We start from the raw sequence: 115,643 nt of genomic DNA, 5'->3' as shown, positions 1-115,643 counted from the left end.
GATAATGAACCAGGGGAGGGGCAGAGGTAGAAGGAGCAGTGGACTCCTTGCTGAGCAAGGAGCCAGGCAATGTGGGGCTTGATCCCAGTACCCTGAGATCATGACCTGAGCTGAAGTTGGATGCTTAATAGACTGAGTCACCAAAGGCCCCCTACTTTTCTCTTTTTCTTGCATCTTGAATCTATTCCATCAGCAAATCTTACTGTCCCTATCTTCAAAATGTATTTAGAATCTAACCACTTCTTAATATCTCCACTGCTGCCTGAATTATTGCAATAGCCTAACCAGTATTCTTGATCTTATCATTGCCTCTCTAAAGTCTATTCACAATACAGCAGGTTAAACAGTCTAATCTTATTAGGTAAATTTTCAAACATACAGCAAAGGTGAAAAAATTTTACATTTTTCCATCTGTACACACACTACATAGATCCTACTATTAATAGAACAGTCCTTTTTTTTTTAAAAAAGATTTTATTTATTTACTCATGATAGACACACACAGAGAGAGACAGAGACACAGACAGAGGGAGAAGCAGGCTCCATGCAGGGAGCCTGATGTGGGACTCGATCCTCGGTCTCCAGGATCACGCCCTGGGCCAAAGACAGGTGCTTAAGCCGCTGAGCCACCCAGACTGCCCCTAGAACAGTCCTCCTTAAGATGACAGATTGTGTAACTCCTCTGTCCAAAACTGATAGCTTACCTAATTCAAAAAAGAAAAGGCAATTTCTTACCATAGTCTTCAAGACTCAGTATGATCTGGTCCCTGTTACCATTCTTCCCTGTCGTCTATTTCTCTTCAGTCACACTGGTCTCCTCATTGCTACTCACATATGGCTAGTACATTCTTGCTTTATGGTCTTTGCACTCTGTGTCCCTTTGCTTGGCAAGCTCTTCTAGGTATTTGAATGGCTTGCCTCTTTCTTTGGATCACTTCAGAGGTCTTCTCTGACTCTTCCAAATAAGTATTCGGTTGAACAATTTAATGTTATCCAACCATGTTGAACCATATGAACCTAATATTGTTCTGAGTTTAAAAGGAATGTAGAAAAGATCAGGAATTTCATATGGTTTAGGCTAATAAAATAGCATTACTGCCCTATCCTTTTATTCTCGGGTTCCAATATTCTTTATAGAGCTTCTCATCATCTTATGTACTGTTGTGTATTTTCCAGAAGATCCTGAAAGATGGGGGGTCTTTCTGGTTTGTTCAATGCTTGTACTCAGTATGCAGATGGAACTTGGCTTATGGTGGGCACTCAGAAGATAATTTAAAGAATGAATTCTTTACATTAAAGTGAAAGTGATCTTTTGGAAACACAAATCTGAGGTCACTTCCACAAAAACTATTTTTTCTCCCCACAAAAATGCTTAAATTGGTTTGTATCACTTTCAAAACAAAGATGAGAATTCTTACTAGACTTATAAGACCCCGCATGTTGGGTCCTTGCTTAATTCTCTAGACTCATTTCACATTATCTCCCTTATTTCTTTTCAGGCCCTGGGACTCTGCTGGTTTCATTATGAAGTCTTTATGCTCTTCCCTCACCTCTGTATTAACTTTAGCCAATTTTTCTTTTTTAAAGATCTTATTTATTTTAGAGAGATAGAGAGTGCAATGTGAGTGGGGGAGAATCCCAAGCTGACTCCACACTGAGCACAGAGCCTGATGTTGGGCTTGATCCTAAGACCCAGAGGTCATGACAGGAGTTGAAATCAAGTCAGATGTTCAACTAACCAGGCCACCCAGGTGCCCCCACCTTGAGGCAGTTTTTTTTCTTCTTTTTTTTTTTTTTTTTTTTTTTTAAAGATTTTTATTTATTCATGAGAGAGAGAGAGAGGGAGGCAGAGACACAGGCAGGCTCCCGTGGGACTCGATCCTGGGTCTCCAGGATCAGGCCCTGGACTGAAGGTGGCGCTAAACTGCTGAGGCTGCCCCTCACATTTTTAAAAAGATTTTATTTATTTATTTATTTATTCATTCATGATAATGAGAGAGAGAGAGGCAGCGACACAGGCAGAGGGCAGGGAGCCCGACGTGGGATTTGATCCCGCGTCTCCAGGATCGCGCCCTGGGCCAAAGGCAGGCGCCAAACCGCTGCACCACCCAGGGATTCCTCACAGGCTGTTTTAAATCTTGGCTCAAACCATCTCCTGCTAGAAGCCATTTCCGATATCCCAGATTAGGTGGAGTTCCATTTCAATGCCCTCATGTACCACCTCCTTATCCTTAGAAATACCTACTCAGATTATACTTTTGTGTGATGATTTGTCTCTCTTACCAGACAGTAAGTTTCATAAGAAAATACAGCTTTTTTTTTTTTACTTCCCATTGGATCCCTAGCATCTCTATCTGGCATATAGTAGTAAGAGCTTAATACTCCTTTAAAAAAAAATCTCGTGTCCCCGTTATTAGCGTCTAACTGGATACCCGGTACACGGTTACACGGTAGATGTACATTTGCTAAATGAACCATAGTATGAAAGATGTTTACTCATTTACAATAAATATAAAATGCAGAAGAGTCATCATTTGATGTGATTAAGGCATTCATACATAAATTGATATCTACACAAAATTCCAAATTCTCTCATCAACTTTTCCTAACCATTAAGACTGAAGAAAGTAACTTTCACTCCTTTTCTTTCCTTTGTTTCCTCTCTAGTGGAGTAAAGGGTGAGCTGTCTGGCTAGGAAAATCCATGTAGAGCCAGAATTAACCATAAGTGAGATTTGGCTTCTGAACCAATAGATCATGGCATCCTCATTAGAATAGTTAGATGTTTAGAAACCTTTTTTTCCCAAATGAAAAGCTTTGCACTATTTTTCTTTCCTTTCTGTTTTTTTTTTAAATATTTTATTTATTTAGACCTCCAAGCAGACTCTGTGCTGAGCCTGATGTGAGGCTCTATGCCATCACCCTGTAATCATAACCAGACCTGAAATCAAGAGTCAGATTCCCAACTGACTGAGCCACCCAGGTGTCCCTATTTTTCTCTTAATTTTAATAGCAATCTCTTTGAAAATATTTCAGGGGTCAGAGGATATATTAAAACACATACATAAGTTGTTTTCATTTACAGGTTTATTAGGGCTGAATGACATGGAATAGTGTAAGCAGAAAAAACCAAAAATGTTACAAATGACTTCCTTTTTAATATGCTGAAACATATAAGTTTTTAGTAAACTTTTAATTCCAGATTGGCACTGTGGCAAGCTTATTGATTTTGTCATTTATTAATTTAGGAAAGGGAGAAGAGCCAAATCAAGCACAATTAAAAATGAATTGTTAGAAAACGGTAATTTTTGGATATAATGAAACATAAAAAGAAACTAAAAACTTAAAGAAGATAGCAGGATGTTAATTTTCTAGTTTTTTTTTTTAATTAATTTATTTATTTATTTATGATAGTCACACAGAGAGAGACAGAGAGGCAGAGACACAGGCAGAGGGAGAAGCAGGCAGGCTCCATGCACCGGGAGCCCGACGTGGGATTCGATCCCGGCTCTCCAGGATCGTGCCCTGGGCCAAAGGCAGGCGCTAAACCGCTGCGCCACCCAGGAATCCCTAATTTTCTAGTTTTAATAATGTATTATGGGTATGCAAGCTGTTACCAGTGGGAGAACCTGGGTGAAAGGTACAAGAATCTATTATTTTTTTTTGCAACTTCTTGTGTAATTATTTCCAAATAAAAAATAAATAAATTTAAAAAATAAGGACAACAGGAAAGATAGTAAATGAAGAAGGAATTTTTTTAAAAAATTTTTATTTATTTATGATAGTCACAGAGAGAGAGAGAGAGAGGGGCAGAGACACAGGCAGAGGGAGAAGCAGGCTCCATGCACCGGGAGCCCGATGCGGGACTCGATCCCGGATCTCCAGGATCGCGCCCTGGGCCAAAGGCAGGTGCCAAATCGCTGTGCCACCCAGGGATCCCAAGAAGGAATTTTTAGAAAGAGAATTTAATTATACATAGTTGAAGACTTTCTTTGCCAGATTTCTTTTTTTTTTTTCTTTGCCAGATTTCCATAGGGTTGTGAGGAGTTAACCAAAATTTTAAAAATGCTTCCAAGACAGACACATAGTTCACTAATAAAAATATTAGACTCTGAAAAGTGTTAACCTATTTTTAATGTTTGAACTAATGGTATTTTCTAGAGATGTATAGAGTGAAAAATAGTAGTGTTTGCAAAAAAACAACTTAATTTTGTGAAAACCCACAAAAATGAGTGTTTGCTCTTGAGAAAGGAAAACTTTTCTCTTGACATCATCAAAGAAAAATGTGAAAGATCTGATATGAAAGGAACAAAAATGTACAAATCCTATCACCTCATTCCTCAAAACTGTATAAACATTTGCAAGATTTTCCTTCATCTATTACATGTCCCTAGAGTAGCCAGCCTACACAGTCCTGGGGGCATTCACATGTCACAATATTCCATAAAAATCTGGGAACACATATCAATGTGCAAAGAAAGACTGCTTGTGAAATAATTCAGAGTGACACATTAAGGCAGGACCCCTTTGCCATGACAAACTGTTAGTGTCACGATTTTATCATATTCTTGGGAGCATTCAAAAGACAAAAGGTATTATCAACTCTTAAAACAAGTGGAGCAGTTTTTTTTGGTGCCAAATAGATGGCAAATATCCTATAGAGGGAGAAGCAAAAACAGAGAAGCTCCAAAACTGTCTCATATCATTATACCTTAAAGCTTATTAAAGCAACATAGACACTGGACACTTCACTTATATTTCCTTCTTAAATTAGAGTTTAGCGGGCAGCCCCGGTGCCTTGGTGGTTTAGAGCCGCCTTCCGCCCAGGGCTTGATCCTGGAGACCCAGGATCGACTCCCACATCAGGCTCCCTGCATGGAGCCTGCTTCTCCCTCTGCCTGTGTCTCTGCCTCTCTCTCTCTCTCTCTCTCTCTGTGACTCTAATAAATAAATCTTTTTAAAAAAATTAGAGTTTTAGCAATATGGTGCAAAGTAAAAAGGGAATTAGGGCTAGAAAGACCTGAGTTCAAATTCTAACTCTTCCAGCTACTAGTTTTATCGTAGGCTAGTCATAATCTCCTAATCTCAAGGTCTTTGTTACTAAAATGGGTATAATGATCCCCATATCTCTGGGCACCTGAGTAGCTTAGGCGATTAAGTGTCTGCCTTCAGCTCAGGTCATGATCTGGGAGGGCTGGGATTGAGCCTGCTTCTGGTTCCCTACTCAGTGGGGAGTCTGCTTCTCTGACTCTTCCCCCATCTCGTGCTCCTCTCTCTCTCAAATAAATAAAATCTTAAAAAAATAATAATCCACAAATCTCAAGGTTGGTCTTAGTACTGAAAGGGATAATTATTTAGGTGCCTAGCACAATGCTGTGCAAAGAATAGGTAGCAATAAAGGTGAGTTCCTTCCCAGCTTTCCCAGAAGACACAACAAAATGTTTCTTTCTCTAATAGTTTGCTATGTGTCAAAACAAATGGCTAAGGGTTAAATAAAAAGGGCAAGAGAATCTAATCCTACTATTATCCAAACAATTGTTCTATTGTTAAATAATTATGCAGTTATATAAACTAATATTTAATAAACATTATTGGATTTATTAGTATTATTCAGATAATGCATTAATACCTGAATATGTCCTCTCTTTTGCAAGTCGGCTTTTTATTTTGACTTTAACTGATTTAGCAAAATAGGCCACTAATTCTTTTATTCAGATCATAACAGTACAATCTTTTGGAAAGATTAAGCTCCTCCTTTTTTTTTTCTTTAAGATTTTATCTATTTATTTGAGAGAGAGAGTGTGCTAGAGACAGCACAAGTCGGGTGGAGACTCCCGCTGAGCAGGGAGTCTGAAGCCAGGCTGGATCCCGGGGGGACCATGACTTGAACAGAGGCAGATGCTTAACCTTCTGCACCACCCAGGCGCTCCATACTTTTCTTGATCCCAGGTTTAAAAAAAAAAAAAAAAAATCATAGTTTTAATGTTTACTCATGAGTCTGAGAAAAAGTGACGGAAAAAAGAAATGGTAAAAAGTTAAAGAATTTGTCTTTCAAGGCTGATGGTGTAATTCTCCCTGTGATGAAGCACCTGTTTATGTCTGTCTGGAGACCAACGTTCCCTAACTCAGGCCTGGAACCTTCCCGAAGAGTGCCATATTCCCAGGCCCCACCAACTCCAAGAGGTGAGCAAGCCTTGGAAAGCGTAAGAGGGGACGGCACAGAGAGCCCTGGGAAGGCTGTAGAGGCGGGTTATTCAGCAGGTTCTGGAACCTACAGTCCCTGTCTGTAAGGCTGTGTCTAAATGCATTTGGTGCCTTTTCCCCAGGAAGCTGCTCGGCGATCACTTCCCTCTAGAGGTTGGTCCTCCAGCCGTCCTATCCAGAAAAAGGGGTCTCGCCCACACCACCCTCATCCTTCTTCTGTATTTCCTGCACAGCCTCACCAGTCTGTCCTTACCTTGTCCGTCTGCGTAAACCCCTCCACCCTCCTAGAAGGTAAGCGTCCCCAGGAGCCGGGTGGGCCCTGGCCTTTCCCCAGCGCCTGGAACTGCGTCTCGAGGGGCACTTCGGGATCGTGCGTGTCTCGCAGCTGTTTAACGGCCTCTACGTCCCGCCATTCTTCTCCCTCCCCCAGCCCCTCACCCCGCCGCAGTCCTTTCCGGAAACCATTTCGAAATCAGGCGTTTTCATTCTGGAGATAAGGCTTCCAGCGTTGCCGCGACCCCCCTCGCTCCCGCTCACCCGTTCCGCGCAGTCGGAACCGCCGCCCGGCCCGCTCACCCAGGCCTTCTGGGCCGGACAGTGTAGGGGAGACCCGGGCAGGTGCAGCCTCGAGCCGGCGCCCGCCTCAATTCACCTTCCCGGCTCGCGGTCCTCCGCGGGCTCCGGGGAGCCACCTCGAGGCTGCTCGGGCCTCGGCCCTCCCTCCGGCGGTGGCGGCTCCCGGGGCGGCGCGTAGCCGGGGAGCCGGGAGCCGGGAGTCCCGAGCCAGGCCCGGGCCCGGCCGGCCCCGCAGCGCGCGCCGCCGCGGCCGCCGACTGCTTCCGGGTGAGCGGGTCACCGACCCTGTGGCCCCGCCCCTCCTCCGCCGGCCGCTCCGGCTGCGGCTCCTCCCGGGGGCAGGTTCCCGCTGTCTCCGTCTCAGCCGCCGCGCCGCGGGGCCGCCGGCGTGACCGACCGACCGGACGCGGGCGCCGGGAGCCGCCGCGTCCAGCCCGGGAGCCTGGGACCCAGTCCGCCGTCCGCCCGTCGCTCTCCGCCCCGCCGGCTCCCGGCGGCCGCCCCGCGCCCGGCCCCTTCCCGGGCGGCGCCGCAGCGGCAGCGGCAGCGGCAGCCGCAGCCCGCGCCCAGGGGCAGGTAAGGGCCGCCGCCCCCGCCGCCCCGCCGCCCCGCCGCCGAGACCCCCGGCCGGGCCTCCGCCGCCGTGCGAGCCGCGCGCCGCTGACCCGGTTGGGGGCCGGGCTTCCCCACGGGCTCCGGGGCGTTCGCCGGCCGCACGCCTAGTTCCTGACGCGCCCGCGGTCTGGGCGAGGGGAAGGGGCTGCTCCCTTTGTGGGAGGTTGCATCGGCCGCTGTCCCTGTGCCTCGGGTGCTCGGCGCTCGCCCGGCGCCTCCCCGGCCCACGGAGCCAGGCCGGTGGAGGGCGGGATATTTTTATGGGATTTCTTCCCTTCCTCCTCGACCCGAACCAAGGCGCGGGCGCAACCGGCGCTGGGTCGGAGCGGGCGTTGGGGTTAATGCTTGACTAACGCGGGGCGTTATTCACACCCAGATTGTTAACTTCCACGCTCCAGTCGGGCCTGCTTCTCCTGCCTGCGGACACACAGCAGGAAGCAGGCGGACCTAACGCGACGCACCTCTTTTCCTTAGAGGGAAAAAAGTTCAAGTGTTTGCTCTACTTTGCGACCGTGCGAGATGCAGATACCGGGCTGCTGAGACACAGCTAAGGAAACGCTGCCTCCGAAATTTTAACTGTTGGCAGCGCATTTTCTCTGAGTTTCCATTTAATGACTCAGCATTTCTGCAGAAATCAGAACATCTGCAGAGTAGGTTAATTGACTAAAAGGTAACAGGTAAGAATGCCTTGAGTAGCCATTAATTTTTTATGTTATTGCAATGGGAAGAGAACGTGGATGCAGTAAATGGAATCAGAGGGATGGTGAGCAGGTACAGGTGGGCGACTTCATATTGAAAATAACATTTTCCCCGAGATCACATTTGGGGATGAATTTATATATGAAGGAGCAATTGTAGGAGAATGCAGTGTTGCAGATAAGAGATGGTTGGCAGACACTTGAGGTTCGCTGTGGTTTGGAAGTCGTGCAGAATTAACCCTGTTTAACCAACATCATGCTCTGTTTAACAAATATAGAGATGGTGACTTAGTATTATATTAGAGTAAGAATTTCAGAAAGTGTGATTCATTTAGAAAGTTAGGTCACTCACTCTGTGACTCATTGATACGGATCTTAAAATTGGAATAGAGGAAAGCTAGAAGTTTGTTCCTGCCTGTTTAACTAGATCCCTTCAGTCATTTCATGAAGTGTGTTTTGCCTTGTTAAGTTTATTCCTGGGATATTTATTGTCATGAAGTATGGTAAGGAAATAAAAACCGAACTTTTGAAGAATATTTGGCTTTAGAATAGTTGCTAAGTAGATTGTTGTAATTATATCCCCTGCCCCGCCCCCCACATTTTTTTGCCGGATGAGGGAAGATAAATGAAGGGATCTAGAAACAAAATAAATGTCAGTGAAAAGATATTAAAAAAGTTTACTAATCAAAAAAAAAAAGTTTACTGAAATAATCTACAGCATGTAAAATAATCTTTTGAGTCTTTTGATTCACCTATTTTGTGAATCCTTAAAAATGTGGAATGAGACTACCTGAGTTCTTATGTAACTTCTGTTATAGAAGAAAGTGTATTGAAGCTGTGATTTATTATTGGAATGAACTTTTTATTGCTGAAATGTAATTTGATAATTTTTGGCTTTAAAAATGTTGTTAAGCAAAATAACCTTGAATCATAGAGCACTTGATATTTTTAGCTTTCTTTTTCTTCTTTTGGGAATTCAGCTTATATTACCTTGATTTTCATTTGTAGGAAACTTTAGTTATCGGCTATAAAGTAATGGTAAGTTGGTCTTACTTACCAGATTCCTTTAATTACTTGACTGAATTTTGGCATCTTATTTTCTTGGATATCCATTCTTATATACAGCGTTCCCTAATGTTGCTTTTGATTTTTGTCCAGCTAACAGTGACTTAATTCAGTTCCCAGTAAACCGAGATTCCCTTTTGGAAAATCCCTTGTGGAAACCACCATAACTAACAGTTTTGATAGGTAGACATGCAAAAGAAGCCTTCTTACGTCATGATTTAAGCATCTCCATAATGAAGGAACAAAGTGATAGGAGGGTGTATTTGGCAAGTAGATTCTTTTTCTCTCAAAACAAAACCAAAAACATATTTTTACTAGAAATGAGAGTTGTGTCTTGCTAAGCTCTTTGTGAATTGTTTCACTCTGCTCTTGGTGTAAAGAGGAACAGAATCGATGATGTGTAGGAAAAAAAAATTCTCCCAGCAGTGTGCTAGGAATGTTGATGAGGATGATTTAAGAGGAAATACAATTCCTCTGTCTTTACCATTGGGACACTATCCATTGCACCTACAAAACAGAGGCCATTTCATAGCCTTTTCCTTTTAGGTAGTTACTTCCTTTCTGGAGACTGACTCTAAATGGAGAGATGGACCTTTAACCAGGAAAATGTACTGCCTTATCCGATTTGCAAACAATAGACTTTATAACCATTATTCAAAACTCTACTTTTAAAATCAGAAGGCAGGGATTGAGCAGAATTTGCCCTGTGAGTAAAATAACTCACTTTTTCCTTCATTTTTCCTTTTAAGATCCTACATAGACACCTTTGGACTGATTTTTTTTTTTTTTTTTTTTTTTTTTGTGTTGCACGTTGCACTTTTAAAACTTTTTGCCCTACAAGAAATTAGGCCACACTTAAAAGGAATCAAACAATGGACTAAAAACTGGGTTTACTATAAGTTTTATTTTTTTATTATTTCTTTATTCTGTTTCTTGGGGGAAGTCTGAGATTTGCTAAATATGTATGCTTTTGTTTTGGTCTAATAGTAGGGAGAACAGTAGATAAGAGTAAAAATGATTGAGGAAAGGGAAAACATGGCATGCATACATAGGAAGAGAATGTCCACTTCATGGGTACAGTAGATTTGTGGGACTTTTTTTTTTTTTTTTTTAAAGGTTTATTTATTTATTCATGAGAGAGACAGACTGAGAGAGAGGCAGAGACACAGGCAGAGGGAGAAGCAGGCTCCTCGCAGGGAGCCCGATGTGGGACTCGATCCCATATCCTAGGATCAGACCTGAACCTAAGGCAGGCGCCCAACCGCTGAGCCACCCAGGTGTCCCTGATTTGTGGGACTTTTAAAAATAGATAAAACATTTATAAAGAGAATGTTATATGGTGCAAAGGAAGCCTCCTTTACAAAACAAACTTCTAGCCTTTTCTCATTCCTGTGTCCTCCAATCCAAGCAACCACTGTGAATGGTTTCCTCTATGTTCTAATCCAAATTTTCTATTACATATGTAATCACCTATCTTTAGGAGAACTTTCTTCTTTCATTCTTACCTTTGACACATCTTAGGGATTTTTTTGTATTAGCACATGTGTCCCTGTGGGTTTTAAAAAAGACCGGATGTCCTGCATAGTGTAGACAAACCATAATTTATTTATTGTCCATGATTTATTATACCATTCCGTATTAGCAGACATTTAGGTTGTTTCTAGCTTTCTACAAATGTTGCTATAGTGAACAACTAGTATATGTCTTTGCACTAGTCCGCAAGTATGTATATGGAATATACTTCTGAAAGAGTGATTGCAAAGTTGGGGCTTAAGTTGAGGAGATTCATAAATTTGTTTCAATCTTATATTGGACTTTATAATAGAAGTTATCTTCTTTCTCAACCTTGTGGAGAAAGGAGCTCTTTATCCTCTCCATTTTAAAAAATAGTAACTTGTATTTTATAAAGCAGTCTTAAACATTTCAGAGTGACAGGTGGTTAATTTTGTTTGTACTGGTAAAGGTAAAAAATACTGTAGCTTGAAGACTGGTGTTATAGGCAAACCATTTATATTTGGTAATAGTTAAATGAATACATTTTGTAGTCAGTTGGTTGTTTTGGGATTTTATGACCATATCAATTAAAAATATTGTATATGGTTTAACTTCTTGCCCTGCTGAAATCTGCTACTATATTATTATGCAAAGAAATCAGTCCACCTTCTGTCTTCCTTTACCTTTCACATCCTTAGTCTATTCATAATAAAATAAACCTCTGTAGAGTTTGAGATTCAAAAATCCTTTTGCAAACCAGAGTGTTACTGATGGATTAATTTCCCAAGGCAGGGGATAGGTACAGATTCAGTTTTTATTCTGTAAATTGTATGTGAGCAAATTAAGCATTTAAAAGTTCAATTTCTTTTTTTTTTTTTTTTTAAATTTTTTTTTTAATTTTATTTATTTATGATAGTCACATAGAGAGAGAGAGAGACAGAGACATAGGCAGAGGGAGAAGCAGGCTCCATGCACCGGGAGCCTGACGTGGGATTCGATCCGGGGTTTCCAGGATCACGCCCTGGGCCAAAGGCAGGCGCCAAACCGCTGCGCCACCCAGGGATCCCTAAAAGTTCAATTTCTGTATTATACAGCTCACTCATGACCAGGAGGAGGGGGCTTCAGGAACTTTTGCCCTTTTAAAATCAGAGAGGCTAGAGAAAAAAAAAAATACTGAGGGGCTAATGTCTGATGATGAAGTTGGAACTTATGAGTGGCAGTTTCTCTGGCTGATGCCCAGGGTCTATTTTGAGGCCTTGTCAAAGCTTGTCTGACAGAACCTACCACATAACTGTAATCTGTCCTGGCCCTGCTGCAAGTCAGGAAGGCCTGCGGTTTAGGAAAAGTGGCAACCACAGAAGAGTGAGCTTATAGAGGACATTTGCCTTCAGACGATTAAGGCTAAGTTTTGGGGTGAAAATCTGCTTAGTGTGCATATTCCAGGATCATTTTTTCCCCCTTTTTGTCTTCCTTTTTAAAGAATGATTTTTAAGCATGATTAAGGAAAACTAATGAGGAAGGTATTTTAGAAGAATGTGCAGAAGGAGGAGCACAGTATTGTACCAGTATTGATATGTTTTGGGTTAAGGGTGATCAGTCAAATGTTTTACAACAGGCAAACCATTACTGATACTGGCATAGGGAGGCCATAGCCCTAGTTGAACTAGTTTAGTTCAGAGACTTACACATATATATATCTTTGGATCAAAAGGACACCAGGAACAAAAGACTATTTTACAGGATTATTTTGGGTTCATATTCTCTTCTTCCCATAGAACTGCTACAGTCTCATGTACATTATCATGAAGTTATCTCTTTAAAAATAACTCGAGGCTGTTACCAGATTCTATCTCCCAGCACAGCTGCCTCTGTGTATCATGTGCTTTCTCATGAAGACCTTGGTATTTTCTATACTTAGTGAGTGAGGCACTTGAGTTTAAAGTTCTTTAACTGATTTTACTTCTTAGGCTAGAAAGCTGTTTAAAGGGCTTAGTGCTCTACCCATTTATTCAAGGTTTCTGTCAGCATATTAAACTGCAGCCTTGTATTACAGTCAAGGTTGTTTGAAGAATTCTGCATGCAGTGCAAACTTAATTTACAGACTCAAAGCCTGGAGATGCTTTCCTTTCTTTTGCTTTAGATTAGGTTGTAACTCCAAGAAATTTGGTTTTTCCTTGCCCTCAGAAATTTGGATTATTTGCATTTGGTAATGACAATGTATTTAATAATGTATTCGGTGTAAGGAGAAAAAGTAAACTTGAGAATTTTTCCTTTTTTTTCTTTTTTTCTGTTCCTGTTATCTGATTTATTCCTATTATCCCTTCCCTGTCTCAGGTCTCAGCCTTCCCCTACTGAAAAAACAAAACAAAACAAAACAAAACAAAAAAGAGGATCGTGCAGAACAGAAAGTGGAAAAGAGGTTGGGAAAAGCTTTGGAGTACAAGTGTGTCCTCAGAAGTGAAATATTAAAACTCTTTTTTTCTTTTTTTTTTAAGATTTTATTTATTTAGTCATGAGAGACACAGAGAAAGAGAGAGAGGCAGGCTCCATGCAGGGAGCCCGATGTGGGACTCGATCCCGGGACTTCAGGCTCATGCCCCAGGTCGAAGGCAGGCGCCAAACAACTGAGCCACTCAGGGATCCCCTAAAACTCTTCTTAAAAAAAAAAAAAAAAAATCATAGTTCAACTTTTTCATTGTTTTCACTTTGAACCTTGTATATCCTAGTTGTTTTTTTCATTACAAACACCGAAATCTTAACTAGTTTTGATATAACATAGCTTTACTGTTTTAGGAAACTAATTTTAGAGTTACTTTTTCTGATCACTTTGTTATTCTTTCTGTATCCCCCACTTTCCTAAGTTGAAACATTTTAACAACCAGGAGCACTCTTTTGGCTCTGTTTTCCAAGTAAGATAGAATATACTATATGCAGACGATTAGGATGTTAAAATATTTATTTCCCTGTTAAATGGTTTAAGTAATTTATGACAATAAAAAAGTACAATTAGTAAGCATACATGTTGTTGCTATTTAAAAAAGGGGAAAAAAGAAGGATTTCAGTAAATTGACCCAAGGATTTTCGGATTAAAGATAGAAAAAAAAAATCAGTTTTAGATTAGATGTCTTTTTCCTTGTCATGGATATTGCCATATCTAAGTGGATAGTCAAAGAAATGAGACAGTCATTGTCTGCCTGTCTTACCCCAATGCATGGTTTATTATCCATCCAAATGGGTTTTTAAAAAAACTATGTTAAAATATGCATAATATAAAATTTACAGTTTTAATCATCTTTAAGTATACAATTCAGTGGTGTTAAATACATTCACACTGTTGCACAGCCTTCATCACCACCCGTCTCCAGAACTTTCTTATCCCAAACTGAAACTCAGCTCCCGTTAAAAAATAACTCCTTGTTCCCCACAGCACCTGACAACCCCTATTCTTTCTATTAATTTGATTACTTTAAGCACTTGATGTAAGTAGAATCATGTATTTCTGTTCTGTGACTGGCTTGTTTCACTTAGCACAATATCGTCAAGGTTCATCCAAGTTATAGCATGCATGAGATTTTAGCTCCTTTTTAAGACTGAATAACATTCCATTGTATGTATATACCACATTCTGTTTATCCCTTTGTCCATAGATGTACACTTGATTAGCTTTTACCACATTGTGAATAATGCTGTTGCGAATAATGCTGCTATCTATGAATACGAGTGTGTAAATACCTATTTGAGTCTCTGCTTTCATTTCTTTTGAGTTTATACCCATAAGTACAATTGTTGGATCATGTAATAACTGGGTGTTTAATTTTTTGAGGAATTGCCATACCCATTTTCCATAGTGGCTGATCATTTTACAGTCCTACCCACAGTGTACAGGGGTTCCAGTTTCTCTGCATCTTTGACACACTTGTTTTTATTTTTATTTTTTTAATAATAGCCATTCTAATGGGTGAGGTGGTGTCTCATTTTGGTTTTGATGTGTATTTCCCTAATAATTAGTGATGTGGAGCATCTTTTCATGTGCTTCTTGGCCATTTATCTATCTTCTTCTTTTTTTTTTCTTTTTTAAAATTTATTTATTTATTTATGATAGAGAGAGAGAGAGAGAGGCACAGACATAGGCAGAGGGAAAAGCAGGCTCCATGCACCGGGAGCCTGACATGGGATTCGATCCCAGGTCTCCAGGATCGCGCCCTGGGCCAAAGGCAGGTGCTAAACCGCTGTGCCACCCAGGGATCCCTTATTCTTTTTTTTTTCCTTTTAAGCTTTTATTTACCTATTTATGAGAGACACAGAAAAAGAGAGAGGCAGAGACACAGGCGGAGGGAGAAGCAGGCTCCCTGCAGGGAGCTCGATGTGGGACTCCATCCCAGGACTCCAGGATCATACCCTGGGCCGAAGGCAGGTGCTAAACCGCTGAGCCACCCAGGGATCCCCCCATTTATCTATCTTTGGAGAAATATCTATTCAAGTCCTTTCTCTATATTTGAATTGGGCTGTTCATTATTGTTGTTGTTGAATTTTGGGAGTTATCTATTTATTCTGGATATATTAATCCCTTGTTAGATGTACAATTTGCAGATATTTTCTCCCATCCTGTGGGTCACTTTTTTTGTTGTTGTTGTTAATGTCCTTTGATGCACAAAGTTTTTATTTTGATGAAGGTCAATTTATCTCCTTTTTTTGTTGCCTGGGCTTTTGGCGTTATATCCAAGAAATCATCACCAAATGCAACGTCATGAAGTTTTTGTGTATGTTTTCTTCTAAAAGTTTTGTAGTTTTAGCTTGCACTTAATTCTTCGATCTACTATGAGGTATTTTTGTTTGTGTTATATGCCAGTAACACACTGTTTTGGTTACTGTAGCTTTCTAGTTAAGTTTTGAAATCAGGAAGTATGATAACTCCAACTTGTTCTTTTTCAAGATTGTTTTGGCTATTCAGGGTCCCTTAAGATTTCATATGAATTTTAATTTAAGGATGGGTTTTTCTATTTCTACAAAAAATCATTGAGATTTGATAGTGCATTGAATCTGTAGATGGCTTTGAGTAGTATTGACATTTTAACAATTTAAGTCTTCAATCGAACACAGGGAAGCTCTCCATTTATTCATGTGTCTTTTTATTTCTTTCAGCACTGTTTGGTAGTTTTCAGTGTACAGGCCTCCTTGGTTAAGTTTTTTCCTAAGTATTTTATTCTTTTTGATGCTTTGTACATGGAATGGTTTTCTTAATTTCCTTTTTGGATTGTTCATAGCTAGTGTATAGAAATGCAGCTGGGGTATGCGTGTGTGTGTGTGTTGATTGTGTGTGCGTGTGTGTGTGTGTTGATTTTTTTAATCTCTGTACTTTGCTGAATTCACTCATCCAGAGGTTTTTTTCTTTTCACCCTAAGATAGATAGATAGATAGATAGATAGATTTATTTATTTATTTATTTATTTATTTATTTATTTATTTAAAAAAGATTTTATTTCATTTATTCACGAGAGACACACACACACACACACACACAGAGAGAGAGAGAGAGAGAGACACACACACACACAGGCAGAGGGAGAAGCGGGCTCCATGCAAGGAGCCGGACCTGGGACTCGATCCCCGGTCTCCAGGATCACATCCTGGGCTGAAGGTGGCGCTAAACCGCAACGCCACCGAGGCTGCCCTCACCCTAAGTTTTAAAAGCTGTGCATTTGTTTTCTGTGTTGTGTAACAAGTTACACAAACTTAGAGCTTAAGGGACGCCTAGCGGTTAAGCGTCTGCCTTCAGCTCTGGGTGTGATCTTAGAGTCTCGGGATCGAGTCCCACGTCGGGCTTTCTGCATGGAGCCTGATTCTCTCTCTATGCCTATGTCTCTGCCTCTCTCTTTGTGTGTCTCTCATGAATAAATAAATAAAATCTTTTTAAAAAAAGACCAAAAAACAAATTTAGAGCTTAAAACAACACACATTTGTTATCCTATAGTTTCTGTGGGGGCAGGAGTTAGCATGGGTGAGCTGGCTCCTCTGCATAGGGTCTCATGAGACTGTAATCAAGGTGTTGTGTGTGGCTGGGCGGAATTCTCTCCTGGGGACTTACAAGATAAAAATTCATCTCCAAGCTTACTGAGGTTTTTGGCAGAATTTGTGATTTTTAGGACTGAAGCTTCTTGCTCACTAAAGGTTGCTTTAGAATAACTAAAGATTATGTAGAAGCTGTCTTTAAGCTCCTAAAGGCTGCTCTCAGCTCTTAGAAGCAACTTGAATTTCTTGGCCCTGTGGTATTTCCTGATATGACCACTTGGTCAGATCATCAAGGAGAGTCTAGAGCAAGTCTGCTAACTGACTAATATTATATAATGTAACATAATCATGGGAATGACATCTCATAACCTTTGTCATATTCTGTTGATTAGAAGCAAGTCACAAGTCCTGGCTACATTCTTTGGGAGGTGTTTACACTAAGGTAGGAACAGAAGAAGGGGGGATAATGGTGGAGAGTCACCTTAGAGTCCATCTGGCATAGCTGATTATAAAATAGCATCTACTTTATAAACCCATTTTTGTTTAAAAGCATATATGTGCAGTTAAAAGAAGTATCTTAAAAAACAGTACACACTTTATAAACCTACTTTTGTTTGAAAAACATGTATGTGCAGTTAAAGAAATATTACTCATGGTTTTTATTGTTATTTTGTATTTCTTCATTATTTCTCCCTCTCCTCTGTGCAGCATTCCAGTTTTGCAATTTAAATCAATAGTTGGTGTTTTCATTATAACTAAATAAATATTATTTACTGCTCAGCCAAATATTGTACCATGTTTTTTTTTTTTCTTGTTTAACTTTCAGTTTTTCCAGGGAGGCTTCTGGGGAGTTTCCTTTCTTTGCTTAGTTTTCTGTTCACCTTATTTTTCCCAGATGCTCCAACAGTTTTTTCAAGTGCCTCATCACATCCAGCCATCTAATTTATTTTGAATAAAATAATTAGTTTATTTGTGAAATATGGAGAAGTATAAAACAAAATACGGTTTGAAGAAAACAATAAAATGAGCATCTGTGTCTCACTACCTAGGTCAAGAAATGAACATTACAGTTATCCTAGAAGTTCTTATACATATTCTCTAATGTACCTCTTCCTCTCCACGCAATCACAATACCATTTTACATGTCAGTCACTCTCTGAGCACCATTTCCTTCCCAACTCTGCAGTTCCATCTCACCCTCCCTCCATACATGTATTTCTACTTAATATGTGGTCCAATTTTTTGAAAAGTGGAATAGCTCAACCACTTTTTTTGTGTCTGTTAGTCAGGATAGACTAACCTACTTTAACAACCCCCAAGTTTTAGTGGTTTAACACGATTCAAGTATATGTCTCACTCACATCTCTGTTGGTTGTGAGTTGGGAAGCAATGGTAGAGGAGTAGTCACCACATGAAAGGAGCCTGAGTCCCTGGATGCCTCTTTGGAACGAATTACTCTTTTGATTTTCTCTTTTATTTGATGAAGTATATCCTCTAGTAGCTTATTGACAGGGCATACAAGAGGGAAAATTTTGAGACCTTGCATGTCTAAAAATGTCTTTAATCATCAAGTATGAGAAGGGGAATGGTTTGACTGAGCAATAGACTGCTTATATGTTGTCTGTAGATTTCTTTCAGAAGTTTGAATTAATCACTCTATTGTCCTCTTTCCAGAATTACTTTTTTTTTTTTTTAAAGATTTTATATATTAATTAATGAGAGACAGAGAGAGAGAGAGAGAGAGGCAGAGAAAGGTAGAGAGAGAAGTAGGCTCCATGCAGGGAGCCCGATGCGGGACTCGATCCTGGAATTCCAGGATCACACCCTGGGCCAAAGGCAGATGCTCAACCACTGAGCCACCCAGACATCCCCAGAATTACTTTTTAAGAAAGGTTTTTATCTATCTATCTATCTGAGAGGGAGGGAACATGAGCAGGAGGAGGGGCACAGGGGGAGGGAGAGAGAGCATCTCAAGCAGACTCTGTACTGAGCAAGGAACCCTGTGTGGGACTTGATCCCACTACACTACCTTGAGATCATGACCTTGAGCTGAAATCAAGAGTTGGTCACTCAGTTGACTGAGCCACCCAGGTTCCTCATTTCCAGAATTACTTTCAAAAGTTTAAAGCCATCCTAATTGTTTATTCTTTCTATGTAACCTGATTTTCTTACCCATAGAAGCTTGTAAAATTGTCTTCAGTGTTTGAAATTCACTGTGGTAATTTACTATGAAATACTTTGGTATGGACTCAGGACTTGTGTTGAGCATTTTATGGGCCCTTTGAACCTGGAAACTTATGTCTTTAACATCTGGGAAATTATTAATGATATCTTAATCTATTTTTCCGTATGTGTATGTGGTAGGCTGCGGTGGATGGGCAGGTATGGGAGGAGGGTGGGTCAGTTTGTCCTTATTTGTATAAAAAGGAGCCACCCAAGTGTTGATGTTAGGTCTTTTATGAGCAGAAGTCATGTATCTAAAGTGGAAGCTCATTGCATGTGGCTTTAGATTGCATGGCATTTGGATTAGCTATTCTTGTAGCTGTGCCGTCAGCTTGGATCTCTTCTCTAATTCTTCCCTTGTGAACATTGTACTTATATTGCATTATATCTTGTTGACTTCCTTTTATGGGCTTGATTGGTGTCTTGCCTACCATTTCAAAGTATTACTTTGCCCTTTCTAAGACAGGTTTAAGCTACACAAACCTGACCAACATGGTTCCAGAGAGGGGAAATGTTGGCCTCTCCCTTTAAGCAATAAAAGTATCTCATAGCACTACTATTTTCTTTTCCAGTCAGTGAGCTATGTGGGTAGAGATCCTCAAGGAAAGCTGATAATTTGAGAGGATTTTGCTTTGATAATAAAAAGTTACGGAATTAAAAATTGTTTTTTTCCCAGGACTTCAGAGGACATTAATGCTTGCTTCTTTGTTCTAATTTTGACCTTTTGATCCAAGTTAGATTTTTAATTTTAAAGGTTAATCCAGTGGTGCTCATTTTATTTAAAATTAGCAATGTGTTTTTCACTTACTTAAAATGTCATTATGCCTAAAGAAGTGATGGTCACTGTAATATCTATTAGGAGATTACAGTTGTACCAGAGATGACCAACATAAATTTTTATAGTTCTGTTTTGCAATTGTTCTGACTTTTTTTTTTTTTAAGATTTTATTTATTTATTTATTCATGAGACACACAGAGAGAGGCAGAGACATAGGCAGGGGTAGAAGCAGGCTCCCTGCAGGGAGCCTGACATGGGACTCGATCCCAGGACTCCAGGATCATGCCCTGGGCTGAAGGTGCTCCTGTTCTGACACACTTAATGAATCTTTCCCCTTTATCAGTTCATTAATATTGTTTTAAAGTTGGTTGATGTTATAGGCTTGTATTATCATACTGTGAGGTGGCCCATAATTGTGGCTTTCAGCTTAAATCATTTTTTTACTAAAGTGATTATCAATAGTATATAAAACTTAGGACAAAAGGATAATTCTTTTTTTACACATTGCCTTTATTGTTCATTGTTCCTGTGTATGAAGTTTTACATATTTGCAGTCATACTTTACATGGCATTTTGTTATCTTTTTGCACCTGATAGGCATAATATCAAATGTGTCCTTGTCTTTGCTTCCTTCCTATGAGTTTTCTCCTGCCATAATTTATTACATCATGATGACTGGCCTTGACTTAAAGCTGTTGTTGTCAGCTTGGGTCATTTTCAGTTTTATCTTTGGTTTTACTAAAGACTAACACAAAATTAAAATGTATGTATTTATTATTAATTAATTAATTAATTAATTAATTTATGAGAGACACAGAAAGAGAGCGAGCGTGAGCGGTAGAGGGAGAAGCAGGCTCCATGCAGGGAGCCTGACATGGGACTCGATCCTGGGTCTCCAGGATCACACCCTGGGCTGACGGTGGTGCTAAACCGCTGAGCCACCCAGCCTGCCCAATAGAGGTCATCTTAATCAGAAGGAGAGCCTAAGGTCTAAGGCTAATTTAAGTTCTTTCCTTTGGGACTTCTGGTTCCTTCTATTTTATTATTAGTAACAGAGGTTAGTTACTTGCTTCTATCATGTTAGTTTTGATTTTCATTTTTTTGATTGAAGAAGTATTTCAGTAATAATTTTATATACTCCATAAAGAAATGCACACTTGTACAATTCAGTAAAAGAACTTCCAGTTCTTTTTATTGTTTTTGCATATCTAGTAAATTGGAAATAGTGAAAACTGCCTTCCCACTAAGTATATAGGTGTAATGTTAGGTTATATTTGTGTTTGAAAATATGTAATTCCTCCACCCACCCATGGCTCAACTAAAATTAACCTTAGCCTTAGGATTTATTTCTGAATTTTACTTCACTACCTTCTCTTTTGCTTATTGTGATTTTAGATGTTTTGTTTTTTGGTGTTGGTGATATATTTCCATAGCATTTTACATTTTATAGAAACTTTTATATCCATTTGACCTAGGAATAAATTTAATAAAAGAAGTACAGGAATTCATTGGAAGCCACAAAACATAGTGGAATGAAATTAAAGACCTGACTAAATGGAAAGACATCCCATGTTAATGGATTGGAATCTTAATAATTTGAAGATGGCAATATTTCCCAAATTGGTCTATAGATTCTATGTAATCTTTATCAAAATCTCAGCTGCCTTTTAAAAAAAAAATTGACATGCCGATCCTAAAATTTACATGGAAATATAAGGGACTTAGAATAGCCAGTAAAATCTTAAGAAGAACAAAGTTGAAAGATGCACTCTTCTCAATTTTAAAACTTCTGCAAATCTACAGTAATCAAGGCAATGTGATACAGACAGAAGGATATATCTATCTATGTATATAGATTTATATAGATAGATCATTGGAATAGCTTTGAGGGTCCACGCATAAACCCTTCCTTTTTGGTTGATTGGTTTTTGACAAGGCTGCCAAGGTCATTTAGTTGTGGAAAGAATAGTCTTTGCAACAAATGATCCTGAAACAAATGGATATCCATAGGCAATAGAATAATACTGGTACCCTGCCTCAGCACCATATATAAAAATTAGCTCAAAACGGACCATGGGTTTAAAAGTAAGAGCTAAAGTTGTAAAACTCTAAGAAGAAAACATAGGAATAAATCATTGAGATTTGGGGATAAGCAGTGCTTTCCTAGAAATGACATCAAATAGGAGTGCCTGGGTAGTACAGTCAGTTGAGCATCGGACTCTTGGTTTCTGCTCAGGCCTGATCTCAGGGTTATGGGATTGAGCCTTCTGCTGGGCTCTGTGCTTAGCGTGGAATCTGCTTGGGTTTCTCTCTCCCTCTCCCTGTGCCACTCCTGCTTCTCTCTCTCTTTCTCTAAAAAATAAATCTTAAAAAAAAAAAAAAAGAAGAAATGACATCAAATTAAACAACAAAAGAAAAAATAGGTAAATCGACTTCCTCAAAAGTTTTTGTGCTTCAGAGAATACCATTTAAAAATGGTATGCAGAAATAGTAGAAGTACTTTTTCTCTGACTTTTTCTTTGCCATTTTAATTTTCCCACTTACTCCTTTATCCACTTGTAAGACAGTAATTATTATCTACATAGTGCTTTGCATATTTGCAGTACATATTTGTTGGGAAGAGAAAAGGGTATGTATTTTTTTTAAAGATTTATTTTAAAAAAATTTATTTATTTATTTATTTATTTATTTATTTATTTATTTATTTATGCGAGAGAGAGAGAGAGAGGCAGAGACACAGGAGGAGGGAGAAGCAGGCGCCATGCCAGGAGCCCAACGCGGGACTCGATCCCGGGACCCCAGGATCGCGCCCTGGGCCAAAGGCAGGCGCTAAACCGCTGAGCCACCCAGGGATCCCCTGTATTTTATTTAAAGATTTTATTTGAGAGAGTGAGCATGATCAGGCGGAGGGGCAAAGGGAGAAGGGAGAGAGAGAAGCAGACTCCTTGTTGAGCAGGGAGCCTGACACGGGGCTCATTTTGGAATGCATCCCCAAGAAAACAAAAACAAACAAAAAAGATATAATAATGAATAGAAGAGGGATGCCTGGGTGGCTCAGCAGTTGAGCGTCTGCCTTTGGCGTAGGGCGTGATCCTGGAGTTCCGGGATGGAGTCCCACATCGGGCTCTCTGCATGGAGCCTGCTTCTCCCTCTGCCTGTGTCTCTCCCTTTCTCTCTGTGTCTCTCGTGAGTAAATAAAATCTTAAAGAAAAATAATAGAGGAATGGACAAAGGGATAGTGGGTGATAAAGTACAGTAACATATTAACAGCGGAATCCAAGTAGTAAGTATATGAGTGTTAATAGTAGAACCCTTTTCAACTATTCTGTTAGTTTCAAAATGTGTATAATAAATGTTGTAGGGGATCCCTGGGTGGCGCAGCGGTTTGGCGCCTGCCTTTGGCCCAGGGCGCGATCCTGGAGACCCAGGATCGAGTCCCACGTCGGGCTCCCGGTGCACGGAGCCTGCTTCTCCCTCTGCCTGTGTCTCTGCCTCTTTCTCTCTCTCTCTGTGACTATCATAAATAAATAAAAATTAAAAAAAAAAAAGTGTTGTAGGGGCAGCCCTGGTGGCGCAGCGGTTTAGTGCCGCCTGCAGCCCAGGGCGCGATCCTGGAGACCTGGGATCAAGTCCTACATCGGGCTCCCTGCATGGAGCCTGCTTCTCCCTCTGCCTATGTCTCTGCCTCTCTCTCGCTCTCTCTGAATGAATAAATAAATAAATAAATCTTAAAAAAAAATGTAAAAAAGAATAACTGAGAAAGGCAGATGACTTAAGTGAACAAAAGGCATGGGAAATGGTCATTTTAATTAAAAAAAAAATCTTGATTTGAAACCCAAAAGGAAAGCAGAGGTAGTCACAGTATGGAAGAATACCAATAGTAATAGTATACATTTGGAAGATTATAGGCAAAGGAGGGAATGCCTCCATTACTGGCTAGAAGAGAAAAAAACGAAGCGGGAAGGGCAGGGGCAGGAGCAAAGTGGGAGGGGGGCAGACAGGAGAAAATAATTAACTCTTAAAAGACATCAATCCTACAAATATCTAGATGAGGACATTGCACAAAATGGATAAATCATTAACAGAACCTACAGAAAGGATAAAAGGTACATCTAGAAATTGAGGCAAAGTACAAAATGAAAATATGTATATGTGAGGCAACACTGGAAGACCTGGCGGGCTATGAAAGATAGATAGATGCTAAACACTAAATCTCAAGAAAGTATTAGAACCTATAACGGTTAAACTCATATTTTACAAAACATAATGCCTACAAAGGGTCAGTGAGAACCTGCATAATCCCATCTTCCACTTCCACATTTGGTAGTCCTAGGAGTAGCAAAAATGTTTCTTAACAGACTGAACCACTCATGCGCCCCATATATTTTATTTTATAGCAATTTTCTAATTTTAGAACCTAAAATTTAAAAAAATTATATCTTTATTGCATGTTTTCCTATTTCTCTCTTGTCTTTGGTTTTATCTTTGTTCTTTGCTGCCTAAGCTTTTGTTGTTCTCCCTAGTACTTCTTTTCCTGTTTTCTACTTTATTTTTTTTTATTTTTTATTTTTTTAAAGATTTTATTTATTTATTCATGATAGTCACACAAAGAGAGAGAGAGGCAGAGACACAGGCAGAGGGAGAAGCAGGCTCCATGCAGGGAGCCCGACGTGGGATTTGATCCCGGGTCTCCAGGATCACGCCCTGGGCCAAAGGCAGGCGCCAAACCGCTGCGCCGCCCAGGGATCCCCTGTTTTCTACTTTATTGCACACTTTTAAGTCTGACCTGTCCTCAGCAATATGTAATTTTCTATCTCCCTCCCTTTTATCCTCTGAATGTATGTTCATACACACATTTCTGAGGTACTTTTATTTTTTTTATTTTTTTATTTTTTTGAGTATAGTTGACACCGAGATACTTTTTAAAAGGCATAGGGAAGGGGATTAAAATTAAAATTAAAAATGCCTTACTTTGGGATCCCTGGGTGGCACAGTGGTTTAGCGCCTGCCTTTGGCCCAGGGCGCAATCCTGGAGACCCGGGATCGAATCCCACATCGGGCTCCCGGTGCATGGAGCCTGCTTCTCCTTCTGCCTATGTCTCTGCCTCTCTCTGTGTGACTATCATAAATAAATAAAAATTAAAAAAAATGTTTAAAAAATGCCTTCTCAGGCATAATAAGAACGCAGTTGTTGGTTAAAAGTACACCTTCATAATTTGGTTTCTGCACAGTTGATGAAAATAGTATTGTAAATCATGTCGAACATACAGCTCGTGAGAGTTCATTTATTTAAAAATGGTTAACAAGGAAAGAAGTACAACCATTGGCATGTCATCTTATGAAAGGAGGAAATGGAAAGATGATCAATTGTTTTGGATGTAGGAGAATATTACGTATTCAAAATAGATTAAAAAAAACAAAAACAAAAACAAAATAGATTTTAAGGAACATTTTTAGAGATGAGATTTAGTTTGAGATTTAGTTTGTGTTTAGCATCTATCTTTCATAGCCCGCCAGGTCTTCCAGTGTTGCCTCACATATACATATTTTCATTTTGTACTTTGCCTCAATTTCTAGATGTACCTTTTATCCTTTCTGTAGGTTCTGTTAATGATTTATCCATTTTGTGTAATGTCCTCATCTAGATATTTGTAGGATTGATGTCTTTTAAGAGTTAATTCTTTTCTCCTGTCTGCCCCCCTCCCGCTTTGCTCCTGCCCCTGCCCTTCCCGCTTCGTTTTTTTCTCTTCTAGCCAGTAATGGAGGCATTCCCTCCTTTGCCTATAATCTTCCAAATGTATACTATTACTATTGGTATTCTTCCATACTGTGACTACCTCTGCTTTCCTTTTGGGTTTCAAATCAAGATTTTTTTTTTAATTAAAATGACCATTTCCCATGCCTTTTGTTCACTTAAGTCATCTGCCTTTCTCAACCAGTTATTTTTTTACAACACTTTATTATACACATTTTGAAACTAACAATAGTTGAAAAGGGTTCTACTATTAACACTCATGTACTTACTACTTGGATTCCATTGTTAATATTTTACTGTACTTTATTATCCACTATCCCTTTGTCCATTCCTCTATTCATTATTATTATATCTTTTTTGTTTGTTTTTGTTTTCTTGGTGGTACATTTCAAAATAAGCAGCCGATATCAGTAAACTTCAATCCTAAATATTTTTTTAAATTATTATTTATTTAAATTTATTTATTCATGAGAGACACACACAGAGACGCAGAGACATAGGCAGAGGGAGAAGCAGGCTCCATGCAGGGAGCCCAAAGTGGGACTCAATCCCAGGACCCTGGGATCATGACCTGAGCCGAAGGCAGATGCTCAGCAACTGAGCCACCCAGGTGTGCTTCAACCCTAAATATTTTACCATGTGTAAAATATGTCTAATATTAGGTTAACTAGAGGAAAGTGTTTAGAGGAATTTTTTTTTTTTTGAGTTAGAATTTACATCGAAAGATTTGCATGGATCCTAAGTGTATCATTTAATGACCTCTGTCTTCTAAGTCATTTGTGTTCTCATAAGACAACTTCCATTATAAGGCCATGCTTTAGAAACTTGTGTATTCATTTGGATTTTCAAAAATAGACTTTGAATGTCACAAAGTACCTTAAACATTTCTTCTTTTTAATTTTTTATGTAAATAATAATAAATATAATAATTATAATTAAAGGTATTTTTATTTTTTCTAGATTGTTCCATGCTTCAGCAAATATTCTTAGCATTGCCATGATTTTATATAATACACTATGGAGGAAATAACTTGAGGATGTTTTTGTTTACTTAAAAGTACAAGAATATAAAGAAAGGCAAGGATTGTTCTTTTGTATACTTCATAAGCTAAGTATGTAAAAGAGGTAGTTAATTCAAGACACTTGAAACATTTGAAACATTTATGGAGTGCTTTATAGGTTTATTATGTGCTTCTATGTACCTGAATTCACTTGAGCTCACATTAATCATGTTGGATAGGTGGACAGTTGTATCTGCTCTGTAAGTGAAGAAACCAAGCCTCAGGTAGGGGAAAGGGCATTGCAGCAGTTAAATGCAGATCCTCTCACTTTATATTTCGTCTAGTGGCAACAGCTGAAGTTCCACTCAGTCTTTAGTTCCAGTGCCATTCCAGATATTGGATTTGCTGATGAATAGAGACCGAATGTTTTATTGCATAGACTAGTGTTAACTGTAGTGACGACTTTGATGCAAAGGCTTATGCCAATATTTTGAGTTCCCCATAATGAAATACTCAGATATAAGGAAGCTGCAACTATTGGGATCCAAATGGAACTCTAAGTGTGTTATATTTAGAATGTGACATACTGATATCACATACCTATTTTGTTTTCACAAGAGTGAACAATATCATGATTGAGATGCCACTTAATGTGGCAAAATGCCTATTTCAGAAATGTATTATGTGAGAAGCTCATTGGAGAAAAGAAAGTTTTATTGATATATCTATCTTGGAAGTTTTCTATTTCACAACATCCTTGAAGGACTTCCCCTTCTTTCCCATAGATCCTTAATGACAAAACCATCTGGAGAAAATCAGGTTGACATTGTCTGGGTAATGGACCTGACAAAAATGTGGGCAGTTTTGTTTTTGTCAGTGGATGTAAAGGTTTAAATCTTCATTTGGTTAATACCATCAAGGAAAAGCTAGAAGAGATTAATATGGCTCCTGAAGAAAAGTATTCTTGAGGAAACCTTGCGATAGCAACTTACTGAAAGTCCTTTAGGATCAGCAACTGGAAATAATCTGTTTGAGATCACCTTTTGAGTCTATATCCTTATTTTTGTCATTTTTTTTTTTTAAGATTTATTTATTTATGATAGACATAGAGAGAGAGAGAGGCAGAGACACAGGCAGAGGGAGAAGCAGGCTCCATGCAGGGAGCCCGACGTGGGATTCGATCCCGGGTCTCCAGGATCGCGCCCTGGGCCAAAGGCAGGCGCTAAACCGCTGCGCCACCCAGGGATCCCCTGTTTTTGTCATTTTGAAGATAGATTGCATAGGACCTGAAAACCTTTTTCTAATATTAGTAAGGATGTCTGCCTAGAGAGTACAAATCATGTAATTCTTTAAAAAATATTAGATTGTTTTTGACATAGTTAATCGTTGATCTACCTCCTGTGCACCTGAAAAAGGTGACAGGACCTGGCCAATGAATCAGGTAAATACCTAGATACTCTGTAGATAGGACCAGAAGGATGAGAAAACAGAACATTGTTCCCATTTGCTGCTTATCCTATGCCTTTGTCTCTTGTCATCTTTCTCTCAGGGCTGGCTAGCTTAGAGCCTGTTGAAACAGTTTTGTTTTGAGGAAAAGATAATTTTTAGGAAAAGATAATCTTTTATGTAAATCTGTGTGCTAGAAGTATCCTGGCAGGTCTGAGGTTTAAGGCAATGTTTGTTAGAGAAAGAAGGAAATGGATTATGGAAAAGAAAGGAGGCAAATATCCATTCAAAAGAGTGCCACCAGCAGTGTCTTCATCAGATAGTGTGTCTCAGCTGTATACTATATGGTATCTAATTTGGGTGTGATCCACTTTGGGGCCGCTTTATTCTTTGAGTCTTGAATCTGGATTTATCTATCTAGTTGTTTATTTATTTTTAAGTGCATCTCTCTTTCCCCAGTGTTATTGAAATGCTAGAGAATCAAGAAGAAGAAAAAAAAAAGTGCAGCCATAATTCTTTCCTCCTAATGAAACCACTGTTACACTCTTGATAAAATCTTCATTTCTTATTCTGTAATTATTTTTTTGTTCCTGGAATTAGAAAATGCCTCTTTTTGTTTCCTGTTTTTTTGGAATGTCTTTGAATGTGTCCTCGGAAGGCCGGCTGAAGGACGAATATATTGGGTGATATCACGGTGGTATCAGTTAAATTGTTGTGCCAGTCTTTGAAAAGTACTACATCCTGCTTTTTTTCTCAGTAGGTGACTAGTACTTGTACATCATTACTATTAAGTGTCTGATCTTTAAAATGATGCTGAAGGTAAGGGTGATGGGAGACTTCTGAAAAAAACAACAACACTGAGCTTTTCAGAAATTTTCCACATTTGTGGCTGGGACTTCTCAGCTGCTGCTTTCAGACACACATTCCTTCTCTTCATTTCCATTTGAAGGAGTCCTTTCTTATCATATCCAGATAAATTTTCTATGGCAGAGTAATGAACTATCATCAGTCTTCATTCTGATTGACAAACATAGCATGTTAGCTATGTGGGAATAAGAAATGGTGTCAGATAAGAGGGGAATGCCCTGAATTTTCATTAGAGAGAACTTTTTTTTTTTAATAAACACTGAATTGATGAAGTGGTTCTGTTTTATTTTGCCTGAACCAAGTGAATTCCAACACATGAAAGTCATTTGGAGTTTTAATATAGTTTATTCTACTGGGACAGACTTACTTGAGAATTCCTTTGTGACTCACAGTGTAATGAAATTTCACCAGCTTATTTTGTTAAAGCTAGGGGAAAAAATTAAGTAAATGGGTATTTTGCTAAATGAGCTATACTTCTCAGGAATATGTATAGGAAAGAAGGAAGTCATGCAAATTGGGATGCATTTTCTTATGGGACTCTTTAATTTCAAATGCCATGTGTTTCAAAGGTCAGATGATCTTTATTATCCTTATTATTTAATCCTGGTAGATGAGCTTTTCTTCTCTCTTTGTAAAAATGGGTCTATTTCATGATAACAGCAACAATATTAGATCCATAGATATATTCTTAATCGTTGGCCTATGTCAGTTTTGTTTGTCACTGTATCTTTGGCACTTTCCACAGTATCTGGCAGTTACAAGCACTCAGATATTGCTTGGACAGTGTTGGTTATTGTTAATTGCAGAATAATAAATCTCCATTTGTTCTTTTATGTGGTAATTGTTTAATTGGAATTGTTTCTTAAATACACTAAAAAGCCAGCTTACCGGGGCAGCCCGGGTGGCTCAGCGGTTTAGCGCCGCCTTCATTCAGCGCAGGGCCTGATCCTGGAGACCTGGGATCGAGTCCCACATGGAGCCTGCTTCTCCCTCTGCCTGTGTCTCTGCCTCTGTCTCTCTCTCTCTCTGTGTCTCCCATGAATAAATAAATAAAATGTTAAAAAAAAAAAAAGCCAGCTTACTTTTGTAAGTTTAAGGTTCTATCTTAAAATTTCTTGAATATGTTCTTTCAAAGCTTTAGAATGAATGACCTTCTGAAATGTTTTTTGCTTTGGGATAGAAATAAGTTTTAGAAACAGCTGTAGTAATTTTAAAGAAGAATTACTGCTGACTGCAGTTTTCTGAGGCTAATGTTTCAAAGTGTTCTTTTTTTTAGATTTATTTATTTACTTGAGAGAAAGAGTGCGTGCGTGTGTGGGGAGGTGGAGGGGTGCGAGCAGTGGGAAGGAATCTCCAGCAGACTCCTCACCAAGCCTTAGGTGGGGATTAATCTCACAACCCTGAGATCTTGACCTGAGCCAAAATCAAGATTTGGCTACTCAACTGACTGAGCACCCAGGCGCCCCTATAACACATTTTTATAGGTTGCTGTCTATGGGTAGCATGGTAAAAAGAATTGGGAGATTTAATAATTAGTATAAATTTAAGTATTCTAAAATTTGTTGGAATAATTTGATAGTGAGGAAAAAGTATTTGGTGACTAATTTATATGTAAATACATAAATATAAGTTCTCTTTTCTAAAAGTGAATGTATGAAGAAGCTTTAAAATGGTACAAAGAGTAACATCCTAAGTTAATTCTGTTTCTTTTTATTTCAGGGTTGAAAACAGTGAGATCACATTTCACAGTTAAAAAAAACTTAAGAAGACAATATGGGGACTCCTGGTTCTGGAAGGAAAAGGACACCTGTAAAAGACCGATTTTCTGCAGAAGATGAAGCTTTGAGTAACATTGCCAGAGAGGTGTGTCTGGAAAACCCCCTCTCAACATTGAGTTGCCTAGTTGAGAATGTTGTAAAAATGCCGGGTTGGGGGTGGGGGTGGCAGCAGGATATATATATAGACTTTCATTTACTGAGCTAGTTTCAGAATGCTGACTGTAAAGAAGATGTTATATCTGGCCTCTAAATAGTATATTAGAATAAAATATAGTTACAGTTACCATCTTTTTATTTGAATATCTGTTTTTAATCCAAAATTAATTTTTCATTTTATTTTTTGTGGATTACTTTGAGGTATCTATAATGTTTTGAAATTTATAATTATTCTTCACTATTGAAACTTAAGGTCATTAAATTGTGGAAAATATGGTAACTATATTATAGAAATGCTCGTGGTCTATACAGTTAACATATTTCAGGAGGCACTGTATAAATGTTGACAGAAACAGTCCTTATTTGGTGTCTGCCCAGATTCAGTTGTTTTAGCTGTTTTTTGAAATACTGCAGTGGAATTTTTATGTTTAACTTTCAGCTAGTACCAGAGCTTCTGGAGCATTTTTGTTTCGGTTTGTTGACAACTCAGAAGAAAGAAAAAAATGGAAAGGGTTGTCACCTATTGAATCACTGGCAACATTTCCTGTTGCATATTGGAAATTTAAGATAACTCCCAGCTGTGATTTCTTAGTGAGGTGCCAACTTTGTTTCAGACACTGACTCTATCTGCAGCTGCAGACCTGACCATAAATTAATCTGGTGCAGGAATTGGTTAGAACATTATTAAATTATATTCTTTTTGTGAGGATTAGTCCTTCACCACTTCCTCTTTGTTATTCTTGGTAAATAGCTCATTTAGGACTGTTGCTATTTCCTTTGACATATTATGCAGTCTCTTTTTGATCCAGCTCATTGTTACATTTTTCCTTGGTAAGCTACTTAGTTAGCTTTTGACTTGGATGTCAGATTGTGTAGAGGGATATTTGAAGCAAAGAAAAGTTGCCTGAAAACTGTTGACAAAATTGTGATATTACTTTAACAAAATTACTTAAAAAAAATCAAGTGAGATATTTTTGGATAAAACGATAAAAGATACTTTAAAATGAAGTGAAAATGAGATACAAGGATCTTAAGTATTTGCACAGATGAAGCATTTTGGGAGCCACATAGTTTTATTTGAAAACTGAAACTACTCAAAATGTTTATTTCCCAAATTAGAGGGATTTACCCAGATTTCTATAAGGAGAGAAAAATGTTGGCACCTTCTAGGCTTTTTTCTACTGTCACTAAATATTTGAGCTCTTTTTTTTTGAATCTATGATGCTTTGTTTGCAAAAGTGGGTGCATTCTAAACATTTAACACTTGAGTGTTTTCTATGTTACAAACATTTCTAAGCATTTAAACTGCATTATTTTAATCTTCACAGAATTCTGAGATTAGTTTTATTATTATCTCCATTTTAACAGACAAAGAAACCATTGCACAGAAATGTTAAGTATCTTTTCTAAAGAAGCCATTGCACAGAAATGTTAAGTATCTTTTCTAAGGTCACACAGCCAGAAAATGGCAGGGCTTGGGTTCAAACACATGAAGTCTGGCTCCAAAGTCTGAGCATTTAACTACTCTTTGTGCTATACTGTTTCTGAATATTCTCCAACTCTCCCATTAATAGTTTGTGTTTTGCTAACTTTCCCTGATTTTGAAAGTACTTACACATCTTGATTCTCACAATAAGCTTATGAGTTAGGAAGGATAGGGGTTATTATTAGCCTTATTCATAGATAAGGAAACAGACAAAGCTGAGAGATAAATGTCTAAAAGGTTTCAGTGCTGGGGCTCAAATTCAGCTACTTAAAGCCATTGTTTATTCTACTATACCACACTGCTTCCAGAGAGGAAGGCTTTGGAGAGTTCTAAGTGTGGCCCTGAATCCTGGCTCTACTAGTTGCTTGTTGAGTAATTTTGTTAAGTAACTACTATAGTAAGACTTCAGTTTCCTCATCTGTAAAATGGGAATAATATTGTCTTGTATTACAGGGCTGTTGTGATGATTAAAGGAAATAAAGCATGTAAACCTTTAGCATACTGTTAGGCTTGCAGTGGACTATTTTGTTGCTATTTAGTAAGTCAGAATTGAAAGTGATACTAGAGGTAAAATGGTCTTTTTTGAAAAATAAATTCATTAAGATAGGGGTTCTAAAACATGGTTGATCACCAGACACTCTCAGGGAACTGTTTCTTTTTCTTTTCTTTTTTTTTCTTAAGATTTTATTTATTTATTTATGAGAGACACATACACACACAGAGGCAGAGACACAGGCAGAGAGAGAAGCAGGCTCCATGTAGGAAGCCCCTTGTGGGACTCGATTCAGGGACTCCTGGATCACACCCCGAGCTGAAGGCAGATGCTCAACCTCTGAGCCACCCAGGCGTCCCCGAGGGAACTGTTTCAATGGACAGAGCCCCGGGCCTTACTTGTACTTGCTAAATCTGAATCTGTGGGGGTTGAGCTCAGAAACCTGTATTTAAGTGTGTGTGTGTATGCATGCATGCATGCACACACAGGTACAGACACATACACACTTTTGTTCCTGGGATCTTTTTTTTTTTTTTTTAAGATTTTATTTATTTATTCATGAGAGACACAGAGATAGAGGCAGAGACACAGAGATAAAGAGAGGCAGAGACACAGGCAGAGGGAGAAGCAGGCTCCATGCAGGAAGCCTGACATGGGACTTGATCCTGAGACTCCAGGATCACACTCCAGACCAAAGGCAGGTGCTAAACTGCTGAGCCACCCAGGGATCCCCTGTTCCTGGGATCTTGCTGGCCAGTCGGATTTGGGAACCATAAACTAAAATATACAGAAGATCCTATCCTGGATAGTCAGTTTTTTATACCTGCAAGTGGTTTTCCTCCCTGTACATTATTATTTTGCTATACATAATTTAGCTTAATCCAGTTATTAAATTACAAGTTATAGTATAATAATAAGCATTATTCTAAAAGGATTTAGAAGGCCAGTATTTTTAGTTTTTCTATTTTCTAATTTCTAATAGAATATTTTCTATTCTATTTTCAGCATTCTGAATATGAGTATGCCAGTTCTTACTAACCTGGTCAAAAGGCTCAGCTTAACCGTCCATATGAAAAGGCCAGTTTTTATTAAGTTTCAAGATTTTTATTTGCATGAGTGCCTAGTATGTGATGTAGTAGTTCGAAAAGCTAAGAGGAAATAGATTTAGCAGTTTTAATAATTCCTTCATACATTTCTTGTAATTCTTTTTCTTTCCTTTAAAGTTTTCATAGCCAATTCTTAATTGTGCATTCATATATTACATGGTTGACTTTTGCAGCTGATCCCTAATCCTTATTTTCTCCCATATGATCATCCCTTTCATAAAGCCAAAAAACAAAAATAAAAACAAAAAAAACTCATGCCTGAAGTTAGGAACAAACAGCAATAATGAACAGAACTCCCATAATGATTAAAAAGGACAAATAGCTTAATCCTCCTTTAAATTGTTAAATCTCAATTTGTTAATTTGTGTTTTCTCACTTCAAATTGTTTTTTGAGGTAGATCAGGGATGCCGTAAATAAAGAAAAATAACCTCTTTGTCCTCCTGCTTACTATTTGCTCAGGTTTTTTTGCTCCTCAGTTGGCCCCAAGTCAGGGAACTGGAGGAAATGAGGAGGAAAAGAAACAGAAGGCAGGGATGCCTGGGTGGCTCAGTGGTTTAGCATCTGCCTTAGGCCCAGGGCATGATCCTGGAGTCCCCAGATCGAGTCCCATATGAGGCTCCCTGCATGGAGCCTGCTTCTCCCTCTGCCTACGTCTCTGCCTCTCTCTGTATCTCTCATGAATAAATAAATAAAATCTAAAAAAAAAAAAATAAATCTTTAAAAACAGAAACAAAAGGCATAAATATTCTGTAAACTGGATAATTTGCATGTTAAAATATGGAACTGAGTACATTGTGGTAAAACACACATAACATAAAACTTACCATATTAGCCATTTTTAAAGTGTAGGGTTTTGTGGCCTTACGTACATTTACATTGTTGTGGAACCATTATCCACCCATCTAGAGAAATCTTCATTTTGATTTGTAATCAAAATGTAAGACCTGTGTACACTGTAAAAAGATGTTTAGATGTTTGAAGACTGCTCTGTGAAGTCAGGAATGTGGATGGATTTAGAAGTCCCATCCTGTCTGTAGTAGGTATGTTGCTGTTCTGTGAGGGAAACATGGGCTGCCACAGCTTTGGAAGAGCTCAGGAGAGCAGTGTCAGAAGGGGTCACCAGCAAGTTCTCTATGGTGTCAGAGGGCCAGTCCGCATACTTTTTTTCTTGCTCGCTTGGCTTTGATTGTTCCACAGGTTTGGGGGAAATGCATCTGGAGGGTTGACTTTAAGTGAAAATTACCTGAAAGCACAGAGTGTATCAAATTGGGAACCCTTGGACAGCTCACTCTCCAAAGGAGAATGAGGGTAGCATGGAAGCCATGTATGCTGCCTTACTGTGGTTAGTTTGGCAAATGTTACGGTGAGTGTTCCCAGGAAAAGAAATTAAGCCTTTTGAAGGGATAGCAAACAGTCTTTTTAAGGCATCACAGAAGCCTAGAATATTACTGAGCTCCTCGTTTTAGAGCTGCAGATATGAAGAAAACATGTTCTATGCATATTTCTCCAAATGAAAGTTAATCAGAATGTTGCTTATTTTTGGACTTTATGATCTGAGAGTCCCTCTAGCTCTAAAATTCTGTGAGTTCTCTTGAGATCCAGAACCCACAGAGATTCATGCTCATAATGTATAGTTCTCTTAAATCTAAAAGATCAATGACAAACATAGAAATTGATAAAATTTTAAAGGAGTTGGGGAATTTAGCAAATGGAGTTTTCAGAGACTTTTGTTGTTGAGCAGAATGTACATGTAGACATATTGGGTGCATACACCTACTTATAATAAGGAAGAAGGGAAAATTTTCTGACTTTTTGACATTTGTGGCTGCTAGGGCTTTTAGATTTCATTTTTTAGAAAAAAGATTAAAAAAAAAAGTTTATTGAGAGAGTGAGCACATGAGCAGGGGGAGGGGCAGAGGAGAGGGAGAGTGAGAGAATCCTCAAGCAGGTGGATATCATGGAGCCTGATACCATGACCTGAGCCAAAATCAAGAGTTGTACACTTAACTGAACCACCCAGGTGCTTCCAGATTTCATTTTTCAAAATAGTTTTATTGAGATATAATTCATCTATTTGAAATGTACAATTCAGTGGTTTTTGGTATTTTACCATATTAATTTTTTAGAAGTTGTGATTATAATGTGCATAATAAAATTTTCCATTTTAACTATTTTCAGACTATAATTCAGTGGCATTCATTGCATTTACAGTGTTGTATAAACCATCACCACTCTCCCTTTCTAAAACCTTTTCATCATCCCAGACAGAAAGTCTGTAACCATTAAGTAATACCTCCCCATTTCCCCCTCCTCTGGAACCTGGTAACCTTTAATCTACTTTATGTCTGTATTAATTTATCTAATTCTGAATATTTCATTAAGTGGAATTTACAGTTTTTTTCCTTTTGTATCTCGCTTTTTTCTCTTATTGTAATGACTTCAAGATTCATCCATGTTGTAGCATGAATAAGAACTTCATTCCTTCCCTCTCCCCACCTTCAAATAACTTCCATTCCTTTTTTAAGGCTGAGTAATTTTCCACTATATTTATATAATACATTTTGTCTATCCATTTATCTATTGATGGATGCTTGGTTGAATTTCATTTTGCTGGCTATGGAAGTCACAGGCATCTCAGGCATCTAGTAGTGAGAACCAGAAATCTGCAGGTTTTGTTTATATATTAGCGGCCTGAACAGAAGGATACAAAGACAAGAATTGTGCTTAAGATACTGCCCAGGGTTATTGTTTTATGGAATGATAACCATGATTGCTTGGTAGAACTAATGATCTCATAGTTTCTCACTATTTTACTTGAGTAATTTATTTATTTTTAGGGCATGGCAATTAAGGATTAAAAACTTGCCAAGGATAGCAGCTTTTGAAAATGCAAAGAATTACCATAATCACATTATTTATGGGTGTTAATACCATCTTTCATTTAAGAGTAGAGTTTAAAGAGGCACCTGGGTTGCTCAGTTGGTTTAGCATTCAACTGGTGATCTCAGCTCAGGTCTTGATCTCAGGATCATGATGGAGCCCCGCTCCCCCCCCCATCCCCCACAAAAAAAAAGAAAAAAAAAGAAGAGAGTTTTCAAAAACTGCACAAATTTAATTAATTTATTTATTCATGAGAGACAGAGACAGGGGCAGAGACACAGGCAGAGGGAGAAGCAGGTTCCATGCAGGGGGAGCCTGATGCAGAACTCGATCCTGGGACTCCACTCCAGGATCACGCCCTAAGTCAAAAGTAGACGCTCAACTGCTGAGCCACCCAGGCATCCCATAAAACTGCACACATTTTGAATGTAATTCATTGAGTAAATGGTTTTTGAGCATCTGTTCTCTGCTGGTGCTGTGTCATGTATGAGGGTTATGGAGTGGACAGGTCTAACATAGTCATTGCCCTCAGGGAGCTTAGATTCTATGGGGGAAAACAGACATTAAACAAAGAATTGCGGGATGGACTAGTTCAATTTTCAGTTTCCTTTTTTCTTCGAAATGTCTACATTTAACATGGTAATTTCTATCTTGAAAGCCATGATTGTCAGTGTATGTCACAGTGGCATTCTTAGAATTGAGGAAATACAGTAATCTATTTATTTACAGCTGTGTTAAGTGCTTTGAGTGGACAGTCAATGGTTTTATTAAAAAGTGTGTGATGAGGAACTTGACATGTTTGGGGACTTTGGGAAGGCTTTCCTGAGGAAGTGCCCTTTCAACTGAGTTTTGAAGGATGTGTGGAATTATTGAGGGGAAAAAGAGTTGTCATATGTGGGAAAGAGCTTTCCAGTCAAAGCAAAGAATGTGTGACAAGCTTTTAAGCCTTTAAGAGTATGGAGAATTCAAGGATTAATAATAACAGCTAACATGTACTGATTACTGAGCTTGTATTACGTACAGTCACTGTCCCAAGTTCTTTATTTTATCGGTTATGAATGCAGGGCTTGGAGAAGTGAAGTAACTTGCCCAGGGTCATACAGCTAGAAAAGTAAGGCTGAAATCTGCACTTAGGCTCCTAAGGTTGTGTCCCCTATGAGATCACTGTTTACACTAATATGCACAGCAAGGAGGAGAGTATCCAGAGAGGTAGGCAGGAGCCAGATCATATAAGCCAGTGGTTCTCAACCGAGGGTGATTTTGTCTCTCAAGGGACATTTGGCAGTGTGTGGATATTTTTGTCTGTCATAACTGGAGGAGGGATGTACCACTGGTGTTTGTGGATAGGGACCAGGGATGCTCATACACATCCTACAGTGCACAGGACAGCCACCTACAACAAAGAATTATCTGTCCCAAAAGTCAATAGGGACATTGAGAACCCTATTACAGGTTCTTATAGACTGTATTTAGGATTTGAGTCTGTGTCCTAAGAACGATGGAAAACATTGAAGGATTTTGTATAAGGATATGACATAATCGGATCTGTGCCTTAAAAGGATGACATTAGTGCAGGTTGGAGATTATATCAGAAAGGACACTAGTGGATGCGGGCAGATGCATTGTGAGACTTGCAGAGGCAATGGGGGCCTGGCTCAGAGGATGACAGTGGGGATGGTGAGAGATGGTTGGGACAGAGGTCAGAGAAGTAAGTAGTCCATGCTCAGTAGTGAGTGGCTGTTAGGGGAACGTTTGGATTGTGCCCCTGGGTGGTGGTAGGGAACATTCACATGGAGAGGAGTCTTGGAGAGGGTGGACTACGGACTTATGTTGTATTTAAAGTGTCGGTGAGGTATATAAGTGGGGACTGTGAAGGGGCAGTTTGTGGAAATGGATCTAGAACTACAAGGAGAGGTCTGGGCTGTAGTCAAGACCTGTGAGCATGTAGGTGATTGAAATCGTGATATGGATGAAATTTGTCCAGGGAAGAAGTGTAGACTTAGGCTGAGTCCTAAGCACTCCAGGATTTCAAGATCAAGTTTTGAGACTTTCTTAATTCTGACACTTTTTTGATCATCCTTTTGTGCTTGGTTCAGATTCTGTGCAAATCGGATTTGTCTGGAAAGCTGACTCCACAGGAGGCATAATTACTCTTATTTAAAATGCTTTTGAGGGGATCCCTGGGTGGCGCAGCGGTTTGGCGCCTGCCTTTGGCCCAGGGCGCGATCCTGGAGACCCGGGATCGAATCCCGCATCGGGCTCCCGGTGCATGGAGCCTGCTTCTCCCTCTGCCTGTGTCTCTGCCTCTCTCTCTCTCACTGTGTGCCTATCATAAATAAATTAAAAAAAAAAAATTTAAAATGCTTTTGAGTGTTCTCAGTGGTGGTACACAAAGATTTATATTTTTGATAAGATTATGAAATGTGAATTAATCTTTTAGAGTTATGAAGAGTGACTTTTTTATTTCTCTCTGGTTTAAAAAAAAATGCTCCTTCTTTGTGCTGTCTTTATTAGACAAATCCTTTGAAAGAGCAAATATAAGTTGTTTTCAGTCATCTAGAATTCCTTCCAGTGGCATTAATGCATGAATTCAGCCAATTCCCACTGAGTGCAGATCTCTCCCATTTTTTTTTTCCCATTCACCTCTAGAACTAAGTCAGAGCTCTGGCTCTGTGATGGCCAGTGTCACTCTGCATAATCTCGCTTTTGATTTGTTCCTCTAACCAGAATTAACAAGACTGAGTTTTGTGTCTGTGTGATTGAAGAATATTTGGTATAGCATTCATTGTCATAATCTTCACTATTCCTGTGACTTAGAGGAATTTGGAGAAAAAATTTCTTTTTTTTTTTTTTTTTTTTTTTTTTTTTTTTTTTTTTTTTTTTTTTTTTTTTTTTTAATTTTTATTTATTTATGATAGTAACAGAGGGAGAGAGAGAGGCAGAGACACAGGCAGAGGGAGAAGCAGGCTCCATGCACCGAGAGCCTGACATGGGATTCGATCCGGGGTCTCCAGGATCGCGCCCTGGGCCAAAGGCAGGCGCCAAACCGCAGCGCCACCCAGGGATCCCTGGAGAAAAAATTTCAAAGAGCACAATATCAGTAACCTAAATGTGAAGACATTATTGGCAACAGCCTTTTTCTTCCCCCTCAAAGTATTTCTACTAGAACTATGATTCTCACATTTTCCCCTTTGGTTAGATATGTCACTGTAAATCCAAAATTTCAATTTTTCTGAGCTGTCTATTTATTAGGTTGTATTTAGACCTGAGTAATAGAGTCTATAATCTTAAATTTCCTCTCTCATTCCAAATGAATATTTTGCTATCAAAAGGTCTTAGAGTAAAAGGAACATATAGTTGTGTGACATCAGAAGAAAATGGCTTAAAATCCCTAGGTTTTTATCTAATACATATAGATGTTTATACTCAGAAAAACTTAATGTAGTTGGTTTTCAACTAGCCAAAGTTTTTAAAAAAGTAGTTAGCCATGATTACATTGTAAGATCTAGTTAAGAAAAATGGTACCTGAGATTTTTCTACTAAAGGGAGATTGGTAAGAAATTGAGTAATGACTTTTATTTGTTAGTCTGGAAACCATAGCAACACAATAAATATTATGTCTCTTAATTTGTCTTTCAGTGTTCTTTTGGCATGAGTGTCATGGAAAAATAAACTAAATTAAACACAGTAAACTCTGAGTCTTAGCTACCTGAATTAGTCATTTTCCTTGAATGTTTCACTTTTTGAAACATTTTGTACTTCACGTTTCTTGAAATTAAAGCATGGTCTGTAAAGATACAGATTATTTTTTTTATTCCTTACTCTTGCCAGTTGCATGGGTTTTATCTTATGGGTATATATGCAAGCTGGCAGCCCTGCACTTGGCTTGGTTAAGTGCATTTCTGTCAAATAATGAAATTTTTAAAAATATATTTTTTAATATTTATTTATTTATTTTAGCTAGAGGAAGAGTGCATGCGGAGGGGGGAGGGACTGAGGGGGAGGGAGAGAAATCCTCAAGTAGACTCTCCACTGAGCGAGGAGCTGATGTGGGGCTTGATTCCAGGACCCTGAGATCATGACCTGAGACTAAATCAAGAGTCAGTGACAACGAACCACCCAGGCACCCCTCAAATTATGAAATATTTATTTGCCTTCCTTGAAAAAAAGCTAGAGGTTTCCTTTATTTTAAAGACATTTGGGTGTGTGTTTTCATGTACTTCTCTTTGAAAATATTAAATGCAGGAAGGTTTTGATAATAGTATAAATACCTATGAGTCTACCACCAAACATTAACTGATATCACTGTTTTGTGATGATTACTTCAGATTAAAAAAATAAGGAAGGGAGAAAGAAGACCTTATAAATGAAGTTTAGGGCCATTTGTTTCATTTCTTAGGCCTCTCTTCCTACCCCCACTTCACCCAACAGGGAACTACTGTAATAAAATCATAAGATTTCCTTCCTGAAAGTTCTAAAAGTTCAAATACATTTCTCCATAAACAGTATTGTTTTATGGGTTTTTGGGTATTGTCTTCTAAGTGCTCAATAGGCATGGGGGTGAGAAACAAGTAGAACCATGTGGGAAGCTGCCAGCATAATAGCTCATATAGCTGGAGAGAGGTTGGGGAATGGGAGGAAATGATGCTGGAGAGACAGTAGGGCCAATCATGAAGAGATTTGTGTGCTGAGGAGTTTAAATTTGATTTTGGAAGCTGTAGAGGAGCCATTGAAGAGTAAAAGATTTTTTCAGATTTGATTTGTAACATAATTGCTTTAGCCACCATATGAAGAATGACTAACATAAGGCAGAAAACTAGCTGGGAAGCTGCTGTAGTCATCTTGGCAAGAGATGCCAAGAGCCTGAATTAAGACAGTAATAGTGGGAATGGAGAGGAAAGTTCGATGGAAGGAATAGTAAAGAGATATAGAATGTTGTTGGGAGCTATGTAGTTGAGGTTTGGTGACTGAAGGTGGTGGTGGAAGAGGGTAAAAAAGAAGGAGGAGGCTTATGATGATTCTTCATCTTAGTTTTTGGATAACTGGACAGCTACCAAGGAATATAAAGAGGAAGAGGAAGTTGAAAGAATATAAATTCAGTTTGTGATACACTGAGTCTGAGGTTCCAGTGGGACAGCCTCAGTGGTTAATAGCCAGTTGGATCAGGACTGTGGGAGAAAAGTCTGAGTTGGACATAAAGATTTGCAGATAATCAGTATCATGGTGGAGGTGGGGTGTGGGGATGGAGCATAGAGATCAAGCCTGGAAGCTCCTTAAAATTTAAGGGGCTAGCAGAGAAAAATGAGCACATGATAAATTCTGAGGAAGAGAGGTCAGAGTCAGGGGTAAAACTGGGAGATTAGTATTGCAGAAAGCCAAGAGATGAACATTTTAAGCAGAAAAGTGAGTGGTCAGGGATGTTGGAAGTCCTGAAAGGACAAGTGAGATAAGAACAGAAAAATCCTATTGGGTTTGGTAGTTAGAGGTCATTAGTGACTTTCAGGAGTAATTTCAGTAAAATCATTTGGGCAGAAACCAGAATGCAGTCATGTGGAGAGAGTGGGAAGCAAGGAAGGAGGTGTGAGGAAAGTTGGCTGTGAAGAGAAGGCAAGGCAGAATTGAATCAAGATAGGATTGTTTGTTTTTATTCATTTTTGAAAGATGAGAGGGAGTTTGAACCTATTTAATGAGAAGAAAAGCCAATAGGGAAGAGAGTGAAGATAGAGAAGAGAGATCAAGATCATATAGTTGAGGGCAGCCCCGGTGGCGCAGCGGTTTAGCGCCGCCTGCAGCCTGGGGCGTGATCTTGGAGACCCGGGATCCAGTCCCACGTCAGGCTCCCTGCATGGAGCCTGCTTCTCCCTTTGCCTGTGTTGTGTCTCTGCCTCTCTCTCTCTAGCTGTGTCTCTATGAATAAATAAATTTAAAAAAATCTTAAAAAAAAAAAAAAAGATCACATAGTTGAGACAAGATCCCTGGGGAAGGTAGATTTCACATCATAGTATGGAGTGTGCATGTGTGTCTCAGGAGAGATATATTATATATAAACATATATAGTTTTATATTTATATTAAGTTATGTGGCTTATAATTAACCTCTTGCCTTTGGATCTTAGGATGATGGATTCAAACTTTTTTTCTTTTTTAAGCCAGCATGTGGTTTGAACTCAACAACCCTGAGATCAAGACCTGAATTGAGATCAAGACTTGGATGCTTAACTGACTGAGTCACCCAGGCACCCCTAACCTTCCCCCCACCTTCAACCAATAGTCCTAAGTGAAATTTTTTTTTAAGATTTTATTAATTAAAAAAAAAAAAAGATTTTATTAATTTATTCATGAGAGACACACAGAAAGAGAGAGAGAGAGAGAGAGAGGCAGAGACACAGGCAGAGGGAGAAGCAAGCTCCATGCAGGAAGCCCGATGCGGGACTTGATCCTGGGTCCCCAGGATCAGGCCCTGGGCCGAAGGCAGCGCTAAACCACTGAGCCACCCGGGCTGCCCCCTGAGTGAAATTTGACTTGTGAATTATATTCCAAGGAAACAGTGAGCACTGTGTAATGGATTGTATGGATCCTGCCTTCCTTGTAGACCTACTCGACAGATGGAAGATTTATAATAGGATTGGTTTCAGTTGAGTTTCTTCTGTGGAATGCTAGTGGGAGCCACAGTGAGTTTATTTTAGCCTGTTCTGTGTTTATTTTACCAAAGGAGTAACAATTCAAATTTGTGTAAAGATGCTTTTGGGCATTGGACACCACAAAATACATGATAACTAATCATATTTATTTTGGGATGTTTTATCTCACTTGTTCCTTGGTGTTTCAGGCAGAGTAATTCAACAGTGTATAGTATGGAATGGCAAGGGTAGGAGGAGAGTGGGAATGGAGAAAGTGAAGTTAGAATTAGGAAATGAAGTATTGCAGCGGAAAGTGGTGAGAGCTTGCTTAAGAGGGGGAGTCTATTGGAATGGAGATCAAAGGTGGTTGGAAATGGAGAATCAAGGGATATTGTAAAGGAAGACTTGGTTAGGAAGTACAAGGCCCGGAGACCTTGGGTCTCAAGCAAGTGTGACAAGGTTTCCATTTCTGGAGATTGGAAAATAGGGAAGCAGAGCCTGTTCCCTGGAAGATGGGGCCTCTACGGTCTTTGTTTGATGTTTTAAAGAACTGCAGATCTGTTTGGAATAGTGTATAAGGGTCAACACTAGTTATTTTCTGTGTAAAAAAAAATTTTTTTTATTAGAGCTATCATAATCGTAATCGGTGTGAAGTATGTCAGTATCGTTTTGATTTGTCTTTCCCTAATGGCTAATGATGTTGAGTATCTTTGTGCTTATTGGCCATTTGTACATCTTCATTACAGAAATATCTATTCAGGGGATCCCTGGGTGGCTCAGCAGTTTAGCGCCTGCCTTCGGCCCAGGGTGTGATCCTGGAGTCCCGGGATCGAGTTCCACATTAGGCTCCTTGCATGGAGCCTGCTTCTCCCTCTGCCTGTGTCTCTACCTCTCTCTCTGTGTCTCTCATGAATAAATAAATAAAAAATCTTAAAAAAAAAAACCTATTCAAATCCTTTTCCTATTTTAAAATGAAGATATATATATATATATATATATTTTTTTTTTTTTTTTATTGCATCTTACTACTTTCTTTTCCTTTTTTCCCCATGTTTAATTTACATTCCCGGGCAGCCTGGGTGGCGCAGCGGTTTAGCGCCGCCTTTGGCCCAGGGCCTGATCCTGGAGACCCGGAATTGAGTCCCATGTCGGGCTCCCTGCATGGAGCCTGCTTCTCCCTCTGCCTGGGTCTCTGTTCCCGCGCCCCCCCACCACCACTCCCCGTCTCATGAATAAATAAATAAAAATCTTTAAAAAAAATTAATTTAAATTCCAGCTTCTCTCCATCTAGTTAATGCAGTTTGTTCTGTCAGTCATCAGGTTCATTTTATGGGTTTCAGAATGATTTGGTAGTTATCCAGTTGTGTTCTAGGGATGAGGCAAGAGTCACATAGAGTCCATATGCTACTATCTTAGTTTGCAAACCCACTTTGTTTTAAATTCCAGAAGAGCATAATCCAAAATCCTGATGGTAAAGGAAAAGTCCTTAATGGAGAAGTACTCAAACTACAGAAGTTCTTTCTAGAGAATTTTTAAAATTATTTTTTTATTTGAGAGAGAGCTTATGCCTGTGCTTTCAAGGGGCAGAGAGAGGGGAGGAGAGTAAGATAGGCTCCATCCATGCTCAGTGTGGAGCTAGTTGTGGTGCTTGGTCTCATGACCCTGAGATCATGATCTTAGTTGAAATCAAGAGTGGATGCTTAACCAACTGCCATCCAGGTGCCCCCCTTAGAAGTTTGTTCTTTCATTTCTCTCTCTCTCCTCTCTCTCCCTCCCTCCCTTCCCTCCCACCCTTCCTTCTTTCCCTTCCCTCCCTCATTCCCTTCCTTCCTCTCTCCCTCCTTTCCTTTCTTTCTTCCTTCCCTTTTTAAAAAAAGATTATTTGAGAAAGAGAAGAAGAGAGTGAGTGTGTGCGCACACTCCTGCGCACAACTGGAGGAAGGGTCAGAGGGACAGACTCTTCAAGCAGACTCCACTCTGAGTGGAGAGCCTGATTGGGGGGCGGGGTAGCTTGATCCCAGTACCCTGAGATCATAACCTGAGCTGAAACCAAGAGATTGACACCCAACTGATTGAGCCACCCAGGTGCCCTTTGAAGTTCTTTCTTAGTGATCATTGTAGGATTCCTAATTATTAATTGAGTGTTAAAGTGAATAGCCTACAAATTTAGAAGGTTTCTGAATTGATACAAACTAAAGCAGTTTGTTCCAGGGCTGATCAAGTCCCATGATTCTTGCATTTTATTTTTCCATTTATCCCAAGCATTTAGTGGGAAATGAATTTAATTCTATTCAAATATATTTTTACTTTTTGTGCTATCATTTTCACTGTTCTAGGATGAATACGTTTCTATAAGTGATTGTGTATTTCCTTTAATCAGTCTTGATGTGCCTAATATTTGAAAGCATAATGTTGAGAAAAATTTTTAGAAATTGAGTCCACTGACCTATCTGATTTCACAGGTAACTTCTGAACCTGAATTTCCAGTCCCTAAATTTTTCTGTTAACTTTATTTTAAAAGTTTGAGTCATATCAACTTAACGACTCTGTAAGTATTTACATGATTTAGGCTCCTGAGTAATTCTGATTTCATGTCTTATGCAACTTTTTTTTGTGTGTGTGGTAAAATACATAATTTACCATTTTCATCATCTTTAAGTATACAATTAGTGGCATTGAGTACATTTATATTGTTGCACAGCCAGCACTATTATCCATCTTCAGAACTTTGCCACTATCCTATACTGAAACTGCGTACCCATTAAATAAAAATTTTGCATTTCTCTCTTCCCTCCAGCCCCTTGGAACCACTGTTCAACTTTCTGTGCCCATGCCATTTGATTATTCTAGGTACCTCAAATACATAGAATCATAAAATATTTGTACTTTTGCATCTGGCTTTTTTCCCTTAACATGTTTTCAAGATTCATCTGTGTTTTAGCATGCGCCAGAATTTCCTTCCTGGAATCATATTCCACTATGTGGATATAACACATTTTATTTATTCATCCACTGATGGACATTGGGTTGTTTCTACTTTTTGGCTATTATGGATAAGGCTGCTTTGAACATTGGCATACAGATAGATATGTTTTGAGTCTTTGCTTTCAGTTCTTTCAGGTATATACCCAGAAATGGAATTATCAGATCAAATGGTGATTCTGTGTTTAACTTTTTTTTTCTTACCAACCTTACTTTAAGCTTAATTTTTGTGTAAAGATTTTAAATATTTATTCATGAGAGACAGCAGAGACATAGGCAGAGGGAGAAGCAAGCTCCCTGCAGGGAGCCTGATGTGGGATTCAATCCCAGGACCCTGGGATCATGCCCTCAGCCAAAGGCAGACACTCAACCAACTGAGCCACGCAGGTGCCACAAATTAATTTTTTGTGATCCTTTATTCTTATATCCCATTTATTTATATCTATGAGTATGTGTTAAAACGAATGTGTACAAATCATGCAGTTGTATTCTGAGGGGAAAATGCCAGTGTTACTACCTAGAAGTATGCTTTGTGTACCTGTAATTTATCTATTTAAAAACATATTGATACGAATATAGAGTGCGTGTTTTACCTACTGGATTGGAATCATCTTTTGCTTCTTTCTTGCTGCTCCTACTATCAGTACTGTTTCAGGCATCTGGTAGTAATGTGTAGGAAAATACTGAGATAAATACTTTTAAATCCTGTTTACCTTTTTTCAGCTTATTTTTTTATTTTTATTTATTCATCCACTGATGGACATTGGGTTGTTTCTACTTTTCAGTTCCCCAAGGGAGGCATATCTGAGTTGGATAAAAGTCAGCTAGGCAACAAAGGGAAGGGTGTTTTTGTGGCTCTGGAGCCCGGGTTCCTTTTGTTACACAGCCGCCAGGTGCCCTTTCCTTTTGTTGTGAATGAAATCTTATCAGAGAGATTTCAGTTGGTTTGGTGAGAGAAAACTGGTGAACCATTTTAGTATAGAATGTACAGAATTGGCCATCTTGATCTTGGAAAGATGAAATGGGCATTCTCGATAAATTTCTAAAGAAGGCTTACAAGTATAAAGCTACTAACATGGAAGTGACAATCCCTACACATTGCTATGGCTTTGTTGAAATTGAAAAAAAAAAAAACAAAAACAAAAACAAAATGAGGGTTTGAAAACTTTTCCCAGAAAAAAGATACTTTGTAATTTAAAAATGTATTTGCTATCACTGAACTTAGCCTTGAAGTATTTTTCTATAAAATACAAACTGTAGAAAGAAAGTGGTGTCTACGTGTAGTCAGAGGGGTAAAGAAGGTAGGAATAAGAGACCAGTGAAAAATTCCTGTGAGAAGATTTTTGTTTTGTTTTGTTTTTTAAGATTTTATTTAATTATTAGAGAGAGAGTGCACAAGCATATAAGAAGTGGGAACAGCAGAGGGAAAGGGAGAAGCAGGCTGAGAGCCTGATGCCAGGTTCCATCCCAGGACCCTGGAGATCATGGCCCGAGCGGAAGGCAGACACTTAACCAGCTGAGCCACCCAGGTACTCCTCATGTGAGAAGATAATTGCTCTGGTCATATTGTTGTTTAGAGCTTTAGGTTGGCAGATTACAGTTGAGGGTTTTTGCTACTAAAAGGCCAGTTAAGCAGACAGGGAAAGTGCCAAAATTGGGGTAGTTGAGTGTTAACTCTTAGGCTGCCTCCTCTTCTTGGAAGCCTACACGGACCTTACCAGGGAAACTAAATGCTCTTTCCTGCATGCTTCTTCACTTAGGGGTGTGTTTCCATGTGCTTTACCTGGGTTGAGGACTTCTTTGGGGCAAAGATGTCACATCTTACCCTGTATTTTCAGCATACCAAACATAATTGCTTCCGGACAGTAGACTCTTAAACATTGGCTGAGTCTCTTAATGTGAGACTTGGGCACAAATGTAACACCACAGGAGAAGCAGCTACTGTAGTTATCAGAAGGTGATCTGAATCAGAGTTAGGATGTGGCCGAGAACAGAGGAAACCACTGCAAGACAGAAATCACTGAGGAGATTTTTAGTTTCATGTGGTACATCAAGCTGTTTCCTTGTCTCACTTCCTCTATGCTTTGGTCCATGACCTGAAATTCTTTTGTTTATTTAGCAGACATCAATCAAGACATGGAAATTGTAGGGGTGACAGAAGCATGTAATTTTGTTTTGTATATCTTAATATTTTTTTAGAGAGAGAGTGCATGTGTGTGAGTGGGGGCAGGGAGGGCCAGGGGGATAGGGAGAGAGAGAATCTTAAGCAGATTCTCTCTGTGAGAGCATGGAGCCTAATGCAGGGCTTGATCTCACGACCCTGAGATCATGACCTGAGCTGAAGACAGGCTTAATGGAACACAGTAAAGTCCCAGATGGAGGTAGGTGGCCTGTAGCTGGTGTATGTGGAACAAGTCTGCTTTTCTTTTCTCTTGTCTTTGTGCTAGTCTGTGAAGTTTTGCTTTAACCATAAGTGATGGGGAGCCAGTGGAGGGTTTTTCACAGCGTAATGACATGATCAGAACATGTTTTGAAAGGCAGATTGGTGATCCTGTAACATTGTAGAAGCGAATTATAGGGCACATTCTGGAGGTAGGTGGATTTGAAGGCAGTTGCATTTGCAGTGTTCAAGCAAGAGATGAAGAGTTCCTCTTGTATAATTTCACTGATATCAAATTTTCAGAATAGGCAAATTTATACAGACAGAAGGTAGGATTAATGGTTTCCAGGAGCTAGGGGGCAGGGTAATGAAGGGTGCCTACTAATGGGCATGGGCTTTCTTTTTAGGGTGAGGAACACATCCTGGAATTAGATGGTTGTGGTAGTTGTGCAATCTTGTGACTATAGTACTGAAAACCACTGAACTGTATAGTTGTAAGGGGTGAATGTGGTGCTAATGTGAATTGCATACCAGTTTAAAAGGAGAAAGATTTGAAGAGTTCCCGAAACAGTCAGAAAAAGCATAACTACTGACTGGGGGTGAGAGAAACTCAGCAGTAGAGAATTGGCAGTACTTGGAGACTGGATGTTGGCAATGTCCAAAATGAAATAGAGGCAGGTTCTGAAGTTTCTGATGTGTATGATTGAATTGACAGGGAAAGACATTTTGGAAAAGACAAGTTTATAGAGACATATAATGAATTGTGTGAAGTGTTTTGAACATGGAATCAAGGCAAGCAGTTAAAAATAAAGGCCCAGATTTCAGGAGAGACTCTGGGCTAGAACAAAGACATGAGTGTATGGTAGCTGACTGAGGCAGTCAGACACACACACAGCTGAGAGAGAGGGCAGCTTGTCTGCCCACCTGCTATGGATAGTTATGTCCCATCTGCTCCTTATCTTCACAGCTGGTGTGCAGGTCAGGTTGTTGTTGTTGTTGTTGTTGTTCATAAATAAAGCTGAATCTTTATATTACTTTTCAGGCAGAGGCAAGGCTGGCAGCAAAACGGGCTGCCCGGGCGGAAGCAAGAGATATACGCATGAGAGAACTGGAGCGACAACAAAAAGAGGTAATTTAGGGGAATGGTCCTAATTTTGTGCTAGTCTCTATTAAGATAATACTTGGCTAGTTTCCTTCTGAAATAAGTCTGATTCCTGTTGAAACACTGGAAATAGTATAACCTGATGTATATATTTTAACAAGCCATTCTGTGTCAGCAAATTAAATGCAATATATGCTTTAAATAATAATAGCAAACACATATACAGCCTTTATAATGTACATTGTAGCAAGTTGTTATGGTGTGATAAGTACTTTTATTAGCTAAAGTCAGCTTAGAGATGACAAAGTTATTTACTATAGTCCTGTCTTATTAGAATTTAGGTTAATTATATTATGATATCTACATAATAAAACACTATGAAGTCATTCAACCTTACAGTTTTTAAGCATATTTAATAACGGAGGAAAATATTCATGCAAGTAAATTAAAAAAAAAAACAAACACAAACCAATTGTAAGACGGGATTGGCTCATATATATCAACCTATCATATATAGGGTCGAAAACTACTTAGAAGTCATTACTATAAATACTTTAGTGTGTCAGTGGTGTATTTGGCTGGTTTTGTTTTCTTCTTAATGCTATCCTATAGTTCATAAATTTCAATATACTTTTATCATCAGAAAGAATAGCAAAAAATAAACATAGGCATATAGAAATTAAGCTGCTTTAAAATGAAATGAATACCTTCCTTCTGACATTGATCTGACTCTGAAAATTCACATAAAAATATTTCTGATTCCATATTGATGTGAAGGGGAAAAAAATCTACAGGATAGTGTTAAACACTTTATTTTGATGTTGGTGGGTACTTTGGGTGAAAGAGAAGTATATAGGTTTTATTCACAGCTCAAATCTAAACTAAAAAACAGTTGATACATATGTTGCTTTTTTTGGCCTCATACGTATTTTCAAATATTGAATGCAAGTCTTGGCTTAAAATGAAAATGTTGCAATGCATTTGTCTTTTATACTCCTAAAATTATAGTAAATTATAAGTAGATTGTTACTAACTATAAGTTCCATTTCTTCTATACTGCAGAGAGTCATGTATTTCTTCATTATTGAATGTATTTAGCGCAGTAATTTTCTGTATTTTTAATGTGTAACTTACGTTAAGCTGACAATCACTGCTCTTCAGGGCAAATGTATAGGATTAATTTAAGACTTTTCAGATTGTGCAGTATGTTGGAAACTTCAGTTGATGAAACTTTTGCATTTGTAGCACTCTCACTATTCCTTTGATCGGAAATGGGGACAGATTCATAAGTGGCTGGTAGGCCAGGATTGCCTGCCCTGCATGTTGTGATCAATTGCTGAAATATGCAATCTTGAAGTAAAACATTGACTAATAGTTTGTCAAGTAGGCGTGTTTGGCATGTTTGAACCTAAAGGTCAGAGAGTGTCTCTTGTGCATGTAGTGGACTAAATGTGTACTTGGAGTCCATCTATTTTCTATTGTAGTCTATAGCTTTACATTTGTGTCATGAATACTTTTGACCAAGAAAGATTGAGTAGATGGATGTTTTTTTCTCTGAGTTTGTTCTTGTCTCCTTCATATTTGTCCCTCTCTCTTTTCCCTCTCTCCTTCACTCCCTCCTCTCCTCTGTCCTTCCATCTCCCTCTTTTCCTTTCTCTCTTTTTAAAAAATACTAGACAGAAGTGTCCTCAGTGAGAGATGACCCAAGCCATTCTTTAATTTTCTATGAAAATTATTCTTATGTTTTCAGTTCTCTCAGTTCCTTTTTGAGTCTTCTACCACCACTCCCAGATTTTTAGCTACAAGAGCAGATTGTGAACCAGTAAAATATTAGTTATTGTATATCATTCCTAAATTTGAACTTTTTTCAATGTTGGTAATTTCCCTAGCTGTCTCTTATTGCAGAGGTTCTTTACCCATGTGAATAGGCTTGGGAGATGGAGCAGGAAGCCCTAAAATCTCATGCAGACTTTTGAATATTTTTAAGTGAAAGGCCCCACAGGTGTTATGAACACCAGATTCTTAAGAGAGTCTTTGATCCCTAAGGGTTTAGAAGCCACTAATTGCTGTTAAACAAATTTTTATAAGCAAATGCCTTCTGTAGCAGCATTTTGAAGTACAACCAGAATTAAAATATTCATGATTGTAAAAAAATTACTTATGGCTGTTTCAACCTACAGATTTAAAATTTTATCATACTTCTCATTGTGATATTTTAGAAAGGAGAGAAAGATGATGTTTGGTTACTTATAATGAAGTGATTCCTCACTAATGTGTTTGTTACTTCGGAGTAGAATCTGCCCTTTCTTATTACTAAAGCTATCCTAATTGGTTTTATTTAAAGTGTCTTCTGCATGAAACTGGGTTATCTTACTGTTGATGCATTAAGAACATTTTGTGTGAATAAAATCACTTTTGCTTGCAAATTTTCCATTGAAATATTAGTTTATTGTTTTTCAAAGATATGTTTGTTTATTCATGAGAGAGACACACAGAGAGGGGCAGAGACATAGGCAGAGGGAGAAGCAGGCTTCCTTCCTGCAGGGAGCCCGATATGGGACTTGATCCCAGGACCCTGGGATCACAACCTGAGCTGAAGACAGATGGTCAACCCTTGAGCCACACAGGTGCCCCGGAAATATTAGTTTAAAATGATGTATTGTAGTTCTAAAATTAAATTGCCTGAGATTTTATTATTTGAAGGCAGACCAAAACGTTCAATAAGAAGAAAAGCCTGTATTAAAAGTCTTATATTTGATTCTTGTATTCAGAGGCCATGAAGAAAAATATATTTTTTACCTCTGTGAAATGTGTGCAGTTCAGGCAATGAGAGTGCTAGATTTTCATGGAAGGGAGAACATTTTGGGTTTAGAGGCTTAGAATGCAGTCCTGAGCAATAGCTTGGACTCACAGAGAACATGAATGGGGTTTAGTTTCTTTTATTTTTATTTTTTTAAGATTTTATTTATTTATTTATGATAGGTACAGAGAAGAGAGGGAGAGACAAGGGCAGAGGGAGAAGCAGGCTCCATGCTGGGAGCCTGATGGTGGGCCTCGATCTCGATCTTGGGACTCTGGGATCATGTCCTGAGCCAAAGGCAGAAGCTCAACCGCTGAGCCACCCAGGTGTCCTGGGTTTAGTTTCAAATGGGAATAATTATCACTTAACCCCTTTGGAGCTTGCTTTTTATTCTATTCAAACTAATTTTTCCTTTCACTTCTCAGCATATTGTCTCTCTGGCTGCATTCTGTCTATGAGCCCATAGTAGAAGTTGTCATATGATAGTCACAATAAAATATAAAGAATAATAAATTTATAATAAAAGAAACAACGGATATACAAATAATAGGATTGTTAGTTATTAGAAGGAGAAATCTCCCTGTGTTAAAAATTTCTCCTAATTTTCACTCTTTCTGGGTGTAAGGGTGGGTTGCTGTAATGTGAACAGGAAAAGCCAGGGCATGAGGCTCAGGAATGAAGCTAACAATGAGCACGCTCTGTATGCCAGCACTGTGCTAGTGCTTTTTTACATGTGTCTCCAAAGATAATCCATCGTGTATCTTTTACACGATAAAATAGTTGCCACCATCTCTTACAGATAAGGTGATGAAGGACTGGTGAAGTCAACAACTTGCTCAGTCATTGGCAGAGCCAGAATTCAAAGGTCGGAGAGGGCACCACGCCTGCTAGTGGGTTGGAAAGTGAAAGGACCAAGGTGAAAGGGCCTCAGTCTTTGTAGGCCTCCAGATAGTACCACAAGCGTTCCTGTTTTAAACTGAGTGTCTCTAGGAGCAGCATGTCGGTGACCTGGAAGAGAATGTGCAATTTCTGAGGTTTCCTAATTTGAAACTGAGGGAATGGCTCTAGACTTGACTTAAATATTACTTGTTGACAAAGAACCGGGCTAGGTGTCTTCAGTGGGCTGTGGTCCTCTTTCTTTGAATAAAATCACTTCATGTTTAAAAGCAGACTGCAGTTTGTTTCCATTAACTTAAATGTATCGAAACAATTTTCCAGAAAGCCTTAAACAAATATACATCCATCTTTTTAAGTCATTGTCCTATTTTTTTTTCTGCCTTGGATCCTATATACTACTATCGACTTCCAGGACAATGAAAATAGATTGTTTCCTAGACTGTGGAAGAGAAGGATAGTCAGCCTTGTAGTTGACCTACCAACACAGTTGCCGAAATTTTTTCTCTTGGCCCCTGGTGCTATTAATTCAGGAAAAGCCAACTGGCAGTTTAAAATACTATTCTACAATACCTGGAAAATGAAGTTGGTTGTTCTGCTAGAGAAGGAGAAATCTTTGAGTAAAACCCAGGCTATCTGGCCATTTTCTTCATGCTCTTGTTATGTAGTCAGTGTAGATTTAGCCAGTATAGGATGTTCTCTTTATGGTTTGGTGGTCTCATCAGTTAAAGACTTGAATGCTGGTCCCAGCTTTATGTCTTTGTGGATTCCTACTTAATCTTTTTGTGGTGCGATTTTCTTGACTTAGAACGAAGGGATCAGACTGTATGATCTCTAAGGATCTTTCTAGCTCTTAAAAAAATTCTTAGGTTGGTGCTAGGATCTTTTCTCTTTTTTTTTAATTTTTAAAATTTAAATTTAAATTTTTAAAAAAGATTTTATTTATTCATGAGAGACACAAAGAGAAGGCAGAGACATAGGCAGAGGGAGAAGCAGGCTCCTCACAGGGAGCCTGATGTGGGGTGTGATCCCAGAACTCCCGGATCACACCCTGAGCCGAAGGCAGATGCTCAACCACTGAGCCACCCAAGCGTCCTGCTTTTCTTTTATATAAGAGTTTCCTTCTCTTTCCCTCATATTTGTCCTGTGCAGAAGCATTCAAGGTAGGGGCAGTAACTCACAAGTACCTCAGTGCCTGCCTTTTTATATGAGAGGGCTACATAGCAGCCTTTTAATGAAATAGGTGCTTTGTGTTTTTTTTTTGGTATAATGAAAATTTGCTTTGAGTTTGCCTTACTTGTTTTTACAGTAACCACTAGCCATATGTGGGTAATTATATTTAGATTTAAATAGATTAAAATAAAAAATCTAGGTCCTCATTGTATTTCTAGCATTTCGGATAGTCCCTAGCCACATGTGGCTAGTGGCTATCGTATTAGTACAAAGAGAACATTTCCACTTTTTCACAGAAGGTTCTGGTGGACAGTGTTGGTTTGAGAACTGTATTCTCACAGTTCACGTTAACTGGGCTGTATGGGGTTTACGTTTTATTCTGTAATCTTCTAAGGTCTTTTTTGGCTATTTTTTTCAAATGGGGCTAAAAAAAAACCATTTAAGGTATTTTTTATTAAGAATTATTTTTATAGTAGCATAATTGAAAATAAATATGAATTAATCTGTCTCCTGCATCTTTAATGGACTGTGGTTTTTAGAGGTCGGTTTTAAAAAAGTGCTCTTGTGCGGTAGGTGGAATAAAAAAAAAAAGGTAAAGATTGAACATTAAACTATGTATGTTGCCCTAGTACCCCAAATAGGACTGGGAAGGGGCATAAAGAATCACTTGTCTGAATAGCGCAAGGTTTGTTAAGCTAACTAGCCTAGAACTGGTTACCACTTAATAAACTATCTTACCCAGCTGGCTTTATACACATACTCCCAAAACTTTTGTGGTATATAACCTGATAGTCACAGAAAAGGAAGAAATTTGCTTGACTTCTTGCAGATTACATGTGTCTATTGTATAACAAAAATGTGAATCAATGATGAACTCCTAAAGTTAACACTCTGTTGGATATTGTATCATTGAATCATATTGGCGCTTATAAATAGACTTCTGAACGGATTTGGTCACATGCATCAGTGTGCACAGCAGACGACAACCAGGAGTTTTTTTGAAGGACACTGAAAGATTATGAAAAAAATAAGGCATTAAGTTGTGGTGTTTCTGTTGAATGAATGTTTTTATATTTGAAATGAATGATCAGACATAGCCACATCTATTTCCACCCGTGTAATGATCTTGCTTGAGGTATTGATCCATTTTGGAAAAGATAGCATTGATTAGCTATGAACCCAACCGGACAGTTGTGTGTAGATTCTTAGTCAATGCAAATTACTTTACCACTTTGGACTTTGAAATTCTGAAAGACCATAAGTTTCTTACTGTTGCAGTTGATTAGACTCTAGGAACTAGTCATTTGATCTCGCAGACAGGACTTAATGCTCCAATGCTAATAGCTGACTATGGAAAAGTTTAGAATTGCATTTAATTTTAGTCAACTGTTAGGTTGTGGTAATGTTTTTTTTTTTTTTTTTTTTACCATCTTTATGAGGTATAACTCTTGAAATAACTTTACCAACTCTAAAATATTTATGTAGTTTCTTCTAATTATAAGTAGTTTTTCCTATTAACAACACATGGGGCTATTTTATTTTTTCTTTTCCAGGTAGAGTGGTGCAAGAAAACAAAAAAGTTCTTTTGCAGTGAGCACAAAATTATTACCCCAGTTTTTTTAAGCCCTTAAACTATCTCTGTAATAAACATTTCTTCCTGCCTTGCATAAATGAACATTCATAATGAAAAGATCATAGTCTACTTTTAATGTTGACTCAATTTCTCTTTGTTAAGTATACTTGCTTATTTTTATCTTGGTGTTTTGAGCTTTGTTGGTCATATATAGATTACATTCTACAAGTGGCCAGACGTACATACACAAGATTATTATTATTACTATTTTCTTTCCACCTCAAGCATGTGGCTTCCCCTAGCCCAGCTTTTGAAGCTGAGTTGTCCACACCTGTTTGCTATAAGGAAGATGCTGCTGTGCTCCTAACTGATTGTTGTTTGAGCAGTTCTGATAGACAACCCTCTGTTTAGTGATTAACTCTCCATGTACTTTCTCCTTTCCCAGGAAGATTCAGAAAGGGCCAGGTATTCCCACCGATCTAGTCATCGTCGACCTTATCTGGTTTGTAATAACCAATAAACTTACCCCTAATACTTGCCCCTCATTAACTTAATGCAGTCACCCACAAACTTGTGCTATGTTTGTTTTTGTTCTTATCAGGGAGTTGAGGATGCATTGTCCATTCGAAGTCTTGGCAGTCACAGGGTTGGTATTTTAAGTTGTTTGCACCATGATAGCAAAGCTTTTATGTATGAACTTTCTGCAGCATTATTGCCTGAACAATCTGACAGTGTTCATATTCTTTTGCCTTTAAAAAAAAAAAAAGTAAAAAAGAAAATATTGGCAAAGTCCTTTCATTGGGAAGTAATCTTTCTCTTAAATTATTGTTATAATTAATATAAATCAACTCTAAAATCATGGATGTTTTAATCTATTAACATGTATTTACTATTTTTCTATAAAAGGACCTTTGATTTTCTAAAATTTTCACAAAATAATAGGATTGATTTTTATAGAATGACCTCTCTGTGGTTCAACTTTCATATTTTCCTACTTTACATATTTTAAAATAACTATTAAATGGGTAATAGCTTTGGGGCTTGGTTGACTATGGTTTTATTACATTGAAAAATTAAGCTACTGATTTGAAAAATTCCCTGCTATCATGTTTATAGTACTTACCATATTTCAACATTTTGATGAACATTTTGTAGTATGCCTCAGCTTTTTAGCATACATTGCTATAAAGTAAATGAGAGTTCATCCATTAAAGACTTGTATATTGTGCCAAGACACTGATCTCTTTGTAAAGAATTGTGCTTTAAACTTGAAAGTAACACTTTTATTTATGCATTGATAATATTGATATATATATATCTAGATTTTTTTATCAGTAAAATGATCTTTCATGTTGAAGTCTATATTGATTAACTTTCCCGGAGTCTAGTTTTCTTCCTGTCTTGTGTAAAATATAAAAGTACTCTGTTGATAAACCAATTGTGTTCTGGTATACCTAGTTACTGATGTGTTTGTATTATTAACTTAGTCCTTTACACTGGTCATATTTCTTACTGGTGAATGTAATCTGTCTTTTTGCAGTAAATGAATATACTTGGTTTTGAATCATAAATATTTTAGTTAATTGCAAAAGTTTAGATCTATAAGAATATCAGCAAGCCTTCACAGCAATCTAATCAGCAATTTAAGAATGATTTTATAGGAGAAACATTTTTTAAGATGATAAATTCATCCTGTTTCTCCCTGGAGATTTTTATTTTTCCTCTTTAAACACTTTAAGAACACTCATACAGGGAGTTAGTCAACAAAAACTTAAAAGTTGAGTGTTGAGGGTTCCCCATTAAAAAATATAATGTATGGTTTTTTTTCCTTTGCTTTCCATTAAAATGTTCATAGTGTGAAATTTCACACAGTTATCATCAAACTGGTTATTTATAAATTTCTAAGTAGCTTCGGGGAAACTTGATTATATATTAGTTGTATTAGTTTAACTGCTCAATAAAACCATCCAAGTTTGACTTAATTTAGGAACCTTTAAAACAAATCTACAAATAAGCACAAGAGAAATTAAACCTGCATTTGGTTTACCATGAATGAATTGGTTACCGTGAGTGTCTGTAAAGTAATGATGATGATTTTCTTTTTATGGAAATTATATAATTAAATAAATTTAAGATAAAACTAAAACTGGCATAGTATTTTATTTCCCTGTGTAGCTATGAAAATTTCTACTATGATAAAGAGTAAAGCTCCCAGTATTTTAAATCTGAGCATGAAGATTAATAAAATTTTTATACCCTAGGGGGATTGTAGTATGTTATTGTGTATGTAACACATTTTAAATAGTTAAATTTCCTGAAGATAAGTCTGAAAGCTCACTAATAACATTGCTTAAAAGAAATACAATTGAGATAATTTTTTTTCTTTTAATGAGGTAATATTGGGAGTTATAAGTTTTCATCAGATTATTTACATTTTTTTTAAGATTTTATTTTTTTTTAATTTTTTTTTTAATTTTTATTTATTTATGATAGTCACGGAGAGAGAGAGAGAGGCGCAGAGACACAGGCAGAGGGAGAAGCAGGCTCCATGCACTGGGAGCCCGATGTGGGATTCGATCCCGGGTCTCCAGGATCGCGCCCTGGGCCAAAGGCAGGCGCCAAACCGCTGCGCCACCCAGGGATCCCAAGATTTTATTTTTAAATAATCTCTATACCCAGTGTGGGGCTTCAGCTCACAAGAGTTGCATGCTCTACTGACTGAGCCAGTTAGGTGCCCCCAGATTATTTAGTGTTTTAAAATATAACTTTACCACATACATTAAGCTGAATATGTAGACAGCTTTTGTTCTCTTCTAAAAACAAATGTGATGGCCTAAAACACTGACCTAAACTTTATTGGGATTTGATATATAAATTAGGAGTTTGGATATTTCTTTAGAACTCACGAGCTGTATACTAAGAAGGTCTGACATTTTGACATCTGAACACTAGCAGTACCTGGATGTGAGGCAGATGTAGTTAAGGTTTTCTGCCATGTTCTTAGGACTTTGATCTTTCATTTTGTCCACTTAATTTCAGTTAATACTTTCTTGCCAGATGGTAGTTGGGTTGAAAATGGTGTCCATGCTATAGACATTCTGTAAAAAAATAAAAAGAGCAAAGATAGTTTAGAACTGTGAATGGTAGGTTTGGGGAAAAGAGGATGAAATCAAAGCCCTGAACTTAGAATTTAAGCAGTTTGGTTATTTAAAAAACAATCTGCCTTTAAAAAGCATCTTACAAATGCTTGGTCATTGCTTTTTATATTGAAATACAAGAAGACTGTAAGGTAGAGATCCAAAGTTAGAAAATTGAGATGATCTTGAACCAGAGTGGTTGGGATACATTGCAGTTTCTTATTGGTACAGATTTTTACTCTTGTATGTATTAGTCCCTCTTTAATTATCAACATCCTTAAATTAAATTTTAATGAATTTAATTTTAATATGCTTACAATTTTTGTTTTGCCATTTACTACTACGCTGTTTAATTCCATGGAAGAACCCATCGAAGGACATAATTGGGACACACTGGAGCAGAGCCAGTACACCTAAAAGGAAAGACATCATGGTGTGTAGTTTAGAAAAATGTTCAGTGTTAATAATGCATTCACTGTTGTTCTCAGAGTTCTGCGGGCTTGAGTAATAGATATATTCTAATGGTAATAGACATTTGCTGAATGTAGTTTCCACAACTTGTTTGCTCTATTTCCTTTGATGAACTATTTGTTTTTAAGTAGCATAAATTCCAGTTGTCATGTATTAGGGGGATTCTTTTCATTTACCCAGTTGTTCTAGTAGCAGTTGGAGTGTCCAAGGTATGGATTTCTTACCAGGTAGATTCAGCAATTTTTAAAAAATCAGCTGAACTTTGCATTATATTTTAGAAAGGGAAAATTGAAATAGGGCAATTTCAATTCACTTGTTAAATTCTGTGCCTTTGTAAAATGCCATTGGTGCTACAAAGAGGATCAGAGAACATAAGACATGACTGTTTTCTTCGGTGAACTTATCTGGTTGGGAGGGTGGAATAGTTTATATGCAAGAATGTGTGGCTTGAGTAATACATGTTTTAGTGATTTTTTTTTTAACAAAGAAGATGTATATATATATTTTTTTAATTTTTATTTATTTATGATAGTCACAGAGAGAGAGAGAGAGAGAGATTGGCAGAGACATAGGCAGAGGGAGAAGCAGGCTCCATGCACCAGGAGCCCGATGTGGGATTCAATCCCAGGTCTCCAGGATCGCGCCCTGGGCCAAAGGCAGGCGCCAAACTGCTGCGCCACCCAGGGATCCCCTAACAAAAAAGATATTTTGTTAATGGAGAAAAGGCCTAAGTGAAATTTTTATAAAGAAGGAACTTTCCTTTCAGGGAAATGTCACTCACCATAAATGACATTTTACCTTTGCACATAATTTACCAAATGCACACCTTTAGGCATTTTAGAAAATTTTAGATAAACAAGATTTATTTACACATGTAATAACACTTTTTATTGCTTGCCATTTCTGGATAAGATTGCTTACAATGTATAAGCTAGAATGCTTAAAGAACAAAATTAGGAAATCATAAATCTAAGTTGTTACTATTTAATTCAATTTCTTGGCTCTGAAATGTGGTGTTATGCCTATTATTTCCTTAAGGACACTACCTGAAATGTTTTTTCTGGTCTTACCATAAATTTTATGTATTTTTCTTTGACTGATACTTAATGTCACGCTTGTATGTATACTCTGCATATTCCATACTTTGCGTGGACTGTTTCCAGTGTTGTACTTTTTTTTTAAAGATTTTATTTATTTATTCATGAGAGACGCAGAGAGAGGGGCAGAGACATAGGTGGAGGGAGAAGCAGACTCCCCACGAGGAGTCTGATGTGGGACTGGATCCCAGGGCCCCAGGATCACAACCTGAGCCAAAGGTAGTCACTCAACTGCTGAGCCATCCAGGTGCCCCCTTGTACAGTGTTTTGAATAGGGAAAGTTCTTGAGAAAGGAAGTTTTTCAGCTCTGTATCCACAGGCAGATCCAAGGGAACTTCCAGATTTTGATGCTGCAATCGCTTTTTTTGTAAGCCCGATTATATTATTTATGTGCAATAATTTATTCTAGGAAAGTGTGGGTGTGGGTAAGAATATTAATTTTGCACTTTTAAAGTAGTGCTGGATTAAAAATTTTTAACTTAAATTCCAGTTAGTTTGGATTTTTAATAACTTTGCAAATGCTTTTTTTCCTCTTTATATTTCTGATTTTGGAAATACAACCAACTTTCAACTTTTTCTGAAATCCAGTATGACCCTCTCAAGGATCGATCGTCAAGACTTTCATCATTAGTATGTAGTGCATGACTTGTGTTTAATGTAGTTTTACTTTATAAGTGCCTGATCATGCTAATCATTATGAGATTATGACTAACTTTCACAGGTTTGTTATTTTGTTTTGGGGAAAGCATGTGGCCACCAATGCAAAAATCATTGTTCTGCAATTGTGGTATAATTGAACATTTAAATAATTTTTTCTTTTAGAATTTCAGGATCAGATAAAAATGATTTACTTCCTTATTCAGGACTAAAATTGGTATAGAAATATCTTTTCTAGTGATGAGCTACCCAGCTGACATATGCATTGCCTGAAGACATGTCTTTGCCAGTGTTTGATATCCACTGACCTACAGACCCTGCTGTGTTTCTTGTTATGTATCACAAGCCAGCAGGTGTGAAGCTGCTAAACAGGAAGTAGCCAGCAGTGACAGGTCATACTTGAAACATCAGTTATGTCTGCTGATTTTTGCTTGATTTGTTTTTTTTTTTTTTTTATGTATGTCAGTTTAGCCACAGAAGTTTAGTTATAGCATGTATTCGTTGGGTTAATACTATGTCAGATTGCCTGAGTTTCTAGGCTATATAGTCATATGATACATATATTCAAAAAAGAAAAATGAGAGGATGAATTCTGCATCTAGCTGTGCCTATGTCAGATAATTTGCCTAGAGCAGACTATTGATAGGTAAGACACTTCTACCTGCACTTCCTCATTTTAGGTGAGCAGTACATACCTAGATTGGGTTTCTTGTCTACTTAATGACCTGCATAGTAGTATTTCTGTCCTTTATTCCCTCATATACACTTGGCTTGGTGCTCCTGGGAGAAGTTAACGTATTGAGACAGTGCTGTCTTCAGAGGATCTTCGTGTAAAGTCATTGTCTGATAATGCTGTTGCTACAAGGGGCAATCCATACCATCTTGGCTGTTTTCTTCCTGAGCAGCATGTGCTGGGGGACCACTAACTTGGGTCCAGAGTATTTTCTTGGACAAAGCAATGTCATGTTGTTTCTCTCTCCATTTTGTTTTTGTTGATCCCAAAGGATTGCTTTTTGGCCTTTAGCTAAGGAAGACCTAGAAGGAGGTGGACCCTCTTGTCACTCACACCTTTATAAAGAAGATAGAAGGACTCAAAGTGTGGGGTAAACTCACAAATGCCCTGCCTGGCTCTGTGTCCTAATTACGTCTTTTTAGCTGGCTCTACATGGAGATGGATGTCACAGGAGAAAATGAGGGGGAATGCAGATGTGTTAAGGTGCTATATACCTTAGCTAGTCAGTTAAGTGCCATATATCTTTTACTGACAACAGAGAAATAGATTTAATGGAGACTACTCTGTATCACATATACATCTTTCTGTGTATAATTTTAAGACATTTTATTAAGTTAATTTTTAAACTTCACTATGTGATCATGAAGGTTAACTTCAAATGTTTACTTCCAGGATCATTCTTATAGTCACTCTTATGGAATGAAGAAGAGATCTTCTGGTTCTCATAAAGACCCACTGGTTAGTTGTGTTCTGTCTCATGTCCCACTGTCTTATGCTGCTGTAAAATTCACTAATTACTTTTAGGGAACTTAAGAATTATGACTGCTTTGGTGTATGCCTTAGGCATTATTGAAATTTGATAACATGCTAAAACATGATTTATCAGAATGTTAATTAAAAGTAATTTTGTTTTCACTTACAGGATTTAATATCAAGTTAATACAAGGAATTCTTAATTGTCTATTTTCATTTATGAACTGTCCTCTGAAATATACTTCAAGAATAGTTTTAGTGAGATTTTTTTATCCTTATTTTAGAAATTTGAGTTGATTTAATTATGATATTATAGGCAGTACCAAACTCACAAATAGGTTTCATTCTGAGAGTTCATAGGTTAAATTTTGGGAATGTGGAATGAATTTTCTGGTAGTAACAATGAGGTATGTTTTAGCAGAGTTCCCATGTTGTCTTGCAGAAAACTCTTTAACCTAGAATGCCATTAGACTGCAGAACTAATAGTGCTCCACTCCAGCCACCTTGCTAAACATTTCTGTCGGGGGGAAAATGTATCTAGAATGCCCATTTGGGGCATTAGGAACAGCTGTTCGAATTAGGCTGCCGCAGTACTGGCAGGAGAATCTGTCCCGAGTTCCCTGTTAACTGGTTGCTGTGGAAGGGCTCTGACCTTTGGTGGGGTGTGGGACAGGCTTGGTAGGGGTTGGCAAGTAAGAGGGAATATAATGGAGAGGACATTAGTGAGAGACTGGAGGGTGAAGCATTGTGAGCTCTGGGGCAAGATGAGCCCTGGTACCTTTTTGAGGGTGTGGTGTGGGGAGGCAAGGCCAGGAGTGGCGGGGGGTCAGTGGGAGTAGGGGTGCCCCCAATTGGCAGTGCCAGCAGTGCAGGCAGAGTCTTGCAGTCAAGGGATTACGTACATTTCCTTAACTTTGAGGGAAAAAGATGGCTGGACAAGTTAGAAAGGGAATGTTACACATGACTTTCTTTTTGTCAGGTAACCACAATCTGTATAATCACTTGTTTTGTGCTGTGTATGAACTTCCATAGATGTTTTAGGCCAAACCTATTTAGTACACAATTGCACTATGTCTTTGGTAACTTAAATCCATCAGAGTATTTTGACAAATAATGGGACTAAGAAAAGTTTGAAGAAAAAGACTTTACGATTTTCTGTGGCATTGCCAAATGGATTATAAAAGTGGTAATTACTCAGTTGTCCTGGATTTTTCAAGGATGTTACTAAGTATGACATGAGAATAAATCACTTATTATTTCCATTCCATTTTGACTGAGGGTTTGTGCTCATGTTTTTAAAGTAAAAAAATGTCATAACTTGGTTTGAAAACAGTTAACCTTTAATATTAGTCTTTCTTTTGAGATTTGAGATAACTATTATTTTGAGTTTTACTTAATGCGATTCAGTGCTTTAAAGTCATTGTTTTGGAGGAGAAGGGATTGGTAATATCAGAGTTTGCCTTTGTGTGTTGTCAACAATGTTTAACCTAAGAAAAATGTGTTTAATTTTACTTTTTGCAGAGTGGCCTCTACTTTGACCAGAGAAACTATAGCAGTCTTAGACATAGCAAACCTACCTCTGCCTACTACAGTCGGGTTTGTCTCAAGCTTTTTGGCTTTGTGTGTCTTATCCAACTTTAACAACTTTCTAACTCCCGGTTTTGCATTTTGACTAGTTAGAACTAATCTGTGAGTGGCTGTATGTACACTAGTTTGTGGTAACTGAATTCATAGAATTTCTGTATCTTTACATGTGAACTATTGAACCACCATAACTGTAAATGAGTCTACTTTTTTCCAGTTTTTTAAAATAAAAAATGTTTAACACAGAAATGTTTAAAGAATTATATAGTAACCACCCACATGCCTACTTCTTAGATTCTACAATTAATATTTTACTATATTTCCTTTATCATATTATTGTCTGTCTGCCCATCTATCAATCCAATGATCCATCTTTTTTTGTGGGGGGGTTATAGTTCAGAATAAGCTGTAGGCATCAGTATGCATCATATTGGATGGCCTTGTAATAAAAGCTTACATGTAAAAATTTAAACTGTAAATGGGATGAGAAGAATATAATTATTTAATGTGAGAATCCTTATTTTTTCAAGATATGTGGCACATTGTATATTGGAAACACAAATATATGGCACATAGTACATATAAAATAATTCAGTTGTCATAGCCTGCACACACAACTTAGATATTATTTGCTCTATTTGATGGGCTTAGCAAAAAGAATTGAAAATTATATTGTCAGATGACATCAGAAAAAGAAAGACTTAGTTCCTTTTTTTTTTTTATTAAAGTTTTTATTATTCATGAGAGACACAGAGAGAGGCAGAGACATAGGCAGAGGGAGAAGCAGGCTCCCTATGGGGAACCTGATGCACCACTCTATCCCAGGACCCTGGGATCACACCCTGAGCCAAAGGCAGACACACAACCACTGAGCCACCCAGGTGCGCCAGGTTTAGTTTCATTTTTAAATGTGCTCTGCCTTGTTAGTGCCTTGGATTCATTGTGACCAGTACATTTTATGTGCCTCAACTAAGACACTTTGTCCATGGCTTGTTTTGAAAATACAGGCTTTCTAATCTATTTAGAAGAGAGTAGTTGTAATGATAACTCAGAGCTCATTTACCTGGTTCCTCAGCAATCAGGTCCATCAGGAGTCTCCTGTGAGATCTCAGAAAATTTCCCAGCAGTTGCTGGTGACCTAGGTGTGGCCATTGTCCTCCACACTGCCTGTGCCATGGCCCTCTTTTCTTGAGTGTTTTCTTAGGTTACCACCCTACCTTCTAACATTATTATTGAAAGCCCAATAGGACTTACACACATTTATAGAAAACTATTCTAAGCTAAGTTTTTCTCACTTTATGCGTTACCTAACTACTTTAAGCACTCAGGAATTGCTAATGAATTTTGGAGTGTAGAATAAACACAGCTTCTGTTCTCATGATGGAGAAACCAGTTCTCCTTTGGTTTTGCTTAATTATCTTATTCTGTTTTTGTTTCTTAGCAGTCTTCTTCCCTGTGTAGTGACCCTCTGGCGACATCAAAGAGTACCAGGGTTAGTACTTTCTGAGAAGTGTGTTGCCTTCAGAGCTACCAGTTGCTTTTCTTTGGGTTAAATCATGTACTTTTTTCATAGGCCTCCTTTACTGCAAACTCTTGTCTGCTGAAAAGTACCAGTCTGGTTTGTATTTTTCTCTTCCAATGTGTGTACTCCTGGTGAAGCTGCTCTCATGGTGCTGACTCTGGCTTGACAGCTTTCCTCCAAAATAGTCAAGGACACATGGCTTTAATGCTATGTGTACTGCAGAATGTGCTGCCAGTGCTTAAAATGCAAAACTTTAGGGTAGTAAGAAAAAAGCCCTTATTTTCCAGATATTACTGGCTATTGGTAGGCCCTTGCTTAGAATTGGTTTCCTGTAGAGAAGACAAACTTCCATGGGCCCACTAAATTTGTATATTTTTGTGAGATGATTGCCCATACACAGTTTCTTTGGGATAACTGTGGCCTTGGCCACGTTAATACTAGGCTCTAATAAAGCAAGCTGACTAGAAAGCAAAAGCTAAGCTCTGTTTAACGTGCAAGTTGTGAGCTGGTTGCTTTCAGGCTGTTGCTTTGTTGTGCTGTGGCCTGTTCTAGTAGACTGGCAACTTGAGGCTTTGTAGTTTCATTTTATTGTGCCAGTGGGCAAAATGCTTTGCGTCCCTTGTCTTCCTTTTCTGTCTTGTTCCCTCCTTTGAGAGAATAAATTCATAAATGTTCCTTCTCCTAGTTTCATGACATGATGATGAAAGGAAATACTGTAATGATGCTTTTTAAATGAAGTGTGAGTTTGAAGTTTTGGGACTGATGTAGGACTTTACACATCAGCGAGTGTTCTCACCTGACACGCCCTTCTACAACACTTTTTGGAACTGAGTATTGCGAAGAAATTGTGACATTTTAAAAACAGCTTTGCTACCTGAATAAACAGAGTGGTGTTTCCTCTGTCCTTTAGGTGTCATTGTGTGACGGTGGATTATATAACCCGTATGGGTCTCGAACTGTAAGTCAGCTGGAGGGAGGCAGTGAGGAGGGTGTTGTGGAGGTGGGCACAGTTGACTTACAAAGAAAAAGTCATTTAATCTGACCTGCAGTTGCTCTCTAAGCTGTGACCCATGAGCTAGCCAGTTGTTACTCTCCCTCAAGCTGTGAGGAACTGCTTGCTGGAAATTGGGCTTACAGTATGAAGGGGATGTATAGGTGGAGAAGCCTCTCTTCCTCGTTATTAGTCTCTGAGGAAGAGGATGGAAGCAGTACTCTTCAGGGCACCCCTTCCCCTCCTCACCCTCCAGCTAAGGGCTACTGTGTCTGGAAGGTTGGGAGGGAGGTCAGGATCCAGACCTGGGAGCCTGTGACCGCTTAGGTCTAGGGTCATTAATGTAGCCCCCAGCAGAGAAAGAAGCTGACCAGTATTGTAAAACCTTTCTTCTTGGAAACTTTATAGCCGTCTGAATACAGTTATTACTCATCAAGAATAAGTTCAGCCCGAAGCAGTCCTGTGGTGAGCCGTCTCGTCTCTTTGCATGCTTTCTAGATACTTTGGGTTGTTTCCTTAATCTGTACTCACAGTCCAGAATATTGAGGATGTGTGTTTTTCACTCTTTGTGCATGGATTATCATTCTTCTTCAGTACACAAACTCAGGTATACTAATTTGTCCTAATCCGTGGTTTGCGTGTGACTGTGACTTAGCACATCATTTTTGAAATGAGTCTGGAACCAGTGCCATTAGAAGTTTTAAAACTCTCAAGAATTCCACTCCTATACCTAACAAAAATCTACACAGGAATGTAAACATTTATCTCCTTAAAAGGAGATAAAGGCTTTTTGAAACAAGTAGTAAGTTTACATTTCACCTTTCTCCATAATAAAATTCCACTTGGCAATTCTTGGGCCTGGTGGCATTTTTAATGTACCAATATGATGACCCCTTGCAAACAAAATTGTGGTAATATATTTTCAGTCAAGTGTAGAACCTTGTCCTTGTGTGCTGGCTACATGTTATTTCATTTGCAAGTTGTATTCAGAATTATTATCTTAGTGATGCCAGAATGACTCCTCAGTGATGTCAGAATGGAGGTAACCTATACACATGGAAGATAAACGTTCTACTGCTCGTGAAATAGGAAGAAAACTGTAGGGTGATTTAGAACTATCTCCCACCCATTGCATAGAAATGAATAAAGGAAAATAAGAATCATCATTTCAGTGTCCTGGCTGGTAGGAAATTCTGTCTTTGACTTATTTCACTTGAAGATGTTCTTATATTTTCTCTCCCAAACTAAAGCATTAAGTATAGTTTTTGACCCCTTGTTGGGATCCCAAAAGGCCTAGTGGTTTAAAAAGCATGAAATCCCTAGCTGGTTTTGGTTGGTCTGTTTATGCCCTAGCCCTCCAATCCTGTCCTTTTTCCTGTAACTTAAATAAAAGATAGAGTAGTATTTTATTCTGTGTGCTTTTTTTGAAATATCTTTTAGTGTTCAGTGATTGTTTCTTATACTTTAAAGCCACTTTTCTGTTTGATGGTACACAATAAATGATGCCAATTATATGCTCATGTAGAGTATTTGCATGCTTCCCCAAATTTTACCTAATGTGCTTACAGTCCTGTAAGACCTGTAGTGAAATCACATCTTTTTCATTATCTGCTTTTAATACCTGTAGTTTGCTGATGATGACACTGCAAGCATTGCGTCTTCTGGTCATGCCAGTCATGGGCGAAGGGACAGTGTGGTGAGCGTGGCTTGCATGCAAACACAATAAATTTTAAAATTGCACCAATGTGTGATCCTATGAAATCTACTGGAAAGTGAAATTTGCATTTGATGAAAATGAACATTTTGCTCAAATTTAGCTTATATGAGTAATTTGCCTTTAAAAATGTCTTCCTGTGAATATGTATTCTCTGTGGGCTGTGGAAGCTGTCATCATTAATTTGCCTCTTTACACCTCTTAGTTGCTAGTCTTTGTGTATTTGATTTTTACTTTTTATTTTTCGTTGTTTTATGCATGTGCATTTATGCACAACATTCACCAGAAACAAAAAAGCTTCTCCAGCAAAATCAATGCTTTGTGTAAAATTTGTAACTATGGATTACATATCATGTTGCCATCAGTTGCTTTCTTTGCTGTGTATTTAAGGTGTATTGTTTATAGTTTGTTTATACATCTTTTAAGACCTGTGAACTTTGTTAAGAGTCGTTGATGGCAAAATTTAAAATTTTCGGTTAAAAATTCAACTAGCATAATAATTGTAGAGGCAACAAATAGCTAGGTTAAAATACAAATTATGTGATTTCAGATTATTCTTTTGGTGATGCTGGAAGTTTTTCAGGGAGCTGATGACATTTTTGCTATATTTAAGAATTGATTTGAAAATTACATTGGTAAGGGTGATATGTCAGCTTAGAGCTAGAAAAGAGAGCCATGTTTTGTGAAAGATTATAAATCTGAAGCTTTCATAGAAAAGGAGAACACCGAATATTTGTGAGATTTGTTGCCAAAAATGCAATGATCTAATTAAGGCAATTGTGGTCCATTGGCAAGCCAGTTAATGTTCATACAGCTGAAGGACAAAAAACAAGCCAGGACCCCTGAAAGTGGCTTGGAACGTGATGGAGTAGAAGGAGCAGGCAGGAACTTTAAAGTAATAATGCCTGGGTTTGAGCTACAACCTGTTAGTTGTATTAATGGCAATTTATTTATAATGGGGATGTTAATAACTATCTTTGTAGGTCTGCTTAATATGTGCATTAAATGAATTACTTACTATATGGAGAATACCAAAATTCTGAGACAGTAGGAACCAGTAAAATATTAGGTATATGTAAATCTAAGTTGTATACTATAACTGTGAATAAAAAAACTGTTGCTCCACTGCATTAGCCCTTAGCAAAACTTCACACTTGTAAGCCTTCTTTGTCTCTGTGGATGGATTTCAAAATTCCCTTCCTGGAAGGGAAGAGTTCTTTTTTTTAAGGGAAAAGTTCTTAAGCAAGGTAATCAGAGCTGAGGTAAGGCTGATGAGTGAGGTAAAAAGTACTCATTTATTATTCAACAAAAGTTTATGGAGTACTTATTATATGGGAGGCAGTGTATTAAGTACTGAGAATAATGTGGTCAGCTAGACAGACCAGATTTGACTTCATGGAGCTTATATCCTAGTGAAAGAAATAGAAAATAAACAAGAAAGGACGAAAAGTAACCCCACGGCTTGTGAAGGGAAAAATAAGTGATGGGACAGGAATATTGAGAGATGCATGTGTGTGTGTATCCATCCCTTTGGATGGGATGGTCAGAGAAGGCTTCCCCAATGGAAGTGACTTTTGAGCTGCGACTTGAAATGGGAGGAGCCACCTGCCTGAAGAATGAGAGAAGAGCTCTCTTGGCCAGTGACAAAGTCTCAGGTGGGAAAAGATGGAGTTTGGGGAACCAGAAAGGAGCCAGTGTAGTTCTTCCCTTATTTTGTTCCACAGTTCCTGGTCTTGAGGAATATGAGAAAGAGGGAAGTGTAGAAATTGGGTAAAAGGTGTAGTAAAAACCCTGCAAAGAATAATGCATTGAGCACATATGTGCTTAACAGAGCTGATAACTATAATGAACTATAAATTTTTGAAATATGGTAGAGGCTTTAGGTAAATACTATCCTAGTGAAGATGATACATGTGCTAAACACAGGAGCCCTTTGCTGGCCCTCAGCAGTAAATGATATACAACTCAAGTTAAAGTGCGTAAAAATTTGTTTTGCAGAGCTATGATTTCCTTTCGGAACCCCTTTACATTTCTACTTTTTTGAGTAGGTTAATTGCAGCTGTTTCTTCATTGCATGACACTTTATCAGGCACCAAAAAAATTTTTTTTTCTCTCATGTGCCAATGTTCTTACTCCTTTCATCTGTCTTTTCTTAACCTTTAAAGCATTTCATTTTTTCTGGTTGAAAGGTTTCTACCGCCGATTATTTTAGTCGCTCCAATCGTAGGGGGAGCGTAGTCTCTGAGGTGGATGACATCAGTATCCCCGATTTGACCAGCGTGAGTGAATTGCATGGGGGTGGTTGTGGTGCCTCAGGCTTGTGACTAACGGCTAATACATTAGCTATTTGAAAAGTAGGAACATAATTTACTGCCTTAATTTTTCTTGTACTGCTGTAACATAAAATACAGTTACTTGTTTTATTTTGGAATGTATATATTGATCTGCTCTGATTTTTAAAAAACTTTTCTGTGAAAATTTTCCCCTGTAGAACCCATTAGCAGCTTCAACAGTTGCCAGTATTTTGCCAATTTTGCTTTATGTCTTCCCCTCTCCCTCTTTTGTTTTTCTGAATTATTTTATTTTTTATTTTTTTGATATTTTTTTTATTGGAGTTCAATTTGCCAACATATAGCATAACACCCAGTGCTCATCCAGTCAAGTGCCCTCTTCAATGCCTGTCACCCAGTCTTCTGAATTATTTATTTATTTATTTATTTTCTTCTGAATTATTTTAAATCAAATTGTCATTTCCTACTAGTTCAGTATGCATCTCTAATTGAGAATTTCTTTTTCATATTCACCCCACTATTATCATATCTAATAAAATTAAAAATAATTCCTTAAAACCATCTGATGCCTAGCTCATATTTAGATATTCCTGATCAGTCTTAAATTTTTTCTTTCCTTTTTATTTTGGTGGATCTGTAAAGTCCTGGACAGACTTTGAAAGTTGAACAATAAAAGATATTATTTAGTAAAGTATCACTGATTTTCGGTAACTGGGAAGAATCTGAATAAATTTTAAACATTTAGACTATGGCATTATTTTGAAGAAATGCTTGTCCATTGCTTTTACAATCATTGGGAACTAAATTTAGGAAATATTGTCCAGTAGAGACATCTCGAGGCATTTGTCTTAATGAAAGAGCTCTAACCAGCAGATACTTCCCTGCCTGATCTAATCCCCTGGTTTTCTCTTTGACACCTCTTTTTTTTTTTATTTTTAAGATTTTATTTATCTATTCATGAGAGGGAGAGAGAGAGAGAGAGGCAGAGACACAGGCAGAGGGAGAAGCAGGCTCCATGCAGGGAGCCTGATGTGGGACTCGATCCTGGGACTCCAGGATCACGCCCTGGGTCGAAGGCGGGCGTCAAACCACTGAGCCACTCAGGGATCCCTAATACTATTTCTTTTAGAGGATAACTATATAGCTCATTGTAGACCAATGAAAAGTAGACTTGATATTGATAAGATCCCTCCTACCTTTTGAAATGATAATCTAGGAAATCTGCATTTTTATGTGAAAGATCCTGATTTTAAAATGCTGACAATGAATTCACAATTTTAAAAGAAACTTTCAGGCTTCCCCATTGTGGATCAAATATATGTGTACAGTCTGCTCCATTTATAACTTCTGAGCTAGGAGTGCTGAAAAAGTGTATCAGGCCCTTATTTGGCAATACTATTTATGATTGCTCTAGCCTCTGGTCTTTTTTTCTGCATTGTTTTTTAATTTTTTAAAATTTATTTATATTTTTAAAAAAGATTTGATTTATTTATTCATGAGAGACACAGAGAGAGGCAGAGACATAAGCAGAGGGAGAAGCAGGCTCTCTGTGGGGAGCCTGATGCTGGACTCGATTCCAGACCCCGGGATCACGACCCAAGCCAAAGGCAGATGCTCAACCACTAAGCCACCCAGGTGCCCCTTTCTGCATTGTTTAAGAAAAAAAAATAGAACAAGATACAAGTTTTTATTTCTAAACAAACTTTAAAAAAAATCTTTATTTTTTCTTTTGAGAGAGAGTTTGTATGCATGTGCAAGGGGAGGGAATAGAGGGAGAGAGAGAGAGAGGATTCTTTTTTTAAATTTTTTTAAAATTTTTATTTATTTAGGATAGTCACAGAGAGAGAGAGAGAGAGAGAGAGAGAGAGAGAGGCAGAGGGAGAAGCAGGCTCCATGCACCGGGAGCCCGACGTGGGATTCGATCCCAGATATCCAGGATCGCGCCCTGGGCCAAAGGCAGGCGCCAAGCCACTGCGCCACCCAGAGATCCCGAGACAGAGGATTCTAAGCAGACTTCTCATTTAGCACAGGGCCTGACCTGAGGCTTGATCTCATGATTCTGAGATCGTGACCTGAGCCGAAATCAAGAGTCAAATGCTTAACTGACTGAGCCATAGAGGTGCCTCTCTAAACAACTTTTAGATGACAGTATCAGAATGTATTCACAACTAAAATGCTCTATTTCTATTCAAAAAGGTTCAGTTGTATTTTACCATTTTAGTAAGGTAAAATCATCTGTCAAACTAAGTAGCCATATACTGAAATGAGGTTCAAAGGGTCTTTTTTTTTTTTTTTTCAAAGGGTCTTTTAATCCGAGAATAAACATCTTTCTTTTACAAAGAAATAAGGAGCTTAAAGCATTTGACAAGATATGTATTCTAAGAAATATTTCTCACATGTGCTCATTTCAACAAATACTCAAGGAGTTTAGATTTAAAGAGAATCCATAGTCTCTAATGTCAAAAGCAAAGTATTTTCAGACCTAGACATAAATAAGGCAAAGGCATTTATCACTGAAATGTGGGAAAGATTATATTTAAGATTTTGTTTACTGGTTGATAATTTGAAATTCTTTAAGTAAATGCTACTTTTGAATTGTTAAGCATTCAAACTGGAATATGAAGTCTACCACCATGCTTTTCTTTTTTCCCTTTTTTTTTTTTTTTAAGATTTATATATTTGAGAGAGAGTGCATGCTTGAGCAGGGGTTGGTGGGGTGGGGAGAGGGAGAGGGAGAGAGAATCTGCAGCAGACTCCCCACTGAGCCAGGGAGCCAGAAGTGGGGCTCCATCTCAGAACCCTGAGATCATGACCTGAGCCAAAAGTAAGAATCTAATGCTTAACCCACTGAGCCACCCAGGTGCCCATGCTCTCCTTTTCACATTAATACTAATATGAAATATTGCAAGCTTGTTAGCTGACTTCCAAGTTCCACCTATCAAAGAAACCCTTTTCCTGATTGGAAAATTACCTGTTTAATTATTTAAGGATACAATGACATAATATTTACTTGAAATTTTTGGGACTAGTAGGCTATAGTTAACATTAATGACCAACTCCCAAGGACTATATTTGGGGGGGGAAGAAAAAAAAGCTTTGCTTAATGTTTTTTTGTTTTGGGTTTTTTTTTTTAATCTACTTTTTTATTAGCAACTTTCTTTTTTAATAATTTGATTTACCTCTGGTATTTTTCTGTCAGTTTAATTTGCATGTTTTATAGAATTGTTACAATATAGTTTATACAGCCTTTGTTTTCTGATTTCTCACTCACTAATCTTATAAATGTTTTATATATTAGTACATATTCATTTTTTCCATTGTTTTTTATACACAGGTTTTTTTAATTAGCTGTGGTTACCATGTTTTGCATTAGATCATCTTTATTCATCTTACAGTTGAAAGCATACATCTTTTTGCCAATTTTTCTGTATTTTGTGCCTTAATATATTAAACATGATTAAATTTTATTCCATTTAAAAGCCTTTTAGTATCCAGCAGTCTCTGGGTCATCATTATGAACATTAACTTGTCATTACAGAGCAGTTGTATAGTAGACCTCCTGGGATGCTAGAGAAAGCATTGGGGCTTTTATTTTAGAACACCAGTTTTCAAGTAGCTTTTTGTCTAAATGGAAGACAGCACATAATATAGCACAATCTGAGAAGCCAGACCTGGAGTCTCTGGCCAAGTCACTGCAGCCCAAATGACTGGACTGCGGCATGGCTGCTCTTGGCATTTTCTGCTGCCTTAACAATCCCTGAGGTTTGGCACTTGATCAGTTTGGGTTGCGACAGTTGGGATCTGTCAGAAGACAGTGAAACCAATAGATAGAATCAACATTGCGATGGACTAGTTCAGTGATGCAGCCTCCGAAATGTAAGATCATTCCAAGGTGACTGTTAAAAAAAAGGGGTGGGTTTGGGGGGGATCATTTTTTGAGAGGGGAATATAAGCCAGGATTTCAGATATTCAGATTGACCTAGAAGAGTGTTTCTGAAGGTTTCTTGTTTTTCTCTTTAACTAATAAAAAGAGAGCTGGGGGAAAATACAGCATTTTTATTCAGATATGGTATTTCTTTGATTCTGAAGAATAACACTTTAAATATCAGGCAATGTGTTTTACTAGTGTAACTGTGGTGGAAGTTTATCCCTTTTTGCGACAATAATTTCCAATATTAAAAACTATTGCAATTGCTTGTTTGTTTTCACACATTTTATATGTGATTAAAAAAATCGAAGTTAACTAAAATCAATTCCTTTTTATGACTATTACAGTAAAAGGTAGCAAAAAGAGATCAAAGTCTAAGATAGTATTTATATTACTGATATAGTACTTCTGATAAAGTAAACACCTTTAATTGTAAACTGTTTATTGGATAAATACTGTGAGGGAAGAATGAACATGATAAATGTGGGCAATGAAAGAACAGAAAAATTTTCAAATATGAGGAAGTTAGAGTGAAGTGATCTGAATAGAGCCAGAAATAATGGCATTTTGTGTTTTAATAATTAACCGAGGAAAGTTTTCAAAATTTTTTCCCCTAGATTGGGCTAGGAGGGCTGGTCTAGGAGTTGGAGTCTGGGTATATTTTCCTTTAGTTAAATCTCTCTGTGACTTTTTCCCTCTAATGGTAACTGGACCAGTATATACATTATATGAACACAGTATATAAGTTATATGAATACAGGGTTTAAGATTCACAAAACTGAGAGATGATGGACCCAACCCTGACATTTAGTAGTTGTTCTACTTTCAGGAAAATCTTTCACCTCTGAATTTCTCTTTCCTCAGCCATAAAGTCAGAATTTGGGATTAGACCTATAAGGTACCTCTCTTTATGAAAGGAACACTAATCCTATCTGCAGAAGATAGGGTAACTCAGTTATGGCGTGTCCAGATGACAGGACATGATGCTACCCTTAAAGTGAATGAAGAAAGTTTATAAGTACAAATGGTAGAGCATGACTCATTGACTCATTTGTCCAACCAAGTTCAAGTCCTTCTACATGCCAGGTGTTCTTTTTGATGTTAGGGATACAGAAATGAACATATAGACCTAGAGTTTACCTTACGGAGAAAGAAATCAGACAATAAATAAATTAACATGAAGTCAGAGAGTCATAAATGCCATGAAGAAAAATGAGGTCATTTCTTTAATTCCTGAATCTTGGTAAGGAGAAAAAGAGGATATAGAATATATTTGGGACATTAGTTTAGAATTTGTTAAAGACTCGGGGGCTGGTTGCCCTTGGATTGAGAATTGGAAGGTTTGGTTGTCAAATAGTAGGAAGAGAGGCTTATTACCTCGTTGTACCCTTTTGTGCTGTTTGTTTGTTTTCTTTTCTTTTTGACATGTGTGCGTGTATTGCTTAAAAAAGCAAAAACCAAAAAACCCAAAGAACTGGATCCTTAAGAGCTGTGGTAGAAATCTTTCTTGATGATATATTTAACATGCTTTAATCCAATCTGAAGTTTTTTGGCTAAGTGTACCGGTCTTATCTATGTGTCCCTGTCCTAATAATGTTTAGATAATAAAGTTTTGGCCTTTGGTTTTATCAGTCTTCTCCTTTTGATGCGTACAAATTTTTTTTGTGTGTTAACTTTTGCAATGCCAAAACTCGAGTTTACATAAAATTTTCTTTAACATGTTTCAAATACCATGAAAAGAAAATCTTTAAGTTCTAAACTTCTGCATAAGGACAGCTTACTTACTGCATGTCATCCTTAGGATAAGAATTAAAGTTCTTGACATTTTGTCTTATGTGTCTCAACTTGTATTTCATTTTCAGTATGTTTACTTTTAGGTTCCAAACATCGGTTGAACTTGGAGAACTCAAAATGAGGTCACTTCTTTTTTCCTCTGAAAAAAACCCCAGCATGCTAAGCATCTTTTCCTGATTTTTATCTCTGTTCTTTTCTAGTTGGATGAAAAATCTGACAAACAGTATGCTGAAAATTACACAAGGGTGAGTATATAAATTCCTAAGGGAATTAGTTTCTCAAGGTCAATTAAACTGAATTTCTACTGCTATTTCATTATTTTACTACATTTGAACTGGTGGAGCTACTCTTCCTTTCTTCATCTATTTCCTGTTCTTGACCCCCCAAATTCCTCTGAGCTTGAATCATGTGAAGCATTGGGAAGAGAAAAGACACTGCATTTTTATTTCCTTGAATGTCACTTCTTAAACTTTTGGCTGCTCTTTTGATTTTCATTCCCTAGAATTTGATCCTGAGAAGAAGCCATTAAACACTGAAAATTAAGTGTCTTTAGGAATGGTGGAGACAAACTCTGAGGGTTTTTTCCCCCCTTAAAAAAATTTTTTTTTTAAAAATAACTCCTTTCTAGGAGTTATTTTGTGTTAAAGTCTCTAACTTCTATACATATTTTTAGAAAGTCATCTTTGGGAAATTATCAGAATTAATTTCATGAGGTACCCAAAAAAGATATATCAGTTCTGTCCAGTAGAGATACAGCATAAGCCACAAATGTACCCCGCATATGTAAGTTTAAATTTTCTAGTAACCTCATTAAAACAGTAAAAAGAAACAGGTAAAGTTTACTTAAATAATATATTTCATTTAACTCATATCCAGAGTATTTCAATGTAATCAATGCGAAAAATTATTAATGAGATATTTTACATTCTTTTTTCCATAGTAAACCTTTGAAATCTGGTTTGTATTTTACAATTAAAAAAAAATCTCAGTTTGGACTAGCCATATGTCAAATGCTCAGTAGCCCCATGTAGCTAATGGCTACTATATTGAACAGCATAGATCTGTGTCATTTGTTAATCCAGTAGCATAATCTAACATTTAAAGTAACTCTGGGAATAGCAGTCTAAATTCATAGTGATACAATTTGCTTGAGCTGCAGATTTTGTTTCCAACTCTATCAAAGTAGTAGGAAAAGAAAAGATTCTAAAGCAGCTTCGGGAACTCAGTAGAAGGACTGCTAATTAGCATACCAGTTATAAGTTCTGAACTGTTTTGGATTAATCTGATGTGCTCACCCCAGTGTTGTTTAAGATACAGCAAAGATAAACTTAGGAAACAACTTGCACACAAACTATTTCCTTTGTTATTATGGATTCTAGATTCCAATAAAGTATTGGAGTAAAGAGAGTTATGCTTAGTATGTCTGGGCCCTTCTCTGCATACCCCCCTTCCCATAGCAGTCTGCTCTGTCCACACCTTCTCATACACAGGTCTCCCTCACACCCCCACCCCAAGCCCAGTTTTAATTTCCACAGTGAATGTATTTGGAAAGAAACAAGACTTAGATGTGTCTTCTTCCTCTTTCTCTAGCCTTCATCTCGGAATTCTGCCTCAGCAACAACCCCTCTGAGTGGAAATTCATCCAGACGAGGGAGCGGAGACACCAGCAGCTTAGTAGATCCAGACACCTCATTAAGTGAATTGCGGGTAAACCGCAGTCTTTGGTTTGCTTTTTAAAAACCTTTTTTTGGCTTCTTTGTATACGGAATACTGGGACTATTAACATTTAATGTGACTTAGTAGAAAGAAAAGGAGTATGAGTTCTTTAAAAAAAAAATTGTTAAAGACAGTTCAGGAATGTGACTCATCTTAAAGAAGGAGATTAGTTAATTCTTTTTTTTCTGTTCTCTTTCCTGAATATTTGATGATATTGGAATGAGTTCTGCTAATTTACAGATGCCAAAAAAAACTTGTTAATGTATGTAAAAGTAATTCAGATATAATTGGCCATATTTTAAATGGAAAAAATGTGGATATACAAGGAACCAGACTCTAGGAATTGTCAGTCTTTTGAGCCATTATGGTATTATCTGGCTACTTGAATATGGTTATCTCTCAATTTTTCATTATAGATGTAGTAATACCGGGGATAACAGAAGTACCAGGGTTGAGTCCTCATTCTTCTTATTAACCTTTTTATTAAAAGATGAGGACTTTGAAAATGTATTTGAATGTCTGTTGTGAGCAGTGGGGGAAGGGTAATAATAAAAATTGCATTCATTAATTGATTCAACATTTATTGAGCCCTTGACCCCAGAGATTTAGGCAATGTACCACATCGTGAACTTCAGGAGTTCACTGTTTCATAGGGAAGACAAACTGATAGAAACCAGTACAACCACATTGTGTGATACTATGTAGTAGCCAGAACAGGGTTATTAAGGGAATTCAGAGAAGTGTCAGCTGTGTTGGACTAGAAGAAGAGGTAACAAAAGGCTTTCCAAAGGAGTTGTACTCTGAGCTAACGTATGAAGGACGAAAACAAATGAATCAGGCAAAGGCTTTCTCAGAACTTCAGAGAACCAGAAGGTTGTTTGTATAGCACAATTGCCTGAGGGTAGGATGAGAAGTAAGGAGGAGAGGGAGGTGAGGGGGCAGATCTGGGAAGTAGTCATGGGCCAGACCACAAAGCATCATTTATGGTAGCCTAGAAGGCATTTTATTTTCTCCTGGTAACTGTGGGATATTAAAAAGAGTATCTGATTTGTGCTCTTAAAGAGTGACTCCAGATTGGAGGAAGCACTGGAGATGAAAGGAACAGTCCCCTGTGGTTGAATAGTGTGAAGTCAAAACTGTGATGGAAAAAGATGCAAGAAACTTGCTCTGAAGAGAATACTGGAGTTGATTGGTCAATAGAGATAGGAGGTTTAGAGAAGGCTTTTGTTTTCTTTCTTAGGCTGGCTTGATTATTATTTTCATTCCTTGACTTGAACCAGTAGAGAGGGAACAGGAAGGCAGAGGAAGGAGAGGGTGACTGAGGAGCAGGTGCCTTGTGTGGGTGCCAGGGTGCGGCTGGAGGGGGGGGCGCCAAATGTGGAGGTCCTGGGCTGCTGACACAGTGAGGAGGAGGTGGGGACTGGGGTCCTGAGTCAGATTGTAGGTGGGTAGGTGCAGGAGTCTAGCTTAGAAATGGGCAGCCTGTATAAGTGGGCTGGGGGGTAGAGGGCGGAGAGATTTGCAGCAGTGACAGTGGCAGTCGAGAAGGAGAGCTGAGCCAGGCTGACATGGTATGACTTTGAGAGTATCAGTATTTATCAAGCTCTTACTATGTACCAGGCATAGGTGCTGGGGGTGCAGCATTGAATGAGATCAACTCGTCTTCAGGGGGACAGGACACAGGAGGACAAAGCCCTCCAGCCTCACAACTTAGCTTGTGCTTGCCATTTCCTTGTATTGCTTCTTTAAGAGAATGACTTCCTTGAAGGAAATGAGAGTTTTGTATCCACACCTTCTCCTAGTAGCCCTTCAGTGTGTGCCTGTTGAATGAATCAACCAGCAGACAGACCTACTAAGGAGGGATGAAGAGGGCAGGGGAAGTATAATACAGCAAGTGTGTGTGTGACTGGCCTTTGAGAATTGATCCTGCCTGTATTGCAGAATTGTACTTAGGGAAAATAACCGTGGCAGTCATTTCCCCCTAAATCAGGCATTCTGAACAGATTGTATATAACAGGGTCAGGTATAAGGGAAACTGTATTTTCCATTTAAAATTTGACCTGCTTTACTTTTAAGGATTATGGTAACATTTGGAGCAGATGCTCTTTTCTCATCATTTAAATGGCATCCTCAGCATAGACTTTCTCATTTGACATAATGTTTAAAATGTAGGTGTTTAACTTCCTTCCCTGTATTTTCTTTCTCCCAAATTAATTGTGGTTGGTAAGCAAGTCATTGAAAGACAACTTTGTTCATATCCATTTATTATAGTTTTTAAAACTGCATGAGTCAGTATAATATGCTGCTTATAATTAATTTGCTACATATTTTACTAGTTCTAGGTGAAGCATTATGTTAAAAATTATTTAAATGTTTACAAAATTTTAAAAATTATATGTTAAGACTGTTATAATTTATATAGTTTTTTCCATATACAGTCCCACACCCCCCTTTGCTAATGCTGTTTCAAAACTCCTTAATACTAAGGAAATATTTAACACTTTTAGATTGATTACTCTAGACCTTCTCCAGCCCCACTATCACCTGACCTGTTTGCCCTGTTCTGTGGTTTAGAGTGGCAGTTATGCTGTGTACTTTGATTTTTCTGCTTTTAGTCTGGAATATACAAAAATAATTCACATTTTCATCTGAATTCTTTGAGACTTAAGATATGTTTGTGCATGGTTTTATGCAATGGTTCATTCCTATGTCCTGCAGGATATCTATGACCTTAAGGACCAGATACAGGATGTAGAAGGGAGATACATGCAAGGGCTTAAAGAACTAAAGGTATCAGGGCCCATTCTGCAGCCCAAGCATGCTGTCTGTACGCAGAAGGGTTGGGTAACAGTGGTTTCACAAGTTCTGTTAACCCCAGTGCACATAGCTTTACTAACAGTGTTTGTCTTTCAAGCATGTGCTTAACCTGCAATGTGTAGGAAAGGTGAACTTCCAGTATCTGCTTATGTCTAAATGTTTGGTAGAGTTTTTGGAATATTCAGTAAAAGATATTACACCTGAGAGTTTTTAAACTTTGTAAAATACTTGCATGTCCCTTGTGTCTTAGCCATACAAAATCAAATTGGGCAAACTCTTAAAAAGTACTCTGCAAATAAATATATATTTTTTTAAATTGAAAATTTGACCTTAAAAAAAAAAAAAAAAAAAAAAAAAAGAAAATTTGACCTTAACATTCTTCCATGCTAAATGAGAGAATATTGCCTATTTCTGTTACCAAATTCAGTCAATATTAAAGGCAAGAGAAAGATATCTAAGAATGCATTATTATAAATATTCCTTTTAGAGGAAGGACCCTGAGGTAGGACGCCTATGTTTTTGTTTTGTTTCTTCTTCTTTTCTTTTTTAAACTATAGCTCAAAAAGGATTACACAGATTCAGTGCTTTAAAGAATTTGGGAGGTAAATTTAGATGGGCCTAAATCTTTTCCAAGTGAGGATTGCTACCAGTTTTCAATATAAGTGTCCATGTGAGGCAGACTTTTTGGTTGTCATTGGTGCTTGCTCTTCCCCGTGTTTTATTATGAAGTTCAAATCTAATATGAGGAAACTTAAAGTTTCTCTGAACACGTACATGTCCCTATTTCAAATAGAAAATACACATCAGGCCTCTAAAATCATAAGCCATTCAGAAAAGTGACTCAGGATATGCCCATAGGCCTGATGGGGCAGGGCTTTCATCATCTTCCCTGGTGTGATGTGAGGTAGGTAGCTCAGTTACCAGTCAAAAACTTCATGTGGATGATTATTGTCCCTTACTGACTCAGGACCAAAAAGGGTGTAGGAAGTCCTGCAAAGTGAGGCCACTGAGATGACAGTGTGTGGCTATCAGTAAACAATAGGAGAATTACAAAGGTAGTATGCAGATGTGCTCAGTTAATCTTAATGGCTCTAATCTTCAGGATTTAATTCCCTTTTAAGATTTTAGAGATAAGACTTTTGGAAATATCTTGGATCAAGGGAAAAAAATCCAATGTATTAAATAAATACACTCATTGAAGTCTCATATATAATATAATCTATCAGGAAAGCAAGTGATTCAGAGGCATTCTTCCTTGCCTTTTATTTTATTTAAAATGTTAAAAAAATTTTTTTTCTTACATCTTAGATCTACCATTTATTATAGTCTTTGAAGTATGTAGGAGAACAGATTAAATTTGAGACTGAACAACTACAAGATCCCTTTTAAGAGAAAAAAGCAAAACTTAATGTTCCTTGCATAAATGATACCATGCTAAGAAAACCTGTAAGAAATACATTAAATATATCCATGTTAAGTACAACAGTTTTTTCTTTTTTTTTAAGATTTTATTTATTAATTTGAGAGAGAGAAAGAGAGCACGAGCAAGGGGAGAAGCAGAGGCAGAGGGAGAAGCAGGCTCCTTGGTGAGGAGGAGCCCCATGCCAGCTCCATCCCAGGACCCTGAGATCACAACTGGAGCCAAAGCAACCACTTAACTGACTGAGCTACCCAGGCGCCCCTCCATGTTCAGTACAACAGTTTTAAGCATATCCAGAGTAATAGAAAAATCACTTTGTGATATACCGTGGTGTACCCAGTTTATTTTTTTCATTTAGAAGAGACCTATTTTATTTATTTTATTGAAGTATAAATACAATACTCTATCAGTTTTCGGCGCACAACATAATAATACAACAATTCTATACATTACTCAGTGCTCATCATGATATGTGTACTCTTGATCTCCTTATCTATTTCATCCATCCTTCTCTCCCACCCCTTACACACCTTTTTCCTTTCCTTTCCCTTTCCCTTTCCCTTTCTTTTTCTCTTTCTCTTTCTTTCTTTCTTTCTTTCTTTCTTTCTTTCTTTCTTTCTTTCTTTCTTTCTTTCTTTCTTCTTTCTTTCTTTCTTTCTTTCTCTCTCTCTCTCTCTCTCTCTCTCTCTCTCGCCCTTCCTTCCTTCCTTCCTTCCTTCCTTCCTTCCTTCCTTCCTTCCTTCCTTCCTTCCTTCCTTCCTTCCCCTTTCTCTCTCTCTCTCTCTCTTATTTATTTATTCATGAACGACACAGAGAGAGAGAGAGAGGCAGAGACACAGAGGGAGAAGCAGGCTCCTTGCAGGGAGCCGGATGCGGGACTCTATCCCTGTACCTGGATTATGCCCTGAGCCGAAGGCAGACTAAGGCAGACGCTTTCCTGCTGAGCCACCTAGGCATCCCTCCACCTTTCTTTTCTTAATTCATGGTCAGCATATAATTGAGCTTATATTTATATATAAGCATATAATTGAGTTATATTTATATATATCCTTGGAGTGACTTTTTTAAGTGAGAGAAAAATAATTTAAGAAAATAGTCTGGTGATCAATCATGGTTGTGTGAATGTATCCGTATCCTATTAAAAAAGGTTACTAGGGGACTCCTGTGTGGCTCAGCTGGTTAAATGTCTGCCTTTGGCTCAGGTCATGATCCTGGGGTCCTGAGATGGAGCCCTGTGGCGAGCTTTCTACACTGTTTGTCCTCTTCCTCTGCCACTCCCCTTGCTTGTGGCTCTCTCTCAAATAAATAAAATCTTAAAAAAAAAAAAAAAAAAAAGAATACTGAGACATTGGCCTTTGGAGGTGCTTTTTCTCATTGTAGCCTCCATGCAGAACCACTTGAGTTTTGTTAAGTTACAGATTGCTAGACTCTACTTCCAGATTTACTCATTCAGTGGGTCTGGGATGGGGTTGAAAATTTGCATGTTTATCCAGTTTCCAGCTAAAGCTGTTGCTAGTAGTATAGAATCTACACTTGCAAAATCACTGCCTTAGACACATTTAAGTAAAACTATTTCCTAATAGCTAGATTGAAATAATTAAAACTACCTTAACGCAAATTTAAAACTGTCTTCCATGGTCTGTTGTTTAAAGGAAGAGTACATGCCATAAATGTTATGTCAATTTTTTTTATTATGTCAAATTTATTGTTAAATATGGAATTTTTGCATCTATTGCTAAACTATCTTGGATTCTGATGTTCATGCAGTTAGTTATGCCCCATTTTCAGTGGGACTGAGCTGTGAGGAAGACTTTTTTTTTAATGCTATTAGCCTCTAAGAATCATTCTAAACTCTGTATTATATTAGGATCCTACTATATTTAAACCATTATACAATTGATTTTGCTTATATTTTTTATTTGGGTTATATTTGTTCCCAAACCTGGTATAAATATTATACAGCCCTCGTTTGTGAAGCATTGCTATCGTGTGTCGGTGTATGTATCCTTATTGAGGTATACCTCACATACTGTAAAAATTTACCCATTTAAAGTGTACACAATTCAAGTGGTTTTTAGCATAGTCACAGAGTTGCACAACCAACACCACAACCCAATTTTAGAATGCTTTCATTACCCCAGAAAGAAACCCTGTACTAATTAGCAGTCATTCCTCACCCTTCCTCTTCCTCTTCCACACCCAGCCCTGTGTAACCACTAATCTGCCTCTGCCTCTGTGGATTTGCCTTTTCTGGACATTTCATACAAATGGAATCATATAATATGTAGGCTTTTGTGATTGACTTTTCATTTAGTATAATGTTTTCAAGATTTATCTATATTGTAACATCCTTAACTATCATCTGTCTATCTATCTATCTATCACGACTGGTGATATTGCAGTGTATGGATTTCCCACATTTTGTTTATGTGTCAGTTGATGGACATTTGGACTGTTTCCAGTTTTTGGCTGTTATGAATAATACTCCTCTGAACATTTGTGTACAAGTTTTTGTATGGACATACCTTTTTATTTCTCGTAGATAGCTCCCAAGGAATAGAATTGTTGGGTCATATGGTAACAGTATGTTTAAACACTTTGAGGAATTATCAAACTGTTTTCCAAAGCAGATGCATTATTTTACATTCTCCCCAGCAATGTATGAGGCTTCTAGTTTTTCCACATCCTCACCAACACTTGTTAATCTGGTTTCTGGTTTTCTTTTTTAAATTATAGCCATTATAGTAGGTCTGAAGTGGTATCTCATTGTGGTGGTGTTTTTAATATTTTATTTATTTGAGAAAGAGAGCACAAGCAGGGAGAGAGGGAGAAGGAGGGAGGGAGAGGGAGAAGCAGACTCCCCGCTGAGCAGGGAGCCCAACATGGAGTTTGCTGGATCCCAGGACCTGAACCGAAGGCAGAAGTTTAACAGTTTGTACCACCCATGTGCCCCTCATTGTGGTTTTGATGTGCATTTCCCTAATTACTAGTGATGTTAAGCCTATTTTCCTGTGCTTCTTGTCCATTTTCATATCCTATTTGGAGAAATATCTAATCAAATCCTTACCCATTTTTAAATTGAATTATGTGTCTTTTTATTATGGTCTTATAAGAGTTCTTTATATGTTTTGGATACAGGTACCTAATCAGATATAAGATTTACCAATATTCTCTCCCATTGTATGGGCTATCTTTTTTTTGGTACTTTCTTGATGGTATTGTTTGTAGCATAGAAGTCTTTTTTTTTTTTAAAGATATTTATTTATTCATGAGACATACACACACAGAAAGAGAGAGAGAGAGAGAGAGAGAGGCAGAGACAAAGGCAGAGGGAGAAGCAGGCTCCATGCAGCCTGACATGGGACTGGATCCCCGGTCTCCAGATTACGCCCTGGGCTGAAGATGGCGCTAAACCGCTGAGCCACCCGGGCTGCCCAGCACAGAAGTTTTTCATTTTGATGAAGTCTTTTCTTTCATTGATAGTGCTTTTGGTATTGTATCTAGGAAACCTACTCCTGTCTACTCCAAGGTAATGAAGATTTAGTGCTGTTTTCTTTGAAGAATTTTATAATTTTAGCTCTTACACTTAGGTCTCTGATTCATTTTGAGTTAATTTTCGTGTATGGTGTGATGTAGGAGTTCAACTTTATTCTTTTGCATGTGGATATCCTGTTATCCCAGCGCCATTTGTTGAAAAAAGTATTCTTTTCCCATTGAGTTGTCAGAGTACCTTTATCAAAAGTCAGTTAATCACAAATGTAAGGGTTCTGGACTGTCAGTTTTGTGTCTTCGATCTTGGTTTGTTGAACATTTACATTAGTATTTTTAAAATTTATTTCTAGAAGTGATGACTTTTTCTATGTAAAATATTCTTTTTAACCTTAAAAATTGTTACTAGATAGTAATAATCTACCAAATTTGATATTAAAAAATAGACTTGTAAGCTGTTTTAAGCAGAAAACTTTGAATTCTATAAAATTTTAGGTATTTTGCTTTTTTTTTGCTTTTTTTTATAATAATTTTTGTATTGTTTATGTATTTAAGAATGACCATAATTTGAATAATTGTTATAAAAATGTTTATGCATTTACATTAGCATTATTATGCACAACAGGAAAATACTGAAAACAGATGTCTGGAAAGTAGCAAAATTCAAATGAATATTGAGTTTTCTTATGTAAAGAGAGGCTATATTATGTTGTATCAATTCATTCTGAATACCAGTTTATTGAAAACAAGAGTAACATTTCTGAAAACACTGATGATGCTTCATTTTATGACTAATAGATGTGGTCTATATACCACCACATCTTTTAGAGGCTACACTGGTGCTTAATTTTGTTTTCTTGGATAGCAGAGAGCATATAAAATTCTTATCGTGGCATAATTGGCTTATTACCATCCTTCTGTTTCATGTGCATGTTACTAAACAAGGAGTTTCCCCAACTGCTTGTATTTTGCAAAAGTGCATCTTCATGTGTTTGTGCCAGTGCTACATTTCCTGTTATATTGCATATAAGCAGTGAACATATTTTAGATATTAGGCTGATGGCTGTGACTTTCATTTAGGAGTCTTTGTCCGAAGTGGAAGAAAAATACAAGAAAGCCATGGTTTCCAACGCACAGTTAGACAATGAGAAGAATAATTTGATCTACCAGGTAGACACCCTCAAGGATGTTATTGAAGAACAGGAAGAACAGATGGCAGAATTTTATAGAGAAAATGAAGAAAAATCAAAGGTAATTGTGCATCTTGTATCATCCCTTTCCCTGGTTCAGAAAATTAGAACCTGATCTTTCAGAAGTGCTGGGCTTGATGGAAGAGTGCAGCATACCTGGGACTGAAGCTTCAGTCGAAACTGGTCCAAGGAAGTTGACACAATATGAGATGTCAGGTCTTAAAATATTTTCCTCTTTACATTTTTATAAAATCTAATTTTCCTAAAGAAAATCTTATGACCTCTTTCATTTTTTGAAGCTAGAATGCAACTCAAGTTTTATCTTTATTTTCTATCTCTTAATTGGAACAATTATAGTGAATTACTAATTTCTTCCTGTTTTAATGGGTTGGAATGCTACAAAGCTCCAAAGACTTTGAGTGAGACAGTTCATTGTTTTCTTTTCTATCATTTTTCAAAATAATCTGTTTTCTAAAAGATTGAAGAGAAGTTTTTAACCAGTTATTTAAAAATAGCAGGATGGAGACATGCATTAGACGTCAACAGATGTTTTCTTTAGAGGTTTGTAAGCTATATTGTTAAAATGAGCAGATGGAAAATAAAAGCCACTGTCCAAGGTCAGATTTGCCCTTTGACAACTTCAGAGAACAAATTGGGTTCTCTTATTGGATTTGGACTTTTAAAGTGTTGATGTCAGTCTAAGCAGAGGACAAAAGGATACTGTCAAAAAAATGAGTTGTGACTACATTGCAAAAGTAAAAAGCCCAGAAAATAACTTAGGAAATGTGCATTGGTAAGTTGTTAGAAACATCAGTAACATGAAGGGAGAGAAGCTGTTAATCTAATCTCAAAGGGACTGGCATTAATACTATAGACTTTAATGGGAATTTTTTTCCCTTGAGGACTGAAAATACTCATTCCAGTCTGTTTTGGTCTTGTTTAAAAAGTGCTTGGAAATGTTTGATGAGTTTGGGGGGAAAGAAGGATGATGAATAGGCAGATATAGAGAATTTTTAGGGTAGTGATACTGTTCTGTATGATACTATATTGGTGGTTACATTATACATTTGTCAAAACCCATAGAATATACAACACCAAGAGGGAACCCTAATGTAAGCTATTGACTTTGGGTGATTGTGATATGTCAGTGCAGGCTCAGCATTTGTAACAAATGTACCCCTCTGATGCAGGATGTTGATAGTAGGTAGGAGAGGCTCTATCTATGTGGGGGCAGGGGTCTATAGGAACTCTGTACTTCCACTCAACTGCATGAACCTAAAAGTGCTCTAAAAAATAAAGTCTGTTAAAAAAAATGTTAGGATAAGAAGACTTGTGTCTATATAAATGAAAAAGAGACCTCTGGATATTTTCATACTGTATGACAGGGCTCATTGAAGCTATGATTTGTTGGCATAGGTGGTTTCCTCTGATTTTTCTTGTTTCTCAAGGGTCAGTTTCTGAGTTCTGAACTGTCATACTTTATGTAGAGTCCTTGGACTCCTTTTTTGCCTTTCCATGCATTTTTCATATCTACTTCTGGCTCTTTGTTTCTTGTAGATTAGAAGAAAATCTCATGGTAAGTATTTAATGTTCAGTACTAAAATGAGTTATCTTTCTATCTTCTCAAATGCCCTTGAGCATTTTTAGAATAAAAAAAAGCAGATCTCTATGATTAACTTACTAGGCAACTTTATTTTTTCCTTCTATCATCTTTTGATATCTAGAGATATCTTAGTATACATAGAGCTATGGTTTTTACTTTTTTTTAAAGATTTTATTTATTTGAGAGCAGAGAGAGAGAGCGCGCGTGTGCGCATGATTGGGGGAAGGAAGAGAAAGAAGAAGACCCCCTGCTAAGCAGGAAGCCTAATGCAGGGCTTGAGCCCACAACCTGGTTCAACTTAACCAACTGAGCCACCCAGGGGCCCCTGGTTTTTAATTTTTATGTAAAAAAATTATGCTTAAAAAAAAATTATGCTTTTCTTAAAGAATCATAAGCTTTTTAAATGCTTTGTAAATCTACTTCAGGTACCGTAATGGTGAAGACCTTGTAATAGTGTCTCTCTAGTATACCTTCTCTTTGAGCTCTTCTTCTTTTTTCTTTTTCTTAAAGATTTCATTTATTCATGTATTCATTTGTTTGTTTGTTTATTTATGGGAGATAGAGAACATGCAGGAGTGCAGGAGGCTGAGCAAGAGCAGGGGCAGAGAGTGGGGGAGGTATAAGCAGACTCCATGCTGAGTGTGGAGCCCAACTCGGGGCTTGATTGATCTCAGGACCCCAAGATCATGACCAATATGATGACCTGCTTCTTTTATTTTAGCTTAGTTTTTTTTTAATATTTTATTTATTCATGAGAGACACAGAGAGATTGAGGCAGAAACGTAGGCAGAGAGAGAAGCAGGCTCCCTGTGGAGAGCCTGATGTGGGACTTGATCCCAGGACCCTGAGATCACGACCTGAGCCAAATGCAGATGCTCAACCACTGAGCCACCCAGGCACCCCTAGCTTAAATACTTTTGACATTCATCCGTATTGTAGTATGGGTTGATACTTCACTATCTTTTATGGTCTAGTACTATCCCTTTGTATGGGTATACCACATTTTGTTCATTTGTGTGTTGATACACATGATACACATGCTATGATGAATGCTGCTGCTGTAAACATTTGTGTACAAGTCTGTGTATGTTGTCTTTTCTGTTAAGTGTGTACCTGGGAGGGGGTTCCTGGGTCATATGGCAACTCTATGTTGAACCATTTGAGGAATGCCAGACCATCTTCCACAGTGGTTACATCGTTTCACATTCCTACCAGCAGTGTATGTGAGTTCTGATTTCACCATAGCCTCACCAACACTTGTCATTGTCTGACTTTTTTTTTTTTTTTTTTTTTTTACAGCCTTCCTAGCAGCTGTGGTTTTGATTTGTATTTTCCTGATGACTAATGATTTTCAGTAGATTTTCATATGCTTCATATATTCCTTGGAGAAATAGCTATTCAGATCTTTTTCCTATTTTTTTATTTGCCTATTTTTTTTTTTAAGATTTTATTTATTTATTAGAGAGAGAGAGAGAGAGCACAAGCGAGGGAGGGGCAGAGGGAAAGGGAGAAGCAGATTTCTCACTGAGTGAGTAGGGAGCCTGATGTGGGGCTGGATCCCAGGACCCTGAGATCATGACCTGAGTGGAAGGCAGACACTTAACCTACCTAACTACTCAGGTGCCCCTCTTTTTAAATTGGATTGTCTTTTTATTATTGAGTTGTAAAGAGTTTATATATTCTAGATAAAAGTTACTTATCAGATACAACTTAAAAATATTTTAAAATATCATTATGGGAACGCCTTGGGTGGCTTAGTGGTTGAGCGTCTGCCTTTGGCCCGGGATGACCCTGGAGTCCCAGGATCAAGTCTCACATTGGGCCCCTGCATGAAACCTGCTTTTCCCCCTGCCTGTGTCTCTGCTTCTCTCTGTGTGTGTCTCTCATAAATAAATAAAATCTTTAAACAAAAAAAAAATTTTTAAAAATCATTATGAAGTCAAGAATTCAAGTATTTGATGATTTTGAATTCATTGTAGCTTTTATTATTCTTGATTTTCAAATTGTTCAAACTTTAATATGAATGTTTTCAGGTTGATTTCTGAATGATTTCGACATGAATCTAATTTTTTTTTTTTTTTTGATAAATTGTTTGGTATCTAGCACAAGAAAGTGTTCCAGGCTCATCTGGTACACTTCTTGCTCCAGATCTGGAATTAGCTGTTTGTCCAAGGAGCCTTCGTTCCTTTAGTGGAGCAGTATGGGTGCTAGAGAGCTCTTGCCACTAAGATGATCACTGTTTATAAAGGCTCTTTAGTGGATGTATCGGGGAAATATTTATGTGGGGTACTTTTTTGTTTTAAAGTCAAAATATATTATAAATTTATGCTGGTAGTTCTAGTTCGTGTTTAGGATTCCAGCATTTTTCCTTACCCTCTGTTTTACATATGTATATCTCTGTTTTCCCACTGCCAGTTCTCAAAGTCACTGAGGGTGATAGTAATTACATTATAATCTCTTCTCTTTGCTCTATCCCACAGTGCTCAGAATAGCAATACCAATGTTGCCACAAATGACATAATTACTGAAAATAGTTAAAAGTTTTTTTGTTTTGTTTTGGTTGGTTGTTATTTTGCTGCTATACTACTTATAGTCCAGCCATTGTTTTGAAAAGTTACTTGAAATAGTTTCTTTCTCTGTACTTATGCTGCTAACTGGTTATATAATTAGGCTCACTGCATTTTATTTTCTATACTTAGAAATTGCTTTAAAATTTTTATCTTTAAATTATTTTTGCTTTTAATTGCGGTAAAAAAAATATAACAAATTGACCATCTTAACCTTTTTAAAGTGTTAGAGTTCAGACAGTTCAGTAATATCAAGTATATTCACATTGTGGTGCAATGGGAACTTTTTCATCTTGTAGAACTGAAACTCAGAATCCATTAAACAATAACTATCTACCCTCCTCCCCCCCCCCCCCCACTCCCCACCCCCAATCAGCTCCTGGCAACCACTGTTCTTTCTCTCTCTCTCTGAGTTTAGCTACTCTAGGTACCTCATAAAAGTGAAATCATACAGTATTTGACTTTTTATGACTGGCGTATTATCCTTCATATAATGCCTTCAAGGTTTATGCACGTTGTGTTGTGGCATGTGTCAGAATTTCCTTCCTAATATTCCATTGTATGTATGTACCACATTTTGTTTATCCATTCATCTGTCTGTGGACACTTGGGTGGCTTTCATCAGGAATTGCTCTTTCACTTTAATTTCGTTTTACAGTTACATAAGATATTTATATCTGAAGTCAAATCAGCAAAGAAAATATATTCAAAGAAGCCACTTGTCTATTTCTGTTCATCCCTATTTCTTGAGGGGATTTTTAAAATCATAAATGCTTCATCCTTCCATTTTTTAGCTTAAAAGGGTAAATATATTTTGCTATTTGAAAAAATATATACAAATATGTATGTTTTTATCCTCCGTTTCTTAAAAAAATGGTAGCATACTATAAATACTACTCCCACCTTGTTCTTTATTATCTTATGATTGTGGGTATTCCTCATTCTTTGGTATTACTACATAGTTATTCCATGGTGTGCACTGCAGTATAGTTTATTCTATCAGTTCCCTATTAATGGACATTTGAGTTATTTGCAGTCTTTTGCTGTTAAAACTAGTCCTGCAAAAATGATGTACTACATAAATCCTGCATTTTTGCAGGGATGGCTGGGGAGTCATCAAAGTGGGTTTACAGAGAGACAGTACCTTTTGTTTCTGATATAAGGTGTAATTTTTTTCCATAGTTTATCATTTGTGTTTTTACTTTGCTTAGAGTTTCTTTTGCCATTCAAAAGTTTTTATGTAGTCTAACTTATTATCCATTTCCCTTTCTTGCTTGTGGATTTTTAGGTCACTTTTTTAATGACATTATTCTACTAGAGTTATAGGAATTCACTCATTTTTTTTCTCAAGTAACTATATCCTTTCCTTCTGTCTCTTCCTTTCATAAACTTCCAACCCATTTGAAATTTGTCCGGGTTTGTAGTGCAATGTGTGGTTCTAATTTTCTTTTTCCATTTGGATATCAGCCTCACTAACATAGAACTCTTATCTTTTCTTATTGATTTGGGATGCCCATTTTGTTTTGTTGTTGCTTAATATATTTGCACATGTAACTGGGTGTATTTCTGGATTTTCTATTCTACTTTTGTCTGTATTCATAAGGCCTTACAAACAATGTTTTAATTATATAGGCCTTATATCTAGTAAGGCTAGCTTTCTTCATTATTAGTATTTTTTTCTGGCTGTTTTTTCTTATATTTTTCTTCCAAATAAACTTTATAATCAATTTATCAATCTCTGATGAGAAAAAAAGCCTAATGGTATTTTTATTTGGACTTCATTAAATGTGTAGATTAATTTGAGGGAGAACTGGCATTTTTATGATACTGAGGTTTTTTTAATCCAAGAAGATGGTGTGCTTTTCTATTTGTTTGGTTCTTCTCTGTCCCTCAGGAATATTTTATATGATTTTCCTCATACTGATTTTGAGTATTTCTTATAAGTTTACACATGCATTTAAAAAATTTTATTCTTTGATATTGCATTTATTATGTTTTCTCTCTAGATTTTTATACTTATAAAGGTTATTGAGTTTGATTTATTTATTTTTAAAGATTTTATTTATTATTTGAGACAGAGGGACGCAGAGAGAGGGGGGAGAGAGTAGGAGAAGCAGACTCCCCACTGAGCTGGGAGCCTGACTTGGGGCTCAATCCCAGCACCCCAAGATCACAACCTGAGCCAAAGGCAGACGCTTAACCATCTGAGCCACTCCGGTGCCCAGATTATTGACTTTTACATATTAATTTTATAACCTGTTACTTTATTAAGTCATCTCATTGTTCTTAGTAATTTTGCCACCCATTAGTCTGGATTTTCTAGATGTATGGTCCTAGGAGATGAAAAATGTTAATTTTCTGAATCTTTCCATAGAATACAGAATTTTTCTTTTCTTTTCTTTTCTTTTTTTCAGAATTTTTCTAAGTTATCAGGCATGGGAAGTCCAAGTGTGTTTCTGGAGGTCATACTTAGCCTCTGTATTACTATATTGTAGATGTTCCAGTTTGTCATGTGCCATTATCTGTGTCAGTTGTATCATTTGTTTCTTAACAGGAGTTAGAAAGGCAGAAACATATGTGTAGTGTGCTGCAGCATAAGATGGATGAACTTAAAGAAGGCCTTCGACAGAGAGATGAGCTTATTGAGGTATGTGCATGAACTGTGAAATACTTAATTTTGAACAAAATACACTGAATGTGACAAGGGAGTGTATGTTGGGAGGGAAGGGAGTTAAAATGCCACAGTTTCCTTGTCTCTTCATCTTGGCTGTACCCTAAATTTTCACACACATGAAACATAGAGTCAGGCTTAAAAAATTAATGCTACCAACCTTATAAACATTCCCCCTTGCAATAGCAAAAGCTTTTGTAATTATCTTTTATTCCTAAGCATATTCTTTCCTAAAGCTATCTTAGAAAATGGGCAAAAGGCAAAATTACAAGTACCATTAATCTTTGGAATGTAGTGAATGCTGTCTGCTGGGACAGGATTCTTGGGGAGTGAGACATTTGATCTTGACTGAGGTAGATCTATTTCTGAGGCGGCTAAAGGAAAGGACTACTCAAGATAGACACCTTACATACAAAAAGGTGAAGGTTGGCAGGTTGTGCTGCTGGAGGAACCCCAAGTGCCATGGTGTTGGCAGCATCCCAGGAATGCAAACCAGTAGGGTCCACCAAGAAATCTTTGAAAAGCCTTTATTATCCTTTTGTTCCTGCTACCTTGTGAGCATCTGTTTTTTTTTTTTTTTAAATGTGTTTTTTCCTCATGTTTTATAAGTATGCTGGGACAGGATCCTGCCCACTGGCTTGGTGTGGTTATCAAAGGTGTCTTATGTTAACTTAATGTTGATGACATGAGAGTGATTTCAGGAAGGCCAGCTCCTAATGATCCCTGGGAAATGCCTCCTGCACCACACTCCTACTCATCCATATTCCTGCTGCTCAGGACTTGCCCTGCCCCCACATTGTTCTGCTCCCTCTTTCTTTCTTCCTTCAATGGACCTGCCCCACTAATCTCTCACCCTGTAAATGACTTGCAAAAACCTTAATAGAGGAAAACAAATGACTACTTTTCTGTATGTGGATTTGTGTTACTTTTCTTCATTCTTGAGAATGATTGAATGTAGCTGGCTGAAAGCAGGTAGAGTTTGTGAATTCTAAAGGCAGACACATAACCCTTTGAAATCAGATTACATCTGAAGTTAGTTCTCCTAGTTTTTCCATTTTTGGCATGAAGCATATTATTTAAATTTTGTATCCTGCTGGTATTTAAAAATAATGTGTATTCCTCTCTTTTGGCTTTTTGTGTTCTTTTTTGTGTGTCAATATGCCAGCCACTTATTATTTCTTTTTCTAATTAAGATATATACTTTCCCCCACTTTTGATTTCAAACGAATAATAAAACTACTTTGGCAGCTGCTTCTCAAATTCAGTAGCTTAAGTCAGAATTGGGTAAGTTAATTTGATGATTATGCTTAAGAGGAATTGTATAATGCTTGATTCCCATAACTTGTCACTGGTTTCTTTAAAAGCCAAGGGTGCTGGATATACAAACTTTAAAGACCTTAGTTTTAGGAGTTTTTATGTTTAGAATTAACATTTCTTAGATGTTAATACCTATGTCTATGTATAACCGAAAACCTTGGATATGACAAAATAATGCCTTTTGGTCTTTCATTTTAAAGTATATAAGAAATGTGTAAGTAGGGAAAATGGGAGATGATCATTTACTAATAATTCTTAAAAGAAAACCTGTTAAACAGTAAAGGGTATAAATTGAGGCTTGTTGCCTAAGGAGAACTGTTATTTTAAGAATTGCTACATGCTAAATTCTAGTTTTTCTAAAAAACTAAACTAAAAATATGACTGTTCATTCGAATTCATGATATTCTTGCTGTTGTAGGTTCTGCTAACAAAGTCAAAATGATTAAACTGAGATATGTCTTGTATTTTTAGTTCTGCTTAAAAAAAAGTTTAAAACTACTGCTTGTTCTCTGTGATAAGGATCATGTGTTCCTAAGCAAATCTGAATTTCCTTCTCTAGAAGTTGTTCCATGTTTGGAGAAAAGGCAGTAATCAGAGGAAGAGTACACACATGGAGCTGCATGTACACAGAAACCCTAGCTGGCTTGCTGCCTCAGAGCTGTGTTTGCAGCAGCTCTTCTCACTTCCCCTGGGGCAAGCCAGCGGGAGGCCTGTGGCCAAGACACTGGATGTCATCTTTCCCTTTAGTGAGCAACTCTTGCCTCTCTTGTTCATCACACAGACTTACTTTCTCCCTTTGTTAAATTTCTTTATCAGCTTTATTTTTTATACTGTTTTCCTCCCTCGGACCCCGACCGTTTTTTCTTTCTGCTCTTTTATTCTCTCCCCCTTTCCTCTGCAGGAGAATCAACGAATGCAGCAGAAAATAGACACCATGACAAAAGAGGTGTTTGACCTTCAGGAGACACTTCTTTGGAAAGATAAAAACATTAGGGTATGAAATGAAATTGGGCTTTGGTCTGAAGCCCATTGATAAGGAATAGACCAATATAATTTAACTTAGAGATTCATAAGAATCTGTCCTTTCTGTTATTTTTGAGCATTTTATACACTGAAATGTGAATAAGCAGGAGACAGAAAAAAAACCTCCCAGGGCAAACTCAATATTATGCCTGGAAAGAACTCTTCTTTCTAGTAGACTCTGGGTTTGTGAAACCTACAAACTAGGAAATTTCTAGGGAAGTTTATTTCCCCAGGATTCTTATCCAGAAGCAGCCACAGGCGTTTAATTCAAACTCTGTGGGTAACTTGATATCCTTACATTGCAAGAAGTTTGGATGAGAAGCAAGAGAACAGTGAGTGGGGGGTGGAGGACAAGTAATTACCATCCCATAAATCCTTGGTGAATAAAATGGGAAGAGATTAACATCAATTTAGTTACGGAAGTGAATAGGAATGTAAGATTTGTTGGATTTGCCAAACCATGACGTCATCTCTAATTATAACCCCATGATTCCCCAGAGCAGGGGCCCAGATAAGGAAAGTCTTCAGTGCTTCTTTTGCTAAGCACTTTAGGTAGATTCCAAGTGCACAGGAGGCTGGAAAAATTCCCACCAGTTCATCCTGTGTCACCCTTTGACGCGTACCCCATCTCATGGCTTAATAAGCTCTCTGTTCTGCACTGGTACCACACAGCCATAGCTGCCAGAGGCTTACCTTGTCAGAGAGGGGCTATGGTGGAGGAAGCAGAGAGAGGAAACCCTTGTCCTGAGAACATAGAAAGATTTGTTCTGCTTGAGGTTAGGTGGCATAGGGAAAAGTTGGCAAAGATCCCCCAGAACACCTGTGATAGACATGCCTGGATGTCTCTGGGTCATACCCTTCATTGTGGGGAGGGTTCTTGTATCCAGTTCTTTTCATATCTCCAAGGACCTATCCTCTTACTATTATTATTCTTTAAAGATTTTATTTACTTACTTGAGAGAGCCCCAGTGTGAGCACAGGAGCAGGGGGGAGGGGCAGAGGGAGAGGGCGAGGCAGATTCCCTGCTGAGCAAGGATTCCCAGAGGGGGCCAATCAGTTGATCAATCCCAGGATCCCCAAGATCATGATCTGAACCCAAGGCAGACACTTAACCAACTGAACCACACAGGTGCCTCCCTATCCTCTTATTATTAATAAGTATATGGAAAACAAAATTACATCTTAAGAGCGTTTTTTATTGTTGTTGTTTTTTACTTTTTAAGAGTTTCCACTATTTAAATACAGAGTGTCTAAAAATCCACCCAAAGCCAGAAGAGCCTTCTGGAATAAAAAATAATGACTGTTAAGAGTTGTGAGATTTTGACTATGAACTGCTGATTTTATTTACATTTTTATTTGGGGAATTTAAAGTGAGATGTGAAAAAAATGTATGGCACAAAGCAGGTAATTTGTAAGGGTTCATTAGTGTCTGGTCACTATCTAGAATGGTTTTCGTTTAGGACCTTAACATAATTTTCTTTAGCATGGATCTGTATGTCCATGATTTCTATTTTGTATAATTATCTTAGTATTTAAACTGATTATTTTGGATCAGCCATAGGAAAACCCCAAAACACTCATTCTAATAAAATAGCTGTTCAAAATAAAACGAAAAAGATGTTTTTTTCCTACCAAAAAGATGTGCTCATAGTTAAGAGAAATTATTTGATTTTTAAGTATCTGTGGCATTATTGAATGAATAAGTGGCTATCTTCTTTCTGTATGATATATAATAATGTGATCCTTTGGCTATTTTTAAAAGTTTAACTTAAAAAAATTTTTTTTGAGGTAATTGTAGATTCACATGCAATTGTAAGAAGTAATACAGAGAGGTCCTGTATGCTCTTAACCCAGTTTTCCCGAGATGTAACAGTTTGCAAAAACTGTAATACAGGGATGCCTGGGTGGCTCAGTGGTTAAGCATCTGCCTTCGGTCCAGGGCATGATCCTGGAGACCCGGGATCGAGTCCCACATCGGGCTCCCTGCATGGAGCCTGCTTCTCTCTCTGCCTATGTCTCTGGCTGTCTCTCTCTCTCTCTCTCTCTGTGTGTGTATCTCTCATGAATAAATAAAATCTTAAAAAAAAAAAAACTGTAATACAGTATCACAGCCAGGATATTGACCTTGCTATAGGCAAAATACAGAACATTTTCACCGCAAAGGATCTCTTCCGTTGCCCTTTTATAGCCTTATCTACTACCTCCCCTACTCCTCCCCAAATCCTGGCAACCACTAATCTTTCTCATTTCTGTAATTTTGCCATTATAAGACTATTATATAAATAGAATCATACAGTATTTAACCCTTTGGGGTTATGTTTTTCACTCAGCATAAATCCCTTGAGATTTATCCAAGTTGCATGTATCGATAGTTGGTTCTTCCTTTGACTTTTTAGGAAACTTTCTAAATTGTGGTAAAATACAAATATAAATAATATAATAATAATATAATAATAATAATGTAAAGTTTACCACTTTAACCATTTTTCAGTGTAGAGTTTGGTGGTATTAAGTACATTCACTCTCTTGTGCTACCATCACCACCATCCACCTCCAGAGCTCTTTCATCTTTCAGAACAAAACAGTGCCCATTAAACAGCTCCCCATTTCCTTCTCCCAGTAGCCCCTGGCAGCCATCATTCTACTTTCTGTCTCTATGGATTTACTATTCTAGGTACCTCATTTAAGTGGAATCCTAGAGTCTTTGTCTTTTTGTGACTGGCTTACTTCACTTAGCATAATGTCCGCAAGGTTTATCTGCCTTGGGACACGTGTCAGAATGTCTTTCCTTTTTAAGGACAAATAATATTTCATTGTCCGTACGTACCATGTTTATCCATTCATCTGTTGGTGGACAGACACTTGGTTTGCTTCCACCTTATGGCTATTGTGGATAATGCTGCTGTGAATATGAGTTTGCAAATACCTCTTTGTGACCCTGCTTTCATTTCTTTGGGTTTATACATAACACGGAGTGGAATTGCTGCATAATATGACAATGATATGTTTAAGTTTTTTGAGGAATAGTCAGACTGTATTCCACAACAACTATACCATATTACATTCTCATCAACGCTGCATAAGGGTTCCATTTTTTTTTTTTTTTTCTGTTTTCTGTTTTTTTCTGGTAGCCATCCTGATGTGGTCTTCCCATGACTTACATAAGACACATTTTCAGTATAGTCAGTGACTTTAACTACCTAATATATCACTTGTCTCTAGCTTCATTTTCAAGATTTAAAGTTAGTAAGTTGGTAAAGGAACATGGCCATTATTCTCATGTTAGAGTTTGGTTTTCTTTGGTTCTCCTTCATCAATCCTTGTAGTCATGCTTGTAGCCCTAAGGCAGTTCCAAGTTCCAAGTGGTGATGTGTTGAATAAGTACATAGAAAGGACTGGATAGCCCAGTATGAGACTCACTCCCATTCTGACTAAAGATATTTCTGGCCCCGTGCAATTACATGGAAAAATAACCTGTTGCCCCCTAAGTTCAGCCTGTTATACATAACTTTCAGGCTTCTTGACACTAGAATTTGAGGTTAGGTCAAGGGTAAAGAATTACTTAGATCCCACAAGCATGTAGTTTTTATCCTAGCGGGGAGGGGGGGGGTGTTGGTGGAATCTACTGTAAGAGCTATTATTAAATGCAAGCACAGGGTAGTGGTTTTATGGTCAGGTCCTACAGAGGACTTCAGAGCCAATGTGAATACATTTGCTCCAATTATAAGATATTTTGGTAGCCTCCAAACTTTGTGGTGAAAGGGGAGAACTTATGGGATGTAGTTTATTTTCCCGTCCATAATTCTGGGAAGATGAAATCAAAAAGTTCGAAAGTAGAGATAAAATCCATTGCTATAAGATGTAGGAAGGGGGGCAAATGGCACGTTCTGGCATTTGCTAGAATTTCTAGTTTCAAATTGGTCTGTTCCTAAGAGATCTTGTATATTTATTTAGTGGTGTTGTTTATGTAGAGCATGTTGTGGCAATGATCACTGACCGGTTATATGTGGTGATGCATGGCATAACTATGCACGCAGCTACCAATAACCCACAAATATCTAACCCACAGAAGTTAAAGTGTCTGTCAACAGATGGGAAAGTATTGCTTTGTGCTTTTTTGTCCTGATATTAACATTTGTTATTAATGTAATAGAGTGGTAATATTAGCTTGCAGTGTTAGGGTAAATGCCTCATGATGCCAGAAACTCAAATTATTAATATAAAGGCAAGACATGCCATATGGTGTGAATGTAAATTGCTGAAAGGAAATCAGATAGTGGTGTTGCAGTTTGGGTGAGTATGGGTTGGGCTTGCCCTTACAGACTACTTTTCCAGAAACATCTGGGATGACAGTAAGGAAACATAATCGTGGCCTTCTTGGGACTGTGACATAGAAAAGTATGCAAAGGTTTTGGAACCAAACTGAACTGGAACCAAAAAGAAATGGATTCACTTTCTGGCTTTGCCACTTACTGCAACTTTGAGAGGGAAAAATTATATTCATATAAACACCTCTTTGAGCTTCAGTTTTCTGATCTGTGAAATGGAGATACAACAAGTGCAGGATGTATAAGGGAGAAATTGTAAATTTATTAGGGCAAAATTACGTGTCTTTGTAGCACTGCATACGATATAGTTGGAGCTACATGGATGGTGGTTGCTAGCATCCCTTATTTACTTATTGCCAGTTTGGGTGCACAGTAAGACTGTAATGATTTAATCAGTAATGAAGCAGTTGGCTTGGTTTCTAACCCTGTAAACTGAGAGGAAAGTTACCTGTTGTAGTTTAACTTCTTGGCCTAACGGGGCTGTTGGCAGAAAATATTAAATATATGAACACTTGTGTAGAGAAAGGCTTTTTCAAAATAGTCTGGCTGTCAGGTGTCTGCATAGACTGCTTGCCTGGGGTATGTTTTGAATTCTGGGTTATTTCATTACATAGAACAGATCTGATTTTTCAGTGATGACCAAAGCATGTGCCTACTTCTGCACTGTTGGTCTCAGCTCTGACAGTTGTGATTCAGGCAGTGGCAAGGGAGATCCAAGTAAAAAAAAAGTGGTGGGGAATATAAAAAATAGTGAAAGGGAATAAAGGGGAAAGGAGAAAAAAATGAGTAGGAAATGTCAGAGAGGGAGACAGAACATGAGAGACTCCTAACTCTGGGAAATGAACTAGGGGTGGTGGGCGGGGGGTGGGGGTGACTGGGTGATGGGTACTGAGGGGGGCACTTGATGGGATGAGCAGTGGGTGTTATTATATAGGTTGGCAAATTGAACACCAATAAAAAATAAATTTATAAGAAAAAAGATAATAGTTATGGAAAATTTAAAAAATAATAACAAAATAAAATAAATATTCCCTCCCCCCCAAAAAAAAAAGAAAGAAAGAAAAAAGTGGTGGGCTTTCCCTGAGCCTTCCCTGGGACTCTCCCACTGCAGCAGTGCTCGCACTATGTACGTGGGCAGTACTACTGTTGTTCCTTATGTTTTTCCGATGAGAAATCTGAGGCATAGGTTAAGTTAGTACGTGCCAGGACTCAAAAGCCTGATCCCCAAACCCATACTCTCCTGCACTCCATAGGTGGGCTGCATTTATTTTGTCAGTGTTTTAATTTTGTTTTTCCCATTTAGAAGGGTATACCAGAAACCAGATGGTTTTTAATTGTATTTAATTAAATTAACAACAGCAACAAACAGGTCCTTGGGAATCACTTTGGAGATAGCTATTTTGAAGTAAGTGGTTTTTGAGGAATATTTTGCCATACTGCTTGAAGAACAATCACTACAGCCAATATTTAAGTAAGATAGCTTGTGCATACTGGTTATTTTTTTCTTCCAGGGCCATTAAAATTTTTTTAAATTAAAACATTTTTTTTTAAATTAAAACATTTTAAAATTAATTTTGTAATTAAGAATTTTCACTGTCTTCTTGAATGAACAATTTTAGTTAAACATGAAGTGTATTTGTTTGTTTGTTTTGGTCACCATATGAAAATATAGTAAGGAAAACTTTAATATTACTGCTGTCTTCATCTTCCTTTTCCTGTTTTTTTTCATCAACTGGAAAAGAAAGATCAGTTCTCCTGCCTGATGTGATGAGCATGTTTTGGCGAATTGATGCACGATTAACCAGTTTCTGTTAAAAGTCTCCTGTGGAGATGTGTGTCCATATGACCTTGTATTTCCTCCCATATCTAACTGCCAGTTTCTAAGCTTTTATTACTCCCTTGTCTTTTATGCCCTTATCTTTGTTTATTTGAATTAGGTTCTCTCTGCTACCTCTTTCACTTGCTCTTTTTCTGTGCCATTCTTTCCTTTGCTACCCTGTCTAAAACCAGGCCCTAGAGAAACAGAAAGAATACATTGCCTGCCTTAGGAATGAGCGAGATACGCTCAGAGAGGAGCTGGCTGACCTGAAGGAGACAGTGAAGACAGGAGAGGTATGTTAGCTTTAGCCTGGAGTTCAATCCCTCACTGCTTTATTCTTTCTTCCTTTCATCCTGTTATCTTTCCCAGCCCGAAGACAAACCAGCGTTCATTCCTCAATGCAGATTTGGTAGGTTTCGGTCATTTCTTCTACGGAGCTATATTCTATGTCACTAGTTCTAACCGGATGTTACCTGTGGCAAAACTATGGTCACAGAGTTGCCCGACAGAGCATACTGCTTCCACGTGGGCCATGTTTTGTGACGGTGGGTTTTTTCCTTCTCCACAGAAACATGGCTTAGTTATAATCCCTGATGGCACTCCCAATGGTGATGTCAATCATGAACCAGTGGTCGGAGCCATCACTGTGGTGTCTCAGGAGGCTGCTCAGGTCTTGGAGTCCGCAGGAGAAGGTCCACTAGGTAAGATGCTGCCTGCTGCTATGTTGACTTGGATTCACTGTCCTATTAGACTTCTGGCTTACTCATATCCCATCTTGGATAACAAAAATAACACAAGGGCCATCTGAGGTTTATCTAAATTCTTAGCAGGAAGAAATCTGGGCACCTTGTCTTTAGCCATCCTTGATCTTGGGAAACCAGCATCTGGGTCATTGTAAGGGTCCTGGATAGAAGCACTGTTGGTGTATACACATTGCTTTTGTACTTAGATACAAACCTTCCCAGAAGACATGATCCAGCACATGTGTCCCAGGGAACCAGCAGGCTGGTAGGGGACTTCCCAAGTATGTTTTAAGTTTCTTTTTCCTGGAGAATCTGGTTTTATGCTCTGCTACTTATCCCAGGGTTCTGTAGCTCTTGGCCACCGCACTTCTTAAGGCAAGAAACAGATGACCAAGAAGTCAGATCTTAGAGGAGTGTTTCTAGAGCAGAGTTTCTGAACCTCTTAAAATCTAAGCCTCTTAAATTTAAGCTTTTGAGACTTTAATAACACCTCTCCCAGGAAGCCACACAGATGCCTACTCATTGGCTCCACTAAGAATTCTGCTCTAGAGGAAGGAAAATTGCATGGATACTCAACCACCAGCTCACTTTTTTTTTTTTAATTTAAAAAAGATATTTTTTCTTTTGTTTTCATTCTGTATGGGTTTCCTAGAGGAGTGGGACTTTTTCAGAGTTAGTAAACACATAGTGGAACACTTTGATACAGCAGAGGATGCAGGCGAGGCAGGGGGAAAAGGCACTGAGTGTGTGGCTGGGGGCAGTCCAGGGCTTCCTCTGCTTATTTGGAAGGTACTGGGGGAACCAGCTCTTATGTTTGGTCGTAACCTTAGTTGGTTGTGGGAGGCGCTGGCTCAGTGTCAGCTGCTGCTTTTACTCATCTATGGTCCCCCTCAGTGTAAGGAGCTTGTTTTAAGGCCTGCTTGGGAGTGAGCCCTAGCAATCCTGCAGCCACACCCCAGATCAGTCCTCTACTGACTGCCTGCCTGTGGCTCACAGTTGGTCTCCACTTCCCCCACTAGCCTGTGTGGGTCTGTGCTCCTTCAGCATTGTGTTCCTATTTTCTCTCTTCCAGCCTCTCCACCTGGGCCCCTTCTTACCCTGCCTGTCTTTTCTCCCAGATTTTGTTTGCTCCTGTGAGGCTTAATTAAGCCTGTGAGAGCACCCCGGTATTTGAGTTGTCTGTCTGCTGGTGAAAGCTTGCACATTTTTTAAACAAGGAAGTGATCTTTGTACTTTGGTTTGTCTTAAATGGAAAATCACTGCCCTTGGGAGCAAATGTTGTATTTAGTGCCTTGATAGCTAACAGTTGTGTACAAATACACAACCACTAAATAACTAACTACATTTCCTTTGCACCATTAACTTAAGCCTTCATTTCTCTTGATATTGAGAGCTATAAGTTGTTTATCAGATAATGTTTGCAGTTTTTTAATTTCAAGAATAATTGTTTCGGCACTGTATCATCACAAATTTAGTTTATTTTCCATTTGTTTTAGATGTCAGGCTACGAAAACTTGCTGGAGAAAAGGAAGAGCTACTATCACAGGTAAAGGCATTCTTCTCACTGGAAGGTCTTGTTGATTTAACGGACTAAATAATGGCAAAATGTTAGCGAATGAAGATGTACACAAGAAAGAAATGTGCTTCTTTCAAACATCAGTACTCAAGATTTGAAGGACAAAAAGATAACTCATATTTGTTGTTTCCTGTTCTTTTAAAAAAATTGATTGTATTTGGAGTTTAAGGAGTTAAATAGTTCTTTGAAGCTTGTTGTGAAGAGGAGAATTCTGTGCCCTGCCTCCTCACCTTCACCCCGACCATTCCTATTGGTTTAGCAAATTTCCATGTGTACCATTCTGGTGTATTTCTATCTCATAGGTTGACGTTGTTTCTTGATGGTTCTTTTTGGGGCACGGTCTGTTGACACCCCTCTGGAAGATGACCATCTAGCCTCTGTCATCCCGTCCTCCTAGTGAAGGCATAGTGTGCATCCGGTCTGTGCATGTTATCAGGACTTGTAAGCGCCACTTGCCATGGAGCCCTGCAACCTTCTCTCTTTACAGCTCCAACTCCCCCAGAGTTAATACTGTGGCTTTTTTTTTTTTTTTTTTTTTTGCCTCTGCTTGGTTTCCTGTGTATTTATTACCAGTTTAGCTGCCATGTCTGCAGCAGTAGTTAAATCTTGTCTTAATGTTTTCACATGTGCCAAATATTATCTCAGTTCCGCTTGTTGATTCTTGGAGCGTCAGACCTGGCCCCGTGGGAACATAATGGCCTGCCTGTCCTTGCCACCTGGGATTTCCTCTGCCTGTGGTGCAGGTTGGATTCCCTTTTTGTAATGCCCTATTACTTCCTCCTTTTTTATTCGTTCCTTGATACATCCCCCAGTAACTTCCTGAGAAAAGGGTACATTGGCTATACATTTTTCTTAACTTTGGAGGCCTGAAAATGTCTTCATTTTACCCTATTACTTGATTAACAGTTTGTGTATAGAATTTTTCTTCATTGGAATCATTTTCCTTCATCTTTTTTTTTTTTTTTAAAGAAATTGCTTCATTGTCTTCTGGCTTCCACGGAAGCCAGTATGTTGAGGATTTCAAGGGCATTCAGATTTTTCATCTTTTGTATGTGATTCCTTCCTCTGTGTAGCAGCTTATTATCATACTTTCTCCTTAGTGTTTGGAAGTTTCACAGTGATGTGATTTGGAGTTGTCAATTCTAGGAATTCCTATCTTCAATCCTGGGAAAATTTCTTGACTGGTTTTCTCCTCTCATATTCTGTTATCTCTTTTTGAAACTCCTTTTCAGTTGTTTGAATGTTGAATGAGATTCCACCACTTAGCAGGCTCTATTCCAGGCATTTGGCATATTTCTGTGAACAAATCAGTTAAATAATCCCTGCAGTAATAGACCTTACATTTTAGTGGGAGGAGACCAGACAATAAACAATAGATGTAATGAATATGTAAGTTAGATGGTATGCTAGAGGTTTGTGTGAACACACTTAGTCTATGCATTTCTCTAGCCACATTTAGTGGACATAGGTGCAGGTGTGTACACCCAGGAGTGTAACTGGGCAGAGGAGGTGAGGACGTGTGCACAAGAATATTGATAATGATGGCCCCAGAGATTACGTGAGTTAGGAGGCAAATGGGTAATCCAGGAAGATGTCAAGACCCAGGGGAAAGAAGATGGGAAATATCAGTGGGATTGAAGGATTTGGGGATTTGGGGTCCTGAGGGGAGCTGGAAAGACCAGGAATATAAAGGTTAGAGAGAGGATAATGGGACTGACTCATGCAGGGATTGCACTTGCCTAGTGGGAGCTCTAGTGTGTGCCTGGGGAGAGTAGTGAGGGCAAAAGGAGATAGATGGCAAGATCAGATCCTTGGAGAGGACGTGTTCCAGATACTGCCATCAGTCATAGGGAAAGCCTCTACCTAGACGAATCTTGAAAGTACCCAGGCTTTACTTGAGAGGGAGTGTGGGTCAGGAACTGAATGGTGAAGAGGAGTAGGGTGATAGCCGTGATGAGGGGTGGTTGGTATGTGGAATTGGAGGGGAGGAGGTCTGGAAGCAGGAATTTTAGGGAGTACCGAGGGAGAATAAGTTGGGCAACAGCACAGAAAGCAGGTCATGTGTTCCATTCTCAGGCTCAGTGGTAGGAGGGCTGTGGGAGAACTTGCCAGAAGGTCAGCAGGCTGCAGAGGGAACAGGCTTCTCAGGGGAGAGTGGGTTTCTGCTAATGCACTAGGTGAGGGGACCATTCAGAGGCTGAGTTTCAGGCATTGGGCAGGGTTAGGAGAGATGCAGAGGTGGAAGGTGGCTGTGTAGAGAGAGCCCTGCGAGGAGAGTGCAGGAGGATGAGTGCTTTGAGATGGACATAATTATGATGGGGTTAATGAAAAACTAGTCCTGGTTCATGCAGGGCAGATGTTGAAAGGCTAGGGGTATCTGGGGAGCATGGGTTTCCTCCTAGCACAGGGCTTGCCCTTTCCCCCACTGGGGGTGTGGCACACTTGGTCTTAATGTCCAGGCTTCCCCTTGACCAGTGGTGACAGGGTCCCAGCTAGGGAAGCCCCTTTAACCCTGAGTATCACACTGACCCTTGATGACCCTTGATGATGAAAGGCAAAGGAGGCCTGGGGAGGCTCTGTCCCCCTTGGAGTTCTGAGCTGTAGTGCTCCCCAAATCTATGCTGGGAAGACCTGTAGGCATTTAGGAAAACACAGCTCTGATTTCTGAAGGAGGGGGCAGTAGACCTCTGGGACCAATGCTTTGACTTTTTTGTTTCTCTTCTATTTGTCCATCCCTTTATCTCTTTTGCTTTACTTTTGAAAGATTGTTTCAGCTTTAGCTTTGAATACTTCCATTGGGCTTGTGTTTCTGCAGTCATTTCCAGGATGCAGATATTTTCACTTATCTCGGAGGATATTGATAGTTTGTCACTGTTCTTTGCTGTTTCCTTCCATTGGCATAGTTTATTTCCTAACTGATGCTCTCTGATGTATATTTACTTGGCCCTAAGTTTTGTGGGGTGGGGCAGAATTAAAATGCTGATGGGCACCTCTGAGCAGATGTCCCTATCTTTGTAAGGCTGATGTGGCTGGGTGTTTTGTTGGGAAATTTTGACATGAGAATGTTGGTCTTTACTTTAGACTAGATGGATGGTCTGCACGGAGCCATCCCCCCTGTGCTCAGTGCAGGGAGCAGTCTTGCTGGGAGCATTCTGGGAACTGAGGCCAGACTGGGGGCCTCAGCATGCAGTATATGTCTGTTCACCAATCTCCTTGTTCTCTGTGTGTGGGGGGGCTCTTGTGTCCACTGGGCCTTGTCTTTTTTCAACCCAGAGTTCCTTTTCATTTGATTCAGTTTTAGTTTCTTCAGTTTGCAAAATAAATAAACCCCACAGCTTCACTAAGGTATAACTGGTGTAGAATAAGCCACTCATACGTAAAGTGTACAAACAAATGTACCTACTGTATTACTGTCTGAGGGCTGCCATAGCAAATTGCCACAAACTGGGTGGCTTAGAGCAACAGAAATTTTCTGTCTGGACAGTTTTGGAGATTAGCAAATGCCTGCAGTCAGGTGGCAGCAGTGTTCATTCTTTTTTTTTAAGATTTTTAAAATTTACTTATTTGTGAGAGATACAGAGAGAGAGAGAGAGAATGAGGCAGAGACACAGGCAGAGGGAGAAGCAGGCTCCATGCAAGGAGCCCGATGCGGGACTCGATCCCGGGTCTCCAGGACCACACCCTGGGCTGAAGGCTGCGCTAAACCCCTGAGCCACCGGGTAGCCCAGCAGTGTTCATTCTGAGGCTTGTGAAGGGAAATCTGTTCCATACTTCTCTTGCTCCTGGTGGTTTGCTGGTAGTCTTTGGCATTCCTTGACCTGTAGATAGCATTCTGCATGTCTTCACATCATCTTTCCTCTGTACGTGTTTGTCTCTCTTGATATGGCTCTTTTTATAAGGACACCAGTCATGTTGGATTGGGGCCCATCCTGTTCCATCTCAACTAAATGCATTTTCAGTAGCTCTATTTCCAAGTAAGTTCACATCCTGAGGTACTGGGAGTTAGAACTTCAACATATGAATTACGTAAGGATACAACTCAAGCCATAACAATACTAATGAAACCATGACCATAGTCAAAATGGTGAAAGTATTCATAACTCTCCAGTTTTGGTGTCCCTTAGTAAGCCTTCCTTCCTGAGCCTCCTCTCCCCCTCTCCAGGCAGCTGCTGACTGGCTTTCTTCTGTCACTGTGGATTAGTGTTTGTATTTTGTAGTTTTAAATAATTGGAATTACACAGTATGTCCTCCTCTTTTGTTTGGCATCTTCCGTGTGGCATACTTATCATTGCACATATCAGTAGTATGCTTTTCCCTTTTTTGGTGGGTAGTAATTCTACTGTACAGATGTGCCACAGTTTATGCTCCTGTTCACAGACATTTGGATTATTTCCAGTTTGGAGCTATTATGAATAAGCTACTATGAACATCCTTTATTTTGGATAAAGTAAGGTAGATCAACTGTGTTTGATACATTATTTCTGCATACACAGGGTTTTCTAAATATTTCACCTAATATATGTGTTAATATTTAATACTAATTTAACATTTAATATTTTAATTGACTTCAAGTTTTGGTATTCATTTCCTAAATATTTAACCTAGAATATTTACCCTAATTCTAAGAGAAAACCATCTAACTGCACATGGAATTTTATTAAAAAGTGAATTTAATAAGAGCAGTGAAAAACGCTGAACAGACCTGCTGTTCCACCAGCCTACATAAAACAGGGCGGCTTTGATGGGGACACGTGGTCCTGGAGCTCGCTTCTTCTGACGTCACTCAGTTTGTGGCTAGCGCACCTGGCCTTGGCCCCATGGTGGGCGCTCCAGTTTTGGGTGGCCGAGGACCAGCCCTGTGGATTTCGTGACAGACCTCTCTTTCTGTTTCAGATCCGGAGGCTGAAGCTGCAGCTCGAGGAAGAGCGGCAGAAGTGCTCCCGGAGCGAGAACGCAGCTGCGGACCTGGCGGGGCTGCACAACGGCTCGGACCTGCAGTTCATCGAGATGCAGAGTAGGTGCCCGGTGGGCAGTGCCGCCCGGGAGGGAGGCTTTGTTCCAGGGACGCAACGGCTTGGGGGTTGCCAGGGTCGGGATGCCTGTTTCTCGAGGGGAGCAGTTACGAAGACTGCTTAGTCCTCAGCGGCCCAGAATGGATTCCTGATAGGTGGTGCGGCCAGGCTGAGGCTTCTAGGAGCCTCTGTGCTTCAGGGGCTGGATTAAGAACCTGGATTAGTCCTCTTCCCCCTCCTTGCCATGATTTCTAGAGATGTTTTGGAATCCGCGTCCTCCTGGCACTGTCCTCTTCCACAGCTGGGTCACCTTTGAGCTCCCATACGGTCCCCTTCCTAGTGACATTTTTCTTGCAAAAACTCTCTTGGATAGTGGAGGGGTATGTTTGGAACTCACACGAATGTTGAATTGTTTCAGAAGTTTGCCAGAAGTTTTTCTTATTAACCATTAATCTTTATAGATGTAATTTAAAACCAGGCCACAAAGTAAGCCTATTCAGTTTACCTCATACAGTCCTTCTCCCTTTCTTTTGACCCCATGTTGTTTTAAAATGCCTGCTGCGTTCACAGTAATCTCCATGGTGGGGGGGGAGGGGAAGGTCAGCAGCCATTCATATATAATTAGATAATGTGTCATTCATGGAAAGGGGAGACTTTTTTTTCAATTTAAATTGTGGCTTTTCTGATAACTTATTTTTAAATATTGGTTATTCCATGGCCTTTTCATCTAAATAATTTGCATTAGGCTAAACAGAAAAGGCTTCTTGGTTTAAGGCTTATTAATACTCTTAATACTGGCTTTTGAGGTTAGTGTCATGTCCTTTATTAGGTATCAGTTGAGACCCTCATGATACTTCCTGTTGAGTATTTTGTTTTAGAAATATTTTGGCATGGAGGATAGATGAAGACGGGTGTGATGAAGACAGGCTGACCAGTTGGGAGGCTATGATCAGCTGGACCAGCACAGTGGCTGTGAGCAGTCTTAGAGAGAGGGCAGGGGTAGATTTGAAAGAGACTGGTTTAAAGCAGCAAATTCAAAAGGAGCCACACTGAGGGGGTCGGGCATGCCATCTGTGTGAATGCTCCTATGGCAGGTGAGCGTTACAGAGCTGGTATCTGGAAAGGACCCAGAGTCAGCTGTAGAATGAGGTGGGCCCAGCAGGACCTGGTAGACTGGGCCTGGCTGGCAAATGAACCCTGGGGACATAAGCATCATGTTGTAGAATGGAATTTCATGGCAAGCACCAAATGGCAGAGATGAAGGACTTACACTCTTGAAAACAGGAAGGAAAGGATGGTTTGCCATGAGAAGGAAGCAGCACATTGTCATAATTGGTAAATGGTTGGGATGGAGAATTAAAAAACAAAACAAAACAAAACAAAACAAAAAACCCAGATCCTGAACCTTCTGTTTTAGAGCTCAGCAGTAGGAACTCTTATCTATCACTGCCAGAAAGGCCTTGGGAGCAGGAGTTTTATAGCCCCATTACTTTTCAGGTGACCATAACTACTCTTGAGAAGATCCTCTCGCTGAAGATTATATAAGTAGTTGTAATCTCAGTGATGTGGAAAAGCAGAAAGGTTAAGTTAGATAGGTTAGATTTGGTTTATCTCCTATAGGCCTTATGATTCTACCCTATAATGATTTCAGAGTGATTTTTGTTAAATATGATTTGCTGGAGGGAACTTTTAAATTTCTCATTTTATTTTTTTTAAAGATTTTGAGAGAGACAGAGAGAATGCACACAGGAGAGGGAGAGGGAGCAGCAGACTCCCCACTGAGTAGAGAGCCCTATGTGGGGCTTGATCCCGGGACCCTGAGATCATGACCTGAGTCGAAGGCAGACACTTAACCAACTAAACCACCCAGGCACCCCTCGACTTCTCATTTTAAATGACTGACTTCTTAGGTTAGAAGTACAACTAATGATTTAGAAGTCCACCCATCACAGAATCACATTACTGAAAAGAATCTTTCGGCTAACGTTTATCAAGCACATGCAAAAAGCCCTTGGCAAGATCAAGGTAGCTGAAGAAGGCAGAGCTGGCTCGTCCCCCACACATGTACAGTGTTTAGAAAGCACGATCAGTGTTAGAAAAGACAGTGTAAGTAAACTGCAACATGGAAGGAGGAGTTCACCAGACTGAGGAGAGCCCTGACGGAGGCAGGGAGAGTAGGGCCTTTGGTGTGTAGCTGCCGAAGGGAGCCCGGGAAGTAGGATGGCGAGGACAACCAGAGGCGCGGGGGGGGGGGGGGGGGGGGGGGGGGGGGGGGTGTGCGGCGTGCAGCACGAGAGCTGGGTGGGGGCCGCTGGACTGGAGAGTAAAATTTCTTCCAAACCCCCTGGTCCAAAGGATGCTTATATCGGGTACTAGAGCTTCTTGCAGGAGAGCCGCTGTAGGGCCAACGCTGTGGGAAGTGCCAAGGCCTTTGGATTTTGTCTGCTTCCGCTGCACAGCCCCCTCCTGGGCAGCAGAGGTGGTCACTGCCTTAGGGCACCCCTGCACTGACACAGGTTCTCTTCTCTTCCAGGAGATGCCAATAGACAAATTAGTGAATACAAATTTAAGCTTTCAAAAGCAGAACAGGATATAACCACATTGGAACAGAATGTAAGTACTTTTCAGTGCACTACCAAGTGATTTATGCCCCCTTTGAAACATGTCTGTTTCCTGCATCTGAGTGGCTAACTCCAGGAGTACCTAGGTTTCTCTGGGCTGCCTCCGCGGGGTGGGGGGGGGTGGGGGGGGGCTGGGGTCTCTAGAAAAGCTCTGTATTAAAGTGGAGAAGGCAGCAGGAAAAACCTAGCAGGGCACTTTAGCCTTCTGTTGGCTGTCAAAACGTAGAAGGCTGTGGCTGTAATTCTGTTTTTTCCAGATAATTCAAGAGATTTCAGGAAGACAGTAGTTTGAAAATTCCTTATTGTACATTTCAGAAGGTCTAAAAGCTTTTCCATTTAGTCTCATCCTGCAGTGTTACTTTGGCACTTAATATGTTCATCATAAACTTAACATGGGAAATTGGCCCCATAATGACTCTCCAGCTGTAATCCTCTCTGGGGACATTTCTGGATCTATAAATAGCTGTCGGGTTCTGAGAGGCCCTATGACTCACTGTGAGGGGATGACTCGGGATCTGTAATGACGCGGTGTTTCCATCGTGGCTGCGAGAAAGGGGCTCCAGTGCCCATTAGCAGAGGCCCACGTTCTCTTGTTGACAGATCAGCCGGCTCGAGGGCCAGGTGCTGAGGTATAAGACGGCTGCCGAGAATGCCGAGAAAGTGGAGGACGAACTGAAGGCTGAAAAGAGGAAGCTCCAGCGGGAGGTACCTGCTTTTGCAGCCTCACATTCCTGAAAGAAAAGATTCTTTGTGGCCTGGGAAATTGAATCTTGGGTCCCATCTTAGGGGAGCTGCAGTGGAGTCTCTTACTCTTCTGTGTCAGTTTCTCACCTGTGCAATGACTTGCCATTTACTTTTATGAGACTAAGAAAAAGGATAATCTCCCTTGTGTTTTAGAGCCGGTCTGTTTTTCCATCTGCAGTCTGACCTGTGTTTGCTCAGTGTCCCTGTTGAGTCTCACTGGAAGAGAAACAAGGCCATGGGGTGGCCCAGCGCTTCTGTTTCCTTTTCTTGGGGGTGGGGGCGGCTGAAGTGACACTGGGTTTTGGGTGTGACCATGTGAGGTGACTAGGCTCTCCCTATCTGCAGTTACGAACAGCACTGGACAAGATTGAGGAGATGGAGATGACCAACAGCCACCTGGCCAAGCGGCTGGAGAAGATGAAGGCCAACAGGACTGCACTTCTGGCACAGCAGTAGGAGGCTGCCCTTCAGCTCGGGTGCTGCCCCTCAGGTCCCATCCGGACAGACTGACTCTTTGTCCAATGACACCGACCCCCTTCAGTACTGTTTGAGATTTGTCATTAAAATAGCCACCTTTGTATTTTATAATTTATGAGAGAATGAAACAGGTTTGAATCTTCATGAATGAACACTCTGGATTTCGTTTGTAGTTTGATTCTAGACTGAGAACTGGTCCGTGCTGTTTTTATTTTTTATGCCATAATTTTAGAATCAAGTTTACTCACCATTTTTCCCCAGCTGCCTCAGTGACTGGGCACTCGGAGGCCTTGGTACAGGTTCTGGAGGACAGCAACTCTGTGAGTGCCCAATGCGATAACGTGACTGGAGACCTCGGAAAACATAAGTGCCTTCTCCACGGTGCAATTCAGACTTCAGTCATCTCCAGCAGTCAAAAGACACTTACCCTTAATATCAGATAGCCTTTATATTTTAGTGAAGAAACAAGTTCACAGGTAGGGAATATATGTTTCACTCAAATTTCTATGTTTGGAGGAAAAGCCTTTTTTTGTAAAATATTTAAATTTATATAAGAAAATGTTAGAAAAAGATTTATGGGGAGTGTATATAAAACTTGCTTTATTGCATGTGGCCGGGGAAGTCCAAAGCCTTACACTCTTAAAGTAAGAGTAGGGCCCCTTCGTCTTCAACATCAGCCGTGCTGTGTCTCATGTAAAGTATCTCATCTGCTGCTGATCTGTGGAATGAAACCTCAGACGAGCCCGGTGGGGAGGGGGGCGGGCAGGAAGTGGGGGGAGGTCGGCCTGAAGACTCTATTAAACGCACCCTGTTGCTGACCACAGCTGGCTACTGACACATTCATTTTTGTTAGAGAAGGCTTCAAGACAAATCAAGGCAGCCACACCCACCCCTCTTATTTTCTCTCCCCTGCAAGGAGAAGGATCTGCAATATACAGCGTTTTAAGAACTTTGGTTTCATCTTTAAAGGCACCCAATTCAAGAGGCTTTCATCATCCAGCATGGCCACTTTGCAGGATGTGTTATTCTCTTTTGCCCTCAGAATCAAGGTGGTTTTATGGAGATGGTGGTTGTGGCTTCAGAACAAATGCTGGGGAAAGTCTAGTGAATTAATGTCTCCTTAGATAGATACATTAGACTTGAAACCAGATGCTAAAGCTAATCTGAATATGAAGAAGAGCTCTACAAAATACCCCCTTCTTCAGAACATTTAGCCTTTTAAAAAATATGAAAACCACTGTCCTGAATGGAAGAGATTTCCTATAAATTCTCTCTAGTCGTAGCAGCAGTCAGCCAAGCAGGAGCTGTGGGAGAGGCTGAGGATGTGGTCCTGTGAGCCAGCACACCATGGAGACCCCCTCCTGGCCCGGCCGCTCAGCCTATGCCCTGCTGGGCTCACAGAGCCTCTTGGAAGTTCTTTTGGAAGTTCTCTGTGGTAGAACCTGACTAGAACCTGACTTGCCCCTTTTGTGGTACAACAAATTTGTCTCTTCTGTTCCAGTCTCCAAACAGAATGGCTCCATGTGTTCATTAGGTAGAGTTCCCCATTCTTTTCTATGGAACCTTCTTCACAATCTGGATTTTACCTCAGTAACTGTAGGCGTTCCTCCTCGTGCTCACTGCACATTTCTGTTAACGCATGCTAGCGTTAAGGCAGCTCATTGTAATGGCACCTACAGCTTACG

At 38.6% G+C, this 115,643-nt stretch overlaps 1 protein-coding gene and 1 long non-coding RNA gene across 36 annotated transcripts; one reads left to right on the top strand and one right to left on the bottom strand.

Annotated features, from left to right (window-relative positions):
- The first annotated feature begins 3,839 nt into the window (after nt 1-3,839).
- On the top strand, nt 3,840-114,110 carry LRRFIP2 (LRR binding FLII interacting protein 2). 35 transcript variants are annotated; one of them, XM_025461336.3, is made up of 29 exons: nt 3,840-6,494; nt 30,450-30,593; nt 49,654-49,740; nt 50,959-51,009; nt 56,599-56,655; nt 56,755-56,799; nt 59,655-59,723; nt 61,447-61,488; nt 62,921-62,986; nt 64,523-64,597; nt 66,027-66,077; nt 66,159-66,203; nt 67,018-67,065; nt 67,507-67,563; nt 68,726-68,794; nt 71,002-71,091; nt 77,026-77,070; nt 78,416-78,532; nt 81,260-81,331; nt 87,348-87,518; nt 94,182-94,274; nt 96,517-96,609; nt 102,977-103,078; nt 103,354-103,486; nt 105,025-105,074; nt 109,998-110,118; nt 112,650-112,729; nt 113,338-113,442; nt 113,827-114,110. In XM_025461336.3, the coding sequence occupies exons 2-29, from the start codon at nt 30,504-30,506 to the stop codon at nt 113,935-113,937; spliced, it is 2,235 nt and encodes a 744-aa protein (XP_025317121.1). In that variant the 5' UTR covers nt 3,840-6,494; nt 30,450-30,503; the 3' UTR covers nt 113,938-114,110. The 35 variants fall into 35 exon arrangements, with proteins under 35 accessions (XP_025317121.1, XP_025317124.1, XP_025317120.1 ...); XM_025461339.3 differs by lacking the exon at nt 3,840-6,494 and adding an exon at nt 7,069-7,355 and having other exon boundaries at nt 66,030-66,077; XM_025461335.3 differs by lacking the exon at nt 3,840-6,494 and adding an exon at nt 7,069-7,355.
- Nucleotides 109,312-113,341, bottom strand: LOC125753404 (uncharacterized). Its single transcript, XR_007405130.1, has 2 exons — nt 113,232-113,341; nt 109,312-110,569 (listed from the first exon to the last, which is right to left on the bottom strand). It is a non-coding gene; the product is annotated as an uncharacterized LOC125753404 (long non-coding RNA).
- Nucleotides 114,111-115,643: the final 1,533 nt, after the last annotated feature.

This window comes from Canis lupus, chromosome 23 (genome assembly GCF_003254725.2).
Source record: "Canis lupus dingo isolate Sandy chromosome 23, ASM325472v2, whole genome shotgun sequence".
NCBI lineage: Eukaryota > Metazoa > Chordata > Mammalia > Carnivora > Canidae > Canis > Canis lupus.
This window is presented reverse-complemented; position numbering and strand designations above follow the sequence as displayed.

Bases quoted from the DNA above. Each gene is read 5' to 3' on its own strand.
- LRRFIP2 (XM_025461336.3), top strand. From the start codon at position 30,504: ATGGGGACTCCTGGTTCTGGAAGGAAAAGGACACCTGTAAAAGACCGA. The intron at 56,800-59,654 runs GTTGGTATTTTA...ATTCCATGGAAG, and splicing joins GAAGTCTTGGCAGTCACAGG to AACCCATCGAAGGACATAAT. The intron at 62,987-64,522 runs GTTAGTTGTGTT...TACTTTTTGCAG, and splicing joins GTTCTCATAAAGACCCACTG to AGTGGCCTCTACTTTGACCA.